Below are 144,179 nucleotides of genomic sequence, written 5' to 3'. Positions count from 1 at the left end.
GTGATCTAGAGAGTGCATTTTAGTTTAGGTTGACTCAATTATAAATTTATATGTACTGCGAACAGCTTCCTGCAATATTTATTGCTTTTTGTTATATATTCAAATTCTATAATATACTCATTTGTCTTTGAGACAAGAGGTTTCATTAAAAGGCTTAGTCATTCTAATGCATATTTAGAGATTAATCAGAATCAAATGGAGAATGACTGGCAAAAAGTCAGGGGACAGAAGAAAAGGAAAACAGCTTTGAAAGTGTTGCTATTATGGGGAAAATTAGAAGCAAGGGCCACATTGTTAGTTTTGTGCAAGCTCTTTTAATGGGATTGGTTAGTAACCAGCATTTAAGTGTCTGTCCTTTCCTTGCTTCTAACCAACCAGGTATTTGTGTAATGATGTCAGAAGTTACTAACAGATTTCTTTCTTGTGCTTCTGGATAGTTAGACTATACACATAATTGTAAGATGACTGGAGGACAATAGGGGAGGGGGAATTCTGCTTTCGAATAAAATGCATTTATTTGTTTGCCTGTCTGTAGCATTTTTAATCCCTTCATTGCAAGACATTCCAGAGTGCAAAAAAAAATGAAGTAAAGCCAAGTCCTCAGAGTCATTTTTTTCAACTTAATCTCATCTGTATGTCACAATAGAATACTTGGTTGATTATTATTTTGCTTTTTTTGACATTGCATCTGGGTTTCCTGTGCCAAGAAGATGCACAGAGATATTATAAAAGCTTCATGGAAGAGTGCAGCTCCTTTAGAGTACAGCAGAATGCATCACTTCTTCATGGCTGTCCGTAGAGCCCTTTGGAGTCATTCTTGCCCTCTTTCCTTTCCACAGCTAAACGTTACTGTAAGAATTCGAGCCCAACCAGCAGCACAACCAGCAGCTACGCGCCTAGCAGCAGCAGCAACATGAGCTGTGGAGGAGGCAGCAGCGCCAGCAGCACCTGCAGCAAGAGCAGCTTTGACTATACCCACGACATGGAAGCAGCACACATGGCTGCTACAGCTATCTTGAATCTTTCCACTCGCTGCAGAGAAATGCCTCAGAACCTCTCCACAAAACCTCAGGATCTTTGTTCTAGGGTAATACATTTGCTTATCTGTATATATCTCTGTGTATTCGTACTACATCCCCGCAAAATGCTGTTTTTGGCAGCCTATTTCTACACAAACGAAGCAGAGTCCAAGCATGCATTCCTGTAAACAAATTGAAAGAGAGTATACGTCTCCCACATCTCTAAAGTAAAGATTAATAACATGTTTTCTCCTACTTTCTCACCATTCAGAGAAACTAGATAAGAATGTCTACTTTCACCATTGCTTTTTCATATATATGTGGAGCTATTAGACAATATAGAGATTTACAGAGCAGTATATAATTCAGTTGAACAAAAATTACTTTTATTTGCACACAACCTTATTTTGCTTATTTCTAACCCTCATATTACTATTCCAGTATTGATGTAAATGATAGCTATCTTTAGCAAAACAGTATATTCTATTAACTGGTCCAAATCAGAATTGATACCAATTGGAAAAAAATTGGTTACTTATCCATTTAAAGGATATCATATTCCATATTTGTACTGAATCCATTAAATATTTAGGTATTTCTATACTAAAATGTATAACTCAGTAGTATGTAATATAAATCAAATAGAGAAAGACATTTCTTAATATAAATCAAATAGAGAGAGAGGTTTCTTCAGGAAATAGGAATAATTAAACCTCACCCTTTGGGAAAAGGTGGACACTCTTAAAATGAATATTATTCCCTGATTAATTTATATTGTGGGACAAATTCTAGTATATATATCCAGAAAATAAATTGTTTAGAAAATTTTTAAGAGTCTCTTTGATTCTGAGACAATCTTAATAGAAAATGCAATTACCAATCAATGAAGGAGGATTTGTTTTTCTGAATCCGGAACTATGCTTACCTATTGTCAAGTATTAAATATCAGAACCCAACCTTTGCTGTTAATTTTCCAATTTGGGCGATTTGGAACACATATATTGGTTGGATGGATAGCATTAGGATTCAAGTATATTAAAACTCTAGTATCTCAGAAACAATTATGTTAGTTAGTTAGAATATGTTTAATAAAATAATATTTGACACCCTCCTTTTGACTTTATGGAGAAACCCAACTTTAAATATGGGTAAAAAAGATGGTGATTTGGTAAAATTGGATAGAAGCAGAAATATTAATTTTAGATTAGCCAACTGACGATGATAATTTTTTAACATACATTGTGTTAAAAGATAAATATCAGCTATCAGATGTAATCTAATGACTATATTTACAGCTACAATATTTGTTAACAATGTTGTATAGATTAACATAGTGAATTCAAGAGTTTCTGATTATGGTTATTTTTCCCCCCAAATGAGCACACTAAAAGCATACTAAAAAGAACCATAAATGTGCCCCGAAACATCTGTAATAAACATCAGCCAGTTTAGCATATGGACTTCACTTTGTATGTTATTTGTAAGATTTATGGATTTAGCCAAGAATGCTAAATTTAGACAGAAATATTCCAGGTTAATTGTCTTCAGTATGTTATAGAGACATAGATGAAGGTTAAGATTTCACCTAAAAGTGTTTGGAATCATTTTAAAATTGCTAATGTGTTTAGTAGATGAAAATTAGAATAGGCAACCTTAAAAGAAGTGTCTTTTAAAATAATAATAATAATAATAATAATAATAATAATTATTATTATTATTATTATTATTATTATTATTATTATTATTATTATTATTAATCTCTTTAAAAAGGCAAGCTTATGATAAAACAGAAGACATATTTTCCATATTTTTTGTTAGCCTTGCAAAGAATCCTCTCATTTATGACCTTCCCTAAGCTGGCAAGTAATCTTGTGGCTTGCATGGGTCATGGAAAGAGGTCTCATCAGACCTATTACTATTACTAGTTGGAGTGGGAAAGGGTGCTTTTTCATACAGCAAATAAAATCAGCTAGGGCTGATGGGCTCACAAGTCTTGTTTGTATGCTGAGATCAAACCATAAAAATTTGCTCCAACTTGATCCTCTGAAAGAACAATTTTGTTCACATATGAAAATAAGAACTGATACAATTCAGATTGAATAAATTTCAACTTTATACTGATTTTATCACCAAAGTATTGATTCTACCTTGCAAGCTTTGCAGCCATAGCTTATAGGCTTTCCCTTGCTCTATCTAATAGGGCTATTTTAGCTTACTCTACTTTAAAGATTGCAATGCTCTCTTAATAATCACTTGGCATAAGATGAAAGGAATTAATTGGAAAAACAAGAAGAAAAGGAAAATGATTTTTTAAAATCAAGATTATGTAAGAAATTTATTGGGATTGAAAAGGCACATTTTAAGTGTATTTCACTGTGGAAAAAAAGTCATTTTTAAGGGCTTGTAATTACTGCCTGGTGAAACTCTGCTTCCCTCATGCAACCACTAGAGGGCTGTGCAAACAACCTGTTGGAAGGCAAACCAAGATTCTGTCCTGTAATTGTAGGCCTAAAAAACATCTACTCTTTCAAAAACGAAAAAAAGTGTTTTTAAATTTTTAATTTAGCTTTCCTGCTTCCTAAAGTGAAAGTATGCGCATTATATAACTGTGGAAGGAAATATAAGAATCTATATGAGTCAAATAGAGGATCTTTTACTGTTCAGTTGTTCTCCCCATTCATTTTATTAGCCTTTAAAAAGAGGGTTGGGTTTGTTTGTTTGTTTGTTTTCTGATGCTAGTAGCATTAACCCTATTTAGAAACAAAATGAGATTAGATTAGTTTAAAAGAAAGGGGTCCCTTTTTAAAATCAAAATGATATTTCGGAGGCAGTTAATGCCACCTTCAATCCTCATGAAGGAATAACCCAGTTGAATTGATTAGGAAAGATGTTCTAGTAGAATAAATGATGTATGGTTCATTTATTTTTATTTTTATTATTTATTAGAGTTTTATCCTACCTTTATTATTTTTACAAATAAGTCAAGGCGGAGAACATACCTAATCTTCATTTCTCCTCCTATTTTCCATATAACAACAACTGGGTTGTGCTGAAAGAGAGCGATTGGCCCAAAGGCGGGACTAGAACTCACCTTCTCCTGGTTTCTAGGCCAGGCCTTTCGCCACTACACCAAATGGCTCTCATTTAGGTAGTAAGACTGGGAAGAGATTTTTTTGTGAGAGCGTCCCCTTGGAAGGTGTAATAAGGGAAACAAGTGGAAATTCTTCCCTTTTAGACTTGAAACAGGATTTCTGGGATAGGGTTTCTTTCTTGGGTTGCTATATGTCCTTTGGCTTTAATACCCATCTCTTGACATTCTGGGAGTTATCACCTGGGAAGGAAGATTTGACAGAAACATTATTTTTGCTCACTAGAAAAGGGCAAAGTGAGAGGGAAAGGCACTGATGGTGGAAGAAGATGAAAAGTGAACTTCAGTCAAATCTACTTTTCATCTTTCTCACCTGTTTAAATTTTTTTATTAGTTTATCAGAATATAAAATACAAAGAAAATGAAATTTAGGGAAAATTAAGGGGGGGAAGAGGGAAAAGGAAAAAAAAGGCGTTGACTCTTTTTTAGCATAGTAGAAGATAGTAACATTACAACTTTTTACTTTTACACCATAATATATACTAGCCATTTCTACAGCAACAAACCTATCTAATCGGGAAAAACAAGTTTCATTTTTTTCCACCACAAGCACAAAATTCAAAAGCGGTTTCCAAATGGAAACTAAAATAGATATGTTCTTTTCTTTGAAAAAAGCAATCAGTTTAACCATCTCTTGGTTTTTTTTTCTTGCTGTGGTAAACAATATCTATTTCTGTTTATGCTTATTAATCTTTATAACTATCATCATTTATATTTAAAAAGGGGAAATCCTTTTTTTACATCCCATTTTAAAACTCTAAACTTTTCTTTAAAAATATTTAGCAAAAGAGAAAGGCAGAAGGAAAATGCCTTCTTTGTCCTCTGCCCTTCTTCAGTTGCTGTGAGGAATGAAAGGATCGGGGATTTTTTTCCTCATGCTGAAAGGAGTCCCCAAACAACTTTGTGCAATGTACATCTCCATTTCTGTGCCTTTTACTGCTCAGTTTGATGCCATTTGCATCAAAGACTTGGAAAAGATTCTTCTTCTTTCCTTGTGCTATAATTTTGACTTGAGAGGGGTTTCTGTTCTTTCTGACCTTTAAAATTGATACATTTCATTTCAGCAACTTTTTCTCAGTGCTTGCTTTAAGAAGGTGCTCCAAGTCAATCCAGAATGATATAGATGCTAATACAAACAACTGAACAAATCAAAATGGTGAAATTACTCCCAGTGAAATATTTTCAAACATTTCTTTTAGAATGTTTTAACGTTGCCAAGGAATGAAACTGTTTGTGGGTACAGTAATTCATTTTACTGTACAACAAATCTTGATAGTAATGAGCTGAATTGTCTTCTTTGGTGTATATGTTGTGTATGTGTGTACATGTGTGTCTTTTTATCCAGAATCCTGATATGGAGGTGGATGAAAATGGGACATTAGACTTGAGTTTAAACAAGCAACGACAGCGAGATGGCTGTTGTACCATTTTGACGCCGCTGGAACCAATGTCACCACAACAACAGGCTGTGATGAATAACAGGTGTTACCAGCTAAATGAGAGCGACTGCTGGGATTTACCTGTGGACTACACAAAAATGAAACCTGACACGATAGATGAAGATGATTCCAAGGAAATTAATGTAGGTCTATTTCATCAAATTCCCCAGCATTGCTTTCAAGCTATTAGATTTCTAAAGACTGACCAGGTGAAATGCATTATTAACAATAGCTTGGGCAAAGATACTTTATTGTATATCATTTTTTTAAAATATTGATTGAAGCATTTCATTATGTATTTATAGTAGGAATGTGGTTGATCAGGGTATAATTTACTTAAATCTTTTTCAGAGTTGGCATTTTCATTTATCTAGGAATGTCACAATTCAGTGGTAGCTTATTGAATTCAAGGATTTATTCTTGTTTATGGAAGAATTATTTAGTTAGTGAAACAGAAGGCATGCCTCATGCACATGTTTTCTCTACTCTTATATTGAGGAAATCTATTATCTATTCATTCTAAGGTAATATATGAACAAAGCAAGGAACAAATAGAATTACATTAACTCTTTGTTCTTGCTGCTGCAATAACTACAAAACTCAAAAATAGTAGTAAAGACAGAAAAATTGCCTTGTTAAATGCTATAGTTTACCTTTACACTATCAGTAAGTAAAGAATTGAGACATGGATGTTTCCTACTATTACTATAGTAGGGAACAGGTAACTAGTTTGCTCATGTCTTTGGTCTCAAGATGCTGATGTTTAATGCCAAATCTGTTTGCCTCAAGACCACCTTCATCAGTATTTGCTGTTGGATGAGGCAGCAGACTAAAACTTTACAGGTAGTTCTTGACTTACAACAATTCATTTAGTGATCATTCAAAGTTATAGTGGTGCTGAAAAAAGGTAAGTTAGGTCCGTTTTTCATACTTGCAACCATTTCAGCATCCCTGTGTCACATGATCAAAAATTGGCCATTTGGCTACTGGCTCATATTTATGACAGTTGCAATGTCCCAGGGTCAGGTGATCACCTTTTGTGATCTGACAAGCAAAGTCAATGGGGAAGTCAGATTCACTTAGCAACCATGTTAATAACTGCAGTGATTCACTTAACAACTATGACAAGAAATGTCATAACATGGGGCAAAACTCACTTAACAACTGTCTTGCTTAGCAAGCAACAGAATTTTTGGTCTCAATTGTAATCGACTTACAATTGTGTAAGTCGAGAATTAGCTATCCTAAAACTTGCCTGAGTAAAGGTTTTATGGTCATCCTTTCAGAAATCTGCCCAGCTGGGCAGCTCTTTCAGCTCTTCAGCAACTTTGATGCCAATGACAGGAAAGAGAGTTGATGCTGATTGTAAGAGAAAGAGACTCCATTCTTCTGATAGTGGGATGTGAGTGCCTATATCAGTGGTTCTCAACCTGTGGGTCAGGACCCCATTTGGGGTTGATAGACCATTTCATGGGGGTCGCCAAGCAAGGCTGTCCTCCATTTTTTTTGTCCGCCATATTTTTGTCCACCATTTTTCCCCCTTTTCCGGCAGTTGCCTTACATCCCTTGGGCTGGGCCAGCTGGTGGTCGGCCTGCTCCGTCTCTGCCGCTTGCCAGCTACGCCTCGGCTGGCGCAGGGGGCGGAAGCACGCATGCGCGGCGCTCCCGGGCAGGGAAAGTCCTCGACTTACGACCGGTTGGGTAGTCCTCGACTTATGACCGGTTTAGTCCTCGACTTATGATCGGTTTAGTCCTCAACTTACGACCGGTTGGGGTCGCGGCATTAAAAAGGTTGAGAACCACTGGCCTATATGGTTGGTTTGGCTGTAGAAATAAACTCGAGATTCTGTTGGTGTACCAACTACCAAGCTTGTGTGGTTGGTCTTCTGGAGGATGGCAGAGAACTCCCACCTTTGATGTCTGGGGGACTTTAACTTTCCTGCCTGGAGGGAGACTTGAGTTTGGTCTAGTCTAGTGGTTAAGGCATCAGGCTAGAAAATGGGAGACTGTGAGTTCTAGTCCCACCTTAAATGGGAAAGTCAGCTGGCAACCTTGTGCCAGTCACTCACTCTCAGCTCAGCTCAGAAGCTTCCACTATAACAGCATTGTTCTATATTGTGCACAATATTTTAAGAGTTTTGTTAATGACATGATGCTTTTAACAAGAGGCATGAATTTGGAGCAGCACCTATCTTAATTAAATATGTACTGAATGAAATAACCATGAGAGTTATACAGAATGTTGGTTTATGCAGACCACTTCCTTTCAATATAATATAGGATGCTATCTGCACTGTAAACATTTCAAAGTTGTTACTTGTGGACTTTTTCTCTCCAGAGGAATAAACAGGAAGGTCTTTGACTTCATTGGAAATTTTAGCGGTAAGCACAATAGCATTCCAATTAAATATGGTTTGTTTCTTACCTTCGTTACAGCCAGAAGATTTAGATCCTTTCCAAGAGGCATTAGAAGAAAGAAGGTATCCTGGGGAAGTCACAATCCCAAGTCCTAAACCCAAATATCCTCAATGCAAAGAGAATAAAAAGGATTTAATAACGTAAGCATAATGTGAGGTGAAATTATTTTTTACTCCTTTTTAATCTTATCTTTTTCTTGTTGTCTTATCTGAATAAACAAGTACATATATGCCTTGCAGTTCAAGCATGCAGCATTTGCAGCATATAAATGTTTCAGACTGTCAATTAAGTTTAAGCGATGAAGCTGCTTGTCCCTAATGATGCTATATTGTACTGAGACGCCATTTCATTAAATTTTGTTCATTTTGCAGCTTTTCTGATAGGATGCTTAAATCCCCCTTGCAGACATTGCAGCTAAACTGGAAACAATGAAACTTTTTAAAAGTTTTTTTTAAACATACTTACTATTTTGGCTGTTTTTTTGTTTTTGTTTGGTGGCAGATGTCCAACACCAGGGTGTGATGGGAGTGGTCATGTGACTGGTAATTACGCCTCACATAGAAGGTGTGACTTCATTTTTTTCATGGTGGATTCTGTCTTTTCAATTTATTGTTTTCAGCTTACCTCAACAATGCTGTCAAAGTAAAAATGTTGAACTCTGTGTTAACCCTTTGAGTAATAAATGTTGATCTTAAGAGCATGCTAATTTGTGTGTTGTATAAACGTCTTGTTCCTTTTAAAACAACTACAGTTTTGAAATTTTTAACTTTTTAAAACAGTTAACCCATGGATCACTAATGCTTTTTTATTATCTTGTCTTTCTAACAAAAATTCTACACATTTTATAATTAAACATATTCAGAGGGTTAACTTATATTACAGAATGTAATATTCCAGCACTTGCCCGCCCCATCGCTTTTCTGCATTATAATTTTTTAATTTAATTTTTAAACGTTGTGTTTGTTTGGAAAATCTTGGCTTAAAAGAATATCAACTTACTTGACTGTCCTGACCTGTTTTACAGTCTGTCTGGCTGCCCGCTGGCTGATAAAAGTATTCGAAGTATGCTGGCCACGAGCTCACAGGAACTCAAGTAAGATATGATGAAAGCCATCCCTTTAAAAAAAAATTAGTATTTAAAAACAGAAGATTCTAGTTTATAAAAGGACACAGTTAAGCAGCAAATCACAGCAAAGATAAGATAGGGTATTTTGCAATGTTTCAAATGAAGTGATAAACTACAAACCTAGGATTCAGGGTTTATGAGTACCACTTTGTGGAACCAAACCAACTGAGAATTTCTTAAGCTTGTAATGAATCATCAACACAGATAACAGTAGCTGCTCCATTATAGGATTTTCAAGTGAAATGAAGAAAGGTAACCAAAGAAATCTTCAACTGTGACAAACTTTGAATCATAGCATGATTTTTTCCATTTGTTAATTGTTATAGTTACAGAATGACATTTGAAATTATAAAAGCATGCTATAATGCTACCTTGTTTAGAAATTTCCGTTGTAAATGTCTAAAACTAGGTATAAAAAATCTGGATCTTTGAATGAAGTTCAGGTTTTAGAATAAATTAAAAGAAAATAAAGACATAAAAACTGAGCAATGAAATAATCTGAGGGGTTTTGTTGCCTTATGTAAGGTGGAATGGAAATATCCCTTTATGATCTAAAAATAAACTTCACAATCCTCTACATTTGTGGGAAGAACGGGAATGACAGAAACATTGCTGTTTCTGATATTGTGCTTGTGCCTTGAATTGTGCTGCCTTAAGCAGATATCAAATATGGCTCTATGACAGTGGTTCTCAACCTGTGGGTCGGGACCCCATTTGGGGTCGATTGACCATTTCACGGGGGTCGCCAAGCAAGGCTGTCCGCCATTTTTTTTGTCCGCCATTTTTTTCCCCTTTTCCGGCAGGTGCCTTACCTCCCTTGGGCTGGGCCAGCTGGTGGTCGGCCTGCTCCGTCTCTGCCGCTTGCCAGCTACGCCTCGGCTGGCGCAGGGGGCGGAACCACACATGCGCGGTGCTCCCGGGCAGGGAAAGTCCTCGACTTATGACCGGTTGGGTAGTCCTCGACTTACGACCGGTTTAGTCCTCGACTTACGACCGGTTTAGTCCTCGACATACGACCGGTTGGGGTCGCGGCATTAAAAAGGTTGAGAACCACTGCTCTATGACTTGGGAAAGATCAGGACATAGAAAATGACATTGTTGCAAACACTAAAAGAAAACAGGATTAAATAGTATCAATACAATACAGTATTAGAAAGAATTAAAGAGATTGTGGAATAAATATAAAATTACCATTGATAGGTTACCAGGCATTGGTAAAGAAAAAAGAAAAGAATTCTACAAAAGAAATAGTTAGATTCCAAAAATGTAATCTCAATTCAGGCGATCCACTAAGGAGTTTGGCATTTTTTGTTTAATGTTGACTCCATAGTTCAGGTATAAACTGAGTTGGTTTGCAAATAAAAATGCCCAGGGAAACAAGGGCTGCTGCTGCTGTAGTTCAAAAAAGTTGGCCAAGATAGTGTGAAATCAAGATAGCATGAGGTGATGCTTTTACATTCTGATTTATCTTGCCAGACTGAGCTACCAGGCTGTCTAGTAAATAAGAATGAGAAATAAAACTGATTCCCTTTGCTTCCTGAACTCAACAATTTAACTTCCAAGTCTTCTCTGAAATTTGAGGGATTCTTTGGAGCATATGGGGATCCATAGAGAGGAATTTCAGTTGCAGTGCTTGCTTGTGAAATTGAATGCAGCATTTTAGGTAACTCGGTTCTTTCTAAATTAACTCTTTATTAGCAAACATTGCCCTTTATTAACAAACAAAAATAAAATAAGGTTTGCTTGATTTTAAGCAAAGCAGTTCAAAAGCATTATTAGTTTAATGCTGGAAATACTGTGTTTTGTTTTTATTTCTGTTGTAAATTCACAAATTGTGAAATTGGGGCAAGGTGATCTACCCTGGCTTGCATAGCATTGAACCTCCATACCAATCATCCCAGACATCAACAGCAAATTGACCTCCTGTTCCCATGTGGAGTCAAATGATTTGTTCTTGCTGCATCCTGAGCCACTTCCTTTATTTCTCTTATCATCATCATCATCATCATCATCATCATCATCATCATCATCATCATCATCATCATCATCATCATCATCATCATCATAGTAAAGTTGGAAGGGACCTTGGAGGTCATCTAGTCCAACCCCCTGCTCAGGCAGGAAACCCTATACCATTTTGGACAAATGGCTGTCCAGTCTCTTCTTAACAAATTCCAGTGTTGGAGCATTCACCGCTTCTGGAGGCAGATTGTTCCACTGGTTAATTGTTCTGACTGTCAGGAAGTTTCTTCTTAGTTCTAGATTGCTTCTCTCCTTGATTAGTTTCCATCTGTTGCTTCTTGTCCTGCCTACAGGCGCTTTGGAAAATAGCTTGACTCCCTCTTTATGGCAGCCTCTGAGATATTGGAACACTGCTATCATGTCCCCCCTTGTCCTTCTCTTCATTAAACTAGACATACCCAATTCCTGCAGCCGTTCCTTATATGCTTTAGCCTCCAGTCTCCTAATCATCTTTGTTGCTCTTCTCTGTACTCTTTCTAAAGTCTCAACATCTTTTTTACATCACGGTGACCAAAACTGGATGCAGTATTCCAAGTGTGGCCTTACCAAGGCATTGTAAAGTGGTATTAACACTTCACGTGATCTTGATTCTATCCCTCTGTTAATGCATCCTAGCACTGTATTGGCCTTTTTGGCAGCTGCAGCACACTGCTGGCTCATATTTAGGTGGTTGTCCACTAGGACTCCGAGGTCCCTCTCACAGTTACTACTATTGAGCAAGGTGCCACCTATGCTGTACTTGCGCATTTGGTTTTTCATGCCTAAATGTAGAACCTTGCTTTTTTCACCATTGAATTTCATTTTGTTAGATAGTGCCCAGTGTTCAAGTCTTATTTTTACTTCTTTGTGGCTTTTTGAGAATTCTCATATTGCAACTTCCTACCTCAGAAAACCAACATAGCAAGAAATATAGGTAGTCATAGTGTCAGGTCTCTACCTACAAAATCCCCATTTACCTTTCTTGCTGCTATTTGCACATATTACCAGTATATGCAAGCTAATCACAAGGCCAAATACTGGTTCTTTCATACTCATAAATCACCAAGTTGCTTAGTCAGTGAATCAGCAGGATTATGACATTTCATATCAGAATAGTCACTACAATCAAGAATGAATATTAAACAGAAAAGAATACAAGGATAGAATGCAACTGTCTACCAAAAACTTTATTTGCATTTGTTGTAACAATATAAATAAGCAGGAGAGAAATTTCTAATGAAGATTTTAGAGCTAATTATTTCAACAGCAATTCTAATCTAGAGAATCTTGTGTATAAAATCATATAGTGAGAATATTTTGATATCCCTGGACCGTGCTTTATACTTATGATGAAAAATGTAAAATAATTTTAATATGGCTCCTATTCATAATAGATTTGGATTGTTTACTTCCAGCAGATTCACAGTAAGATGAATGACAGTTCATTTTTGAAAATGACGGTTACTCCAGAAAAGCTTTAAAAATAGAAAGCTTAGCATTGGTTCTTTTGTGTGGAACATCCATCGATTTGCCAGAAACATTAAGAGAGGTTTTAGGTTTATAGATATCTGAGATTCAAAGCAAGCCATTTTTGGCAGCAATAGTTGAAGCAGAAACAAGAATATTATTTAATCCTTTCTAAAATTCTCCTGTTTGTCCCCTACATAGCACTTGCCTGCTAGGCATAATAGCAAAATATCTTTCTGTCTATTTTTGCTTCCTACAACTAACTCTGACTTTTCTTTCTTTAACATACGAAGGTGATTCGTTCCTATTAATTTATAAAATTTGGGTGGAAGTAATTGAGCTTTTTTTTAAAAAATAGAACTTACCATAAGAACAGTGTGGAGAATATTGTTTTTCTATTTCCAAATTTTGAAAGTTTTAAGAGCAATTTTGCTGTGCTCCCAAGTATATAAGTTCTTGACTGCTTTACTTGATAGTTTTAATCTCGCTTGAGTTATTTGCGGTTAAGCTTGCTATCTCTGAAAGTACATTACTGCCATCAAGATTAAATTTCAGTATCTGAACCTGATATATAGATTCAAAAGCATACAAATAGTTTTTTATATTTTATGTAGCTCTTGAGTTATAAAGTACTGTATGTAGGATCTAGGATGAAAAAAAAATCACCATCTTGCCAAAATGTTTTGCAAAACAATATTTTTGTTTGATTCCTGAATAAATGTAGAGATACTAGAAAATGTATTATATAATATACTGTAATATGGTTGCAATCAATTTAGAATGATAAAGTTGGTGATATTCAATCACTCTTGGCTTTATTGAACTCTCTCAACCTTCTATAGACCAGAGGTCCCCAAACTCTTCAGCTCATCAACCCCTTCATGGTTACAGATTGTTCCTCTACCCACAAGAAAAAAATTATTTGAAAATAATTTAATAAGTACTATTTTAACTAATAAAACTACGAATAAACAATAAAATAATAATAGATCCCTTGTTCAATCCTATCAATCTTTGACCTCTTTGGAAACCATACCATAGACTAAATAGTGCACCCATTCTCAGTCAGGATCGTAGAAATGTTACTAAACATCCACATCCATGGATATGGAATTGTGATTTAATGCTGGAGAAAAAGAAAAAAAATGACATGAAATATATCCTGCAACTAATTGATTGAGTTTTCCTTATTGTAGAGTTTTGTTATAGAGTTGATATTTTTCTCATGCAGGGGAAGTGGATTAGCTTGACTCCAGTTTTTAATTAAAATGGAGGAAGAACACTATATCCTTAATTTATACTGGATTATGTAATAAAAAGAAATCTCACTGAGATCAGTGGGATCTATTCCAAAATAAATGGATATAGGAATGTAGCTGAAGGTAATTTGCTATTTTCTTTAAATGTGTGTGAAATAGTCAAATATCCATGGTGAGAATTTTATAGTGTGTGTGTGTGTGTGTGTGTGTATAGCATATTTGTTAAATTAATAAAAATCATACCTAAACAGATTTAAGATTCCACTGAAAAGCTATATGGAAATGAATTATTTTTGTTTGCAACAAACATTGCAATAAAAGATGCCATACATCATTTGGGGATTATCTCTCTGTTGTCAACATGTCTTACTAAAATCTCTTTCCAGATCTTATACATTCTTAACCATTCAACATTCTAAATATCCCAAAGTAAGACAATACAGGTGTTCTTCGTTCAGCGGCTGTTCAAAGATACAACAGCACTGAAAGAAGGGACTTAACAATTGTTCCTTGTAATTGCTGTGTCTCATGGTCACGTGATTGGCATGAGCTTCACAGTTGGCTTCCAACAAACAGAGTCAAAGGGGAAGCCAGCAGGAGGTTGCAAACGCCAATGTTATGACTATGGGATACTGCAACACATAGGATTTGCCTAGTAAGGGCAACCGAATTTCCATAACTGCCACTCTAAGTTGTCATGGTCACATGGCATTACATTTTATATTAGGTTGCTTAGTGACAGAGTTGCCGGTCCCAATTACATTTGTTAAACAAGGACTACTTCTAATGGTACATTCAGATATTAGAAAAGCAGTCTCAAATACAATCCTTGAAAACCCATCTATTCCATGCGGCCGGCCTGGTGTAGTTTTGATTGTGTTTTGGTAGGGGTTTTTATATGGGGTATTTTAGAGCAGGCTTTATTTAATATTTATTGTGATTTTTATTATCGCCTGTTCACCACCCTGAGTCCCGTAAGGGAGATAGGGCGGTATATAAATTTAAATAATAATAATAATAATCCTAATTGTTGTAAAGTAGGTTCTAATGACTACAAATGCAGTCACTTTGGAAGTCTCATATTTTTATGACATACCTTCTTTTTGTAGGATTTATATAATGCACACTATACATATACTATTTGATAGTTCCAGAGGAATATCTGCATATGTGGTTTCTATTTTGTTGTTATTGTTGTTGTTAACAGCTTGTAAAAGCACTTTGAGTATAAAATATTTGATTATTCAGTTCTTTCTTTAGCACAATAGAAAGATTGACAACTTCCATAATCTGTTTATTTTATTAATTACATATTCTTTTTTATGTGTAAGCCACTCTCGAAATTACCCTGAATAAAATGTATCATCATCATAATCTTTCTAATTTAATTGTGTAGTCTTAAGAGCCAGTTTCAGAACCAGTGGCACTGACTGATTTTAAGATCAGTTAAATGTACAAATTTGAATTAATTAAAATATAATAAACAATAACCACAGACATAAACAGTATGTTGTCTAGCAGAAACCTATATTGTTTCCTCAGGAAAATATCTTAAAATCTACAGAGGAAACCGGAAAAGAAAATATCCCTTGATTCACATAGCACAGCTGCTTCTCATTTTATTATCATTTACATTTAATGAAAAGTTTGGGATGAAGCAGCTATCAAAGCCCTCATGAGTTGTAGACTTGTTTAAAAAGTACCTATACTAGATACCAAGAGATTATATCAAGGAGAATATCTACTGATCTGAATTCCAGCCTACTTTTTCAGAAGGATCTATTCTGAGTCATTTATTGAAAACAGAGAGCCTACAAAAATTCTATACTTCATAATTCCTTAATGATGAAAAACCTCCTGTACCCTATGTACAAAGAATGATCTCAACATTTAAATATAGTTTCTCAGGCATTTGAGATTTCAAGGACAAATCATGGCCATGCAGCTGCATTTTTTTCGATGCTTCTGGGACTACTGACCACATCTGTCACATAATTGTGGTTTAAAGTGTTTCTGTGTGTACCCACAAATATTGTGAATTATATGTTGCCATTTGTATCCAGAATTCCACACCATTTAGTATTAGATGTGTAGAAAACCATAGTTAACAAGATACTATTGGACTGAATTTAGTCAAGTTATGTGTCTTTGGATGACCACTGGATTTTATTTTGAAAATTCTTTCAAATTTTTAAATGTTTTAAATTTGGGCTGTGAAATAAGGAAACTCATATTCAAATCTACCCATGCTATGAAGCTGATTATATAACTGTCACTGTCTAACCCTAACCCTAACCCTAATTATTGGGTGAAAATTGGGAGGCATTTGCTAAATCTAACCCTTGATATGTAAACTTTTTGCTAACATAGAGAAAAATGCAGTAGATTTAACAACAACAACAACAACAACAACAACAACAATAAAGTTGGAAGGGACCTTAGAGGTCATCAAGTCCAACCCCCTGCTCAGGCAGGTAACCCTATATCATTTCGGACAAATGGCTTAATTTAAATTAAGATAGCAATAATGGAGAGGCCTAGACCTATTGTTTTCACACAAATTAAACATACGAATCGATCTATTAAATTAACTTTAAAAACTAGATAGTTGTTACGGAGCTAGATAAATGCATTCAACTATTGTGTATTTTTTGCAATTCTAATAGTTCTGTGTACAGTTCTCTACATTTATAACATTTCTGGCATATCTATTAAAACATAATGTGTACAGTTTGTCTTTTTAGAAGATTTTTCCTTAGAGTAATGATCCCTCATATGTTATGACTCCTGTTTTTTAAAATCTTGTAAATAAAATCCATGTCGAAGATATAATTGATGACAAAGTAGAGTGTTTTCATATAAAATGGCTTACATTTCCTTAAATATTTCTTATTATTATTCTTGACCAACAATTGGTCACCTAACAACCATTCGAAATTATGACAGGCATGGAACGAGTGCTTTATAGCCCATAAAACACTTCTAGCCATAGTAAAATATTGTGCCAGCCTTCCCCTTCCAATCTGTTGCAGCATCCCATAGTTATATAAATACAATTTGCAATGTTTCTTGCTGGTTTGTAGCACTTTTTTACTGGTTTCCAGTGAAATTGCCCATTCCAAAGATTGGGGTCACAATTACATTCATTGCATTTGCTTAACCACCACTTAATAAACGCTGCAAAAAATGCCCAATTGGGTCTAATCATGTGGGTGCCTCAAGTTAAGACTGTAGTGATTTACATCCAGAAATCTAGTCCCAATTGCAATCATAAATCAAGGACTGCGTGTACACTGAGTATGTTTAAAATATCTTATAGTATACTGTGCCTTGCATTTTTATATTTATATAAAAGATACAACTCTTCTTTCTTAATCTTCTGCAGACCTGCAGATGCTGAAGTATCCCTGCAGCTGAAACTGTTTATTCCCCTTGTTTGACAATAAATTTCAATGAAAATTTCATAGTCTTACCTCAAGTATATTAATCACAAAGTCTGTTGATTTTCCAGCAAATAAGGTTTCAGTACTCAAATAACTTCATGACTCAATGCCACTGCATTAAAAAGCCGCCTGGAGTCATCTTTGTGTGAGTTGAGCGGCTATATAAATTTGTTTAATAAATAATAACAATATAAAATTACTGCGACAATTGCAACGTATTTTCTTTTCTAATCCATTCTGGACCTCCCTTTTGCATTGTCCTCTTTTTCTGCATCTACAGGGATGGCTTCTGTTATGTCACTAATAGGGAAATGGGCTCAATTGTTTACCTTATACTATTTAAGGTTGTCTCATCTTCACTACTTCACTGTTATAGAGAGGGACTAAAGCAAATCTCTGCCCAAAGCATTAGGATTTATGTATTAGTCCAAGTGACTAACAATATGTATGCTACGAAATAATTTGCAGCGTCAGGATAAATTGGTAGACGAAAACATAGAAAATTGTCGGATTCTTACTTCCTTATAATTTGATTCAGGTACCATGCTAAACCATAATGTGCTTCGATTTGGCTTAGAATGATGTGTTGAACCCATTCATCAAAGTTTAACAAACCAATTCACTGTGACTTATTCAAGTAACCTCATCCTAAAAGGGTTTTCAGCCACTGTATATTTTTGTCCAAAGCAGGATTACAACCAAGCTGTAGTATTCTTCCAGTAGAAAAAGTTGATTTTCCATGTGATTTGGAATTACCCTCTTCAGGATATCCCCTTAACATTGAAAAAAATGTGGAGAATCTCTCATTGTACCCATTTTTAATGGGCTTTGAAAAGCTTCTAAAATAGTTGGGATTCCCCAGATGACAGAACCAAATGAAGAAGATTGTAGCCATATAATGTGACATAAATGAGGAAAAATTGGGCAATAATACATTAGCAGAGCAGATGATTTGCATGTAAAAGGCCCCCAATTTCATTCACAGTAACTCCAATTAGAAAGGTATCAAGCAACATGTATGGGGAAGACTGAATTCTCTGCCTGCACTTGTAGGCAGTAATGAGTCAGATGGACAACTAGCCTGACTTAATATGTTACAATATTTCAAGTGAACGTGGGAATGCATACCATATGTGTAATAAATAAAACTATCCTTTATTGAAAAGGCATAAGTGCTTCATGTGTATCTATATTTCCCAATAGATAATGGATAAAAATATAGTCTCTTCAAATGAAGGAATACTACAAAAACCAGTAATCTTGTCCTTCCAAGACTGTACAAGAATTTAACTGGGAATCCAGAACATTGACACTGAGTGTGACTTATACTTGAGTCATACAACCTTTATCTGAATAGATAGGTGTGTATGTGGATGTATGTAAACCTCTACACAAAGTGTTGATTGACATGATTCTGTCACATTGGGACATGAGCTAAACCTGACTTTAGTCAAGTGTGCTTCATAACACTATTTCTTTTCTGTTTTGGAAGCTTAAATCATTTAATTGTCTTTTACCATAAAGGCTTGCTTATTCTAATTTTAAATCTAGGTATGACTACAATGTACGTATTAGATACTGAAAGAACAAGATGGATTCAGTTACTTAGACCCTAATAACCAGTGGAGAGAGGAGAGGAGATAGGCTTGACCAGTTGGATTCTACATGGAAGGTTTCTCTGCTCTTAACTATTTCCTGCTTAGTGCAAAGTTAAAGGAAAGTTAATAATCATAAATATCTATTTTTAGAAGGCACCTTTCTATATTTAAATTTTATTTTAAATTCACAGCTTAAGTTTTCCATTAATAAATCATATAGTTTTTTCTGGTTTTTTTTTAATCTGTATTCTAAATTTCATTTTTTTATTTGCTATGATTTTAGATAGAAAGAAAACTGATTTTAAAAGCAACAATAATCGGAAAACATAATAAAACTTCATTTAACAGTGTACATACTGTTATTGATAGAATGACAATATTTCAAACTTTATACTGGGAATCTAGTTTACATATTTATATTTAATACTCTTTTAATGAAGATGAGAGGATAAAGGCACCAAGTGGGTGAGACTACATAACACATACTAGTGGGGCTGAGTTTCAGGAGAGAGTATTGGGAGAAGAGGTTGTTTATTTCTTGATTGTGATATGCCTATTTTTAGAGCTTGCAATAATGTGTTTTTTAAAAAAGTTTTAAACATTGGGATCAGAAGGATCTACGAAAGGATCTTTTGCACTTTGCGAGAAAGAGTTGCAAAAGTTTAGCAAGGCACAAATAGTGAAGTATGAATATCTGTGCAATGCAGAGTTTCTGTGCCAAAAATAAATCTAATCAAAACAATTACTATAGAGTACTACAATTACTATAGAGTACTACACATACATACATACATACATACATACATATATATCCATGACAATTACTATAGAGCAGGGCTTTTCAACCTTTTCACCCATTGTACCACTTTTAGGATATGGCAACATCCGAGTACCACCAGTCACCTAGCAAGGTGTCAAAAACTTGATGACCCAAAAAAAAAAAAAAGGAAAAAAGTGATAAAGTACAGGTAGTCCTCTACTTACAACAGTTTGCTTAGTGACTGTTCGAAGTTACAATGGCACTGAAAAAAGTGCCCCCTAGGCACAGGCGAGCAAGACACATGCCTGCCCGCCCGGCCGTGCTCTTCCTCTAGTCTGAGGTTTTCATTGTTGTGAGCATTTCTGTTGAGGATTGGCAGCGGGGGTGGGATGGTGGGTGTTTGGTTTTTATTTCCCCCATCTGCTGGGTGGTTGCAGCAGGTTTTGGTCACTTCACATGACCTTGGGACACTGACGGTCATAAATATGAATAAGTTGCCAAGCATCGGAATGTAAATCACAAGACCCTGGAGATGCTGCAACATTCCAGCTGATCGGCGCTTCTTCTGGGCTCAGCAGCTGCTTTCCAGCTGATTGGTGCTTCTTCAGGGCTCAGCAGAAGCACCAGGATCAGTGCTGCTTTCCAGCTGATTGGTGCTTCTTCAGGGCTCAGCAGAAGCACCAGGATCAGCGCCGAGCTACAGCTGGAGCCTGGCATTGATCCTGGTGCTTCCTCTGAGCCTGACAGCCCCGAAGAAGCACTGGTCCTGGTGCTTCCACTGAGCCCTGACAGCCCTGCAGCTCCAGCCATCTCTCGCTCAGGCTTGTGCGGTGCTGCCACCGGTTCAGCTTATTCCCCTCCCCCACTACCACTTTTCTAGGATGGTCGCGTACCATCTGCCAGGTGCCAATGTACCACAGGTGGTACCCCTACCACTGGTTGAAAAGCCCTGCTCTATAGGGTACCACCTGTGGTCATCAAGTTTTTGACACCTTGCTAGGCGACTGGTGGTACTCGGATGTTGCCATATCCTAAAAGTGCTACAATGGGTGAAAAGGTTGAAAAGCCCTGCTATAGAGTACTACTATCCAAGGGTTGCTTTTTTCTGTATTTGTGTTTAAATTTACCACTCTAGAAACATCTTGCTGTAACATTTTGGTTATATCTATATAGCTAATTTATTCTATTTCAAGAATTTGTGCAATTGATAAAACATCGTTGAAATGCTTAAAATGATCAAGACCATTTTTTTCTAATTTGGTTCCTATTTTTAGTATATTCTGAACTGGAATATTTGGGGGAAAATTACATATAAAGCTATTGGAACAAAAACTGGATTTAAAAAAAATGTTTAATTTTCTGTGTATTATGAGGCTCCATGTTATTCCCATGTAACCAGCAAACTGGTCCTGAATATAGCTTTGCATTTTTGATCTTCATAAAAGTAGTTTTATTTTCTCTATGGTAATCATGTTTATTCATGATACTAAGTCAATATATATTTTAGTAATAGTTTGTTGAATAAGTAATTCCTATTAAGTTTTAGATTCATTTGTCTTGTAAGTTCCATTTATTCTCCTATCTGGATCACAGTTTGGGACCATGATTCTTTCCCATTTGTTCTTATTTCACATTCAGATCTGAAGTCAATTATAATTCTTTTCGGCATTGAGAAAGTTACCAGAGTACTAGTAAGCTAGTACTAGTAACCAAAGTTACTAGAAAGAAAGACTAATCACACCTGCGACAACCATGGTTGCAGACTGGACAAACATGATCATGCCGGCTCTTTTTCCATCCGGGATAAATTAAGGAATAATGCAATGTACATGTAGAAATTGCTTTTGATTTTCCTACTTCATATCCAATTCTCTTCCCATTGGCTAAGCACTATATTTATATTTATTGATGGTGATATATCACAGATTTAGTGTATATGTCAGTAACACATGATTACATTATTTATATAGTTTTTGAATAGCAATATTTTCCCATTAATATTTCAGTGCATTAAACAAAAAAACCCAATAAATTCCTTTCAGACATATTCTAATTAGTGGACTGTTACAATCAGCTATTTGGATTTTTGTGCATTTTTTAAAATAAAAGTTCTAAATATGGAAATAATCTCTCCCCCCCCCCGCAAAAGTATTTCAGGATTGCTGTTACAAACCCAGAAGTCTTTAAAAGTTACCATTAACTCATCTGACATAACTTGTCTCTTGACTATTATTTTAATTCATAGAATTATTCTTACTTTTCTTCCCACCATCACAGTTCAGATGAATGGAGGTAAAAAGATGATAATTCATTTTCTCAGCAATCTGGAGGAATGCTATTGCATACGGCACTTTATAAATGAATTACATATCCTTCACTTCATTTTTTTTCTCGATATAAAATTTGTGAGAAAGTGTGATCCACTTTATAGATTTAATTTAATATCATTAATAAATGAATAATGAATTGAAATAACAAACATGTTCTCTTCCCTGCAAGCGGCTTTTTCCTGTTTAATAAAAATTTGCTCTTTAAGTCCATGAAGAACTTCTCAGCTTGTTCAGTTTAGCAGAAAGCTATTTGTTATTACATGGATAGTTCAGATTTTTAAAACTTAAGATCTTTGTATGTGACATGAAAATCTAAATGTTATGTCTCAGAAAAGAGGTCTATTGCCACCCCTATGTTTTAGGACACTGGAACTTGAAAGTTTGAGAATTTTCCAAGAATTGACGTTTGTCTTATTATAAATGCATGACTTAATTTAAATGGTACAAAAGATAGTCCTGATTGGAGAATAAATCACAATCTTACAGAGCTTTTGTTTTTTAAAAAAAGAAAGCTGAAAATGCATACTGATCAAATCTAAGGGAGGAAAATAGAGAGCTAAGCAGGAGGCAGGGGAGTGGTATCACCATGACAACCTCGCTATAGTCTGGCCTACAGGGTTTTCTTCTAAAGTAAGAAGTATCTCTGTCAGAATGTGTGGAAATTCATGCTGTATAAGTTGCATTATATGCCTCAACAAAACTTACAATGAAAGAGAAACAATTATAGAGAATTTATATCCTAATTTATTTTGATCTAAGCCCAACTGACAGTACTTCATCGTGTAATGTCATACTACTACATGAATAGCATGGACACATTCTCTCACTTCCATTCCCCCGAAAGTACTATGTATTCCTTGGCAAAGGGGTACTAATCATTTATTTTTTGTAAACATTAGACGGTATAAGCATCAGAGTTTGCGTGTCTATCATGTGCGAATATGTATACGAGACCATATATTGGTTTTACTAAAAGGTCAGTTAAATGGACATCAGTTTTTGAACTCTGAAATTTGTGATTTGTCAAGTAGAGGATAAAAATATGATTTTCTAAACTTGCTAGATGAGAACATTTGAATTGTCTTAATATGCTTAGATTTTAGTTTTATCCTTGGTTGTAAAAAATCTAGAGTGAGATACTATACAATGGGTTAATTTGTAGGTATTTTCAACATATAAAAATATATGACAAACTGAGATGTAAACTATAATTTTACAAAAGTCCTATAGACTCTAAATATAAGTTTTGGCTTTTGTCACAAGAGGGCAGTATTAATATTTTAGATACAGTGCATTCAGAAAGTATTCAGACCCCCTTCACTTTTGTCAATTTTGTTATGTTGCAGTCTGATTCTACAGTTGTTGAAATTCATTTTTTTTTTCATTAATCTACACTCAGTACCCCATAATGACAAAGTGAAAACAGAAGTTTAAAAATGTCTGTAAATTTATTAAAAAATAAAAAACTGAAATATCACTTTGGCATAAGTATTCAGACCCTTTGCAACAACACTTGAGATTTAGCTCAGATGCCTCCCATTTTGATCATTGCTGACATGTTTCTATACCTTGATTGGAGTCAACCTGTGGTAAATTAAAACAGGATTGTTGCAAGGCACAGATCTGGGAAAGGCTACAATAAAGTTTCTGCTACAATGAAGATTCCTAAGAGCGCAGTGGCCTACATAATTCTCAAATGGAAGATGTTTGGCAGAATCAGGACTCTTCCAAGAGCTGGTCGCCGGTCAAACTGAGCAATCGGGGCAGAAGGGCCTTAGTAAGAGAGATGACCAAGAACCTGATGGTTACTCTGACTGAGCTCCAGAGATCCTGTGTGGAGATGGTACAGAGTTCCAGAAGGACAACCATCGCTGCAGCTCTCCACCAATCTGGGCTTTATGGCAGAGTGGCTAGACCAGGGGTGTCAAACTGCCGGCCCGCAGGCCGGATGCATCATGGCGAAACCGCGCCCACCTCATTGCCAGCAATGGAGAAAAAGTTGCGATACATCATGACACGTCACACGACATTGAGAGTTTGACACCCCTGGGCTGCAAAATACATGAAGGTTCGCTTGCAGTTTGCAAAAAAGCACCTGAAGGACTCTCGGACTGTGAGAAACAAGATTCTCTGGTCTGATGAAACCATGATTCAACTGTTGGGCCTCCACCGACGGTTGCCATCCAACCTGACTGATCTTGAGGGTATTTTTGAATGCATTGTATACTTTATTTCATGAATATTACTTTCAGTTTATTAAAATATTTCCTGTCGCTAAAAAGAATTATCCTACTTAATTGATAGCATTCATTATTTTGATGTAATCATCTACAAGATACCATATCTAATCATTACTACATAAATATCAGTATAGTTCTTGGTCTTTTGCTGATGAATGTTCAGTAGCTATGTTCAGTAGATTAGCATTTGTGTGTTTCTATAACATTTTGTGGACTGTTTCTTTTAGTTTCAGAGGTTTGAGCTGAGAAGGTGACAATACTCTAGCATCAGGGCTTAGCACATAAGACACAAGCAAATGGAAAATAGCAACTGTAGCAAATGGGAGATAGGCCCACTGAGAATATGCTCCTAGTGGGTATTTAAATATAAAGTCAGTAATGGATGCTCTAAAAATGAAACTTTTTCCATTTTAATTAATAACAATTTTCTCCAGCTAGTGAACAAAAATATTTGCAATATTAAGATTAAAATAATAACAAATATTTGGTATGCATGATTTTTTATTTTTCTAGAGCAAATTATTCAGTTAATATTGTTGTTGTTACTTCTTAATTTTAGGTGTCCAACTCCTGGTTGTGATGGCTCTGGACACATAACGGGGAATTATGCTTCACATCGAAGGTATGTACAAAAGTTTCCAAGCAAAAAACACTAACAGAAGGTGATTTCAAGTCATAAGATCACTTTCCTATGATTGCTGTACTTAATATAAATTCACAGCAGATACAATATAGCAATTAAGATCATCATAACAATGATTAAATCTCCAAAACAATTCAGTATTCAGTTCCAAACAATTAATAACACTATAAGCAATTAAGGTCTAACATGATAGTATTAAAGCAAAATCACAAATAATTTTCCTACCTAGCAAATATTACTAACAAAACAAATTAAGATACCAATGTAATAAGTTCTTAAATGTTACATATTTCCACATCAGATACAGAATTTTTTTTAGCACCAATTAAAATGCAATATAGATTCTAAAGTGCCTGAATTGGAAATAGATGATAAGGTAAACTTTTCCACCATAAATATATATCAATAAATAATCTGCCTGTTTTATAGAGTACCAAGCATAGAATGTAGCAATCATATTTCATACAAATACCAATATGGAAATGTATAGGTAAAAATGGATTAAAAGTTAATCGAGGGACTACATACATTAAATGTGGATTTTTCCAAAAACCTGGTTGCTAATTATTAAAAAACAAAGAAACAATACGAATATGTCAGCCGTTTTCTAAGTGGCAAAAGTAAGAACTTCTTAAGAATTAGTGTTGGGACCAGTGCCTTTTATTTTCTACATTTTTTTTCTGATTTAGCGAAAAAGGGTAATCTGGCTATATTTGCAGATAATAGTAAATTAATTGGGGCAATGGAAACCAAACATGAATGTGAAGAGCTTAGGAAGAATCTCTTTAATACTGGGTGAATGGTCAACTAAATGAAAATGTAGTTCAGTTTACATATATACAAAGTGATACATATTGGAACCTGCCCACCCTGCCCTGGGAGATAGAATAGGGATAGGGATAGGATCTGGGGGAAAATGTTAGGGCTATAGTGAAAAATCAGAAAAAATGTTCATTCATTGTGTAGCAGCGGTAAAAGACAACTTCAGTGCTAGGGATCATTAAGATTGGAAATGAAACTGCAAACTTTGTAATGCTGTTATACAAATACATGTTGCATATGCATGTAGAACAGCATGTAAGAATCAGAGGTCTCAAATACTTGCTTTATGACAAGAGACTACAGGTAGTCCTTGACTTACGATCACAATTGAGCCCAAAATTTCTGTTGTTAAATGAGACATTTGTTAAGTGAGTTTTGCCCATTTTACGACTTTTCTTGCCACAGTTGTTAAATGAATCACTGCAGTTGATAAGTTAGTAAACTGATTGCTAAATGAATCTGCCTTCCCCATTAACTGTGCTTGTCAGAAGGTCGCAAAAGGTGATCACATGATCCTGGGAAACAGCAAAGGTCATAACCAGTGGCCAAGCATCTGAATTTTGATCACGTGACCATGCTGCAAAGGTCATAACTATGAAAAAAGGGTCATAAGTCACATTTTTCAGTGCTATTGTAACTTTAAACGGTCACTAAATAAACTGTTGTAAGTCGAGCTACCTTTGGGACTCTATACCTTAGAAAAAAGACAATAAAGAATAGGCATGATCAAGGACACAGAGATAGAGAACAGGAAAAGGTTTCATACTTCCTTAAAAATGAGGAAATTCAGCCATCTGATGAAGTTAACTGGAAAGGACAAAAATGTTTTTTTTCATGCACTGTATAATTTACCTGTGAAATTCATAAGATAAAATGATAGCCATTAACTTGGCTTCTTTGAGAGGAGATTGGATAATTCCATGGAAAACAGATCTATCAAAGTCTATCATTCTTGGGAGTTAATTTTATCTCTAGGAGGACAATGGCAGGAGTAAGGTATATGTTCCTCTTTTGCTTAGGAGCACCCCAAAGTTTCAGGTTGGCCACTACAGGAAACAATAATCTGGCATTGCTGTTCTTATATTCTTGCCATTTTTTAAAAAAAAAAACCAGAGGACTAAAGAAAGCTTCTGCCAATTGACTTGCATTCCAAAGATTTAATTAGACTTCATTAGATATACCTGGCTTGCTGTAGAATCTTTCTTGATCACAGTTGTCTGAAGGAGCCAAATATGAATGTATGCACCTGCCTTATTTATACCATTCATAAACATTATTTGCTAAACTCATTCATTAGTGACTAGCTGTACCCAGCCACGCGTTGCTGTGGCTCAGTCTGGTTAAATGGAAAAGAAAGAAAAGAGAAAGTGCACGTTTGTGTCACAGGTGTGACATCTATATAATAGTAGGTATATAAAAACACGTGCGTATTCGAATGCAACGTTGTGTCAAAATTTCAAAGCAATCGGTGAAGAACTTTCGGAGATTTAAGATTTTGAACAAATGAACATTTACATTTTTATTTATATAGATTAGGAGAGATTAGGAGGGGCAAACAATCATTCCATATTGTGACTCAGGCCTTAGGAATTCTGATTCTTTATTATGTTTAAAATCAAGAACCTCTCATTAGCTAAGTCTATACATTTTTATGTATCACAGGGCTACAATGAAATAAAAACAGTGTTTCTGGATCATATAATAATTAGAATGAAATTTGCTGATTGGGTGGAATAACCAGTATTGTGCAGATGTCACATAAAAGGATTTGCATTCCTAGACATAGAAGAGCTTAATCCAGATGCTGTTTTGCCTAGCTGATTTCTGGTTCATTTCATGTGTGATATCTGTCTAGTTTATTTACTCATTTTATAAACAATAAGCTTTTTATGCTATCTTAAGACATATGTGGAGGGGTACTTAAATTATTCTTGCTGTCCCCACAAGATTATCCACAAAACATATTGACTGTGCCTGTAAACAATTTATATGTTTATGGACTATGAGACTCTACATTTTGCTTGGAACTGGATTTACACCCACAGGATCAATAGAATTGCTCAGGCACAGCCAACAGGCAGAAATTGGGTGAAGTGGCATGTTGAAAGGGTTTATTTGGACTGCTGTGAAATCCTTGCCTTCCTTCATATGGAAGAGTTTGATATAGATGACGCAGCTTCCTTTGTATGAGAAGTCCAATTTAACTTTAATGCACAAAAAAAAACAAGTACTAGGATTACGTTTTGAACTTATAGTAGTGATGAATATTCACTTACAAGTAAATTTCTTATATTAGGATAAAGGTTGGCATTAATGAAAAAGTAATACATTTACAGTGTATTTTTTTTACTTTGTGGTTTAGAGATGAAGTGGTTGGCAAAGGAAGAATACTTCACAACCCTAGAAAAGTATGATTCAATTATACTAACTGCAAACTGTATATAACTTTCTGATTTTCGTGATTCAGAGTTCTCTGAAGATCAGCATTGTTCTGGCTTGAGATTCCTTTCATTAAAAATAGCTATTCTTTTTTTTTTTTGTTACTCTTAAACCTGAGCCTGTAGTCACATCTAATGAAAGATGAGTTCCCTCTTGTGGTTAATTCTTGCCATTGTTTTTCATTTAAAAACTAAAAAAAATGAAATCAAGGGTAGGAAGAACTTAGCCTGCATGTCATTTTTATTGAATGTGCTTTTTTTTTTTTAGATTAGTTGATTATGTTTAGAGATAAATAATTTCATTGGTTTTCTTTATGCAGCCTTTCTGGTTGTCCACGAGCAAAGAAAAGTGGGATTAGAATAGTACAAAGTAAAGAAGACAAGGAAGATCAAGAGCCAATTAGGTAAGTTTGGACCGCTATATATGATTTAATCAACTATGTTGGTTTTCTTCTTATAGTTGAATGATAATATCCTCCCATACATGTGTATAAATTTTGGTTAAAACTAGTCGTTTTTAAGCTTATGTATCTATATAATTAGGGTTATCTTGATCAATTTCTTATCAGATAACTATACCAAATAATAAATAAGAGAAGAAGTAGATTACCCAGTAACTTGTTTTGTAAAGAAATGTAATCTACTAGAATATTATCCATTAACACGATGTATTCACATATTTTTCATGCCTGGTCATGAGAAGGAATTTGAATTGGACTAAAGCCATTTTCTTTTTATGTACAAACGTTTGCATATCATTTGTTGTCAGCCCCATCACCACATACACATAGTATATTTATTTGTTCAGGAAGGGTTTTTATAAAGCAGCAATTACAAAAGAACCATTAAAAATACAGTGGGAAAGAGAAATACTGAAAATAGGATGATGCTTCTTGTTTTGGTTTTTAGTAGAGTTTTTAGGTGACAGAATACTGAAAATTACAATTACATCAATACTGTAATTTTCAGAACAATCCTAATTGTTAGGGCAATGCTTTGATTCAGAATGAATCCTGAATGTGAGGCAGAATAAAGTGATTTGGGGTATCTTTTTACTTACCAGAAACAAGACATCTTACTATACAAATTATTCTAAAGAACATTGCATGAACTTCAATTTGAAGTTCAAGAACTCATCCTGGAAAAAGCACACAGGATGCCATGTGTGCACACAGGAAAAAATAATGGGGGAACAATAAAATAGACCTTGATGACTGGGTTCAACATTCTACCTTCAAATCAGTGCATTTGATGACGGATTATCTAGCTGAACTGTTTGGAGGGCCAAAAGGGGAATAAATGTGTATATCTACACAGTCATTGCTATCCAATTTCATTGTAGTTCAGACATGCTTTTTTAGAATTCCTCATCTGTTCCCATTTTTCCTTGAACCTCATTCAGTCAACTTGTTTGTTCTATATCTTTCATTTCTTTTCTCTTATATCAACATAGATGCAAAATTTGAGATAGGCAGCTATAAACATTTAAATACATATATACAATTTCTCCATTTAGTTAGTCCATCTCTCTCGATAGGTAATTTTTTGTGTTATATAAGTTTCTTTTTAATTGTACAAATAAATGTAATGCCTTGTTAGTTATGTCTCTTCTTGTGTCTTCTTTCAGTCCCTAAACAATGTTGTCCCACCATCCCATATTTAATAGGGAATGTCACCCCACTCCTTTTTTTAATTGTCTTATACTTTATTTCTGTTCTGCATCATTTATAATACACATGCTATGTGCTATGGGAAAAGTGGAAAAGTCATGTCTAACTCTTACTCCAAGAATAAGCTATGCTTATTTGCCCAGGTTAGGAGTCCAGAAGGCTGCAAAAACAGAAGTAGTGGTCCTGCCACCATTACATCCCTAGTCCAATAATGATTTCAACTAAAGGAAGAAAAGTTCTTCTATGGCAATAGAGAAAGAATTAGTGGTTAGTATTTGCAGAAAAAGAGGATTTTCTACATTGATGACTCTGTCATGGATTTTGGCCCCAAATCTAGTGTTGCACTTGGTTTTCCTAAAGGTTAACCTCTTACTACCCAACTTTCCCAATCTTTCTCAGTGAGCACCAGTCAATCACCATCCTACTGTAGTGCCACAGCTGATGTGTCTTATGTTTTTTCCACCTGGTATTCCTTTGAATTCATTTTTTGTTCTATTAAATTTTGCTTTATTTTGTCAAGGTCAGGAGCTAGGCTCTTCTCAGTAACTGCTCCCTCCTGTCTGGTTTGCTTATGCCCAGTCTATTTGGCTGCCATATTACATGTCAGTATCTCAGTGTCAGCCTACCTCCTCAGTGGAATATATTAGGAGTACATTCTTTTCAAGAGAAATTGCTTTTCATTGGTGCTTAACTTTACTTAAAATTTATCAGCATCTTTGTATGACTTCAGTGCAATAATACTGGCCAAGCAACAACAATATAATTAACTGTTTAATTTAATTGAAAGGGAAGGGTTTTTTTTTTCCTTAAAAGTTTCACTGAATTTCTTTGCCCCGTTTCTGCCTACATTTTCTAGTGCGTGTTACAGGTACTACTTGAAGGTTTTGACTTTCCTACTTCTGATGTGGGAATGCAAAACAATGAAATATTCTGAATCAATAAGTATAACCAGCAGCACTAAGTACCTAGAAAGTTATATCACAGTGCAATACGGGAATTGCTGCTGTCTATTTTCTTTCTATTTCTTAGCTGAGTACAATTGGGTAAGTTGAAAAAAAGGAACACAAAAATGGAACACAAATGCACTTCTTGAGTTATAAAAGAGAGAAGAATAACCGAAATGTGATGATGGTTCTTCAACCATATGGGCATTTAGGTGGATAATGCTTTCAGAATGGAAAGCTACTGCAGCAATGTTTTCTTCTCTTACTCAGCTTCCATTCATTTCATTCATTTCTACAGTACTGTAGTTTCATTTTTAGCACTGCTCCTATAAAAGGCACTCAGTAAAGAATAGATGGGAAGAACATGACATCCGAAACATTATTAACAATGCTCCACAGTCTCTGAGCACATGGTCACAGTACAATGCTATGACAAAATATCAGTTTAGTTTCTTCCTTCGTAATTTGCCCAGGGCTTTTCAGATATCAGCCACTGATTGGATAGTGCTGGAAGAATGATCAACAAATAAAGACAGAGATAAACAAGGCAAGGATAATTCTCATTCAGATTTTGCAGGCAATGGCTACTGGAATCTCCAAGGACATAGGAGAAGGGCTTTAAACAAGCAAAATATTAAAATAGAGGGTGTGATGTCAAAGCTAGTTCAAATTTTACTCAGAGTAAGGTTGACTATCTGACTTTGGAGATTCTTGCCATCTAAAGGAGTGGCCAGCAGATAATCAACAAAGAATTTTGGGGAAGCATGCCATCTCTCTCACTCTTCTTTGTTCTACAACCAATCTATGCCATCTCTTTATAGATACGTGGAGTTTATAGGTTTGCACAAATCATATGCTATTTGCTGGAAGCAACATGGTTGTTTTGCCAATGGGCCAGCCTAACTAGAGTCAATCTTCTACTAGTGGTTTGGCCCAATCACTTTCTCAGGCAAAGGATAGAAGGAAATACATGAATAGTAACAATGAGACTATATATTTCCCAAATAATTCTCTAAAGCTGAATATTTGTAGAGACAAACTAACTCAAATTGTCACTTTCTGTGCTGAGGGTACAGTCTCATAGTGGACTGAGTACTCCTTATACAAGCAATGAGCTATCCATATCAATGGAGTGCTGATTCTTAAATAATATATTTGTTGTCTGCTTATTTAGAAAAGCAGTTATAGACTTGACATTCCCTATTGAATACCCAAAAAAATAAAAATAAATCTACATTTGCTATAAGTGAAAAATCTGGATGCTATTACTAACAATTGTAGCATGCTTGTTTATTTTATTTTTTTTAATCAAATTTAGAAACCACCCATTTTCATCACAGAAGGACTCTTATGTTCACTGTCTATTTTTCAGAAAGGAGCAAATCTGCTTCTACTGTAACAGATCTTTCTTAGATTGGGAGTGCAACATTCTAGTATATGTACATTGCTAGTTTATTAAGGTTATTTCTTAATTCCATGAACATCTTTTACATTTGCGTTGCATTTCTTGGTTGGTGTTCTTATTGTTTTGTTTTGTTTTTAAGCCATAAAGCATGATTGTTCTTTTTTTTATGTGAGATTTATTTTGACTTTGTTGTAGAGGCTGCCAGGTATATGATGGCAAGACAGTAAAGTTAATTTCATCTATCTGCTATCCAGATGTCCAGTTCCTGGTTGTGATGGTCAGGGTCACATAACTGGGAAATATGCGTCTCATCGTAGTGCATCAGGGTGCCCTCTTGCTACTAAAAGGCAAAAGGATGGGTATCTGAATGGCTCCCAGTTTTCTTGGAAGTCAGTGAAGACGGAAGGAATGTCATGTCCAACTCCAGGATGTGATGGCTCTGGACACGTCAGTGGTAGCTTTCTTACACATAGGAGGTGAGTAATGGCACTATCTATCTATCTATCTATCTATCTATCTATCTATCTATCTATCTATCTATCTATCTATCTTTCCTTCCTTCCTTCCTTCCTTCCTTCCTTCCTTCCTTCCTTCCTTCCTTCCTTCCATCTATCCATCCATCCATCCATCCATCCATCATTTATCTATTGTTTATGGTATAAATCCTAATAGTTATAGTATGCATGCATTATAATAATTTTTAATAGCTGTTATTTTGTGAGGCATAGTTGATCAAGAGTTCTAGATAAGTTGATAAAAATTGCACAACTTCAAACCTGTGATTCTTTCAGGATATTTTATACTGAATCTATCATAATAATAATACCCTACCTCTGGTATTGCTTACATATAACAAATTGACAATAAAGTTCCATATTGTGAACTTTTCATCTGATACAGCTGTAGAGCACAGAAAACTCTAATGTGTATTAGATTCCATTCACTTCAACTGAGGGGCAGATTTATGAACAATTTGAATTAATGGGAGAAGATAGCTCATAGCATTATGAACATTATATAGCGATGCTGTAAAAAATTGCTGTAATCAATGCCTGAAATAAACTGCAGATATTTCTCTCAAAGGAAAAACAGTCATGGGAGCTCCTATATTCTTCCCCATTTTGAATTGAAAGACCTATCTCTCTCCTTTGGAAAGAATGAACAGAAGCAAGAGAATCTGCTTTGGGATGTGATTTTGTTCCCAATCTTTTCAAATGTATTCACTCAACAAAAGAATAGGATATTTAAGAATTCCTGTGTTTAAGAAGATGCTCTGAAGAGTTACTTTTGGTAAATCAGGCTTGGAAAATTATTCACATTTTCCTATTTTTTTTTAAAAAAAACAATATAAGTCTTTCCCAAGATAATCTGAAGTGAATGGGCAGCAGCTTGTCAATCGCTCTAAATCATAATGATTAGGATTTTGTTTTGCACTCTAAATTTTATAGAAAAGAAGCCTACCAAAATAAAATAAACAATAAACAATGTTTACAATATATGTTCCCATCATGCTATGTTCTTTCAGAATAAACAACAAAAAATTGCAGTAATAAGCAGGGAAAAAAATAAATTGGAGGTAAGGTAAAAGAAGAGGAACACTAAATAAATCTAGTTTATACCAGCACTATTCATTATACTTCTAAATATTTTCTATCCTTGCAAACCATACTTGATTCATCACATCAATACATCATTTCCTTTATTGCATTTTGTTCTCTAAATCACCATTTCTTGATTCAGCTTTAACTTTCTCAGTCTTCCCTTTCCTCTCTATTCAGTCATTCTTCCTTTGTATATTTCTTCTGCCATTTCAATCTTATTAATTCCCTATATTAACCAAACCACCTTAACATCCTTGTCTTGTACTGGTCATTCATTTTTGTACTCAATTTACATTCATGTAGTGCCTAAATTTTTGATCCTATCCCTTCTTTCTTTACCATACCCATATTTCTTAAGTAATCTACACTAACACTCACTAACACATCTCACTAGCACTAGCACATCTCACTAGCACTCACTAGCACTCACTAACACATCTCTAGATTTTAGTATTCTAGAACAGAGTTCCCCAATGTTTCTGGCTTTGCAAATTGGTGAGGGCGGAAGGGGAAGGTTGTGTGCGAGCAGCTGACAAGCGCGCACGTGCTCACGCAGTTTTATTTGCACAAGCAGCATGCACACGGGCCTGCCGCTCAAATAAATGGAGTGTGCGCGTGCAAGTGAGGATGCTCTCACATGCATGCTCACTGGCGTTTCTGCAGCACAGTTGTAATTCCCTCATGGCCCACTAGTGGGCCGCGACCCACAGGTGGGGGACCCCTATTCTAGAATCTCTAGAATAGTGTACTCCTTCCAGCATTCAGTTTCATCCAAAATAATTTCTTTACTTTTTATTCTTGATTCCATTCATTCTACTGAAGGCATCTTTTTAGCTGTTTTCACTCACCCACACATGCTATTTAATTTCCATTAAAAGTAATCTGCATTTACAGTCTTTTGCTGCTTTTATTCTTAATTATTTATCTTTTAATTACATTATTTGCTTTGTCATAATATACCTTTCTCTTATCTTCATTCTTTGCAGCATTTTTGTATGTGAGATTTTTTTTCTCATCCACAATCTCTTTCACTTCATTACAGCAAACATCTTTTTTCATATGTCCTATTAGTTGCAACTCCACATATTTCTGTGACAACCTATAACATAATTCTTAACTCTGTCCCAATATCCACCCTATTCTTCCCTTCAGCCACTTTCCAGACATTCAGTTTGGAGATTAATCTACTCTTGGCCCGGTGGTTAAGGCATCAGGCTAGTCCCACGTTGGGCAAAAAAATCTGTTGTGTGATTTTGGGCCAGTCACTCTCTCTCAGCCCAACCCGCCTAACAGGGTCATTGTTGTTGGGAAAATAGGAGGAGGAAAGTATATTAGGTATGTTCTCTGCCTTGAGTTATTTATAAAAATAATAGAGGGAGGAAATTAATTAATTAATTAATTAATTAATTAATTAATTAATTAATTAATTAATAAAATAATAAAATAATAAAATAATAAAATAAAATAAAATAAAATAAAATAAAATAAAATAAAATAAAATAAAATAATAAAATAAAATAATAAAATAAAATAAAATAAAATAAAATAATAAAATAATAAAATAAAATATAAAATAAAATAAAATAAAATATATGCCTTGTAGTTTTCTTTCCTGCAGTCAATCTACTTTCAGATTTGTTTCTTTCAGTTTTCTTCCATGTTCAATTTTAACCAAGATCCACCCTAAAATTACATAATAATGATAATGATGATGAGAGGGAGGAGGAGGGGGGGAGGGATTTTGGAGGTCTTCTAGTCCAACCCCCAACTCAGGCAGGAAACCCTATACCATTTCAGACAAATGGTTGTCCAATCTCTTCTTAAAGACTTCCAGTATTGAAGCATTCAAATAGTCCATCCCACATTCTGAACTTCTCATCGCATTTATATCATGATTAATTCTCTTAATCCTTCATCATAAACAATAAAATCGATCATGCTTTTAGATTCATATGTGCACAGATCTTTTTCTAAGCAAATAGACACAACAAATGATGTTCAATATTTACTGAACAATATGCTTTTGTTTACAAGTTAAAATGTAAATTTCTGTTCTATTAATCCAAAAATGCACTACACCTTTTCAGGACCAATCCAGTGTCTAAAGCAGTAGATAGTATGTCCTTGCATTTAAACCAATTAATTGACCTGATATAGTATTAAAGAAATGAAATCAAGTTATTATCAGTTGGGGAAAAATAAGTATAAATTATACACATCACTTCTTTGAGATAAGGATCAAGCTATTCATGTTCTTTGGAAATATATGCTTTAGAGATAGTTTCAATAAGCCTACTATTTATTAGTTTTATTTTTATGGAAAATATGTTCTAATTATAGTCGTCGCAAACTATATTTTCCCTTGATTGATCTTAGAAAAGCTAAGTAGGGTTGCAACTAATTGATGGTTCGGAGCCTACAGGGAGAATAAAGAGTAAAACAAAATATATAGTAAAAAAAAATACTTGTTTCCATGTCATTGCCAAAAAGACCAGAAGTTGAGGGTGATTTCATAAAGCCTTCATGTTTTCATCTTTATTTAGACTAGGTTTATCTCATCTCAGAATGTTGATCCTGGCTACTGTCATAGCATTTCACTGCTTGAAAATAAGTCATTTTTTCCCATAACAGTAACTGTTATTCTAAGTACCAGGTACATTTTAATGACAAAATTATATTAATATCAATCTTTCAATTGTAATATTTCACTTTCTGTATCCTAGAATACCTGAAAGTTAATTCACTAGCAACAAACTTCCATGTAGTGAAGAGCATAAAAATAGTGTGTCAGATGTTATATGGCAATATATTAATGTCTCTGAACACAACTAAATATTTTTTGTAGCTGCTATGTTTTCCCAGTTAATGTTAATATTACAGTGAATGTATCTCTTGTTTGTATATGCAAATATGAACTATAGCATATTAAATATAAAAGATTGAACTTCTCTGAGAAGAATTCCTTTTCAAAAAGCAATATTTTATTAGTGGTAGTTGGGAGAGATTTTCTTCTAATGCTGTTTCCATGGTAGCTTTAGCCAACAGATTTACAATCAAAGGCCAATTAATAGTTCTTTCCTTGCTTATTGTCTACAGTCTATCAGGATGCCCCAGAGCTACATCAGCAATGAAGAGAGCAAAGCTGTCGGGAGAACAAATGCTTACAATAAAGCAGCGGGCTAGTAATGGTAAATAGTAAATGCTTCTGAAATTAAATGACATTGAAACCTTATTTCATGATGATGAGATTAATTTACTCATTATGATATTATAGAGTCCTTTTAACACAGTTTTTGAATCCTTCTCAAGAAGTTATCAGAATGCAGTATATGAATCTGCTGTTGCTGTGACAAGTTCATCCGCACACTACTCCGTGATCCTCTTCTGGTCTGGACTGAAGTAGTAAAGCAAACTCTCAACTGAAGACTGTTCTGGCCACATTTTCTTCAGAAGCAAATCTTACTGGGTTCAAGAAATTGTATAAAAAGGCACCTGTATTTCATTCTAACTTCTTTAGGCTAACAAGAGGCATTAATTTCATCTCTATCTAGTTTGGCAGTTTATTTAATTGACTTAGCCATTTTATTTAGCAATTGGCTTAGTAATTTACTATTTATATTTTTTTTCCTGAGAGCCACTTTGAGGTAATTTTTATCCCGAAATATTTAGAAGACAGCTAAAACAACTCGATAACTTTAACATACTGTATGTTCAAATTTGTTAAAGGAAAATATTTTTGAATAGTTACAATAATACATCAATAAGAAGATTATTCTTATTTCAATTTTCAAAAAAAGAAATTTCTAAAAGGTATAGAAGAAATCATTTCCATTAAAAACCAAGGACTATTCGATTTTTATTTTTCCACTGGTTTCCCTGGTTACAGAAATGGTTGCAGCTGTCTCCCAGGACTCCTTTCTCAGTTGGATTTCATGTGCAATCATAGGGTGAAAGCCCTAGTTGCTTCCATAAAGAAATACAGTCTGTCATGAATTTGCCAGATTCATATAGAATAATATTTCCATATTCCTGCACTGCTTAGACTCCATGTGGGATCAGAATTTATTGGAGTCTAGTAGCATGAATAAAAATAAAATAATCCTTAAGTATAATGCTTAGAGTTTGCTCTAAGTATCAACTCTTCCGGTAGAACTATTGTTATTCATACCTGAGTATAGAAAAACCTCACTTTTATTTAAACTACTTTTTCAAAAAAGAGAGGAAAATACAAGAGGATGAATGAGAGAAAAATGTAGAATTCCCTTATTTCTTAAATTCACTGAACAAACCATAGGCTTTGTGAAAAACAGACACCATAGCAGTCTGCGAAGACCCTTAACTAAGGTGACCAACTTTTTTACAATGAAAAGGAGGACACAAATAAATTGAAGAAAAAAATATCGTAAATAAAAGAAACATTTTATTCATTGCAAGAATAATACAGACAACTTGCATGTGCAAAGTTTGCCAGCTGGGTGTTTTGGCGCGCTCAGCAGCAATTCCTATTGGCTTTCGAAAGCCAATAGCGGGAGTAGCACAGCTCATGCAAAAGTTGGAAAAAAAACCCCCATCAAAAAAAGGTGCCAGAACACCGTTCTGAGTGTTCTATGAGGCAAAAAAAAGCCCTGCAGTTTAGTCTTCAAATATCGAAAAGGAGGACATGTAGGAGGACATTTTTCAAGGGAGGACAGAACTTACAAAAGGAGGACTGTCCTCCCTAAAGGAGGACGGTTGGTCACCTTACCTTAACCTTACCCTAAACATCTCATAGGTGCAAGGAGATCATACAGTCACCAACACCCGCAGAGTGCAATTGTCCCGCAACTTTCTCAGTATTCTATGACATTCCAGGTGGCATGGTTTCCTTCTGCCTTAATCTATTTTATTTCCATGTAAAAAGAAGAGATGAAATAGCTACATGGTCTATTTTAGTGCTACTATAAGCTGTCAATCAACAGTTGTTTAATGAACATTTATAACTTCTAACTTTGATTTTCTCCTTCTGCTTAAACAGGAATAGAAAACGATGAAGAGATTAAACAGTTAGATGAAGAAATAAAAGAACTAAATGAATCCAACTCCCAGATGGAAGCTGATATGATTAAACTTCGAACTCAGGTAACAATTGTACAAAGCCTTAAATTTAGTGTGTTTCCCAAAAAGACAGACAGATGTGTGCGCACAGACATACACCAGACACCCAAACATACCTCACACACCAGACACACACATAAATGGGATGGTCCTGTAGAAAAGATGCAACTTTTTGCAAATTTCTCCTTGCCCTGTAGCCCCCTGAAAAGCTTTCCAGATTGGGAGGATGCCTCTAAACTTACTTGTCACTTCTCACTCTTCCTTCAGTGGGAGCATGGCTGGGTTTCATGACTGGAGTGCATTAGAAGTAGTCTGGATACAAGCTAATATTATTGAGCTAAAAGAATTATTCGCTTTTAAAATGTCAAGTTTTACATTGTGCAATCATATGTTCTTTTAGATTACCACGATGGAAAGCAACCTGAAGACAATAGAAGAAGAAAACAAAGTAATTGAACAACAAAATGAGTCTCTCCTTCATGAATTGGCCAATTTGAGCCAATCTTTAATTCATAGTCTAGCTAATATCCAGCTACCGCATATGGTAAGTGATTGAAGGCTCAAATAAGGAATTAGGCAGTCTTCTTCACCTCATACAGTAGATGTCTTTTTGTTTTTATGTTTATGACTCCTCAAGCAGACGGAGGTTTGCGATATCATCCCTGAAACCATAAAGATAAATTTAACTGCTTAAAAAGAAATGGTGGGCCAAATCCGATGTCTCCTGTAAAATTAAGTAAGCTTTAAACTAGGCCTTTTAAAATGTATTAAGAAAATATGTCAATGTGCTGTGATAGTTTATTTTGCATACTGTATATGAATATACAAAAAAAGCAATTAGAAGTTGTACATGAACTACTATTTAATATCTCGTAGGAACCAATCAATGAACAAAATTTTGATGCTTACGTGACCACTTTGACGGACATGTATACAAATCAAGATCGTTATCAGAGTCCAGAAAATAAAGCCCTACTGGAAAATATAAAGCAGGCTGTGAGAGGAATTCAGGTGTGAACAGCTGCTATAGTGGTGAAAAAATCTTACCTTTAAAAAAAAAAAGATGCCTCTTGTTTTTTGCTGCTGTAATTTACCAGAAAGTGTTATATATTTCTTTCTGTTTAAAACAGTGTTATGCTCACAAGACTTCATAATAATTTTATGTCTTGCTTTGAAAATAGTAATTGCAGAATAGTTTTTTTGAATACATTCACATTTTGTACGTTTTCATATAAGCTGACATAGTGTGATATGCCATGTAATGTTTATAGCTGCTAATGTATGCACATTTTTGGGGTAAATATATTTCTGAAGAGGTAAGCTGATCAAAATAAAGAGTGTAAATTCTTTTTAATGCTTTAGTGATTAAATGTTTTAGTATTTTGAACTGAAATGGACAAAAAAGAAAAAAAAAGGGGGGGGAAATGCTTTGAATGACAATGTTGCAGTCTCCAGCCACTTTTTAAACATTCTCATTTGTCCCATTGCTGGAAGATTTTATGGGATTTAAGAAATACATTTTGTGTGCATATTGTTTCATAGCAAGAATTGGTTGCAAAAATGCTTTATTTTTTAACAATGCCTGAAAATATTGTGTGACTTTTGTTTTCAGAGGATGGTATGTGGTGGGGCAATAAAAATGGGGGGGGGGGGTTAAAATTAAAAGAACGGGCATGAATTAGATGTGAAATGTAAAAGGAGCAATTTATTGTAAGACAACATCAAGCCATGGAAATTTGACAGAAGATTCAAAGCAGCTTAAACAGCACTTTTTAATTAACTTCTAAGCATTACTTGGTATGAATATGGGAACTTCCACAATAACAGGAACTCTGATCAGAGGTGGACGACAGGAAGATTTCGACTTTACTTTTCAAATTCACTTTGGAGTCAACATCCTTTATCTCTCGAGAACTCTTAAGAGTGTCCATCTGAGTTATCTGTTAAAGCAATGTAGTTCATCATTTCATAACTTCACTCTTTCCTTTTTCAGGCAAAACACAATTGTTTAAAAGACAGATTGCCTGTAAAAAAGAAAAGGTTTTCACTTGGGAACTAACTCCCAAACATTGTCATTACAGCAGTTGCTGACCAGGATTCATTGCTACTTTACCTAGGAAATGGAATGCAGTTCAGCGAATCTTGATTGTTTCACTTTCTTCCCTTTTTACTGTTTACGTTCTGCTTTTTGGTTGGAGTACAATCATTCATAATTGTAGCATTTCCATATGCTATCTATTTGTTCTACTGTTACCTATTGCAAAAAAAAATGAATGCAATCAAAAAAAATTAATGTAACTAAATATACTTTGGCACTTTTTTGCTTTAAATTGCATCATTTCAAGCTAAAAACGTATTGTACTTTTTAAATTTGATTGTTATTTCTTCAAAATAACTGCACTAAATGTATGCATAAGACCACTTTTCTTGAGACATTTTTGTTTATCATTTAATAGTAGTAATTCAGATGGTGTGTTGTGTTTGTCGGATGTTGAATTAATTTCAATTTGATAGCATATCTTTTCCTTCCATGTCTTGATGTTATGCAGAAAAGTACAAGAGTACTTTAAAAAATTTTGTTATGAAAAAAGATGGGTTTTGTAAAAAAAATAATAATAATAAAATAAAATATTTTTAGCAGAACAGGACTTACAGGGTCATTGTCCCCACAATGTGCCAGTTGACTATTTGCACTTACCTTGCCCTATATATCCATACGGAGGTGTGCAATTTCTTGTGTCATTAGCTTTGTGACACTAAATTTGAACAAATTAGAGTGGAAGCCAGTGTGGCTAATCCAATATTATTGCTAAGGGGAGACTACAGGGATCTCACAACAAATATTCTGATACAATACTCAACCTCGGTATATATATATGTATAAATATATGTATATCCCAGCGGCACTTTATACTATACACTGTACAAAAAGCTTACAGTTTTCCACGAGGACTTTAATAACTAGCTGGGAGAAGATGATGTAATTACTTTGGGGCTCTGCAGTATCTTCTCTGTACAGTGCCCTCCTTTCTGTTGTGCTATTAGTTGTAGCTGCCACGCTCAGAATTGCCTTTTTGAGAGCTGAAGCAAGGTGCTTGAGATTCACCTCTTGCCATATCTATTGTCCTTTGGCCCTGGCCTCCTTGGAGGGCTCTCATTGTTCATAATGGCATATGCATTTTTCCACTGCATTGTGTCTGCAGCTTCTTTGCCAATATAGTAATGCTTTCCGTAGAGTAATAGATAGTATCAGTTTTGGATTCTTATTGTTATCACCTATGTACAATGGAAAAGGGATTTTAAGCACAAATCCGCGCTCCTCATCTAATGTTGGTACATAATATCAAATCAAAAGTTATCTGTGACTATTATATAGGGATCACAAAAGTGTCACATATTAGAATGCTGACATTTCATCTGAAATTATTGTGAGTCATCAGAGTTTATTTATTCTAACTTATTGTTCAATTTCATTTCTAAGTTTAATTTAAGTGATCATTTATTAAGACAGAATTTTGTATAAACTACTTATTGTGCTCTCTGTGGAACTGAGGTTTGATTTATTTTTGTACTACACGGCATGGGTTTGTTGACATTTTAATTTTGCTATAAATGTGTGAAATCACAAGTTGCTGTGATAACTTCATTTTTAAATTGTGAAATTTGTACAAATTTTGTCATGCTGGATGTGAACACATCTTACTCTAAATAAATAAATAAAATGTGTTGCCACATTTGTAGCACAGCTGTTCTCTGGTTAATTGTTACCTTTCATATAGTCCCCATAAGATAGTAGTCTACATGCCATGGCCCCTTTTTTCATTTTCATCACTGAAATGATTTTATTTTTTATTGTTTAATCAAATTCATCTTAAGCATAACTGTTTTTTTAAAAGGCCATTAAAAACCATCCTTTTATTCCAGTGGTATCAAACGCAATTTCATTGAGGGCCGCATCAGCATTGCGGTTGCTGGGTGGGTGTGGCCAGGGTGGGTGCGGCCTACTGGGTGGGTGTGGATGGAGTGGGTGTGACCTACTGGGTGGGTGTGGCCAGCTCTACATCGTTTGCGTCAAGGGTGCCTGTGGGGGCCTGGGCAGGAGTGGGACAAATCTGAGGGTCTCTGGCAGAAGGGGGTGGGACCAGGACAAGTGCCAAGTCATGGTCCACTGGAGGAGCCTCACTGTTCCTCTCAGGCCATGGGGGGGCTGGATGGTGGTGCGGGCTGCCTGGAGCCCTGGACAGCAGAGGTCAAACACCCAGCCTGGCCCTCGAGCACCCGCGGCACCAAGCCCAGCCCCACTTCCCCAAGGGGGCGCCCAGCTGCATTTACCTCCTCAAAGCTGCTGCTGCTGTGCTTGCTCTCCTTAGCCAGGTTGTTCATATGGGTATGAGGGCAAAGTCAGAGGGAGGCCCATTCCCTCTCCATGGGAGGAGACCCGGCTTTGTGTCCAAAGCTTCCTTAGCAATAGGATGGGAGACCCCCAGGATAGGCCAGGAGGAGGGGGCAAGGGGATGGTGAAAGGGCAGGAGGGCAGGACTAAGGCAGAACTTTCCTCAGACCCTCCCTCTCCTTTCCTCCTTTCCTTCCTAAGTACAGAGTGGTGGGAAAATATTTGAGATGAGGGAAGGAGAAAAACAGGCAAGAAATGCAGCTGGGGAGGTGTCACCCTTTGTGAGGAATGAAGAAATGCACCATCGCCTGGAAGTGGCCAGCACACGGCCCTCATCTACTTCACATATCTGGCTTGATGAGCTCTGGGGGAGGGGATGTCATGAGCAGTGTGAGTCAATGTTACCTGCGCAATGCCGCCCAGCCCCCAGCCTGCCTGGTTTCGGCAGGCAGCGGGGCGCTCTCACAGTGCCGAGAGGCTGAGCCAGGCGAGCAAATTGAAAAGAAGCGCAATGCTGCCCAACCCCCAACCTGCCCGGTTTCGGCAGGCAGTGGGGCACTCTCCTCCCAGCACCAAGAGGTTGAGCCGGGCGGTGCGAAGCTTGGCAGCTTTGCACCTTGCTGCCTGCTGAAACTGGACAGGCTGGGGGCTAGGCAGCATTGCACTTCTCATTAGATTCGCGCCACCTGGCTCAGCCTCTCGGCGCTGTGAGGAGAGCGCCCTGCTGCCTGCTGAAACCCCTCCCCCAGAGCCCATCAAGCCAGATATGTGAAGTAGGCCAGGACCATCTGCTGACCACTTCAAAGCGATGGTGCATTTCTTCATTCCTCACAAAGGGTGACACCTCCCCAGCATGCACCCAGGGGACGGGGCCGACGCGGCAGGGACTGGTTCCTCGCTGTTTCCAGACGGCCTTGTGGAGCTAAGACTGAATGCATTTCAGCGTAGATGGCCATCACAAAATTGTACATTGGCTCCCGGCTGGCCTGGGCCAGGGCCAAGGCAGTGGGGGCCGTTCCCTCACTGTTTCCAGGATGGCTTTGTGGGCCACATGAAACCACTTTGCGGGCCGCATCCGGCCCCCGGGCCTTGTCTTTGACATGTCTGTTTTAGTGAATAAAACTGACATTTTCAAAATTTCAGTTTAAGTCAGAATTGTTCACATGTACAGTTACTTCTTGTCATACTTTTTTTTTAAAAAAAATCACTTCCATCTTTATAAGGCTTATGTTACAGTACTCATATTAATTTGCCTTCATGGACCCTCCCATTGAAAATGATGCAGCAGTTCTTAAATTCTCATATGTGTTTCAGTGCATAGGTCTCTTGAGCATTAGATCATGGCGATGCTGTTCATTGCAACAATATGCAGTACACTGCAATTCATATACATGTAATTTAATAGTGTTTTTCCATTGTACTTATAGCCTGTTTTGTATAATACTAATTGATATTTATTGGTGCTGAATTTTGTTGTATATTTTCCCATTTATTTGTTTATTTTGTTGAGGTTTGGTCTAATGGTTAAGGCACCAGTTTAGAAACCAGGAGATTGCGAGTTCGAGTCCAGCCTTAGCCATTGGATGACTTTGGACCAGTCACTCTCTCTTGGCCCACAATGTCAGACTTGGGCCACAAGGTCAAAATTTGTCAACTCTGCAAGATTTCAAGTTCTTTTTTTAATGAATTTTTAAAAATTAATTTTGAGATTCAGCAGACTCTATCGGGAGGGTCAAAGAGTGCCAGGGCTCTTAATTATTACACAATGCCAATCTCTAATTTCTCTAATGGCTTACAATCTCTAATTTCTCTAATGGCTTAAAAAATTACAAAATTTTTTAATGATATAATTGTCCATGTGAATAAACTATTTTAGAAATATTAACATGGATCATATATAAGATCCTTTTTTTACATACAGTACTACCTTCAGTGTCAAGAGGTACAGTATAATATATATTAGCTGACAAAAGCTGACAACCATGCATAAACATACAGATTATCCTTAACTTGGCACTAACACAAATTGCAAGATACATCTTATGAAATCTTCACTATTGTCCCGTGATCTCTTGATGAGTGACTTTCCAAGCAATAGTTACAATATATTGTCAAAAAATATTTTAAATAATTTAAATAATAAGAAACATAAATTGAACATCTGTTTACAAATCTTATCAAGGCTAGTAACTAATGTTGTAAGGGAGGAAAAAAGAAAATATAGTATGTATTAAGTTATTCATAATATTGATTATTGATTGATGCAGAAAAAACAGTAGCAGATATTTGTTTTCTACATTCTCTCTTACTGAATATTGATCAAGTACTATATATAATCTCTGGTCCTATTGGGTTTTTTTTAAACTAAGAGATGTAACATTTTCTAAGATAGATGAGATACCCTCAGGAAATACCAGAACTTTAGGCTAAATTGAGGGAGGAAAGTACAATAAAGCAATGGCAAACCATTTCTGGACTGCTTGAAAGAAAATTACATGGTCATGTCTACACAGTTACCAAGAGTCAAAGTGAAGTTGAGGAAGTCTTTATTGTTTATAATATATGCAGATAATAGTACATTGATAGTACAATAGCTTCCATTCCCTTACAATATTGTACTTCAGAGCATATCATCCAACAAGGCTGATGCAAGTATACTGAAATAAGTGAATGTTCTGTTCTTAGTACAATAAGATTGATGTAACTCTTTCTCCAATAATTGCCCTTCTTTGATTAAGCACCATACTTCCATTAATTTGTATGAATATTCCTTATATGCTAGTTACATATTCTACTGGCATGCAGACTCCAAGAGCTACTCTGTATTTCTAGGATCTGTCTGTACTGTGGTTTCCTTTTTTTTTTTTGGAATAAATTTTAGTTTATTTATGTATTAATACTATAAGAGCCATGGTATTGCAGTGGTTAGAATGCAGTATTACAGGCTAATTCTGCTGACTGCCAACTGCCAGAAGTTTGGCAGTTCGATCCTGATCAGTTCAAGGGTAACTCAGCCTTCCATCCTTCCGAAGTGGGTAAAATGAGGACCCAGATTGTTGGAGGCAAAAATGCTGACTCTGTAAACTGCTTAGAGAGGGCTGTAAAGCACTATGAAGTGGTATAATAAGTCTAAGTGCTATTGCTATTGCTATAAGATACAAAACTACAAAAAAAAAATAGTAGGAAAAATAGGGGAGGGAAAAGGGAAGGGAAAAGTGAGGGGAAAGGGGGGGGAAAGAAAGAAAAGGCGATGACTTCCTACTCCCTTTGGTGCAGTAGAATAACATAATAATATCATTTACCTTTACATAATAGTATAAACTAGCCATTTCTATAACAACAAACCTATCTAATCGGTAAAAATCAAAATTTCATTTTTTTTCCAACTCAAGCACAATGTCCAGAAGCAGCTTCCAAGTAGAAACAAAAATAGTTGTATTTTTGTTTCTAATCAAAGCAGTCAGTTTAGCTAACTCCATCAACTTCTGCAGCCATTCGTCCATTGTGGGAATCAAAGTGTCCTTTCCTTTTTGTGCATAAAATACTCTTGCTGCCGTCAACATATATAGCAACAAAGTTCCAATTTTTTCCCCAAATCTTTTTCCATTAAACCCCAAAGAGACTTTTCTTGTTTTATCTTTATATTCACTTTGAGAACCTTCTGTATTAAGATATGAATCCTACTCCAAGATTTCTTTGCTTTGTCACATGTCCACCGTAAGTCATAAAAGATCCCTTCTTTACTTTTACATTTCCAACATTCATTAAATACATTCTTGACATTATACCTAATGTTAAAAGCCAACAATACATCATCTTATAAAAATTTTCTAAGTTATAATTTAATGTAAATTTTAGACCTTTCATCCACATATTCTCCCATTGTTAAAGCATGACATTATAACCAAAATTCCTTGACCACTGAATCATGCAATGCTTTATGTGTTCATTCTCCAAATTCAAATTAAATAACAATTTGTAAATTTTAGCAATAATATATTGATGACTACCACACAATAGGATTGCCAATTCATTTCCCACAAAATCAAACCCTTAACTCTTTGTGTGTGCTTTAAATCTTTCTTTCAATTGTAGATATGTAAACCAAAGACAGAGACGTCCTTCTGATTATAACTCCTCCTTATACTTAAGGATAAGATCACCAAAGTTAAAAGATATTTTCTTTTCTAAAATAAAGCTTCCTGGGGCGACACCAAGAGAGGCAACTTTAAAGCAAGCCTTATTTTATATTTTTTCCAAACTCTTAGGATGACATGCCTAACAAAATGGTTATTAAATTCAACATTTATTTTAACTTTGTTATACCACAGGTAACTGTGCCATCCAAGTCTTAATTCATGACCTTCTAAATCAAGTAGCCTCTTATTTTGGAGGTTCACCCACTCTTTTAGCCAGACCAAACAGCAAGCATCAAAATACAATTTCAAATCTGGTAGACCTAAACCTCCTCTCTCCTTAGCATCTTGCAAAAGTTTATATCTAATTCTTGTTTTTTTCCCTTGCTATATGAACTTGGAAATATCCTTCGGCCAATGTTTAAAAGGAGTATCAGTTGCAAGTATTGGAAACATCTGAAACAAAAAAAGCATCTTTGGTAAAATATTCGTCTTAATTACAGAAATTCTACCCGATAATGATAAATGCAATTTATCCCATCTTAATAAATTCTTTTTGATATCATTCCAAAGAAGCACATAGTTATTTTGAAACAATTTTATGTTTGCATTTCACCTTTTTCTCAACCTTAAAACCAGATTTTATAATCAATATATAACAGTCCTGAGAGGCCATATCCTTAATAAGCATGGTTGTTTTCTGTTTGTTTATTTTAAACCCGCTAAGACTTGAAACTCATTTAATTTTCTCATCAAATATTCTGTATTATTTTCTGGGTCTTGCAAAAATATAACCAGGTCACTGGCTAATGCTCTCAATTTGTGAACGTCCTTTTTAATATTTATATCTACTATTTTCTCATATTGTCTAATATCTCTGTTCCGGACTTCCAATACCAATATAAAGAACAAAGGAGATAAGGGGCATCCTTGTCTCATACCTTTTTAAATTTTGCACGAATTGGTTAAATCTTCATTAATAATAATCTTTGCTTGCTGTGACATATAAACTGCTTTAACCCCTTGGATAAAATTCTCCCCAAAATCCATATCTTCTAAAACTATAACATAAAAGCCCAATTTAAATTTTCAAAGGCCTTCTCTACATCTAAGAATATTAAAGCTGCCTGTTTCTCATTATGATATTGTAAATATTCAATAATATTCAAAACAGTCCTCACATTATCCTTTATCTTTTTGGCAGAAAGCCAGATTGATCTTCATGAATATTTGCCTGTAAAACCTTCTTTAATCTTTCTGCCAAAATTGCAGCAAAACATTTAGAGTCATTGTTTAGTAATGAAATTAGTCCATAATTCTTTATCCTTGTGACATCTTGGCCTTCCTTTGGTAATAAGACAATATTAGCTTCTTTCCAAGTTGGAGGTATCTTTCCCCCCTGTAATATATCATTTATTATGTCCTTTAGTGGCTGAAGAAGTTCATCTTCAAAGCATTTATAATATTGGCTTGTGAGGCCATCTGGACCTGGAGCTTTTCCTGATTTCATTTTTTAATAGCTTCTGATATTTCAAAGGTAGTTATTGAATCATTCATAAGTTGTCTCTGAGTTTGTGAGAATTTAGATAACTGTTGTCTTAGCAGATATACATCTATTTTAGAACCATCTAGTTCCTGCTTTTTATAAAAGTTAAAATAAAAATTACAAAAAGACTTTTTGATACAGTCATTATTTGTTATTATATTATTACTTTCACAATTTTTTTCAATCATTCTCTTTTCCCTTTCCTTTCTTAATTTATATGCCAACCAACTTTCTGATTCATTTGCAGATCCAAAACATCTTTGCTTTACATAATTCAATTTTGTTTCTATTTCTTGAACAGTTAACACAGACAATTGTTGACGTAACAATTTAATTTGATGTAAGATTTTGCAGTCCATAGATATCCTTTGCAATTCAATTTCTTTGTAGCTTTTCCTGGGAGTTTTTCTTCTTTAGGCAATTATATTGTATAAAATAACTCCTCATAACTGCTTTGTTGGCATCCCACACAATCATTATATTTGTCCCTTTACCCAAATTATTATCAAAATATTCATTCAGCTTCTTTTATAGTCCTTTACAATCATCTCCTTTTGTAAAATAGATTCATTTAATCTCCATCTATATCTCAAACTCTTTTTCCAAGTACAGAAGAACAGGATTATGATCAGAAGAAGATTTAGGTAACATGTCAACTTTTAGGATTTTATTTGCAAGATTTTTAGAAATCCATATCAATCCTTGAAAAAGATTTGGGTCATTCTGAAAAAAAAGTATATTCTCTAGCAGATCCATTTCTTTGCCTCCATTAGTCTATTAATGCTAAATTATCCATCATCTCAAAAAAAGTCTTTAATAGTTTACCCTGAGAGGATTTATAGATATTTTATCCAAAACTGCGGAAATCACTCCATTCTAATCTCCCAGAATAAGTCAATTTTCATTCAAAAAATGTAGTAATTGATCCATAAGATATTCAAAAAAATTACTTTTATCATCATTTGGTAAATAAAGTCCAACCACTATTGTTTTTATTCCATTAAGCTCAATTTCCACTGCTGCAAATCTACTATATTCATCTGATAAAAGTAACTTATATTTAAATTGGGGTTTTATATATAAAACAACTCCATTAATCTTTTTTACACCAGCAGATATAAATTCATCCCCTAGTCTTTTATTTATTAAACACTTCTTGTCTTGTTTCTTAATATGTGTTTCTTGAAGACAAATATATCAACATTAAGTTTCCTTAAGTAATGAAATATTTTTTACGCTTACATGGGGCATTTGCCCCATTAATATTCCATGTTATAAACTTAATCTCCATCCTTGGATAAAGTAGTAAGTTCCTGTGTGGACATGTCAATTACATCTTCTTCAGTGTCAACTTTTTAAGGTTGATCTACTTCTAGTTGCTTGTCTATATCCATTTCTTCAGTTGTGTCCAAAATTAGTTTATGTTTGATCAAGAAGTCCTTGGCTTTTTCTATAGAATTCAATCTGAATTTTTGTTCTTGATAAATAAATATCACTCCTTCAAGTTTATCCCAGTGGAAGGGAATTTTTCTCTTCTTCAGGATATCAGTAAGGAAGGAATAAGCTTTCCTTTTTCTCAAAATTCTGACAGGAATTTCCTTCAAAACAATTATATCCACATATTCCATTCTTAGTTTAGATTTGAAGTGGCAATCCACTTCATTTCTTCTTACAAAATGGACTAAGATGTCCCTTGGTAATTTTCTTGTAGTTGCAAATCTGGTATTTACTCTATAAATTTTATCTATTTCAAAGTCGAGGGTCTTTTTTCCTAATTAATTAACCGGGCCAAGGCTTTAATCTTCCTTGCTTCAGGAACTGCTCAAAATCTTAATTGGAGATGTTTAAGCTATAATTCTAAGACCGCCCTCTCATCCAAATCAACTTGGTACAAAACTTCTTTCTTCTCCAATTTATGCTCCATAAGATCCACTGTATATGTCACTTGTTTAATATCTCCAGTCCAGTCTTGTATCTCCTCACAAAATTCCTTTGAAAGTGTATCAAGTTTTGATTCAAGCTTTGTTACCATTGCCTGAATTAATTCATGTGTTTTAGCTGTATATTCATCCTAAAAAGATCTTAAAGATTCTGCATCTCTTGATGTTCTTCTCTCAGTCTTTTCCACAGTCCTCTTGAGAGTGGTCATTTGTAAAATATAATTAAAGTGTACATTTTATAGATTTACACTTTTATAGATTTAATATATAAAATAATGTAACTGAAGAGTTAATAAGAATTGGTAATACTACAGTCTTTTGGCTCCCTCATCTGATCAAACAGCATCATTGTAATGGTTTTCTGACCTGTATACAGATTTCTCATGAGGGCTATGAGATGTTCTATGTGTTTCCCTGAAAGTATGACCTACCCCGAAAATAAGCCCCAGCTTGATTTTTGGGAGTGAGCCTAATATAAGCCCTACCCCCAAAATAAGCCCTAGTTCTGGGGTGAGGCACACACCTAAATATCAAGTTAGGGCAGGGTGGGAGGGTGGAGCTTACCACTGCAGCCAGGCCTCCCATGGATTGACACTTGCCTCGCTGGAAAGAGCAGCTTCATTCTGTAGCTGAGAATGGAGCTTGGCCTGCATTTCAGTCACAGGTCTTTCCGGAAGGCCTGTGTAGCCAAGAACCAAGCTATGGATTGAATCCATAGCTCAATTCTCTGCTGCAAATGCCTTCCGGAAAGGCCTTTGACTGCGAAATGCAGGCCGAGCTTCATTCTCAGCTGCAGAATGAAGCTGCTCCTTCGGTCACAGAAGAAGTAGGCCGGCTGGGGGTGGGGCTCTCGGTGCCTCTGCTGTGAGGTGAGTGGAAAAGACACTCCTCCCCCCAAAATAAGACCTGGTGCCTCTTTTGAAGGCAAACAAACAAACAAACCTGGGTCTTATTTTCAGGAAAACACAGTAGGATTCTCATTTTCGAAGTACATTCCACAGTTTGATTGATTGATACAAACAAAAGCCTTTCTATAATTAATAACGCACATATTGACATATTTTGGTATTCTTCGGCTGTCTCAATTATCCAATATGCATTAGCAATAATGTACCTTATTGGTTGGGCTTTTCTAAAGCTGGCTTGAACATTGGCATCTCTTTTTCCTTAATGGGCTCTAATCTGTATTGGATGTTATGTTAATGTATAAAATAAAAATGATAATGTATAATAGTTTGCCCATTTTGTTAAGTCTCATTTCTTTGGTATTGGTATGCAGACTGGCTTTGTCCAATCTGTTGGCCACTGGGTCATTCTTCAGATTTGCTGGCAGAACTTGGTTCATACCTTTAGATAGATAACCTTTATTTTCATTTTTTACTGTGGGCACATTGGCACACATTAAAAAGGAAAATTTGTCGATTGCTCTCAAAAGTGTACACATACATAACACACATTTAAACATGCTATATACAGCATATGTATAAACCTACACCTTTCCATGTAAATAACATAAATGTTAATCACTGCCCATCTGGAATACATAGCGGAAAGAGGAAGCTTTAGAGTTCACAAGATTAATGATATATGGATCAAAACTGTGACTGAATCTGGATGTTCTGCTTCAGATATCATAAAGCCTCCTCCCACAAGGTAACAAAGAAAACAGGTTGTGAAGAGGATGTATAGTGTCCCGGACAATCTTGCGGACCCTGCTCAAGCAACGCTTATGTGCTATGTCCTAGATGGAAGGGAGGGAACTGCCAATAATCTTTTCGGCCATCCTCACCACTCTCTGCACCGCCTTCCTGTCTGAAGCAGTGATGCTTCCAAACCAGACTGTGATGCTGTATGACAAGATGCTCTCGTTCTTCACTCTGTAGAAAGTGGTAAGGACAGGGGAAGGAAGATGTGCTTTTCTCATGTGATGCAGAAAATGCAGGTGCTGCTGTGCTCGCTTTACCAGTGTCTCACTGTTGAGTGACCAAGCCAGCCTACTTGTTAACTGCACCCCCAGAAATTTGATGCTGGAAACCATGTCCACAGGTGAATCATTACTACACAGAGGAGTGTGGCTGTGCCTGCCTTTTCTGAAATCGACAGTGATCTCTTTGGTTTTACCAATGTTTAAAACTAGGCTGTTTTTCTTACACCAGTTCACCAAACCCTCAACCTCCTTGTGGTAAGCACCCTTATTGTCATCTTGAATAAGGCCCATTACTGTTGTATTGTCTACATACTTCACAATATAGTTGGTGGCAAACCTAGCACAACAGTCATGGGTCAACAGGGTGAACAGCAACAGATTTAGAACACAGCCCCAAGTCTTCTTTTGCTAACCCTTTTCTAACTCTTCTTTTGCTTGCTAGTATTCCTTGGGTAGTTCATCAGTTCCTACAGCTTCCTGACTTGTTCATGTCTGAAATACTGATCTAATTTCATCTTCCAGTACTAGAGGTTGTTATAGGTAAGGAATAACTTTTAAGGTACAGTGGACATTGGCATCTATTATATAGTATTTTAGTATAGTTTTTCCATCTTGGATTTTTCAATCAGCTACTATCTATTCATTGTAACATACCAATTTAATTGAGTTAATTGAACTCAATTCTGAGTTCAGAGATCTTTTAGAAGACTTTCCTCATTTTTCCATGTCTGTTTTCATCTTCAATGTCTTTTACAGGTCTTGTTATAATACAGTTTCTTTTGCAATAGTGACGAATATCTGTAGCTCTGTTTCTTTTCTAACAACTCTCTGTCATTAGCTTCCTTCCTAACATATTTGTCTTTCTCAGTTTTGGCTTCTCTTCTCTTCTTGGCAGTCTGCATGGGTTGTTCTGACATCCAGCTTGCTTTTGTCTTCTTCTTTAGCTTACTTTGGATGTTGCACTTGAGCAGTTAATGAACAGTTCCACAGCCAGCACCTGGCTATGACTTATATATAGCCTGGCTGTGGCTATAATTGACCCCTCCATTTCCTTCTAACAATAATATAAATTTGACTTCTTTATATTCCATGTGGTGAGATCCATATGTTCCCCAGATTTTGGGGTCCCAGATAATATGGCATTTCTATTTTGTTCCAAGTAGATAATGATAATCCTGAAGTGTCATAGGGCTCACACCTAGCAGTAATTTGACCCAGAATTTGCTCTTGTTTCCCTCATATATAATCACGTTTCCAATTACCAAGCTGTGTTCAGGTCACAATGCAATACTACTAAGATATCCCTTAGAAATTTAGACTGGCCCTTTTGTAATGCTTTAAAAATCTGTTAGCTACATAGCTAGGAGTCATAAAGCAGTTGTGTCTGAAAATAGGAAAAGAAATAATAGCTCCCACCTTGCAAAAGAATTTAAGCATGGCTGATATGCTATTCTGAACATACCAAATATCTTCTGAATACGTATTTGCAGTTTATCACATATATCAGGTGGTATTTTTTACTATTTCCCAACTGTGTGAACTATTGTTAGATATATTATGGTTTGTTGCACAGTCAACCAGATGTTTAGACTGGATTTGGCATTTTCTCCACCTATCGAGTCCTTCCCAAGGACCTGATCTTAACCTTCAAACATCCACATTTGCCTATCCCAGGTCCTTGGGAAGAACTGGATAGGTGGACAAAATGCCAAATCCAGTCTAAACATCTGGCTGACTGTATGGCAAACAGTATACACACATACATATAGGCATAAGAATGTGAAAAAAAAGAATAGAGGTATACAAGTTGGCTGCTCTTTGCTTTGCTTTGTGAAGCTGCCACAATACTCTTCCTACAGGCAAGTGGACAACACAATTTGCTACATACAGAAAAGACACTTCAGGTCAATCTAAGACCTCATCCTGGCAGTTTTGTTAGCTTTTATATGTGTCAAATGAGAATCTAGAGGAACTGAAGAGAAGCAATAGTCTAAAACAACTTTGTGAAAGTGAAACACTTTTTTGAAATGTTGTACAATCCAACCAACTAAAGGTTACCAGATTTGTTCAAAGGTAAACCATGAATTCCAGAAACTCAGATCAAGAATGTTAATGACATCTCCAAAGGGCACAATAGAAATGAATATCACAACAACTACTAATGATGTTAGCAATCGGGGAGGGATTATAAATAGGAATCATTCTTGTTAAATAGGGCATTTAGGCTACATTCATACAACATGCTACAATGGATTAAAATGAGGTCAGGAAGCTTCTGAGAATTCATACATCATATTCTTGTCCTTGATATTAAAGGATATAACATGCATTTATAGGTAGACCTTGACTTACGACTGTTCATTTAAAAATGATTTAAAATTATGACAGCCATAGAAAAAGTGTTTTATGACCTGTACTTGTACACATGACTCTCACACCAAACCGATGGCCACAGGATTGCAATTCGGGCACCTGGAAACTGGTTTGCTAGTGGTTGCAGCATCCTATGGTCACATAAACACAAATTGTGACTTTTTTGTCGGTTTCTGAAAAAAATAATTCCATTGGGAAAGCTCCATTGGGAAAGCTTTGCTTACTATGTGGTTCACTTAACATCTGCAATGATTCATTTAACAACCAAGGAAAAATGGTTGAAAAATCAGGTCCGAACACATGACGATTTGCTTTATGTGACTGCCCTGATTTACAATGGAAATTCTGGAGCTAATTGTGATCTTAAGTCAACAACTACCTGTATTTGGGTAGAGAGAATTTTAAAATTTGTTTATAAGAAACATTCTCTCTCAGGAAACATAAACTTCTAGAAATAAATGATTACCCTACTGAGAAGGATAACAATATTCTAATAATTTATAAGAAAAATCAGAAAATAACTTTGGAATGTTTCAAGGAAATGCACTTTGCTGCCAGGATAAACTTGAAACAAATCTAAAGCCATGTGCTTTGTATATCTGGTGATCATATTCTATGTGAAATTAAACTGAAAGTATTTCCATAAGCTCAATTTTCATTTATATGTTTTCATAAAAGCACAAGTATTGGATGAAGAGTACCAGCAAGTGGCAGTGTTTGACAAAAATCAAGATGAAGAGCAGGAATGTTTGAAAGGGAGTCTCATTTGTAGGTAGTATAAAGTAACAAGAACAGGCTTTTATTTGACAAAAATACATGTTTTACTTTTCAAAGGCCTTACATTTGGTTTATTTGGCAATGTTTTAATTTTTATAACCACGGACTGAGAATCCAAGAGGAAGCATTCATTACCATTAATGTGTTTCTACTGTTTTGTGATGCAAAGTAAGGAACATATCTTGGTTAAGAAGCAAGCCACTCTAGCTCTGAGGATTCCTATTTACAAGTCCAGATTTTTCAAGAAATCTTTTTTATTCCATACAATTGACTATAACATAATAATTAGAGATAAATTTTTTCTCCCCAATGCTCACATTGCAAAAGATATCACTAGCTGTTCACATTAAAATTCATCATGTGAATATATTTAATACTGCTGACTGATCACCTGCTCTGTTCCAAAGGTTGGGTATTATTTTTATATTTAATGATTGAATCCAAGACTCTTGCTATTTCTACCTTGTACGTCTGATCAACTGTGGCCACAACTTGCCTAAATTTGAAGACAGCAGTGATATCGATGGAAAATTGTATAAAGATTCTCTGAAAGCAGGAGAATCATCCCTTTGTCATACTCGTTGCCGATTTCTACCAATGTCTTTGAGTAATAGTAATAAAAACTTTTTGGCCCAAAACATGTCTGCTCCATTTCTTCTACTTCTGGATATAACTTTAGACAATTGCAACAGCTTCTAGAATGTCTTGGACAATGTTTGGAAAATGGCTATTTTCCTACTTAGTATTAAATTTTGTTCCAGAAAAAAATAGTTATTTTCCTTAACTCATTGCTTATTAGTATGAGTCAATAATTAGCGGAAAGGCAGAGTATTTACAGTTACTCTCCAACATTTCATTATGTCCTCATAAATTTTATTAATTCAGGACATCCTGTTTCAGGCTCAAGATAGTATAAATACAGCTCCAGTTGTAAATTAGGCCTTTCCAGTATTATTATTTAAGATTATTCAGCATAAAAGTATATCATGTTGCTTCTTACTCCCACAGAAAACAGGAGTCAACTTCTCCTTTTCCATTGCCAACAGATTATATATAAAGTTAAGTATAAAACTATAACATCTGCTAAGATTTGTTCAGTACACTTATACAAATAGCACCATTGGCAACCTTGCATATTGCACAATCATCAGAAGATAAAGTACACAGTAACCCAGGAACATTATTAGACTTTATGGTATTTTGTACATAACAGCACAATATTTTCTGATGAATGAATGAAATGTCACCTAAGCTGGATAAAGGCACTGTTTTGGAAGACAAATGGAATTGAAGACCAGAGCAGCTACAGATATACATGTACAAGCACAGCTTTCAATCTTAACCTTGCAATGGCAGCTGTAATCTTAGTGTAAAACACTGAATGCCTGCTGAAGATACTCACAAAGCTTCCTACTATTGTTGAATCTTGAAAAATATTGTTTACCAAGCTAAATATTCAAAGATCTTTGTTCTATGTGAAGATTTCTAAATTAGCTAAGTCCGTGGTGATTGTTTGGGTGGTTTCCACATTGCCCTTCTCCAGTGTAGCGCTATGCGTGATGCATACAACCTCTGTGTGGACTTATGATTTGCATTCATAGCTTCAAAGCCCTACATAACTTGAGGCCAGGCTATTTGAAGGATGGCCTGTCCCCTATTACATCTATCTGCCCCTCCAGGACAGGAAGGCAGGGTATGTAATGGATCCTATTGTTGAAGGAAAACTCTTAATCATGGTTCAGTCCAAGCCGGGGATAAACAACATGGCGACTGCTTTAGAAAGAAGGTTGCAGTTTATTGAAGAGGAGAGCCAGACAGAAAGATGGCTCTGGAAGAAAAAGGGCTGAGCACATGTAGGGAGTGGGTTTTTATACCCTCTGGAGCCTTCTGTTTGGAGTTGTTCCTGTGGCATGAACTTTGACCTGAGTCTGAGTGTGCCTTTCTGGTATTCTGATGGTGGTGGGTTAATCCTATTATGTCCCAAGGGTCATATCCTGCTTCCCTGGGGCTGATGACTCTTAGATTTTTGGTGTTGATTCTAGGGATCTTTCTTCCTAATCCCATTTTCCTGATTCCAGTCTTTCTGACAAGATTATCTGCATTTCTGCAGACTTGGTTTCTGGTTGGGACAGAGAGACTTTGGGGCAGGGTTGGTTTCTGCTTTTAAAATCCTTTAGGGAAATATATTCTGCCCTTTTAATATTTCCTTCTCTGGGGGCTGACTTCCCACACTATCACTTAGGGATTGTTATCTGGCGGGACCACAGAAAAGGTGGCTTCTTCCTTATGGAACATAATTCCCCCCCTCGCCAGGTACACTCAGCTCCCACCCTGTTGCTTTTTAGAAAGGCCCCAAAATTTGGTTTTGTCAGCAGGCCTGGGGACCACAAATGGAGATAGAGCCAATCAAGTAGTTAATTTGTATTTTTGCTGCCATGGGGTGTGGGATGAGGTGTTTTTTTAAAAAAATTTATAAGCCATCTGGAATCACCTATTGTGAATTGGATGCTATATAAATTTGTTTAATAAATAAAATAAACAAAATCAGATAAACACCCCCACCTCCACTCCTGAAAAGCAAACAGCTTTGCCTCTGGAAGTGGATTCATGATGTTTCTCATGGCATACTATGCATAATTTTAAGTCATTAAATGTAAATTACATAAAACATGCCACCTCTTTGCTTATATTTTCTGCTGCAGACATCTAAAGATCCTTACTATCTGCAGGGTTGAAAGACAAGCTTTGCTATTGCCAGAAGTGGGGGCAGAAAATTTACCACAGTTAAATGATTCTGTGTGGTGGGGGGGAGTCCACTCCAGACAACTTTGGCTGTTTCAGACTTGTATGATTTTTTTCCAGGTGATTGCTCTAAAAACTGTGAAATGGTAAGTAATAACTGCATAATATTTTATTGCTGACTGGCTAAGATAATTTCCAAAATTCCAATAAGCATATTTTTTCTGTATATTAGAACCTTTATTCTTTCAGTGTGATGATCAAACCTCATAAAACAGCTGGGGTTTTTTTTTAGATCAAATAATGTAGTTCAAATACTTGTGTAGAGTAGGGATCCTGAGTAAAACATATTAACTCAATCATGTTCATATGTATAGGAAAATCTTCCAATTCGACATTTTTTTGAAACATCACTTCTCTAATCATTTTGCCACATACTGTATTCCATATTGGACTTCCCCTAAAAGGAAACTTGGCAAATGAATATGTCATGTACCTTGCAACATGTATTCCTCCTCAGTTCATAGGAATAGTTGTAGCCAGAGCTAGGCTTAAGAAAATCTGGGTGAATGGTGTAGGGCAGGAATAGGCAACCTTGGCTCTTTTATGACTCGTGGACTTTAACTCCCAGAATTCCCGAGCCAGAATTCTGGGAGTTGAAGTCCACGAGTCATAAAAGAGCCACGGTTGACTACCCCTAGTGTAGGGAAACCAACAACTCCATCTTGTTGCTGCATGAATGTAATGCATAGATAAGCATTTTTCCTTTGCACCTATGGAATTTAGATAGCATGCAATACATGGAAAATGACTGCCATGGGACCCTTTGCTTATTTATTCACAGAATACCTGCTTCACAGCTACCTTCACAGACTGGGCAGTTTCAAACTAGGATGTTTTCTACCAATGCAGAGATATCCAACCCTTTCTGAAAATAAAGGCAGTGTTAGAAGCTGATGCTTTGCATTTTCTGGCATATCTCAAGGGAAGCTTCTGAAAGGGCATTTGTGCCCACAGCACCTGGCTGCATTTTCCCGACTTAAGGAATCCTGAGGAGGCTCTTTAATAGCTCAGAGGCCACCACTGCCAACTTTTTCCTCAAGAGCTGAGAAGCAGGAATCCGTTTATTTAGTCATGATTCTCCTGAGTTTGAGGGGTCCTTGTTTTCTTGCAAACGTTTCATTACCCAAACTAGGCAACATCATCAGTGCTAGTAAGGAGTGCTGTTTGTTGTCAGTTTATATTCTGGTGGCTTGCCTGTCAGTGTAGGCGGCTTTAAAGATTCTTTGATTGGGCTGTTTATTGTTGACTCTTTGGCAGTTTCTTGATTGGTGTATTGTTTATCTGGTTGTTGGTCTGAAGGTGACCTTGGAGTTAATCTATGCTGATCTGGGTGCTGATTGTTGGTGGAGAGATGGAGAGGTCTTTTTGTTCCCTTTTGGGCTGGTTGATTATCTCTTTATAGATGTGTTAATGTCTGTGTGTCTATTGATGGCTAATTTGCCAGAGTGCCAAGCTTCTAGAAATTCCCTGGCATTTTTGGACTTGGCCTGGTCTAGAATTGTCACATTTTCCCAATTAAAACTATGGTTAAATCTGTCTATATGTTGTGAAATTAAAGAATTTTCATCATGCCTTCTGACTGCTACTTGGTGCTCATGGATGCCTTCTGTCAGTCTTCTGCCTGTTTGTCCTACATAGTGGTTATTGCAGTTATTACATTGTATGTTGTAGATGACTCCTGTTTTTTTGGGGGGGGGAGGGGTTGCTGGATCTTTTGATTTGCTTAGATGTTTTGAAGGGCTTTAGTTGGCTTGCGTGCTACACTGATTCCATGTAGTTATAGTAGTCTGTTGGTGGTTTCTGAGATATTCTTGATGCATGGCAGTGTAATTCTTTTTAGGGTTTGTGTTGGTTGTGCTGTATTGGGTTGAGTGGTCAGGGACTTTTTGATAAAGTTGTGTGGGTATCCATTTTGTTGGAATGTGTTGTATAGATCAGTGATGGCGATCCTTTTAGAGACCGAGTGCCCAAACCGCAACCCAAAACCCACTTATTTATCACTGGGTGCTAGGTGGGCATGGCCCACTGGGTGGGTGTGGCTGTGGTGATCATGGCAGACTGGGTGGGTGTGGCCAAGGTGGGCATGATCACCTCGATGTTGCTCGTGGGGAGGGACGCATGTGGAGACCAGGCAGGGTTGGGGGAGATCCAGGGGGTCTCTGGCAGGTGGGGCGGTGGGCAGGAGGCTCGTCCTGTGTGGTGAGGCGAGGCAGAGTGGGAGTGCCATTGTTGCAGGGCAAGGTGAGGCAGGGGCCGGGGCGGCTGTTGCGTGATACCATCAGCCCCTGCACACAGAGGCCAGTGAGCACATGGGTGCTGGGATGCATCCGGCCATGTGGGACCTTGGCGAGTTAGCGGGTGGCTGGTTGAAGAGGGACAGTTGCCATCTCTGGGGCATGGCGCGCGTGCCCACAGAGAGGGCTCTGAGTGCCACCTCTGGCACCCGTGCCATAGGTTCGCCACCACTGGTATAGATGCTCCATTCCCTTTTTCTGCTGTTCTGGGTTGCTGCAGTGTGTTTGGGCTCATTTAAATGAAGTCCTTACACAGCTTCTCTTGTGGGAGGTGGGGGTTCTTGCTTTGGTAGTGGAGCACCTGGTTAGTATGGGTGATTTTTCTGTAGACTTGCGTTTCTAGTTTGCCATTGTGGTCTCTGCTGATCAGGATGTCCAGGAAGGGTAGCGAGTTGTCGTTTTCTTCTTCTCTAGTAAACTGGGTTCTTTTGAAAATGTTATGATAGTTCTGTGAATATTCTCTAATTGGTCCTTTTTTATTATGGTGAAGGTGTCTACATATTGATTCATATTTTCTGTTGCATTTTTGGAAGTGCTATGGCTTCTCCTGAATTTCTTTGTTAAGAAACCTTAACCTTAACATGGACAAGAACAGATTTAGAATTGTTCAAAGATGGAACGAGGAGTTGAAAGATCCCCATTTGAAAAATGGACAAATCCTACTTTTGTTGTTTGGTAAATGGGGAGCTTTCAGCTCGTTTCGTCTTTGCACAACCTATATACTATTAAAAGTCTCATTGTTCTGATCTTTAACTGGGTGAATCATTGCATCAATTTTTCAACCAAGTTATTTCAAATGGGCTAACTTATAGAATGTGTTCAAAATCTGGGACCCATGTTTCCTGATTGAATGAAATTTGGGGAAATTGTGGCTGCTTCAGTGCTACTGGCGGCTGCTGCTGCTTTATTGGACTGCTGCTTGGGTCATGTGATCTTCATTTTCAACATACTATGACAGTTTCTCAGCCACTCTCGCAATCTCTCACTTTCTCTACCACCTAGCACAGAGGTCTCCAACCTTTTTGATTTGGTGGCCCAGAAAGGGAGGCAGGCACCACTATGTGCGTGCATGCAAATGGGCCACATGTGCACACGGGCAAAAATGAGCCCTGTGCGCGTGCGCACTAAATGGGCCACACATGAACGTATGCGCACATTCAAATGGGTCTGCGTGGGCGCAAGTGCTGCAAATGGGGTGGCGCTAGTGCCGGCGGGATGCTATGGGCAGCGCTAGCACCAGTGGGACACTTGGGAGTGGGGTGGCGCTACCATGTGCATATACACTGGCCATCCCTTCACACAGCCTGGTGGTCAAGCGGCCGCGGCCCAGTAGTGGGCCTTGGCCTACAGGTTGGGGATCCCTGACCTACAGAAAGGAATTGACTCATACAAGATTGCCATAACAACTGGAAAAATGAAAACAATCTTGGTTGTTTCATATGTTGAGGGAACTTTGGTTCTCTGCAGCCACAACTTTCCTTTCAAGGAATGGAAACATCAAACAAGGTAGGAGGCCTCCTCAAGCCTACTTTTTAAGTAGGAGCCAAAGTCTATGAAATCTCTTGGGCATCTACTTTCATTCCAACTCCAAGTCCCAAGAACTGATAAAAAAGGTTCCTAAGGAAGCATCTTTAGGGGATTTGAAACATAGATGGAAATCATATCACCAAAAGGCTTGGAGGTATTTTTTCCAGCGTGAGGAGTCTCTTTTATTGTATTGGGACATGCACACACATCTACACACACCCAAACCCTTCCATTCAATCACCACTTTCTCCCATCTCTTCCTCTTCCCGCCGTCTTAGCGGTACAAAACAGGAAGCCTGGGAGAAAAGTCGTCGAGGCAAGAGCGGGGCTGAGAAAGAAAAGAGTCCGCCCTTTCCCACAGTTTTTCCGGGAAAGTTCAGTGGAACAGGCTTCCCTCCTGGGAGGTTTTCAAGAATAGGCTGGACAACCAGTTGACCGGGATGGTATAAGGTCTCCTGCCTTGAGCTGGGGGTTGGACTAGAACAGGGCTTTTCAACCAGTGGTACGGGTACCACCTGTGGTACATTGGCACCTGGCAGGTGGTATGCGACCATCCTAGAAAAGTGGTAGTGGGGGAGGGGAATGAGCTGAACCGGTGGTAGCACCACACAAGCCTGAGCGAGAGATGGCTGGAGCTGCAGGGCTGTCAGGGCTCAGCGGAAGTGCCAGGATCAACACCAGGCTCCAGCTGGAGCTCGGTGCTGATCCTGGCGCTTCTGCTGAGCCCAGAAGCGCTGATCAGCTGAAATGTTGCAGCATCTCCAGGGTCTTGTGATTTACATTCAGATGCTTGGCAACTGATTCATATTTATGACGGTCACAGTGTCCCAGGGTCATGTGAAGTGACCAAAACCTGCTGCAACCACCCAGCAGATGGGGGGAATAAAAACCAAACACCCCCCCACCCCACCCCCACTGCCAATCCTCAACAGAAATGCTCACAACAATGGAAATCTCAGACAGGAGGAAGAGCACGGCCGCGCAGGCAGGCAGGTGTCTTGCTCGGCTGTGGCTTGGGGGGGCACTTTTTCCAGTGCCATTGTAACTTTGAACAGTCACTAAACGAACTGTTGTAAGTCGAGGACTACCTGTACTTTACCACTTTTTCCCTTCTTTTTTTTTTTGGTCATCAAGTTTTTGACACCTTGCTAGGCAACTGGTGGTACTCGGATGTTGCCATATCCTAAAAGTGGTACAATGGGTGAAAAGGTTGAAAAGCCCTGGACTAGAAGACCTCCAAGATCCCTTCCAGTCCTATGAATCTCTGTTCTTTGCCTCAGCGGTCTTCCCCTCAAGCGGCAGAAAGGGAAGGGGAGCTACTTTGCGCCGCCTCCTATCTTCCCGGCGCTCGCCCTCCTCACAGCTGGCGGGAAAACAGCGGCAGCAGCAAGCGGGGGTGTGTGTGTGTGCTGGCCGCCGCCGGGCTCTTCCGTGCCTTTCGCGAGGGCTGTTCCAGAGGGAAAGAGGGACGGGACCAAAAGCAAGGCCAGCTCCTCTCAAGGCAGAGGAGCGGAGGGGAATCCACCACAGGGCCAGGCTAGCCGGCGGGGCGGTCCCTTCAGCAGTCTCCCCCCTCTCCTCCTCCTCCTCCTCCCTCTCCGGGCCGAGCGCTGGGGAGGTGCTCGCTGCCGCAGCCCCAGCCTCTCTGTCCGCGGCTCGCCCAGCCAGCGCTGCGAGCGGGGTAGTCGGACAGCGCGAGGTTTGCCGCCGTCGCCGCCGCCGCCCCTCCTCGCCCCCTGGCAATCTCTCTGGTGCTGGCGCTCGGCGGCATGGCGGGGCTCAGGGCGGGCGCAAGCCTCCCGGGACTCCGCTGCGGGCTGCCGCTGCTGCTGCTGCTGCTCCTCTTGCCGCTGGCCTCCTCGCAGCCGCAGCTCCAGCGGGGGAGCGTGTGGTGCCCCAGCCGCTGCCTCTGCTTCCGCACCACGGTGCGCTGCATGCACCTCATGCTGGAGAGCGTCCCGGCCGTGGCCCCGCAGACCACCATCCTGTAAGTGGGAGCGGCTCTCGGGGCGGGGGAGAAGGGCGCCGCCGATGCCGAGGTCGTCCTCGGTGAGGCCCTTTGTTTGCCGCCCGAGGGGCTCGTGGGGGTAGGGGGCGGGGGAGGGACCTCAAGGAGGGATCTCAGCTGTGGGCTTTCTTTTGTTTGCTCCGGCCGCAACTTTCGCGTTTTGCTCGGCGAGTTCTTTGGCCGCCATCCATCAGCTGCAACAGTTGGAAGGCGGGGAGAGATCCACGACCCGGCGACATTCAGTGGCCTTTCGGTGCAGTTTTTAACTGTGGGAAACTCGGAAAGGATTCAAGAGTTGGAGCCTTTCCGGATAAAATAGCATTTGAAAAAGTTAACTTTTCTTCGTAACTTGCTTGGATTGTTTCCACTGCGTTCAGTAATGGCAGGGGCTCCAGTTAAATTTGTGGTGGGCTTTCGCTGCACCAAATTCAATAGAAAAAAACCTTATGTGATTTCGTTTTTCTTTGTCGTTTGGTTGTAGTCTTTCTTTTCTGAGTGTTTGACCCCCTAGCTTAAAGATCTTTTGTCTTTTTTAGGCACTTAGCCACAAAGGCAAGCTTGTTTGTGCATGAATTTTAATTTTGCCCCTTTAGGATTGTGTGTGTGTGTGTGTGAATGTGTGTGTGTGTTTAAAAGCATCTATATAAAACACAAGTCCATTAAAAAGGGTGCAGAAGTCTGATGTAACATCAGTGCTTGACTTCACTCTTTGGAATCACATCCATTTGTATTCAGTTATCTGGAAGTGAGACTGTGGTCTCAAATACTGAGATACATCTGTGTCCATTTCAGAAAAAGAAGCATAAACCACATTCTGTTTGTCCATATATTGTATAGATGTGAACAAGATAGTTCCACCTTTGCTACAAGTAATCTAACCTAAGTCCTAGTCACTTAAGAAACACAATCATATAGTTAACTTGGCAGCAGTACAGAAATGACTTGTCATTGCCTTCTCTAAGTCTTTTTTGTTGTTTCCCTGTCTAGTCTCCAGTCCTGAGATTGAAAACTAAAGACATCTGCTTTTTCATGTTGTGGTAATACTAAGTAGGCCATCACTCTCACAAAAAGGCATAGCCTGGATTGACTTTTCCCAGTTCCAAATGGGATGGACTGTAACTCCCAACATTTCCAGCACCCAGCTACATTGGCTGGGAATTTAAACTATGTTGTCCAAGTATGTCCCAGCATATTTGGACAACAATGGAGAAAGTATTTGTGTACTCCATATGGAGAACTGCTTCAAATTCACAGGAATTAAAGTCTGCAAAAACCAGTTCTTTATAGGCTGCTATATAAATATTTTAAATTTTCTGGCAGCCAGGTATCTGGGATTTTCCAAGAATTGTCTTTTGGCATTTTCTTTTTTAAAAGTGTTTTTCAATTCTTTCTCTTTTTTAAAAAATATATAACATATATGCAGAACCATTGATTTTTTTTATTACTTGTAATGTTCATGTGTCTTGTACAGTAACAAACTGCAAGACTCCAATGTTCAATGTTTTGACTTTTCAGAAGTATTCTTGTAAGACAATAATTATTTTTTCTTTATTTATTCAGAAATAAACCCTCTGCATGTTTTGAGATAATTTTTCCAGATAAATGTGCTTGGAACTGTATTTACTTGTGAACATTATAATAATTAATTATATTGTAACATCTTATAAATCCTAGTGAAAAATTGCTTTTGGGATGTTTAAATTTCTTTAAGAATATTTTGCTTTGTTTCACAAAACCAAAAAATAAAAAGTGCTATTTTGCCATTAACTGAGCCTTTCTTTGGATATTCTTCAAAATTCTATAAAAGTTGTAAAATAACTGACTAATGTGGAAAATGGGTGTTTAATATTTCTTGCATTGCACTGAAAAACCACACTGACAGAGAACTTTTGTATTACTCAAAGCATTCTTTATGACATTTCCTGTCATTCCCTTTTGTGGATGAACCTCAATGAGGCTTTATGTTGAAATTTTCTGTCAAGTCGTAAGGTTTACATAGATGTATGAATAATAGTAGGTTGATAAAAGTACTCATACAGATAGTGCTTGACTTATAACCACAATTGATCCTGGAGGTTTGGTTTAAATCATTGCATTAATAAGTCTTTATGTGAGTCTTGTGGCATATTCTGTAGATCAAGAATTGACAATCTGGTGTTATCTAGATACTTTGGACAATAATTATAGATTATAGATTATAGATCATGTTGGCTGAGAGTTGTGGGAGTTGTAATGCAAAATATTCAGAGGGCATCATATGTTTACTCCTGGTAGATAGACACCATTTGTTGAATAGTGAATAAGCTGTATTTGTATGCACATCTGCCCAATAAATCTGAAACACCTACTTTACCTTCCATGTTATATTATCAAAGTGTCTAAATTTTTAATTATGATATGGACGTCATGATAACACTTGTGTTTTCAATATTAAATTATCATCAGATTTAAAATATATGAATGTCATAAATTATGTGTAAAACAATCAGGTTTCCTCTTGTTTCCATACTACTCAGAACAGAAGAAATTTTATTTGTTTTTAGTTCTATCTGAAGGTTGTCCATGATATTAGATGTCATAGTTTGAAGGCAAATCACTCTGACTGAGATAGGAATTAAGTATTGTATGCATTCCAGCAGAGTGTATTTTATGAACAAAACCACTGTGCTTTATCTCAATGGTTTACAGGATGTTGGCTCAGCAATTTATGGCTTGTTAAGTGAAGTGTGATATGTGGAACCAGTCTTGCAATATAAAAGTATGAATTTTTTTGTTTTAAGTCCAGAGTGGTATAAAATTGTGCCATTGGTCTGGCAATCTTGCAAATTGAAGGAGTAAAATAGAAATGCATTCCTCCTCGTATTTCTGTAACTTTCTGCAGTTTGAGTGAATTTCATGGTGGTAACAACATAAGATTCCTCCTCTTTCTATTCTCCCGGTCTCTATGATTGAGAATCCCCAAATCCCACGTTTTCCCAAAGAAACATTAAGGGGTGATGTGTGGGTTAAGGGTTTTCAGAATTCTGATTTGCTTTAGTTCTCTGCTGCACCCCCAGATGTCAGTAAAATATGGGCACATTAACAGGAACGCAACAGCAAGAAAAAAGTGTCATCTTTCCTTCACCAAAGTTGAGTTCTGGTTTAATGAAATCAAACCGTCTTGTTTCATTACAATTTGCAGCATTCTCATTGAGACAAAAAAAAATTCTAACTTGGTCCCCCTGAATTTTCTATGTAATATTATAAGTAAATTAGTCTATCTAGTATAGGTTGCACTTTGCTTATTATTGTCAGATTACTAGTAGGGACTAGTAATTTTTGTCTTCTTTGTCTTCTTTTAATCTTAGCAATTTCAGCAGTTTGTTCTGACATCTTTTTTCTATTTCTTAATCTATTTCTATTGGCAATGTCTTTTGATATTCGTCCTTGACGACTTCCTTAAGTTCATTCCACAATTCCTCTGGTGCTTGATCAGTGAGGTTCAGGACTTCAGAGTGATTTGTGATGTTCTCTCTGAAAATGATGGTTGTGTGGTTAAGATCACATCCTGGAAACTTTAGCTTAAATTGGATTTTTCCATACTCCATCTGGTGATATCTGTATATATAAGCATTGTTTTGGTTGTTTTAATTGCTAGGGTAATAATATAAGCAGACTTCAGTACCAGTCACAGTGTATCCTTCTGGATCAGATTAGGGAAGTAGAAGGCACATTGTTGTGGTCTTCCTTTCTCCAGGATTGCTTCAGGCTATGTTGGTGCATGAGGAAAGGTCTAGCCCAGAGGTCCCCAATCTTTTGGGCACCGGGGACCAGTTCTGTGGAGAAAGGTTTTTCCACAGACCGGAGCGTGCATGGTTTTGTCTGCTGCCTGCATCTCGTAGATGGGGCTTTGCTTGTTTGTGTGGACTGATTGCTTGCATGCCGCTGCCTGGTACTGGTCCATGGACCGGGGGTTGGGGACCTCTGCTCTAGCCCACACTTTACAAGATCTCACAGGCTCCACCTTGTCTTTACTCCTGTTTAACAACTACATGAAGTTCTTGGGTGAGGCCATCCATCAAGCTGAATAAAAATATGGTATGCGATCTAAAATTTTAAGAGTGAAAATAATAGAATAAAAATAACTGTGCATTTATATCACAAGATGAGCTACTCAGAGGAGTTTGGCTAAATTGGCCAAGTGTTTTTCCTTGCTCTTTGTTGAAAAAGGATTTGTTCAAATGTTGATGGAGAGCAGAAATGAAAAAAAACCCTCCTTTATTAAGTGAAGAGCAGGCAAAGCAAACATAGAGCAACTAAAAAGGAGTAGCCTCTTTTCCTCTTTATACAAAGAGAGCTACTTTATTTTACAGAAAAGCTTATGTGTATAGGTATGTGTGAGGAGATGTTAGATGGGCTGGTGTACCCCTGTTGAGAGAAAGAAGATGGGCCAAAAAAAATGTTAGGAAAGAAAATAGGCAAAACAACTATTGAAGGGGAACAGAATCACGTGATCCTGATGTAATTGATTCAGAACAAGTGTGATCAGTGCTTAATTTCTGAAAAAGGGAATATTGAGGCTTTAACTTATATAGGCGCCATGCTTACATTATGTGAAATATGTACATTTCTGTACTATCCTTACATACTTCCATACTAATCTCCAAGTTTGTACATGATAAATAAATGCATTTCCACACATTTGTATTATATGACCCTGCGCCCTGGATCTTTTCAGTGACTAACAATGCTGCTGCTGCTGCATCTTTCTCTATTCTTTCTTTATTCAGTCAAATCCTCGGGCCGCTGAGCAAACAGATCTAAGGTACAGAGCTTGTCACGTGCTTTGCAAATCTTTTTCCTCATGCAGTAAAAAAAGAGTGTGCTCTTATTTATGTATTGATCCAGAGTAAACCAATACCAGATATCATGCCAGGCATGGCAGTATCAAATACTCAAGTGGGTAGGCACTTCACCTTATATTCTGAAACTTTTAGGTTTCTCCTTCAATTCAAGGATTTTTCATGTCACCCATTTCAAAAATGTGGCTGTTGTTTTCCTGGTAGTATTACAGTAATATAAAGATGGATCTAATGGTATATCACATCTTTTCAGCATTGTAAATGCAATTTTCTAGATGCTGCTTATTCATAACTATTGGCTAAACATTTTATCAGTATGTTTTCGCTATTTTTTCCCTGATTCATATCGTTCATGTTACATTTATTTCTGATTTCTCAAGGAGCTCGTGTAAATCAAATAAATTCCTGAATAAAAAGTAAATCTAGTAATTAAGAAAAATCTAATCAATTGTAGTTTACGTGAATATAGTCTATTATATCTCTCCATACCTTCTTCATACAATATATTAGGGCATGCATGGATAGATCCAGTACATACATATACTCAGAAATGTTGGTAGCAGGATCCATTTCTCATCCATGTTATACACTATTTTAGCCATATTATATGTATACATATACATTAATATACATGTATTAATATATAATATGTATACATTATATATGTTATAATATGTTACACACACTAAGCCATATACTGTTTGATTGTCTGCAGAGAATTTGCTAACTTTAACTTCTATTTAAATATAATTTGATTTTATGTCTGCACTGATGTCTGTTTTATTTGCAAATTTTCAAAAATTTCTTTTTTGACATAATTTTTGAATTTTTTCCGCAGTTCCATATCAGAGCACTCAATGCTTGGACAGATAGGAGCTGGAACTGGTCATGCCTCACATATGAGGGTGTGTCCTACTCATAAGCATTACAGGCCTAAAGTTAAGTATTCCTACCAGTCTGCAAAGTTACTTGTAGCGTTATAGAGCACATTAGCAGAGTGGAATTTTTTTAATGTGAAAGATGTATGTAGCTTTATGTTAGGATTTTTCTAATGTAGGATCACAAAATTTTGTCTTATCATTGGGTGCCTGGCTCTCAATTACATCACAAGGAGCCTTGCTGACATGATCGCCATTTGCGATCTTCCTTGCCAGCTTCTACAAGCGAAAGTGGAGAAGCTGGAAGCAAAGTTGCCTCTTCCTTCAACATCCCCCTTTCTACATGCAGTCTCGGCAGGTCCTCCCAGGCCTCCCCCAGCACACCTGAGCCTGCTTCGAGTCCTACCCAGCCTCTGCCGACTGACACAATCTGCACTGGGCCTCCCTGGATTCCTCCCTTTCTTTATCTGGGACTCCCACCACTTCCCATTTAATAACTTATATGTCTTGGGATTACAACAGCAATCAGAATTGCTGTTGCTAAGTAATGTGATCATATGTTGTCGTGCTTGATGATCACACACAATCCCTGTCCCAATTGCACTTATAACCCGAGGATTCTCTGCCTAAAGATTGAATTTATTCTGCCATACTTTTTGGGTTTTTTTAACTCGGTGTTAACAGTTGCTATTTAGCTATATCTATGTCTGTCTGTAGCTATATAGCGTGTTTTTGTTTAAAATCTAAACTTCAGAGTGAGAGGAGAAAAAAAAGCAAGATCTAGTCAGGATCCAAGTCTAGGAGGAAGCTTCATATCTTTTTCCGGCAACAGTTACCTCAGGAAAGATTGGTTAAAGAAAAGTCTAGTTAGCAATATTGGATAAGATTAGTTTTATTCTGAAATGTGTTCTAGGCCTAATGATCTTTGATGTCTGTTGTCTCTGATATTTGTGTCTGCACATACTCAATAAATGGTGTGATTTTTATGCATCGTGGCACCCTGCTTTATCAGAGAAGTTTCTTTATTAGCAGATCTATCATCTTCTCTCTGCCATGAACATTATCTTCTCCTTGGTAGTTTTCTATGGAAGATTGCATTAAGACTCTGGCTGTGATTTCATCAGCCCTATACTTTTCTCTCCCTTACTACTGGATATTTTACTTTTGACTACTTAAAGACGAGAAGGGATTTCTCTTGCCTTTTCTTTTTTAATGAAGTAATTTTATTTATTGCTTGTGAGATTGCTCTATCTCCAAAAGAAAGGGGGCTGTTTTCCCCATCATATGCTGCAAAGTTAAAAATGCTAGAAGATGGTATCATAAAATTTATCATTTTAATCATTTTTTGGGGGGATGATACTGTACTTATCTGTATGGCTATAGATTATGGGACTCTTATTTTTTTGACGTGCTGGTGTTAGAGGAAGGACACCAGGTAAAATCATCCCTTGACAAGATAGGTAATGGCAGCAGTAAATACCAGACACATGGGCAAAGGGCAGGGCCAAGATGTGTAAAACCCAGAGTATTTTGGGAGAGAGGAGGACTGAGAGCTCCCACTAGTCACTCTGCTTCTACAAATGTGTATGTTCACAAACAAGTCTACACATGCATATAGTCTTATGTGTATTTACACACACACTGTTTCTTCGCCTTGCATGGTTTTTTTCACGTCATTTTTCTATGTGAGATGAGGTAAATTGAAAAGAACGTTTCTGGGAGAGTGTGAGGTATCTCTTGGTGCAAACTAAAAAGTTGTGCCAATCAACGTGCATAAATATGCTGGTAGAACCACTGTAGCAGACCCCTCCACCCAATGACAAGACTCCATTATCATGGTTTCAGTTAGACATAAGAGAAGGTGGGAATAATGTAATGATGGCCATAAATTTCAATGTAGTCCCAAGCAAAAGCAAAATGAATCCTGGTTCAGCAGGAATGGAATGTGTCAGATGTTGGGGGAAGGGTCCTCATAGGCAACCAACTTTGGATTCTTGTTGTTCTGGGGCACTTGTTGCTAGGAGCAGTTGATTCCTTTCAAAAGAGAGCTGAGCTAAATGAAGGTTTAAGATCCAACCGGAGAGATGGAGAAAGCCTGCAGTGGACAGCTGTGACACTACAGTTGTTGCAGTCACCTATTATCTTCTGCTAACATTCTTCTAATTTGAGGGAAAGTTATTTTTCATCAAGTAGTGCATATAGCACATAACTATTAAAAAGCCTAGAATGGAAGAGAATTGTATCGTGTTGAAAGGTAGGAAAAAAGTTGTATTAAAATATTAAAGGGCTGAACTGAATAATTATCATGTAGCTTTTGATTAAAAACTTTTTTTTAACACATATATATATATACAACAAATATTGATATATTTATAACATTTGTATGTATTTTAATATTATTTTAGAGTCATAGTAAGTTTATACTAGTATGTAGTAATAATGAGTAGCTTTGGATAGAATTGGATTATTGTGGGTTTATTTCTTGGATCAGCTCTGGGAAGTCCTGGGGGGGAGGGGGGAAAGGGAATAGATAGGTATATAAATTGTTGTATTGTAGATTTATACGTGATTTTTTAAGGAGGTGTCCGGTGGGTACCCCAACTGCACCAGACGGGATGGTTGAGAGAGGAAGGGAAGTAGGTAAGAGGGAGGAAGGAGGAGAGGTTGTAGGTCTGGGGAGAGGAAGTTGTGGAAAGTGAAAGAGGGGGGTGAAGGGGGGGACACCGGACACCGGACACTTCCGTGAATGTATTGAGTAGTGTTATTTTCTTGGTTGATATTGTGATTAATGCATCATATTTATGTTATTGTTTTTAATTGAAAAATCAATAAAAATTAAAAAAAAAGTATTAAAGGGCCACCTGCATCAGCCTTACATTGAAGGACTACTGTTATGTTTCTGTGCAAAGAACCTATTTAAGTTACTGAGCATGATTCCCATGTTAGAATAGCTTGCTTTGAAATTTAAAATTGGAAATAAAAGCTCAATCCACTAAGGTCTGCCTCTTGTCATGTTAGAAATAGTGCTGAAGAAAGGGTCACTTGTGCCTATTACATAAGCCTCACTTGTGCGTATGCAGAACTAGAGATGCTATCAGGGCAGGAGAAAGCAGCAGAGATGAGCTTCATTCTGCAGAAGGAACAGTATGGACTCCGGATGTGTCAGAAATCCCTTACCACATTAATGTGGTAAATCCCCCACATGACCATTAAATCCAGAATTAAAAAATACACAATGATACTAGTTTGCCACCTTCATACCTAAACAACTTCTGATTGTAGCTTTATGTACTGATGAGGTCTGTTAATAACCTTCTGTTGTCAGATCTATTAGTTAAGCTTCGTTGCTAAAATACAGTGAATAATATCAACAGTACCTATCTGCTGACTGAACTTCATCTGCCAAAGAATGGATTTTTTTTCACCCCTTTGTTGGTGAAATCTTCAGATTTACTGTGATTTTGATGTCAGCAAAGGGAAAGGGGAGTGAGGAAAAGATTGGAAGGTCCTTTATGAAGGTAGCCTAGGGACTCCTTTACATTATTGAATGTTTGCATTGTAAATGCCCCATTTGTATCCATTCCTTTCCCCCCCTTCATTCTAAAGTTATCCTGTGTGGGGTTAGTTTCCAAATTGTAATGATGGTATAGTTCAGTGTTTCTCAACCTTGACAACCATGCTGGCTGTGGAATTCTGGGAGTTGAAGTCCACATGCCTTAAAATTGTCAAGGTTGAGAAACACTGGTATAGTTAAAAGTTAAGAAGATGTATCATTAGCATCTTAGGTTATGAAGTATTCTGCAAGCAAGGTGAACCAACTGTGCTTCAGGGAATCATCTTTTCATGAGACACCAGTGCATCAATGCAGTTCAGGTGAACAACAACACCTGGCTAAACTTGGCTCACTTTGGGAAAGCTAAACAAGGTCAGACCTGATCACTACTTGAATGGGAAACCACCAGGGCTGCAGGCTAGACTGGACTGAGAATTTGAAAAAAAATTATAGCAAACCTCTTAAGTTTTGCTGCCAAGACTATTTATGATTGTGTCCATGAAGTCATCAGAACTAAGCTTGGTTTGAAGAAGACTTTCAATTGTGAAGAAGTTCAAAGTAAATGCAAAATGCAAGCTGAGTTTTCAGGAGAAAACTGTTGGAAACTCTATCCCAAAGGTGCTTTTTTAAAAGGCAACTGGACTTTCTTTGTTTTTCCTTGAAGATGTTCTGAAAAAGCTTCTTGGATGAGAAGCGAAACATCTTCAAAGAAAAAAAAAGTCCAGTTACTTTTTGAAAAGGACAACCATGACCTGGATGATTGAGAATCTCCATAGACAGTTGGAAACCGTCGCTGGCTCAGAAGGTTCCCCCCCCTCCCATGCCTATTTTCTCTCGGTAATTCCTCTTTCCCAACCTTTGTGGGGAAAGGGATTTGTGGGATTTCAACTCTCGGGGATTCTAGAATTTATTCGGGAATAATTATTCCAAGACGGATGAGAGAAGTGTCTCTTTCACAGTCTTTTCTCCTGTTCTGTTTCCTATTTCCCCAGGCTGCTTTGTTTGAAATCAATTCGGAAACTTTGCCTAAACTGGAAAGACTGCTATCATTTTGGCTTGGTCTGTGTTGTAAGGCTTATTATTTTTTTCATTTCATTAAAGAGCCCTAGTTATAGGAAGGGTATCTTAATAAATGTGGATATAACAGCAGCACAGTGTTTCACTACTGACAGTAAACCAAGCCGCGCAGCCTCAGCTCAGCAGATATTATAACTCTGAAGAAGAAAACTTCGCATTTTTAATATAAATGCACCTAATGCACCTTAAGGACAAAAATGTTTATTATGACACTAACTTTAAAGAACTCTGTTTCATTTTATCAAACATATGAAGGCTATGCTGGCACAACATGGAAAACTCAACAATCCCTTCTTCTAGTCAGGATATTCAGTTTTTGTATCCTAGCAGCATGCAATCCAGGATTATGGTGTGTCATGTGTTAGTCTTTTTTTTTTAAAACTCCCAGTTGCCTAAAAAAGACTGGGAAGCTATCACTTCCTGTTTCCTGACTTTAAATTTTTTCTTATTTTCACAAGAGAAAATAATGTTCAGAAGACCATTGTAATACAGTTATGGTTGACACCACCATTCCAGATGATACATCCTTTCTTCCTAATTTTCACCACACCTTGTGTAGCTATGAAGGATAAAAGCTATTTAAAAACAGCGATAGGAGCTTGTATAGAGGTCTCTGTAGGATATTGGCTCAATTTTAGTTGTTAGATATCCTGGCTCTACTAAATTAATGAATATATTGCATGCTAAGAAACATTTTTCAAAGTTTAAAGCTTAAATGGTAAAACTGTAAGTCTTGATGAACTCACTTCAACAGTTTCCCTCCAAATTCCTTTGTATGAGAATGGCACCTTTATGTTCAGATGTAAAATGTCTTGGAGTGAGTTGAAATGTTTCCCCATTTGATTTTTAATATTGCAGTATCTGATGCCTTTTTTCTTTTTTCAAATAGATGGACATGTTTGACTTTCATAGAATGCAGAAGAATGTCATTTGAACTGAAGTGAACTGAATACCTGATGTTATAGATGAGTCCCTTTGGTCCTGTAGATATTGCTAGAGTAAATAAAGTGTAAGATTCCCATTTGATTTAATTAATGAATTTGATTTTAAAAAATTGTAAAATTAAGTTTAATTCATTTGGTGAGGTTTTTTTTGACTTACGAGCCTAATGGCCAGGCTCCATTAGGCTCGTACCTCGGGGACTACCTGTATAAGTGATGTGTTTTAATAATGTATCCTCTAAGTCAAATCATTAGTCTTGGTATCACACTAGCGACTCTGGCTTTGTTATTTGGTGTCTCCCTGCTCATTCTTAGATAGATACTATAACCTGAAAAATGACTAATTGAATTATTTTAGTTGTGAATATCTGTCTTAGAATTATAAATAGGTATGTGATTCAGTAAGTAGAGTCAGTGTGCTACAGTGGTTAAAGGATTAGATTAGGTCTGCAAAGTTCAAGTCCATTCTCAGCTACTGAAACTTCCCAGATGATTTTTAAGCCAATCACCTCCTCTCAACCCAACCAATTTCATAAGAATTGTGGGGGGAAAATGGAAGAGGGAATGCTATGTTTGCCAGATTTAGCTCTTGAAAGAAATACAGGATAGAAATCTAACAACAAACAAATAATAAAAGTAATGCCTATATGTCTATTATGTTGGTGGTGATCTTTAAAATCCAGTAGAAGGGCTATCAGGTATGGGCCGCAGAATTCCAGATGACCACAAGATAGTAGCAAAAAAAATGCTGAAAATGCTTTATTGCCACCTAGTGATCATTCACAACTCATAGTGCTTGACCATATCTGAAGTCCTGGAGGTCAGAGTCTTTAAAGTGGAAATAGGAATAAGGGCCAGCAGTCATAATGATAACATAGAACATGGAACATAGAATCATATGGCTGGAAGGAACCTTGGAGGTCTTCTAGCCCAGGGCTTTTCAACTGGTGGTACGTGTGCCACCTGTGGTACTTTGGCACCTGGAAGGTGGTACGCAACCATCCTAGACAAGTGCAGCAGGGGAGGGTAATGAGCTGAAGTGGCAGCATCGCACAAGTCTGAGGGATGACAGCTGGAGCTGCAGGGCTGTCGGGGCTTGGCAGAAGCCCCAGGATCAGCGCAAGCGGCTACATGCTGATCAACGCTTCCAGTGTACCAGAATAGAAAAGGAGAAGGAGGTCGGAGAGAGGAGAGGATATAAAAGAAGGAGGTTTTGGCGGGAAAGGACGAGGAAAGGAGAAAGAGAAGGGGACAAAGATAATGGAGAAGAGGAGAAGCTTTTGTGAGAGTAGCAGAGGGATCAACGAAGGAATAGGCTGTGAAAGAGAGAGAGAGAGAGAGAGAAGGAGAAAGAAAAAAGGGCCGACCACCCACCTGACCACCAAAGTAGTGGTACATATTAATAAATATGGATAAATTTGTCATACATTCATCAGTGCAAAGGGAAAGTGATTCAGCAAAGAAACTGCCACCGAAGAAATTAAAACTGGTACTTTTTCCCATTTTTGGTCATCAAGTTTTTGACATCCTGCTAAGCACTGGTGGTACTCGAATATTGTCATGTCCTAAAAGTGAAACAATCTGTGAAAAGGTTGAAAAGCCCTGTTCTAGCTCAACTCCTTGCTCAAGGCAGGAGACCTGGTCAAATGGTGGTCTGGTCTATTTTTGAAAACCTTCAGTGATGGACCAAAATACAGGTAATTCAAGAACTATCTCCTACATAGCTATCTACTTCAACTATTAGCTCATCTTCATTGGTTCCCTTCAGAAGTTCCCTTTCCAAATGAAATTAGACTGATAACACAAAAAATAATTTTGGGATTTCACATATCATGTATTCTCCAGATTTGTCTGCTACCATGTTGCAGCAGTTATTTTTTTGGCATCAGGGAAAGACAAGTTCTAGAGATTTTAGATCTTAAAGTTAGTGCAAAGTTTAAAATCCTAAAAATGTTACTAAGGTGATAGCATTTACCTAATTTATGTTATACATCTCATTATATTTAGATAAAACTAGCCACAATTATGTTCACAATTTCAATGTACATTAGATTCCTTCCCTAAATCAACTCTGTCATCTGGGAAAATGGGTAAATATCAAAACACTGTATTGTGAGTTAATTCTGTAATTTGCTATATTGTTTGTGAACAATATTTAACAATATTTAAATTGCAGTTCCTTTTCTATTTGAGTCCAAACATATATCATCTCTAAACTATCATTACATACAACATGATGTAGCCTTTCTATAAACAATGACACTTTTATTGTATTCTTGACATTACTGAAAGCAATAAAATCTAGAGAGTTATTTCTTCAGGCTCTTGACTAACGCAACTTTTATTGAGCTACTGCATTTCAGCCATTGGGTCATAGTTCTGAGATTCTACACTCTTTGTTTTCTTTATAGCCAGAAGCTTTAGTTTTATCTTCCACTTTTCTTTTTCTGTAGCAACCATTCTGTCAGCTCTGAAGTATATGTCTGGTGAAACAGCTGCATCACTCTGATATATCAAGTATTCTTCTGTTCCACAAAATTAGCAACTTGCATATTTGCATTTAGTTCCAGTTTTAGAATACCAAATGTTTGCATCTGTTTTTGACCTCCTTAATTGTTGCCAGGACACAAGTTGTACTCTTGAGTAGCATATTCTAATTTGCACTCAGACACAGTGGATTAATAGGCTCAGGCTGTTAACAAACATATATGAGACTAAGAAAACCGTCTTGGAAATGGCAGACACAGCTGTGGAATTTGCAGGAGTCATATTTTCCCTCTGGCTTTTTCTGGGGGAGAATATTCTGCACAGATTGGGAAAGTAATGATAGAGAAGAGGCTTTGTGTAGCACTGAATTGCTCATCACTTACAGTTCTAATCAAAGTGGGATATTTCAGATGAGGGAACTTTGATCTACAATATATTCCATCAAAATGCACCAATTAAAGGACACTCTGGCCATCTTTTATAATATCTTTAGATAGGACTAGCCACGTTTATGTTAACAATACATTAAAATGATTTGAAGCTTTTTTATATAAAGCAGTGATGAACGTTCTTAATTTTTTTAAAAAGCTGAGCATTCTCCTTAAATTCTATCTGAATACCACAGCAAATATTGTCCTGGAAATAAGAAAAGAGCTCATCTTGATTTTTTTTTAAAAAAAAAAATCACTAGAAGATATAAAGCAAATTTACTCTCTGGTACTGTTCATTCAACAAAGGAGACACTGTATTGAATTAAGGCTAAACATATCCGTTTAGATGAGAAATTAATAATTCAATAGTGATATAAAATTAATTTGAGAATTATTAACTGTTCTATAAAGATTTTGATTGGTTTTTTTAAAATTCTGGAACTAAAATAACTATATCTCTTCAACTTAGTGGTGGCTGTTTGCCTTTTATAGAGGCCTTGTTCCTTGGATGAACTCTCCTAAGTATTATATTTATTTCTTATTTTGATTGATTTTATAATTTGATGAGATTGTAGCCCACCAAGAGTCTTTTGATTATCAGGAATTATTTAATGGATGAATGGGCAGATGAATGAGTCAGTGAGTGAGTGAATGAATTAATTTATTGATTATTGTTTGTGTGCCAAAAAGTCATTTTTGACTTCTAGCGACCCCATAGATTTTCTTCAAGAAATATTGGGAAAGTCCAGTGAAAAAGACAAAGGCAATGTATTTTCAAATGGTCAGATCTTTCTGCTTTTCCAAGTACTTGAGGTACATAATCTAAGAAAAGTCTGGATTATTATACATACAAGATTTTTGAAAGTTTCTGCTAGTCTTGTTGCCTGCATCCTGTCTGCAGAATCCAGGGTTGTATACCCAAAATGTCAGATAGGAGGAACAATGGAAGATGATTATTCTCAGGCTCTGCAGGCGAACTTCTTAGAAGAATCTGGAGTTCTTGACATCAGGCAAAATCAATAGTAGGTGCAGAGGCAGTATGTTTCTGACTGTGACTTTTCAAAAGAAAAATAGTGGTCTTTTGCTCAGTGTAAGACCTCCTACCAACTAGACAAGACAATGCCAGACTAACAAAGGCTCTTGGTCTGGAGGTGCCAGATTCTTCTGAGTTTAGTGAAAAATAAATAGCTGTGTGTAGATGTTCTTGACAGATGTTGGTGATTATAATTATAATTATTCATGGTTCATAGTATGTGTGCAAGAGAAACAGGTTCTTATGCATGAGAAAGAGAAAAAAATGCTACACTGATTAATTAGTCTCCCTTTGATTCCCAATTTGAATATAGGAATGATATTAAATCTACCTTATTTGATACTTTCTGGACTCCAGTCCTTGACAGTTTAAGTTTGGATGGTACTCAGCTTTATTTCACATATTCGGGGGCTAAAAATTACATCGTTGTGGAAACTTTTTGGGAGGATATCCGTTTCTCCAGGTGATGTATACTTGGGCTAGATAAAATTTATTTTTGTCCTTGCATTTTCCTCTGAATTAGCTATGGGCATTAGTTGGTGATGACAGAGATAATGAACATTCAAAATATCTGGAGGGACCCAGATGAAGAAAACTTGCTTTGTGTCTGGAGAAACAACACAGCTGTCTATATAATTGAACAACTTTATTTGCAGCTGATTGTGGGATATTAGCTCTTTTGTATTCTGCAGCTTGAGTTCTGTGGAGTTACTAAAAGAATAAAAAGTAAAGGCTCCCCCAAACCGAGTTTGATTTCTGTGTCTATATTTAGAGGTTTATATGATATTTTTAGCAACAATATGGAAGTGATTTCTAGTTGCTTTCTTGTGACATAGTTTTCAACTTTGCAGGCTAGGGATTTGGGATTTCCTGGTAATGTTCCGAGTTGATCTAAGCTTATTTAGCTTGATATCAACCCAACTAGGCTAGATGTTGTGACATAATAATCTCTACTGGATCACAACATCTTTCTGTGCTGCCATGGCCCTGCTATAATGTCTCTTTCATTATAATTTTTGGGACTTCTAGAAACAAGTACAGGTAACAACCACAATTGGGAGTGGCAACTCGGTCAGTAAATGACACAACAGTTAAGCGAGACAACACAAGACAGTGACACACATACAACCTCATTTCTGCCATGGTCATTAAGTGAATCACTGTGGATTATTGAGACATCATATGAGTGCCACTTGTCATTTTACTGTCTTCATTGGCTCCTTAGCAACAACCATCTGTGAAGCATGCAAATGACCAACACATGAGCGTGGGACACTGCAACAGTTATAAATGCCCACTGGTTGGGAAATCCTGATCTCAATTACATGACCACAAGGATGTTGTGATGGTCATAAGTGTGAGCACCAGTTGTAAGGTTATTTTTTTCAGCACCATTGTAACTTCAAATGTTTGCTAAAAAAGGCAGTTGTCGACTACGGACTACCTGTAAAATAGCTTTTACATTCATGGTACCTCTAGAAATTATTTGTCATTGACTTGCTTCATAATTCAGAATTTCTTTAAGATGCCCAGATTCTTAGTAGTGTTTAGCGCTAATCTGAAGGCTTTGAATTTTATAGACATGTTCTTTGTTCATTATCCCATTGATGTTTTAGCATTGACTGCTTATGCCAGTGGGATATAAATATTTAAAAGGAGTCAATTAAATCTGCTCCAAATTTCCTTTACTGATGAACTTTTGCGCAATATTTTAGAAAAGAATGAATAAATAGTTGTAGACTGGGTCTAATCTAAATACTCTTGGAATATGCTAATGTGGTGCTTTATGATTGTTTGCAGTATTGGCAATGTTTCTCCTCTGCATCAAATCTATGTCGCCTCAATTTTATAGGCCTATATTTGTTTTTTGCACTTGTGTCCTGTTTCCATGACAGTTAAAAAAACGAGACTCTGTTGACAAGAATTATGCATTCTTTTCCCTTCCCTTGAGCATTTGGTGTATTGTTGCCCAGAATCCTTTTTTATTTTTGTTGGTTGTGATATTTGTATGTGATCCAATACCGAATTACCTAGCTTATATAGCTTTTTATCCACTTTTCTTAAAATTAAATTAGAATAAAATAAATTGAAACATCAATACCACTGGCAGAGGGAATATTTGTATGTAGAATTTTTGTACTAAAAGAACACTTTACATTTATACTATTGTAGGGGAATGTCTACAGCTGAGAAAGTCTGGCATATGTTGGATTTGCGAGAGAAGTAAGACTGTTTCTTGTTATTGTAAAGAGGAAATAGCTCTGTAATCAGTGAGTCAAAATAAGAGGAAGGACATCTAGTATTCTAAATAGGAATGTAAGGAGCATAAGGATGCCAGGTCAGAAAGGAACAGCTGACCTCTTGAAATCCTAAAAATTCCGTCAGAAGAATTCCTAAATCCCCTCCACAACCTCTTGTTTGTTAAGCACTTTCTTTAGGTGTCTCCCTTCCACCCAGCGTGATTGTGAAACTGCTGTCTTGTATGTTTTGTACATATAGCTTGGAATTAGAGAGAATTATTCAGAATAGGAAAGCTAACAGAAGCAGATGCAAGTTAAATTAACATTACACAAATACTTGGTATAAAGGTTTAGTTGCTAGAAGAGTTCTAAATTAATTATGTTTCAGATAAAAGGTAAAGACACCATTGAGTCCAGGTCTGTTCCTGTTAATGATTGCATCTGTACTGTTTTTTTTAGCAGCATTGCAGAAGTGTTAAATTGCCATCATCTGGGATTGATTATTGATTGATATCCATTCAATAGCCTTGGAACACCTAGGCCAGGGGTGGGGAACTATGGCCCTTTTTATGACTTGTGGACTTCAACTCCCAAAGTTCCTGATCCAGCCATGCCGGCCATAGTTCCCCACCTCTGACTTAGGCAATCTTCCATCCAACTATTAACCAAGGCTGATTCTATTTAGTATTTGAGAGCAGCGAAGATTGGTTAACTGCTACCATACCATATGGGCCTCCCTATTGCATTACTGTACTTTTGTGTGAAGCCACCAAAACTCAAGTCCATTAATTTAATAACATTTCCAATTGCTGGAAAATTTCATTTGCAAATAATCTATGCAAATATTGTGTGTAGTTTCTTGAAGGTAGTAAAGTAATGCTAAAACAAACTTTTAGAAGGAATATATGAAATAAACTGAACACAAGCTTAGAAACCAGAGTTAGAACCTAACCAGAATTAATTAGACCTTTCTTGATTAATATATTGATTATAAACAAAATTGCTTGTGTTGCGAATCAGAAGCAGTGTAATTCAAGGACTGAAGAAGTAATTTACCAAGGTTGGGCAGGTTACTTTAATGGAAAAAGAACTTTGATATATACAATAAGCCTAGGAAAAAGGTAAAACCAAATGGCTGGGCTGGTAGAATATTGGCTGAAATGTACAATTTTTCAGACCATCAGAAATGATTATCTCTTTTTCAAATGCAGCATGCAAGTTCTATGATAGTTGGTGATGAAGCTATACAGTAAAGCTATCAAATAAAGAATATTTGTAGCTCAAGGTTGACATGAGGGGTCCTTGATGCTCTGTGAGCTTGTTTTGTTTTCTTGCACACATTTCATTACCCAAACTAGGTAATATCATCAGTGCTAGTAAGGAGACTTCTAGCACTGATGATGTTAGCTAGTTTGGGTAATGAAACGTCTGCAAGAAAACAAGCAAGCTCAGACAGCACCAAGGACCCCTCAAAGCTATCAAAATCTATGTGCACACAACATTGTACATTCACATTGGTATGAAACAATTTATGCTGGCCAGTGACCAAAATGAAAATTTGACTTGACATTTAACAAAAATACAACATTCTAAGGTTTTATGTTACTGGTATTTAAAATGTGTTTTTGTGTGTATGCGTGTGTGTATGTATCTTGTTAACATTATTTAAACCTATAACCTATACTTTCAAAGAAGCTCACCAAATCCAGCATTGTATTTATGTAGTTATGCTGACTTTGTTGTATAACTTTTTCTGGTTTTACATGTACTGTTCTGAGTCTTGTTTTTTAATTATCCTGATGTCTGTTTTTCATTTCCTGACTCAATGTCCTTGAATAAAATAAGCATACATAAGTAATGTTGACTTGCTGTCTGGGAGCTGAGGATCTTTTATCATTTACTGCAGAAACACAGGGAAGACACAGTGAGTACATTGGAAGGAGGAAGAAAAACCCTTTTTTCATGTTGATATTATTTTTAGTTGTTTTTTCCTTCATTCACAAACGGCAGATTATTTAATCTTTCTTCCTAGGAAGGCCATGCTGTAAGATACAATATCACTCTAGTAAATAGTTTTAAATTTTTCTAGCTGAAAGGTATCTATTTGTGTGTGTGTGTGTGTGTGTGTGTGTGTGTGTGTGTGTGTGTGAGAGAGAGAGAGAGAGAGAGAGAGAGAGAGAGATTGGCAAATTGGCATTTTTAATATAAGGGGAGTTGGCATTTTTAATATAGTTTGTTTTGATTAAGAGATGGTGATAGTGATGTCTTATTATTTCATAAAAGAGATGGATGTCAAAAATGCCCTTTCAGTGTAATATGTTAACATCAGCTTTACAGTTGTGTGGCAGTTTTAAGGCATTGAATACCAGCTATTTTGATTGATGAGTGCCAACTTTTTCTCTGTTAACCTAGAACCAAAGTAACCAAAGTGTAGTTAGAACTGCTAAAAGCAGACTGTATTAAAGAATAATTCAGTAGCATGGAAAAAGAATGACAATATTGGCTAGGTGGATATTTTTGGAATGAACTATGGTGCTAATTTTTTCTGCATCATGAAGAATTAATTTGGAGACATTTGAGCAAATAAACATTTGGGGAAAGCATGTTTGTGTGCATATGTGGATTTAATACTCGTTAAATTTATATTGGGGGGAAATTTCTTGAAGGGATATTGGAAGTTTTGATATTTGGGGTAAGTTAGATTCTGTCTTTGCTTTATACACAATGCCTGGTCAGCAGGAGTGTTTACGTGCCTGCTTCATAGTTTTGTGAAACAGATGTGCAGCAGCAAACAGTTTGGCTAAGTAAATGACTTCTCTATTTGACTTCCCAGACTTCTGAATGGGATATATGTTCCCAGTCTCTGTGTAAAATGTTATTGTTCAATTCTAATACTGATAATTGTTGAAGTATCCTTAATTAAATGCAGTGAAAAGTCAAGATTAATTTTACATTATATATTATTTGAAAATTTTGGAGTTTGCTTTCAGAAATCCCCAGAGCTGTGAACTCAAGAATACATCATGGGAAAAATTAAGGGATAGTCAATCCTTAATCTTCTCTTTATTTTTGGAAATAAAGTTGGTTGTCAGCTATGAAGTAGGATTGGAGAAAGACAGTGACAAAAGAAGCATATGTATCCAAATTAAGTTTGTTAACTTTTATGATTTAGCACCTTATATCTTAATATTATGTAGGAATGTGATGCTATATCTTATGATCAAGATCTTTATTATAGTATTCCTATAATATTATTATAGGAATGTGATGCTATATCTTATGATCAAGATCTTTATTATTGATTTCCATCTCCTTTAATTCACCATTACATCCATCATCATCATCATCATCATCAATCAATCAATCTTTATTCTGTCATAGACCAGCAAATACGATCAAATTTAGCACAGGAAGCAATGACAACGTTGAATGTGATGCCAGAGCTTTGTTCAAGAGCTACTGCTGGGTTTTTCTTCTCATTGACTCAGTCCTCTTTCCCCTGAACCTGTGATGACATGTTTATGACAGGAAGCAGGAGAAATAGCTCAAGATGGTACCCCATTAAGAAGGAAAGGGAAGGGGAAATAGATGGCTTTTAAAATAATTCAGAAATAAGAGGTAGGAATTGCGAACTTAGTCATAGCTCTTTGGCATCCTGCAACTGGGAGGGGAATGTTTCAGTCTGGTGACATACAACAGACATAGCTGGGTACAATCTTTCGTGTAACCTTTCCTAATTTGGACAACGTGCAGATGTGAGAATTTCAACTCTTAGTATCCTCAGCAAGGATCACGTTAGCTAGTGAATTCTGGAGCTGAAGTCATACATCAGGAAGGCTCCAACTTGAGAAGGGGTGCTCTAATTCAGCCATAGCATCTATTTCCTGCAAAGAGAAAGGAATTTAGAGAGTAGGGCTCCACATGCTTCAGGATCAAAGGAAAACAATTTGAGTCATACCTGTCAGCAGCTTCTTTCAGCAGCTGCTGATTTTTCCTGGGATCACATAAGTGCCTTCTATGGCTGCAGTACAGTGGGGAGGAATTGGTTTAAAAAGTTGCCCATACACTTCCCAAAGCACCCTTTTTCCTTTCAGTTAAAGTACTCCACAGCCTATTTTTAAGTCAGGCAAACATACTGAGCTGGATATAGTTCTGACATATCTTGGAGAAGCATCACACATTAGTAAAGTGTACACTTTTGACGCATAAGGTCTGCAGTTGAATCCCTGGCATTTTCAGGTAGGGCTGGAGAATTGCTACTTGTAACCCTACCATGCTACAGGTAGTAAAATGAGGATCAAAATCTGACTTTGTGTGACTTTTTGCATTCTTAGTAAGTGCAGTGTTTTGAGTATGCATGTGGTAATTTTCTGCCTTTCTATGTTCTCCAGGTATGCTGCTTCATTGCCACACGACATTCTGCCCAGCTTAGAAAGTTTTAGAGCAGGGCTGTCAAACTGCTGGCCCATGGGCAGGATGCATCATAGCGAAACTGTGCCCACCCCATTGCTGGCAATGGAAAAAAAGTCACGATACGTTGCGACACGTCACATGACGAGTTTGACACCCCTGTTTTAGAGGGTTTTGTAAACGAGCTATTTTTGATTAAAAGCAAGAATAAAAGCAAAAAGCTGTACTGTATTGCAAAATTCCAGCCTTATGGGGAGCTACCTGTGAAAATTCTAGTGCAAGATTAAATTGATTTAGAAATGAGATTCCTTTGGGAATGAAGATAAAAGAGTTGAGTTTTCTTTCCTTGGTAATTCAATATAAACCTGTTTTTTAAAAGGATAAGGTTTGAGAGGTATATTCATTGGCTTTCTTCTTCCAAACAGGGTTTGGGTTGGTCTGTGTGGTTTTATGAAACTAGTATGAGAAATAAAGAAGGTTAAGGAGGGAAAAGTTTGTGTTTGTAACCAGGGTATATAGATAGAGTGTAGATTAAACTAGCCTTTCTAAACAAATCTTGTTAATGTGATAGTAGATTGGATAGGTATCAAGAGCTTATCTTTAAAATGTCTTAATGATCTTGCTTTAATTTCAGTTCTGTAGACAGATTTTACTTTTTTGTTTGAAGGAAGCTTTTTTCATGCTACTGTGACTCTTGAAAGAAATATCCTAGACTCAATCCACTTTAAAGTAATAAAGGCTAATAGAGTTTGTCTTACAATTTGCTCTCAGTAAAGTTAGTAAATTATTCTGGATTGCTTTTGTTCTGAACTGCCAGGAATAGAAGAATACAGGTAATTCCCTGGGTACGAACATTTATTTAGCGAGTTTCCACAAAAACAAATTAATTCAGAAAGAGGACTTAAGTTAGAAATTCAAAATTGCGACCAAAACCAGGCCTCTGTAGCCATGTGACTTGGATTCAGGCTCTGCTGCAAACAGCCGCCATTTTAACTTTGTGACTTGCCTGGGCCATTGGGTGCTATGAGAAGCCAGAAGGGTGGGGTTTTTTTGTTTGTCCCTGGTCACATTGCCAAACAAGAGCCCAGCCGGCACCAGTTTTTGCTTTTGCTGCAATCTGCTACTGCCTTGGCTCGAATGCTAGAATTACTTCTGTAAGTATTTTAAAAACAATTTTTTTGTTACTCTATAGTGCTTGCAAACTGTTGAGAACTGTTCTGCTTTTTAAGTGCTGTACTTTGCAAACTATTGTGTTTGCAAACTATTGAGCTTTTATTTTGGAGATTAGCATATATTACTGTAGTGTGTAGGTTTTAAATTTAAATTGCCTCCCGAAGTTGTGGGTGCCCCATCACTGGAAGCTTTTAAGAAGAGACTGGATAGGTATTTATCAGAAATACTCTCTTGTGAGAGCAGTGGGTTAGACTAGCTGACCTCAAGGTCCCTTCCATCTCTGTTATTATTGGAAGCCAAGAGTTCTGCAAATCCCTCCTTCATCTCCCTCTGGGTGCCTGGCTGGAGACTCTTAAGCTGGCAAGTGGTTGTTTTTTTTTTAAAGCACCGGCTCGCTCACCCTCCCACCAGCTGAAGTCCCTAGAGCTGACTAGCAGCAGTTGTTTTTTTAAAAAATAACTAATGGCTGCAATCCCTGCTTGGAGGCAATTTAGTTCCTGAGCCAGCTCACAGGAAACAGCTAATCTGGGGCAGCAGAAAACCCTCCCAGTTCAGTTAATATGGCAGCTAACGAAGGAAATAGTAAGTCAGATCTTTGTTCATTTAACAACCCATATGATTTAATTAATGAAATTGATTTTAAAAATTTGTAAAATTAAGTCTGATTCATTTGACGAGTTTTTTGACTTACGAGCCTAATGGTCAGGCTCCAAAGGTTCATACCTTGAGGACTACCTGTAACTAAAACAAGTGATTCTATATCATGTCTGAAACTTGGCATATGCATGAAGATAACTTTGTCCTCCAGGCATTTTCTGTATTGGAGAACAAAGAATGTATAGAGGGGGAAAAATTAAGATCCCTGATTTACTCACTTCCAAGATTTGGAGATACCATTATCTGGAAAATATATTGGTGCATTCCAGCTTTCAATGCCAAAAGCAACGTATGTTTCTTCATGTTTATTGTTACTCTTACACCAATAGCAAAGTTTAAAAATATTCATTCATTTCACATAAGGGTCCAGGATGAAATGGATTATCTAGAGGTCTTTCAGTTGGGTTTCAGACCAGGTTATGGGACAAAACAGCTTTGGTTGCACTTGTAGATGATCTCTGGTAAAAGCAGGATGGAAATAGTGCATTCTTCTTAGCCCTTATTGACCACTTGGCAGCTTTCAATACCATTGACCATTGTATCTTTTGGGGCCAGCTGCAGGATTTGGAACTGGGTGGCCAGTTTTCTACTGATTTGTCTCTTTTCTCCAAGGCTGGTCCCAACTGGTGGTGCTTTGTGGTGTGCCACAGGGATCAGTACTCTCTCTGCTCCTTTTTAACATCTACATGAAGCTGCTAGGTAAGATCATCTGACACCACAGAACTCTACATCTCCATTCCAGGAGACTCAAGTGTTGTTGTGGCTGCCTTTTTGCAGGGCCTGGAGGCTGTAAGTGTCTGGATGGGGGAACAACAGATAATTCAGCTGAACCCTGGGAAGATGGAGTAGTTGTGGATCCATGGATCCATTTTTGGTCTTGGATGGGGTTGCAGTACCCCAGAGAGACCTATGCCAACCTGGGGTTTCTCCTAGATTCATGACTCATAGACCAGCTGGTAATCATGTCTAGGAGACCCTTCACTCAATTTTGTGTAGTGTGCCAGTTATGATTGTGAGGCCCTGCACTTAGTCACTTGTGCCTTGGTTATCTCTTGTTGGATTGTTGCAAAGAATTCTACACAGGGCTCCCTTTGAAGCTATAGCTGGTATAGAATGCAGCTGTGTAAAGAGTTCTGAAGTCCCTAGGATGGTGCATGTAATGCCGACGTTACAGGCGCTGCATTGGTTGCTGTTTGCTTCCAGGACCAATTCAAGGTGTTGGCTGTTACATATAAAAAACCCTTTGGGCATGGGATCAGGTTATCCGAGGAACTGTCTTGCCCCCCAATAGGATTGGCCAACCCCATCTGCCAAGGAATTTCAGCTAGTGGGGTTGAGGAGGAGAGCTTTTTCTGCCATGGCTCCTGCTCTCTGGAACATTTTGCCACCAGAAGTGAGAGTCATTTCCATCCCTCTGGCCTTCTGGAATCACTTTAAAACCTGGCTCTGCCACTGGGCTTGGGACCCTATGGGGGAGCGCTATGCTAGAGGTGGTTGGTTGAGTGAGAGACAAAAACCCACCCCCTTACTGTCTGTGATCTTGTTTTTCAACCTTTATTTAATTGTTAATTTAATGCTTTTTTAAATTTTTATGTTTTATGCCATTGTAAACTGCCCAGAGTCACTTTGGATAGTAAGACGGGGTGGGTGGTGGGTGGGGGGCATATGAATTTGATAAATAATTACATGAAATTTTTAACTTGGTTTCTCCCATTCTTTGTTTTGCTCTGTTTACTTAAAATATGTTGTTTTCCATCTACCAAGACAGGATTGCTTTCAGCCAAATATTTGTGAAATAGCTCCTTTTAAAATGTATTGAGAAACATACGTATTCAACTCACATTTTAGAACCCCAAACAACATGTACTCACTGTATTCAGAACATTGATGGAACTCTTTGCAAGGTATATTACTATGTCACAATATAGAATAGAGTAGAATTTATTTTTCCCCCATAAAATACTATGGATAATAAATAAGAATAAGTATAAGGAAAAAGTAATTAAATGTAAGAGCAAATCCATTTAAAAAACTTTTTAAAATCAGTAAATCTGGAATAAAACAAAAGCAAAAATAAGTAGTATCCCAAATATCAAGTTCAAACTTTAAGAGCAAAAAGCATGACATTAAAATCTGCCCCACTGCATTCACATTATGTTAGATACAAATATACGTTATATAACTTGCATCACAAAATCTGTGAACATCATCCACCATCTGACGTTTATTTATTCGCTTATTAATCAAAATATGTAATTCAGTAAGCAGTTAGCTTAAGTCAGAACTTTGTATGCCTTTGCCTGCTGGCAGAAAAACAGGAGGAATAGAATTGGCTTAACCTCCCTTGGAAGCGAGCTGTAAGCATATTAGAAGTATTCTTTAATGGTCCTGCACATTCAGCTGTAAAAGGGACAGAAAGAAAGACCTCCCTAAACACTTGGGTATAATGACCTTAAAAAAGAATTGATCTTTCAAACATACTTGTCCTAAGATTATTAGAAATGGTACAGTTATTAACAATACTCTATGACTAGAGGCTACTAGCCAAAACATGTTGGGAAGGTACCAGCTGAAATCTCAAAAATATTTCAAAAAGCAATTTTTTCATGACATTCTCTTGTAGAACACAGTTTTAAGAAAGATAAAGTGTCACTTGATTCATGTAGCTTTTTTGGGAATAATGTGGAAGTAGTAGTACCAAGCACAAGAACTGTAGAAACAATCAAACTTGAGTTACTAATCTTAGCTGTGCAAATTTTTCCAAGCCATAGAGATTTAGGACTAAATGAAAGAATACACGGAGCCTGGAAACCTTGGTGTTCAAAAAGCTGTATAATCCCATCTAAGGCAGGCTGAATTCTAATGTCTAATCTATCAATTGTCAATCAGGAATACTTTTGCCATCTTTGCACTGTTTCTCTCAATTAGTTTGATAACAGCATCATGCATTGCTTTAAACTTGAGTATTTTTTTTAATTTAAATGGAAAAGAGATATGGAATTAGGTGTCATTTGGCAGTGCACAATCTTTAACGCTCCATTTATTATTTTCTCCAACAGTGTATATGTTAAACAGTATATTCAAGATAGAAACCACTTCTGTGGGTTGGCATCAAGAACCACAAAAAACCATTGGAAATAACAGGGCATATGGAAATAAAATAGAATAATCTGGAATTCCACAGATTTTTTTTTATATATACCACACTTCCCTTTTTTTGCTTTAATTAGAGTGAAATGCCATTGAAAAGTATATAATACAGTTATTAGCCAATGTTTATTTTCAACTTGTTGAAATGTGGACCATAAAAGATATGACAGTAATCAAGAACTTTTTTCTCCATTCCTAACAGAGATCTTCGGTTCAATCGAATTAAAGAAATCCAGCCTGGTGCATTTAGAAGGCTTAAAAATTTGAACACATTGTAAGTTTTATCCTTCTTACAACCTTTTTTCCCTTTTGTAAATTGTTAACCAGTTTTATTTCCATCTCCATTTGTATTTTGTTTCATTAAGACTAGGAAGACTTGTTTCGATGTACGTTAAATTTTCATTATGTTGATTTCTGACTAGAGTTTTAAAGCTTTTAAATTTAGTCAGTATTTTGTGGAATCCACATGAAAGAACATAAGAAATCTACCCATTTGTAATTTTTGTTGACTTCCATATAAATTTAGCTAATTTGCAATCCATGCAACATGTAAAAGAATTGTCAGCTACTGGTCCACCAACAGATTTGCTAGGGATCCACCATGATCTATCCATCTCTTATCACTTTTATCTAAAACAAAAAGGGCAATGTATTTTTGAATATTTTGAATTTTTGAAAATATTAATGCACTGTTTCCACCTGGACATAGGGCTTTCTAATGATAGCAGAAATAGTTTATATTTTCATTCCTATTGATAGTTCCATGAAGGCTTATCTTAATTTGCTCATTAATTCATAGTACAGGTAGTCCTCAACTTCATTTAGTGACCATTTGAAGTTAAACAACGGCGCTGAAAAAAGTGACTCATGACCATTTTTCACACTTACAACCATTGGCAACTGACTCATATATATAACAGTTGCAGTGTCTTGGGGTCAAGTGATCACCTTTTGTGACCTTCTGACAAGCAAAGTCAACGAGAAACACCAGATTCACTTAACAATGTTTAACAACTGCAGTGATTTACTTAACAGCTGTGGCAAGAAAGAACATACATTGGGGCAAAACTCACTTAACAAATGTCTCACTTAGCAACAGAAATTTTGGGCTCAATTGTGGTCATAAGTTGAGGACTACCTGTATTGATAGATTTTATTTCAGTTTTCCCTATCTGGTGTCCTCCAGATTTTTGGGGGCAGTACTGTTAGAAGTCCAAGCCACAATATATATTATAGCTACAGTAGTAAATATTAATAGAAATCAACAGCCAAAATACAAAGCATACTTAAGTAAAGATAGGCCAATCAAATTGTTACTAATAAGCGAGCAAGCTTTTCAATGTTCTGATATTTCCCATCAGATGATAATAATATTCAGGAAGCAATGGTAGCAATAGCAGTAATTTTGCCATTGAATGTAATAGCATACCTTGAATGTTGTACCTACTCTAGCTATCTTTCTGAAAAATAGGTATTGAGATTGATATTTTGGAATAAAGTATCTGTTCCATACTTCTTTTTTTTCAATAAATCATTTTAAGAAATCCCTGTTATTGTTACTTGTAATTAATTGTTCTTCAGTGGAAAAAAATACCTCTTTTTGTTTTATATCCTAGACTCCTCAACAATAATCACATTAAAAGAATACCAACTGGAGCATTTGAAGACCTTGAAAATCTAAAATATCTGTAAGTGCAAACATATTCTCGGAGAATATGTTGGTATAAAATGTGTGCTATGCACTAACTAGGCCTATGCATGTTGACTGTTGTTTGCTTGAGCAAGGATTCTTTGGTTACTTTTAAGCCTCTCTCTTGTCTATGTCAGTTGCAAAAGCCAGAAGTACTATAGAAGGCAGCCTCTTATTAGCATTCATAAACATTTCTCCCAAGCTGGAGGAGGCTTCTGTGTAAGAGTTGTATACATCCGGAAGTCTCTTGGCTTTTGAAACTTATTGAGATGTTGAGGAAGGTGAACAAAGCAATACCTCTTCACTCTTAGAAGTATCATCTATGCTGTTTTGTGAAGCAGCCTCGAGGCAGGAGTTCACCCAAATCTTCACTAAAGCAAAATACTTTTCAAAAATTTCCACAAACCAATTACACAGTGTGAAAACCCCGAAGAGCTTTAGGTGACAAAAAATGTCTGGGATTGCTATAGCATCTTCTTATCTTTTCTGCAGATTTTTTTTATTAATAAAGATTAGTATTTAGTATTATTTCTTAAGGGCTTAAAATAATGTTTGTAGCATAGTATTTTCAAAGCATCGTAAAAACTTAATTTACATCACAGTAAAAAGTAATAGGTAAGCATACATATTAATGTTAATGTTAGCATGATATCATAGCAACCCCAAACTATGTTATGTGGGTTTCTGAATTTTCCATTTATGGTTTTTCAATTAGGGTATGAGAGTAGTTCATTCTCCTTCAGTGATATCATTGCAAAGAAGAAAATTAGAAACCAGCTCCATGACCAGAATATATGAAAGAAAACGTGCCTTACATTTGAATGTAAATAAAATTATTTGCATGATGAGGGATGCTAAGAAAGAAGAAAGCAGTACATTGGATAAAACTTCCCATCAGATCTCCCTGCTCAACATGGGAGATCTGGGAATGAATTAGTTGAATGAGTGTGTCTGTAGGAAGTAGATTCTTCAGAAATCAAATGCCTGCATAAAAAGACAAGTTCTTATCAATGGCTATACAAAAGCTAGAAAATGCAGGTTTCCAAGCATACAGCAGAAGGCAGAGCATAGGAAAAGGAGAAGGAAGCTTGGCTTATGACTAAAAGAGAAATCCTGGAATTAGTATGCTTAATTTAAAATCATAGCAGGTGAAGAAGCTTTAGAGAATTTGAAGGTTGCCGAGCCCCTTCCCTGGGAACATAGGAATGCTGTTCAGTATTCAGAAGATGGGATGTAATGTGCTATTTCCCCTGATGGGACTTTTCTGAGCAGAATCAAATCAGAAATGTTTCTCTGCTCGATTGACCCTCTCAGAACATGAGTACTTCTGTGGTGGCCTGAGCAAGATTTTCAAGATTTTTTCTGTTAAATACTTTCCCTACAATTTTGGCTACTTGTCTCTATCATTTCTCTCTAATCTATCCTTCCTTTTGTTTTCAGTGGTGGCTTGTTTAAATATGGGCTGTTTAATAACCTCCTTACACAGTCACACTGATTTTGTTATTTGTATTACATTTGCTTTTCTCATTTAATAGCTTGCAGTTCCATATTTTAAAGAAACTCACATTTTTAGTTTCATTTCTCCTTGAATACTTACGGGGGGGAAAAACCATTAATATCACTGCTTTTAATTTTCTTAATATCCTAAATCTCAAGGTGAAATGTTCACTTCAAATCAAAGTCTTCACCACTTTCCAACCAATTCTTCCATATTAGTGAAAGAATTTTTGTGATAGCTGATCTTCTGGTTTATTGGCCTAACAACAAAAAGATGGATTTGTTAGCAGAACAAATCAGAAATTTACTAGCTCTTCTATTATATAATGGAAAACTCTTGTGATTATCATGCTTTCCCATTGTAGAAATTGGTAACCTAATCTAGGAAAGTATAACATTAACCTTCTGTTTAGTATGCTGCTCTATGGCAAATGCATGCAATTACATAGCGATTATTATTTCCTTTTCCTTTTATTTTCATACAAATATGTAACATTTTGTTTGCTGTTCTCTTAGTCTGATGTGACTTGGTGGTACTATCATGACTAGTTCTGAATATATGTGCATTTAGAAAGTATATTCAAAATGAGTCCTTTTTTCCTTTTCAACATCTGATTGAGTTGATAATGGTATATCATACTTTCTGTGCCATCTCTTAGAAGCTGATAACCACATCTCTTCATTGGGGTGCTTCAAGTGCATTTCTGTAGAACATTAATTGGAATGAAATGTCCCTTGGAACTGTATTTACTCCTATTATATTGTATCTAGTTTATATTTTTGTTGGTAACAGTAAGAAGTGAATTACTGATTGACCCCAAAAAAACCTGTATAATGGTAAAATATTGGCTAGATGATTTCACAATTGGCTCAATAACCTCTTCCACAGAATGCTCAGGAATGAATCAAAAGCATCTTGGAGGGAAATATCAAGACACATGGCACTTTCTGGGCACTGTGCAGTTCCATACTTGTATAAATTACTGAGAGAATTTGAAAGAATGCTATCAAATCTGCAGAGTTAATATAGTTCTAAAGCTAGGTAGGAGTGGTAGCTTATACTTCAGAGGAGAGAAAATTTAAAAAGAGGTAGAACATTAGGTTGAAAAGAATATGATTGAATTTAACAAGGAGAAATATTACGTTTTGCACCTGAGTAAGAAAAATAGAAGACGTAAGTGGAGAATGGGGAAGACAAGACTTGACAGGGTATAATCTGGATGTCCTCGTAAACCACCAATAACATGATGCAACTGTCCAATAGATAACTGATATGTTGAGGTGCACATAAGAGCCTCTTTCTCAATCATAGGAAGTAGTTGTTTCATTCAAACTCCACTTACTGTAGAGTATTGTAGCCAGTTCTGGGCATCACATTTCAGAATAACAGAAGTTAGAAGGAACCCTAGTCAAGGGAAATCATGAAAACAATTAAAAAACGAAAATTAGAATATTTCGGACATGTAATGCGACACCCAGAAAAATACGGCATACTCCATTTAATCCTCCAGGAAAAGATTGAAGGCAAAAGAGGTCCAGGCAGAAGAAGAACATCGTGGCTTCAAAATTTAAGGGACTGGTTTGGACAAAACTCAGCAGCACTTTTTCGTGCAACTGCTGATAAAAACAGGATCGCCAACAGGATCGCCAACGTCCGATAACGGATATGGCACAAGAAGAAGAAGGAGGAACCTTGGAAGTCTTCTAATCCAGGGATCCTCAACCTTGGCAACTTTACGACTTGTGGACTTCAACTCCCAGAATTCCTCAGCCAGCTTTGAAGTTCACAAGTCTTAAAGTTGCCAAGGTTGAGGACCCCTGTTCTAATCCAATCACTGGCTCAAGCAGGAGACCCTATTCCATCCAAAATGTACAGTGGCAAATTAGAATCAATTCAGTGGAAGGCTGTCAAGTTGATGAGTTTATGAAGAACAAGTAAAGAAACTAGGTATATCTAGCCCAGTGGTTCTCAACCTTTTTAATGCCGTGACCCCCAACCGGTCGTAAGTCGAGGACTAAACCGGTCGTAAGTCGAGGACTAAACCGGTCATAAGTCGAGGACTAAACTGGTCATAAGTCGAGGACTTTCCCTGCCCGGGAGCACCACGCATGCGTGGTTCCGCCCCCTGCGCCGGCCGAGGCGTAGCTGGCAAGCTGCAGAGATGGAGCAGGCCAACCACCAGCTGGCCCAGCCCAAGGGAGGTAAGGCACCCGCCGGAAAAGGGGAAAAAATGGCGGACAGCCTTGCTTGGCGACCCCCGTGAAATGGTCAATCGACCCCAAATGGGGTCGCGACCCATAGGTTGAGAACCGCTGATCTAGCCTATAGAAGATATTATTGGTAGGAGATAGGATAGCAGTCTTCACATATCTATGATGCAAGATATGCGATATAAAAGTCATGTCACAAAGAAACTGTAAAAAGTTGAAGAGAGCTAGAGTCATGGTTTTCCCTACAATCTTTAAAAGTATTGCACAGGTATTTTTAACTATTCAAATGCTGAATCTTAGATACAAGATTACAATCAAATTATTATAATTAAAAGAAATGCATACTATTTTCTTTTTTTAAACTGAACACAGTAGAATTTTCCCTTTAGAATAAATTTAGTTTTCACAAATTTAAATTCAGTTCTATGATAATAATACAAATGTTTTTATTCTAATGTTTCTAAACATTCCTTTTCTTCTGTGAAAATCCTTCTTTTTCTACAGTATCTGAACTTGGTTTCCAGCAGGAGATTTGATTTAAATTGGTTGAACTGAATGTACAAAAATGTACAAAAATATTTTAAATGCCAGAAAATGTATTTCTAATCTTTCTTGGCTTATAACCCATTTCCTCAGATTTTTCATTTGTTAACCTGAGAAAGAAAGAGTTTTTCAAGTTGCAGATTAATGAATAATAACATTATAGGGAAATGAAAGCAATAAAGTATATAATGTTATATAATGACAGTAGCTATTCATAGTGATAATATTAGACAATTGATTAACACATATACTATGATAAGAATCTCTGCTTAATCTGTTTTATTTTCCAGAAACTGAACAGAATTTCATCTACTTCTTCAACCATTCCTATTGACTGCTATTTTTATTCTAAATATACAATTAATATTAATATTACATCATTTTATCGATCATTGTCCAAATATAGTACTAATATTTAGGAAAATGCTATAGTCTGCAGAAGTCATAAAACACGGAAATGAATATTTCAGATAAATGTATTTATGTAAACTTGGAATTGAGTGCTTCAGACAGCAGAACAGCCTCAGTATGTAATTAACTATTTCGAGATAGAAATACTTTAATACTGTCCCAGTTGTTTAATATTCTGTGAGCAGGATAGAGAAAAATTTACAATTCTATGAAAAAACCAAACATAATTACCAACATGTTTTAAAGAAGCTAGACATTTCTGGAAACCACTGTGCTGCTATATTTATTTAGCATTATTCTTAATTTATCTGTGTAAATTATTTTATTGATGTAATTGAACAATCAGTCTAGGTAATAAATACAAAAGGGTTGTGATGGTGCCCACCATTAACTATTTTCACTGTGCTTCTTGTGATATCAATTTATTTTTCCTTTGTATTTTCATATTTTATATCATGTCAGAGGTTTGCATGCACTCCTGTGGTGAAGTTGTACTCTATTAATATCAGACTCTTGTACAGTTCCATTTGTTAGTTGACTTCCTAAATTCTCCCCTATTACATTTTTTGTTCTGTGATTTCTTTAACTTTTAAAATTAAAAGTTAGTTATTTTGATAGAATATTATGCTAGATATCTGATAATGTATTTATTTGAACTTTTCAAATTATTAATGTTTTGAAGAGAAACAACTAATAAGCCATTAGTTCAGGTAAAGTTCATTCTCCATACTGAACAGTACTAGAAACATGATTACAAGAAATTGACATAAATTATCTTAGTCCAATGAATTTGTGTATGTACTTTTGTAATCACACAGATGGAACTTAGTTCTATGTCAAGATAATTCCCAGACCTGCTCTGAAGTTGTCTTCTCAAATAGAATTGAAAGCTACTTGGTGATTACGTTTGAAGTCCAGCATAGTTTTTTGTTTGTACCCTGAAGTTTTTGACCAACACTCTCAAGCAAAAAATGATCTGTTGTGTATATGTGTCTCGTTTTGTTGCTTTCCATTGTGTATTTGAAAAACTGTCCTCACATGTCAACTTAATTCCTTCACGCATTAATGTAACACTTGTTTGTGTATACTAATATTACTGATTATTTCTTGTTTCAGCTATTTGTACAAGAATGAAATCCAGTCAATTGACAGGCAAGCATTTAAAGGACTTGCCTCTCTAGAACAACTGTAAGTGCCTTTTCTCTACTGTGCTGTCATCTGTTTGGTTGCCTCAGAGAAAAAGTGCACGTTTTCCAGTATTTCTTGCCTGCATGCCTTGCATGATTGCACGGAATGGGTCTATGGTCCAGTGTAGTTGCAATCACTGGCATGCAGAAAGTATATTTGTCAAGTATGTCCTTTCTGTGTTTACATTTTATTTTATATATTATTTTTACTTTAAGACAATTATGTGACAGTTTCCTAGGGCAAGCATAATTTTAGCACCAAACGTAAATGTTCATAAGAATTAGGGCTCCTGTTTCTACAAACAATTTATAGTTTTGATTTACATAGAGTAATAAGGAAAATCCAGACAAATATTTCACTGTCTACAGATTAAGTATTTGGCTTATTCCATTGGTCATTCAAATGGTTGAACTGTTTCTGGATATCGAGGGAGTAGGAACTTGTGTTGAAAAGATAATTATACCCTCTAATTTTTAAATTTGATTGAAGATTCAGTCATAATATTGCAAATAATTAGCTTAGAAAAGAGGCAGGCCAACAATATTGCCTTCCTATCTCAAGATAGTCACAGGTAATAGGAGTAGCAGTTTTCACACATAATTCTTTAGAGTTCAGTAAAAGGAACTGATAACACTGCTGATTTCTGTCATTTAGTGCCATCCCAATAGAAATGTTTCACTCAATAATGTACAGTACATATGATGATGCTTGTTTGAATGAACTGCTGTTTCAAGGAACACTTTGCGTTTGAAGTGTCCATATTAATGGACATAAGCAAACCATCATATATTTATTGGCTCTTATTGAAAAAAGCAAGCTGTGATTCTAGGTGTCTGGTAGAAGCTTCAGCGACACCATGAATATCATAACATTTTTGAGCAAGTCATTATATCGTTTAGAAAAATAAATTTTAGAGCATGCTGAAAATAGCTATATTTTAAAATGATATCATTTACATTGATTGGGACTTCTAATTCTGATCACTTTGACATAGTCAGAGCAATGGATGGTCAAAAATTGTGTGTCATAAAACTGACCAGATTTCATTCTATTCCACCCCAATCACTCTGAAAATAAGCAGGAACAGAGAGAATCATTCCCAGGTTTTCCCTCTACCTTCCATCTTTTGATTACTAAACCAGCCAAGGAACAATCACAGATATTTCATTTGGAAATTATACCCCAAACTATTTTTTGGGTATATTTTTTCCATTACTATTATTTCTTAAAACATAGGGAGTTTACATTGGCACAAAATAGGATTGTTATTATCATCACTGTCATTGTCAAAATAGTGCATGCACTTCTGACTGTTGAATAATTTTCATAGTTTATATAGGATTTATGTGCATTTTAATGAACTCTATTGTGGTGCATACATCCTATTTTCTCTTGCTTGGACCCATCCAGTAGCATGATCAATAAACCGTCTATTGCTTAACATATTATCCTACCTTAGCATATTTTTAAACTCTTTTTGCAAGCTAAAATCATAGGGTTATCCTTTGCTGACAAACCCTGGCTTTTGGGGAGCCACAAATCAAGACTTGGCATATGTTAAAGCAAGCAATTTTCTTTTCCATGTGCATTCTTAGAAAGAGCCAAATAAGAATGATTCCTTGCAATACTGCATGCAAATACATCACACAATGTAAATTGAAGAAATATTCCAGTATTAAAGTCTTCCTAAGTTTTGTATAGTTCATTGATATAAAAATATATTGTTCATAGTTAATGGATTGGCCTCGAATACACTTTTAAGCATGAGTGGATTAACTCCAATGACATTCTCATGAAGTTGATCTAAGCCCAATTAGGCTCATTTTCTATGTGATAGAATCCCAGACACTTAATTCTGTCGTGGACTGGTTGATACTTTATTCTGCTGAGTATTTACTGCCCAAGGAATGTTTTGATATTCATTGTTCTCAGTTATTACAAAACTTCCTTCCTGAGTTTATTCACTTTCATTTAGTAATCGTGGAATAAATGAGGTAAACTCATAAACGAGGTTGATTGGAAAGGTAAATGTTCTTCATGAATCTTTTGTTTTTAAAGTGTATGTTTACAAAAAAATTTCCACAGAAGGTTGCTGCTTATTTTGACCTCTTCATCATTTCTCCCCTCCTATAATTTTCAGGTAGATATGGATGAAGAAATCAAATATATCACTTTTCTTCCCCTCTGTCATAGCACCTTTATATGGTAACATGAATTTAATAAGATATGTTGAATCTCATCAGTTCAGAAATGTGCAAATAGTTGATTGTTTCTAACATGTACCTCAAATTCTGGTTTCTGATCTTAGGGCCCGTTTAATACACCCTCAGTTTGCCATTACATCTTCTACACTTTAGGTGTATCTATGGTGGAACTCAAATAAGAAAACTAGTAAAAAAAAATCATGGTAAATCTGAATCTAGGTTGCACTGTTTCATAGAATTAGTATAGAGATGACAAAATGTGTGTCAGATGGAGGACTTTATTGAGATTTCCCCCCCCCCCCATCTACTTCACTGTGTACGTATTTTTATTAAAATAGAGGGTGGTTCTGTTGTGGAGCTTTTGCTTGCAGCCTGCTGAAATACTTTCTCATTTTTCCAGAGAAGTAGACTGAGATGTATCCCTCATAATAGTTGAGACAGGATACAACAGGCAGAGGAGAACTGCAAGCTGACCTTTCTTGCAAATTCTCCCATCAGTAGCAAACCCTCAAGAAAAATTATTAATGGATAATATAGATGTAAAAATTGAATGGAAGTAATTAGGCATCCTTTCTATACTTTGTTCTGTAAGTATCCCTGAATTCTTATTTCAGCCACACAGATTTGGAAATAGATATTTACTGTGGATCAGTTCACTCTTTTGCATATCTTTCCTTACTGTTAGCAACTTTTCATTATATTTTTCTACTTTGGATGCACCTTTTTCACTCTTCTGAGAACAGAAACCCACTATATCTACCAGACTTGCAGCCAATATCACTTAAGTGACAGTACTAGGAAGAGAGCCGTAGACTTTTAAAGGTTAAACAATGGTCCTCGTTTTACATATTCAGGTGTTCCATGGATTTGGTATGTTTATTTCAGCTTCTTTTCTAGACTTTTGGACTTCCTGGCAGTGAGCAGAAAGATTTGGAGTTTTATTTGTGATTGCTTAAATGCAAGAAGAATCCTAAGGGGATTCTGGTTCCTACTAGTTAAGAACCTGTGATTTCTGTGGCAACCTAAGCTAAATGTGACCAAGATTGCCTTTCAGACATTAGTGTTCGACCTCATGAGATTGGGAACAAGAAAAGCAGAGCTGAAAACATTGGGGGTGGGTCCCCTTCCATGCTTTTTCCACATATTTTCTCATCCTGTTTGGGCATAATATCTAATATTGTCATGTTAGCCACCAAAATAGGAACACAGCTCTTCATCCCATAGGACAGAACTGCAATTCATAGCTTATATTCCATATTCTGTATTATAGCAATAGCATAGCAATAGCTTTAGAGCCCTCTCTGAGCGGTTTACAATGTCAGCATATTGCCCCCCAACGATCTGGCTCCTCATTTTACCAATCTCAGAAGGATGGAAGGCTGAGTCAACCTTGAGCCTGTCAGGATCGAACTCCTGACTGAGCAGAGTTAACTTGCAGTACTGCATTCTAACCATTGCGCCACCATGGCTCTTATTATTTTCCTATGCTTGATTACTTTTTGTTGTTTTGAATATATAAATCTTTCTTATGTATAATTCATGTTCTATGCAATGAAGAATTGGGTTTATATTCTACAAGCATATCTAAACTGAAGCTTTCTGACTAGAGAAGAAATGTACACCTGGTTCACACTACTAAACCTTAGTTGCTTTTGGCTTAGCACATTGTGGCAAGACAGCCAGTTGTGATTTGAAAGCCATGGTTTCATGACTTAGCCTGTTACATTAACTCAATCAATTGGAGTCTATTCAGTAATAATTAAGCAAACAATGTGATACAGAATCCCAGTCATATGATTAAATTTCTTACTTCTTTATCTCTTTTTTAATAAATAAGCTGGAGCTAGTACTCTCATTGGGCAGAATATATCAACCATTAAAATTATTCATACATAATATATATAGATAATATACCTATATGTTTTCCTTTACCATTATTTTTAGTGTGTATGCTTAATTCTCAAGCCATTGGTGATGTTTGTTAATTATAAATTTGTGCTGAATGACATAAATATGAGGTAATATTTATATTATATCACTGATTTTCAGGTAAAAGCTGAGGCTAGGATCTAACTTTATTTGAACATTTTTAAAAATAGGTTTTAGTTTGCTTATTATTATGTTATTTCTTTTTGTATATCCTCTTATTTTTCTTTCTCCAACTTTTTAACAGATATTTGCACTTTAACCAGATTGAAACCTTGGAGCCAGAATCATTCACCCATCTTCCCAAACTTGAAAGATTGTAAGTATTTTTCTTTTTTCTTTTTTTTTCCATCCGTATGTTAGCTTTTTTTAACCTATCAAGTAACGATATTTCCATATAACACTTGGAAACATTATTAAAATTTCTGCTTAAACTAGGCTTAGATCTAAGCTTGTCAGATTTATGCAGATCTATTTTTAATAGTAATTTTATTAAAGATTATAATTAGAAAAATAAAAACCGATAAAAACTGAAAATGTAGATGAATAAAAAGAAAACATGCAAGGTGTGAAAAAGAAATTAAAAAGAGAAATAGAAAAGAAAGAAAAATAAAAATAAGCTAAAGAAAAAGAAAAGAAATATATAAAGAAATGACTTTATATAAACAATTTTAGTAACTTATCTCCTTCTGTTAAAATACAGCAAATGATCTCTTATTCCTATATCCCATCTCTTACATATAAACAAATCCAGCATCATCATTTCAGTCCTGATATCCATTTTAACCTTGATCAAATACATCAACTGTATATTCCTTCCTTTTACTTTTAACAGTCTTAATTTTTAATATTATTATTATATATTAAATATTGATGCCACCCATCTTCCCTATAAGGTGACTCTAGGCAGCTTACAGATTATAAAAAGATAAATAGAAAACTAATTAAAATATGATTATGCAAAATTTTACAACAAAACGGGATTAAGAGATGGACAGCACAAGGATGATGTCTTCTCAGCCAGTCAAACACCTCCAATGGTGAGCGCCCCTCAGAACCTCAAGCCAACCAGTAAAACCAAGATTTAATATCATTCTGGAAGGCCAAAAGCATGGGAGCAGTTCTCACTTTTGGTTATATTATAAGAATCTCTTATTTATATACCAAAAATAATAACATAGATATTGCAGACTAAATCATTACACCCAATCAGTCAAAATATCCATTAAACAACACCAGAAGTAACCGCCTATTAACCATAATCATTTGCATTTTTCTTCTATCCAGCAATCATTAAACCCCATAGGTAGAGTTCTAACATTTGCTTTTGTCTATCTTTATCTCTTCTCTCAAAGCCCTTGTCAATTTTATCAGTCCATTTTGTAGTTTTAATATAGCCCCACCAGTAAATCTCTTGTATAAAGACATCAGCTGGTTTCTTTTGTATGTATAGTGTAACATCGTTTTCCATGTTATTTTTGTAGCGGATTTTGTAGTGGATTTTTAAATCCACTTTAAACTCCATTTCAATCTTGTCTGATAGAATTTGTTCCTTTTCCATAACATCTTTCAGATACAGTGTCTATATAGAGGTAGTTGCTATTAAAATTAACTTCTACAATATCCTTCAATGTGTCCAATGTTAAAATATTTTACTTCATTCTGTAAGTCGAGTAAGTATTCTTCTTTAATTGTAATCTTTACTTCCCTCTAGTTCCCTCTAGTCTCCAACTTTTAAAATCTTACTTTTTTAAAAGTTAAAAACAAAAGCATTTTCCCATAGGAAAGTTTCTTTATGATTAATTCCAAAATTTCATTTCAAATTTATCAGAATGCTTAGACTGTTTGCAACTTTCTGAAATCAAAGTTTTAATCACTTTTTTGCTGTTTATATAAAAAAAGAATTTTTAAAGACCTTAAACTTGCATTTAAAACTTATTTCAGTAAGGATTGAAGAAAACTCACCCAGTATTGTAAAATGTATCAATCTAAAGGTCCCTAATAGCTGAAAAGCTGTTAGCAAGCAATTTCCAAAAGTAATTAGAAAAGGAGGTATGTGAACTTAGTATCCTTCCAAAGAGGCTAACCACATTTTTACCATGATGACTATTTCATTGTCTCCCAGGGCTCTAAACCTGCCAAAGACTGCTGTCTTGTGGTTTTATCCAGAGGAGCAGCTCTCTGGAGCACTTGTGGGTGATCTCAGTTCCTCTCTTTGTTCTGAGAGGAATTATTAAAGAGCTGGTCCACTCACCATCTCTTAATTCTGCTGCAGTCGTCTGCTTTTTGCTGAACCATTTTCAGTCCTCCAGTTCTTTCCCAAAATCCATATTCTATTTGGATCTAGATCAACATTTACCTAAGTGTAGGAGTAGTGGTGTGTAACTGCAGAGTTTCACTTAAACTCGGTATAAAATATCCAGTGCTGGATATCATGTGACCATGAGGATGCTGCAATGGTTGTGAAAAACGGTCATAAGTCATTTTTTGCAGTGCTGTTGTAACTTTGAACGGTCACTAAATGAATTATTGTAAGTTGAGGGCTACCTGTACATTCGTTTACAATCAACCAGAACATGCTACAGTTCTAATTAACTGTTCAGCATGAATAAAAGCAGTAATGTAGCTTTGTAAATCAAAGAAGTTGTTTTCTCAGTTATAGCTCTCTAACCATTTATTTGTGGAAAAGCCCACTGAATTTAGTAAAAAAATTAATATAGTACTAAATATTCATAAAAGCAGGACTTTTATTTTGCATTCATAGCATTCTGCTGATCTATATAATATGATAATAGATTAGCAGGAATTCTTATTATTAGCATAACAGTTTAAGCAGGAAGGTAGGTTCCTTGTTTATATGGATATGATCCTATATAATAAGAGACTTTGGTTTTCTTTAGTATTATAGGAGAAGATTGAATTTTTCATAATAAATGCAATTTTTTTCAACAGATTTTTACACAACAACAGAATCTCTCATTTAATTCCTGGGACATTTAGTAATTTGGAATCCATGAAACGACTGTGAGTAAAAAAAAATCTTTAAACTTTGCACTTGATATTTTAAACATTTGTTGTATGAAATATCTCATTTTGATTTCCTTATCTATTATTCAGTCAAAGTTCCTGATAATTTTGGAATTGGTCATGTTTAGTCTGTTGCCTCTGAGCAAGCAAATTCTTCTGGAGTTCATAATTACATGTATTTGAACTAGCTGGATTTAACAGAAGCATCCTAGCTGTAAACATGTTTCAACATTTGTTTATAACATATATGCACATTCTCCTTTTTTGTTTAGGATGATATGTTTAAAAATATTCCAACAAAGTAGACATTTCCAATCTTCAAACCTTATTTTGAACTTGCTGGAAGTGTTTCAAAAATGGACGGAGCATTTCAATTTTATTTCAAATTTGTTTTGTTTTGATTTTTACAAGAAAACTGTTCTGATCATGAAACGGTGGTTAAAAACTCTCAGGTTGGAGCAGGATGGAGTGTTTTAGCCTCAATAGGATTTTCACAGCTCTGATTATGAAATGTAAATGGTAGGGATGAGATTATTTTATTTATTTTATTTTTTCAGTATGATTCAATTCAATTTCGGTGCTGCCTGATTCCAGACCAGACTTTGGGCAGCCCACAATAAACAGATATCAAGAAGACAAGTAAACAAAGGGAGGTCTGGCCACTTGGCATCAAACCATATGCCTAGTACATCCACCATCCTAACACAAATCCTTGAAGAAGAGCCAGCTGTTCAAGGCCTTCTGGAACATCATCCTGATGGGAGCCAGGTGATCTCCAGAGGGATCTTATTCTAGAGGGCATATGCCACAACAGAGATGGCACACTTCCTAGGTTCTTTCTCTCTTTTACTGAAGTTTAGAAAGTGACTGACGTTTTCCTTGGAGTAGCATTCACCACCTACACACATATTTCAATATGGCACATGGTTTGCTTTCTAATATCCCAAATTCTAATTCAGAAAAAAAAAGTCACAACCAAGGGATTTGGATTTCGTTTTCACATGCATTTATTTTGTAAGCTGACGTGAGTCTTTTGGGATTTGGCAGCATACAAACCCAATAAAGTAAATATATTTTGTATGTCCTGGCTTTCAAGTTTTTCTCTTCTTCAGTGACTAGGAGGTATTGTAATGTGGTTAATAATATGATTGCATCTCATACTTTTCTAAACAAGAGACATGGAATAAGCCCATGCAGTGCTGAGCCTTGTAAGTAGAAACAGTGATAATTTCTTGTTTTATCCAGACGCCTGGATTCCAACGCACTTCACTGTGACTGTGAAATATTATGGCTGGCAGAGCTGTTGAAAACATATGCCGAATCTGGTCATGCGCAGGCTGCAGCCACATGCGAATATCCAAGGAGGATCCAGGGAAGGTCTGTGGCCACAATAACACCAGAAGAACTTAACTGTGGTGAGATTGCTTTAAAGTTATAAATATGCTTTCTCCATATTTTATTAGAGATATTATACATTTTAGAGCCTGTCTTCACTGTAAAATGCAAATTATACATATATAATTGTGTGTGTGTGTGTGTGAATAAATAAATATAAAAATCAACAACTCATTAAGTCTTTTGATGCAAGAGGGGAGAAGACTACTGAATGTCTTTTAGGCAAGGTAATTCCTTGCTTAGTGACCACAATTGGGACCAGCAGCTCTGTTGCTAAGTGGACTGTGGTGGGCTTACAAAATCATTTCCTATTCAACTGTTAAACAAATCCCACAGTCGTTAAGTGAGACATCACATGATTAAATTTTACTGCCAACTTCTCTATTGACTCTGCTTGTGGGAAGCTGGTTGTGAAGTATGCAATTGCGGATATTGCAACAGCCATAAAGGCTTTTTTATTTTTACACTGTTGTAACTTTGAATGGTAAGCGAGGACAACCAGTATAAAGGCTATACTGGACTGGATGGAATTTTTCTAGAGGAGGTTTGCTAGTTGGTGAGGGATCTTGGTGTTTTACTCTGTTTATGACACGATAACTTCATTTTAATTTCTGACAAAACAGCTTGACTTTAATTTCTGCTTTACAACTAGGATAGCCGTTTTCAGCAGTCATAAAAATTCGGAAGCTCTTAAATTCAAAGCACCAATGGTTGTCACTTTGGCATTAAGGGGTTGATGGTGGAATTTGGTGGTAGAAAAATGACGTTTTCTCTTTCTGTTCTTCTTTAACTTCTGAACAATATTTTTATGTTATAAAAGTGTTCCATTGCTTGTTGAACAAAACCTCCTTCTCGGCATCATTAAAAATAAAACAGTGTAATGTAAAATCGAGAATCATTGAGTGGTCCTTTTTTCCACCCTATAACACTGAAAAATAAGCATTTTGTTACAAAGGGTCATGGGATCTTAAAGAAAAGTTGGAAGTGTAATCATATATAGTTATATTGTAATCCCCTTTATGATTATTTTAATCATTAAATTATGATTTGTCTTATAATGCTAAGTGCTCATCTAGGGTCACAAACTCTAATAATATTCACTGGCAAAGATTGCAAAAAATCAGAAAATCTGAAATTGGACAATTGGACACGTTTCTATGAAACTGTATAAATGTGCATGTTCCAATGTTTATATAATGCACCAGTGAGAAACAGTGATTTATACCCTACTTTAAAATTAAGAACTAAACTGTTTTTAAATTCCAATTTTATAGAGCTTTCTTTTCATATGCTTTGTTGATAATCCAGAGAGGCCAAGAATTACATCAGAGCCTCAGGATGTGGACGTAACCTCAGGGAATACTGTCTACTTCACTTGCAGAGCTGAAGGAAATCCCAAACCAGAAATCATTTGGCTTCGCAACAAGTAAGATTGTTTTAAATAGCTTGTGCAAATAATGGCTCTGATAATGAATCTGTGTGTGCCTTCTGGACAAAACTGTTTTTCATCTTCTTTTCCCGGTTTGAACATATTTGTCATTGAAAAGTGGTAATGCTACTCTCACGTTTCTTTCTCCATAGCAATGAACTCAGTATGAAAGCAGATTCTCGTTTAAATTTGCTTGATGATGGGACGTTAATGATTCAGAATACTCAGGAGACAGATCAAGGCATTTACCAGTGCATGGCAAAAAATATAGCTGGAGAAGTTAAAACTCAAGAAGTAACTCTGCGCTACTTTGGTTCGCCAGGTGGGAAGATTTACTAATGCCAACCTTTTGTTTTGTTTTGTTTTAATTCTATGCTTCTGTGCAAATAGCTTCAAGAGAGCTATTTGCTACTATTGCATTTATTTAAACTTTTCTCCCACCTTTTTTTTAAAAAAGTTTGGTCAACTCAAATCAGTGTACATATTTTTTCTCACATAACAGCTGTGGGGGTGGATTATGCTGAGAGAAAATGACTGTCCCAAGTCAGCCAAGTGGTTTTCATGCCCAAGGGAAGATTAGAACTCAGATTTCCAGTTTCTATCTAAGCACCTTAGCCATTACACAATGCTGGCATTATATGTACTGGTATAATGGACCTACAGAGAAATTACCAGATGGTTCAAAATACTGTAGTGAAAAAATCTTTTATCATAGTTTCCTTATGAATCATAAAATCCCTGTAATACTTAGGACTAATTAAATATGGCTAATTTTTTTGATGTAAGATACAAGGAGAAACAAATATCTTTGCTTTAATTGTGAGATAAGTCCCTTTCCCTTTTTTACTGTTATATTACTTTTACTGGATTTGAGTCAGCTAGAAAGGAATACTTTTAAGAGAAAATTGTAACAGAAGTAAGAGTTCATCTATTTTTTCTGCCCAACTATATTACACTGCTGAGTTCTTTGTATGTGATAAGTACACTTAATATGCATTCCATATTGTTGTAGCAAATGCAGTTCTTATTTAAAAACGTTTTCTCTTTTTGATGTACTAGTGCAGTATTTCCTAACCTTGGGAACTTTAAGAAGTGTGTGGACTTCAATTCCCAGAATTCCCCAGCCATCCTAAGTTTGAGAAATACTATATTAATGAAAAAGTATTATAGGCATGCTCTCTTTTTAACAGCTCGGCCAAGTTTTGTGATTCATCCACAAAACACAGAGGTTCTGGTTGGAGAAAGTGTCACCCTGGAATGTAGTGCAACTGGGCATCCCCAACCACGTATCACATGGACAAAAGGTGACAGAACACCTCTGCCAAATGATTCACGGATCACCATCACTCCATCAGGAGGACTTTATATCCAGAATGTGGAGCAGGAAGAGGGTGGTGAATACACCTGCTTCGCAACCAACAGTCTAGATAGCATCCATGCGACTGCCTTCATTATTGTGCAAGGTAGGCAGCACTTTAAAAGTTGGCTTGGGTTTGACATTTATTCCAACCTGTAGATCATTTAAAATTTTGAAAAGATGCAACAGGATTTTCCCCAAATGGAGGGCATATTTTCAATGCAATCTCATATTAACCGGCTAATATTTGGAAAGTAAAATTGCATATTGACAGCTTTGATATGGTCCTAATGCTTCTTTGAGTGTTTGATAGGTATTTCACATATTGTTATTGTTACCTTACAAATATATATTGTATAGTTGTGATTATATTGTTTTCTTCATAATATAATTTGACTTTAAAAAAAGGAAAGAAAGCAAGGTATTATGAATCCAAAGACTCGGTTAAATCATTGCTAAGATGCCTTTACTTTGGATTTTTGTTTTCATTTATTTTTCATCCAAAGTCTCAAGTGGTCTAGTAATCATGGTATGGTTCCAAGTCTGCATGCGTTTAGCCAGGTACCAAAGATCTGTAATGGAAGTGGTTCTCACTCCATAGTTCGAAGAATACAAAATAAAATATGTTTGTGGTATATACATTCTAAACTGCTTTCATTATTTGTCTCCCTTTTACACAGCTGTACCTCAGTTTACTGTGACCCCTCAAGACAGAAGTGTGATTGAAGGACAGACTGTTGATTTCCCTTGTGAGGCACAAGGTTACCCACAACCAGTCATTGCATGGACTAAAGGAGGTCAGAATTTAAATTAAAACAATATACAAAGCTTAAAAAACTATGAGCACTGATGATGTTACCTAGTTAGGATAATGAAACCTTTGCAAGAAAACAAGCAAGCTCAGAGAGCACCAAGGGACCCCTCATTTCAACCCTGAGCTACAAATATTCTCCTTCATTGAAACTACAGAGTAATTTATTACAGCATGGAAATAAATGTTGAAGTGATTTCTCCGATAGAGCAAAGTTATGAATATTTATTTCCTTGTTATTGCTATTACTTTGGTGTGACTGAATTTAACCAAAATATTCACCATTACTGTTAGTGAATAAGTGAGAGAAAACCAGGGTTGAAGTCTTTGAAGAGCCTATGGAATCCCATATTTTTCTCAGGAGGATACTGCTGCCCACTACATTTACTCTTAGAGGTGAATAGTTTTTCTCCAAGATTATGTCACATGTTCCCTTTATCACACATTTTGTTCCTGTCTTCAGGTTCACCATGAGAATTTCTGAAATGAATAGAAGAAAAATGAGCACATGCAGCTTTTCATTGGATCTCAGTTTACTAACACTTACATGCTATATTATGCTGCACATGAAATAGATTTTATTTAAGTACTATATGTATTGCTTACTTTGCACGGATTCTTGGCAACATACCTCCATATTATTAACTTGATGGCATCAATTTTCAACAAGCCTGATTTTCATGCTCACAAATCGGGAGACTAGAGGATATCCATCCTTTCATATGCAGATGATACTCTGGTCCACCTCAGGAGAGCATGAATCTGTCATCCTGTGTAGGAAAAATCTCCTGCCCAATTATAAAATATCCAAAATCATGATTTAGAGTACAAATATGAACAGAAAATCTAGATTTCAAAGGACCTGTAAGTACCTTGAAGTGTAAAAGGAAACACATTGTGCCTTTGAGGCAGCATAATGATATTTTAACATTAGACACTTCTTTTTCTTCAGGGGCAGATGGTTCTTGCCAGTCTCTTAAAATATATATATTTTTTAAGCCCAAATACTTATTTCTGATCTTATAAGGAATCCAGGTGGAATCTGTGTCACAAACAATACTATGGAAATAGTACTAATGAAATTTTGAAAGCTGTTCTTACTGCCCCAAGAAGCATAGCTAACATTTATCTCTTACCTGAGGTGCGGATGTCTAAAAAGTTGTTATATCTCATGATCAGTTATTAGCTAAATATCTTGTTGTTGCTTTTTAACCAGCCTATTAACCTTTGTATTGGCGGAGGACCATTGTTCAAGCTTCCAGCTCTGGGCCAATTAGAATTACTCTGCCACTTTTAGGACACCCACCCATCTTCCCACAACTCAGATGCCTTGATTGATTTATCACTGGTTGATGTGATAACCATCATTCTATATTAGATATGTGCAAGTATATTGTAGGAAAATAATATCAGAATGTGTGAGTGTATATATATAAGTGGGCCTGAGAGAGAGGGAGTATCAGTAACACCTTCAGAAAGTATTCAAAAGTTAATAGAGGAGGGAGATATTCACTTGGGTTTATAATTGCTTTAGATCTATAGGTAACTTGGAGAGGATGGGGGAAGAAATTCTTAATCTCTTTCTTGTCAGCCATGTCAGTTTTCAGCTGTTTTACTGACTTTCCAACTGTCTTTATCTTTATTAACTTCTTTGATGTTTGAAACATACTGCATTTTTAGACGTTCTGCCAGCTCCCAACCACATTTTAAGATAAGCCCTTGAGATGAACAGCAGCTTCTCTCTGGGCCTCTCTCCCAATTGAGATAGAGAGAGCTTCCTATTTATCACAAGCTTCCTATTTACATCATATAGAATATGGTGGAAATCCTTGAGTCTTTGGAGCACTGCGATTGACTTGTAGCCAGTGGTGGGATTCAGCCAGTTCACACCGGTTCAGTAGAACCGGTAGCTAATTTTTTGTTGACTTTGGCGAACCAGCTGATGCCCTAGCCCTTTTTCGCAAGGCCCAGAACGGACCGCCGGAAGTGTGTGGATGCCACTTCTGGAAGTCCGTTTTCAGCTGGGGAGGCCTCCCCCCAGGCCTCCGAGGCTCAGAATGGACTTCCGGAAGTGGCGTCCACGCAGAGAATTGGTTGTTCATATACCTGAATCTCACCACTGACTGTAGCTATTTACAAAGTCAGAAGTCTCCACAGAAAGGCAGGGTTCTCTATTTGCTCTGTCTTGGAGCAGGAGTTGTGAAGGTTGATCTTTAAAAATGTATTTAGAAGTAATAAAGAAGTTGGCCAAGAAAACTTCCCTATGCTGTAGCATTAGTGGAATAAGTTGTCAGAAAATAAGGAGAATCCTTTTCTGAAGCAGGTCATTAGGAAGCTAAGTTATTGTTCTCAGATCCATAGTTTCCTGCTTAAAGATACCTAGGGAATTATTTGCCTTCTGCCTAGTCAGTGATCTTTACTGATGGAATTAGGTTTGGTATGAGAACAGACTTGAATGGGTTGGATGCATCATTTATTGGGGCATGGGAATAGAGGACATAATCCCAGGTTGATTTCACCAGCGATAACATTGCTGGCACCTTTCTCAGAAAATAATTGAATGTTAACAGTTTTCCTCCAATATCCTTGTAGAAAATTTAAACAAAGTCTTGTGAATATTTAATAGAACTTTTTTCCATCACCTCTTAATTATTTTCTTTTTCCCCTGTTTCTTTGTTGTAAACAAAAGAATATGAATCCGGGTTTGTCTGTCTGTTGCACGTGCAGTTCATGATTTAATTTTAAAAATTCTTCTTTCAGGTAGTCAGTTGTCGGTAGATAGAAGACACTTAGTTTTGTCTTCTGGAACTCTGAGAATTTCCGCAGTGGCTTTACATGATCAAGGACAATACGAATGTCAGGCGGTCAACATTGTAGGATCTCAAAGAGTTGCTGTCCATCTGAATGTACAGCCAAGAGGTAAGCTTGCATAAGCGAATTTGCATGCAATTCTTTTTTCTTTTACATTTTTAAATATTTAAATTTTAAACTGTTTTTAAAAGTTTTTTCTCTTTTGCTAAGGCAGTGATGTCATTTTATTTTAAAAAGTATTTTTAAGCTTTGCTTTCTGTGGCTAACTTACATTTGCCATATTGTAACTATGTTGATTGTGTGGTAGTTCAAAGATCTAGCACATGACTTTTTCTTGTCAATACAACTGGACTTTGTTTTCTTGCAAAAAAAACCCCATTTTGTTTACTGAAATGAATTGACAAAACTAAATATGCTCTAGGTGAGGGCCCCCTGAAATGGATGAGGACAATTGTGGAGGGGCAACAAAAGGATTAATAGTTCAACCCCATACATTTCTGATTAGCACTCTGATCTGAGCCAGGTCCCCAAGCTTCCTTTTGAATACAGTAATGATACCTTTGCTAATTGCATGTTTAAATAAAACTTAACTGAAATCCAAAATGCAGCTATTACTGGGTAGATAGAGAGCTGAGGAGAAGTGCCTAATGCTGGGTTTGATTGAGGGCAATAGAAGAAGGGGACGACAGAGAATGAGGTGGCTGGATGGAGTCACTGAAGCAGTAGGCGTGAACTTAAATGGACTCCAGAAGATGGTAGAGGACAGGAAGACCTGGAGGAACATTGTCCATGGGGTCGCGATGGGTCGGACACGACTTCGCAATTAACAACAACAAAGAGAGCTGAGGAGCAGAGAACATTATATGTGGAAAAATAGGAGAAAAATAGGAACTTCATAGCTGTTAAATCATAATGGTGCATTATTCCTTGTACTAGGAAAGGAATGTTAGCATGGAGAGTTGGGAAAAAATGGCTAAGAAACTAAATAAAGTCTCTATCCTGAATCAAGTCTTTGGAATGAGCTTACATTCATGTTTTATATAATTATAAATTATAATTATTATTTGGTCAATAGACCTAAAAGAAATGTATTCAATCCTTAATGTTAGATAAATTCTATTCTGCACTAAATATTAATAGTAGGATTTTGTTAGATTGAAAACTAGGTGATTATGATTTGAATAAAATTGTTTATTTAAAAAAAATTATCTGCTTGATATTTCGTTCTGGGAATCTTTATTTTAGTAACTCCTGTGTTTGCTAATGTTCCAAGTGACATGACAGTGGAAGTGGGTACAAATGTACAGGTTCCATGCAGTTCTCAAGGAGAGCCAGAACCAGTAATAACATGGAATAAGGTACTGCATGCCAGTTTCATATTTCTAACTTCTTGCAGAGTTCAGTTTGTAAGAAGAACATGTTTGCTTCTTCTCTGTGTAATGTGTTTACCTTTCCTTTGTCTGAAACCATCTGTTGTAGAGGCTACTCAAAAGGCAGTGAGATTTTAATTGACAGGCTACTTTGATAAGAGTTTGAATTGCTACACTGATCATCTAATTCTGATTATAGGTAGTCCTTAACTACGACCACCATTGAACCCAAAATTTCTTTTGCTAAGTGAGAATTGTTAAGTGAGTTTGGCCCCATTTTACGACCTTTCTTTTCACAAATGTTAAGTGAATCACTGCCGTTAAGTTAGTAACACAATTTTTAAGTGAATCTGGTTTCCCCATTGGCTTTGCTTCTAAGGAAGGTCGCGAAAGGGACCCGCAAACTGCAACCATTCTAAATATGAGTCCATTGCCAAGCATCCAAATTTTAATCGTGTAACCATGGGGATGATGCCACTGTCATAAGTGTGAAAAACAGTCACTAGTCACTTTTCAGAGCCCTTGTAACTTTAAACACTTACTAAATAAATGGTTGTAAGTTGAGGACTGCCTGTTTACGTGGTATATACAAGTTCATTTTAAGTATTAGGAAACACTATGTGTATTCCCAGGTAGAGCTGAAAAAAAATGTCCAGATAAATACAACCACTAAAATACAGTTTTTATTCTATGGCGATTATGATGGAAAGCTTGAAGGCATTTTTTTCTACACAAAGCATATATGCCTTGCAAATTATACACAGATAATCCTGGGTTATGACAGCCTTGGAAAGGGTGCTTCCAGCTATTATAAAACATGCCATTTCCCTTTCTCCGTGGTCACATGACCACATTTTGGTTGCTTGGCAACTAGCTCACATTTACGACTGGCTGCTGAGAGCCCCACTGTCATATGATTGCCATTTGCAATCCTCTCTGCCTGCTTCTTCCCAAAGTCAGTGGGGAAGGTAACAGGGAAGGCTGCAAGCAGAGGGGAGGGAGCAGAGCGGAGCTCCTTCCACAGCCTCCTGAAGGATTTAATCTCTATGCATGAAGGGGGGCTGAAATTGTTTGGTGGGCTGAAGGAACCGAACTGGAACTTTTAGGATTTCAGCTCCATTCAGCTGAAATTCTGAAGATTCCAGTTCTGATCCTGAAGCCTGCCAAAGGATTTCCCCTCCATGCATGGGGGGGGGGGATCCCTCAGTGGGCTGCAGAAACAGAGCTGAAATCCTGAAATGCATGGGGTAAATCCTTGGGTGGACTGGAGAAACAATTGAAAGTGAAAGGGCTATTGGACTCCTCCCAACAGACAGCTCTTTTGCTCTCTCCACTTAATGACCCAAGAGATCACTTAACAATTGAAACAGAGGAGTGCTGGGATTGTGGTCATTGAGCAAAGCAGTCATGTGTTTCTTAACCACTTTGCTCAAAATCCGAAATTCAGGTTCCAGTTGTGGCCATAAGTCAAAGACTGTCTACATTATATCTCAAATAGTCAAATTATAAATCTGTAAGGCTGAGGTGAACTTGTATTTCTAGTCCATGGCAACAATTTAAATCAACTTTTCTAAGGCCAGACCTGCATAACTTAATAACCAGCAAGTCAAATGTAAGTTTTCAGCAACTTTTGAGGCTCTTGATAAACTCTCAAAGCTGAGTCCAAACTTAGTTCTGTCTAGGATAAATCTCCTAAAGCAGACATGTCAAACTCGCGACGTCACGTGACGTCGCGCAACGTATCGGAGCTTTTTCGCCATTGCCGGCAATGGGGTGGGCACGGCTCTGGTATGATGAAACCAGCCCGCGGACCGGCAGTTTGACACCCCTGTCCTAAAGGCAATCAGATTCAGTCAGAGCTAACTTTGACCACTAACTTAAATGAGTCTCCTCTAAGCATGATTAAATCTGGATCCAAAGCACTGAGTAGAAACCAAGAGGTCTGCTCATATGATGGTACTTTTTCTTTTTTCTCCTACCTCCACCATTCTCTTGTGTATGGTGCATCTGCTGTAGAACATTTTCTTCTAAAGGAGCATATTCGGAGGGCATATTCTGGGGTGCAGGAAGAAGTGAGGGAATCACACTTTTCTGTTCTGCAGAAGAGGTAGTCCCATCAATGGTGTTTGCTATTTTCCTGGGAGACTTTACAATAATGCTTCTTAAACAGTTTAACCCTATTACAACTTTTCCAGTCTTGAATAATATAATTACACCCCCCCTCAAAAAAACCCAGATTTTTTTCCCCACAAACTTCTCAGCAGTAGCAGTCCCAAACTGGATCCTAAATAACAATTTCAGATTGCTCCATTAACTGCAGGATATACCCAAATTACCCCAAGTTTAAAAACCACTGCCTTAGAACATGGCTAGGCTTTTAAAATGCAGATTATGCATATGAATCGAGAATTCCTTATCTGTCAGGGTTGGAAATTTAAATTTATGTTTTCCTTTGACCAAATTAAAAAACGCAACAAACACCTTCAAACAATTTAGTTCTTCTAAAACACTGCCTAAGTTATGGAATATCTTGGCCTTTTGATTGCTACAGGATGGTGTTCAGGTGACAGAAAGTGGGAAATTCCATGTTAGCTCTGAAGGATTTCTTACTATTCGAGATGTTGGGCCAGCAGATCAAGGCCGTTATGAATGCGTAGCAAGGAATACAATTGGATATTCCTCAGTTAGCATGGTACTAACTGTGAACGGTAAGATTTATACCATTAGAATAGACAACTGCAGATTAATTATTGTGCACAATTATCGAATTATTAAAAATTTTCAGTGTAATGCATAAGAATTTTGGAGGAATTATTAAATTTGACTTTAATAATCACCTCTCCTTCAGTAACGTATTTAGTAAAACTCCTAAACTGGCACTAAGTAGCATGTTTTTTGGTTGTGAGTTTAAATCAAGGACAGATAGTCTAATACTTAAATAATTATTTAATGGACAATTATTTAATGTTCAGTTGTAATAGTTTATTTCAAAAGCTTTGGAGAAATTATAGTTACCAATGGACACAAAAATACCAAGAGAAGATTTGTTGGCAGAAAAAGTTTCGGGTTTCTCATATTCATTATATTCCTTTTTTTGTACTTTCTTTTATCTAAAGCAGGGGTTTATTAAACTCCATGGATAGATTTCATGGAATCCATGAACATGAATGAGAGAAATGTCCTAGCTTTATTTTCACCACTTCACTAAGTGAAATTTAGATTGCCTTGTTATTGATTTAAAGGATTTTTTTTTAAAAAAACCCACATATTGCATATTTATTATTTTTATATTTTGATCATTTTAAGAATAATTTAAGAATTGTTTTTAAGAATAATTAGTTTCTTTTATAGTTCAGTCTGGGTCAATGTATTTCATGTTTTTGAATATATTTTTATGAGAAGGAATTGGGTTTAATCATACTCAGAGGTGGCATGACACAAAAAGCTTTTCTAGACAAAATCTATAAGTTCTTGTCATGTTTAGGGCATGATGGGATAATGACTGCAATTATTTTTCTTTTTTAATAATAGTAGCAAATTACAAAGGGAGAAAAACAAGGATATTATACTATTGAATAACATATATTATTTATCTAATAGCATATTAGATAATAATAGTGTTGCCAGGCAACAAAAGGTTGTGCTTTATACTTGCACCTAAAATGAGCACTCCTGATCAATCATTCTTTTCAAGGGCATTCCAGCCTCAATTCTCCACATTGCATATTCTGTAGCTAGAGAGCTTACTCACTCATTTTGATTGTGCTGAAGAATTTTTTCCTGAAAAAGAAATTGAAAGCATATTTTTAAGTTATGATTGTGAAAGAGTAATACTTTTCTCCTAGAAAATTTTGCACTTTTATAACATTACCACCAGACGAGTAACTGTATAGAAAATTGCAAATAGAAATTTATTTTTAATACCAAAATAATGTTATGTCTAGACTTTGCTTAACTGTGTAACTCTGAAAAAATGTTTAATTTCCCCTTTTTCTTTTTAGTTCCTGATGTGAGTCGAAATGGAGACCCATTTGTAGCAAGCTCTATTGTTGAAGCTATTGCTACTGTTGACAGAGCAATAAACTCCACACGCACACATTTGTTTGATAGGTATTGCATATACTGTATAATTGGAAGGATTTGTTTACATCATAATAATATATTGGTTTATCTCTTATTTACTTGATTACTTTAGTTGATCTTGACTTGGCATCGCTATACTCTAATTCAGGGGTAGTCAACCTTGGCTCTTTTATGACTCGTGGACTTCAACTCCCAGAATTTCTGAGCCAGCTGTGCTGGCTCAGGAATTCTGGGAGTTGAAGTCCACGAGTCATAAAAGAGCCAAGGTTGACTACCCCTGCTGTAATTCTTACAATTATTTTAGTTGGTTTTTTTCAGTTTCCTATCCTTTCACAAATAGACCAGTTCACGTCTTTGTATAAAAGACTAGATGACAATAGTCTTTTTCCCCATTGGGTGCTGGAACCTTCCTCCTTTATGTCTTGTGGGTATTTCCATTGGGTCATACCAACTGAAAGGGAGGCCAGTTTAAAGTGAAGGCTGCTAAACATGTGGAAATGAAAGTTCTTGAAATTTAATATTATATTCCTTGATGGCTTAGCAAAAGATTCCTCTTGCAGCTGTCAGATGCTAATTTTTTTAAAAATCTTTTTTTTATTGGCTTGCAGTACTGGATAATTACTTGAGGTATGTACTGTAAATTGTTTAGAGATGTTTAATATAAGCATTATTACTAAACTTGAATAGCATTAGGATTAAAACTAGAGTTACTTAATCTTATGCGTCTAGACGCTATGTTTATTTTTTGTCTTTTTCTTGTTAATGTATTAGTCGCCCTCGATCTCCAAATGATTTACTAGCCCTATTTCGATACCCAAGAGATCCTTACACTGTTGAACAAGCAAGAGCTGGAGAAATATTTGAAAGGACACTACAACTAATTCAGGAACACGTACAAGATGGTTTAATGGTTGACCTTAATGGAACAAGTCAGTGTTTTTCTTTTGCATACTGTAAGAGTGTATGACATGAGGCCAGAGTATTTAACCTCTAATCACCTCTTCTCTCATCCTGAATTGTGGCTTTTCTGTTGTGAACGTATATACAAGGTTTGACTTACTGTGATCAGAGCCATATTCCAATATATTCTGTTGCCCATTATGTGAAAACGAGTATGTATGTAATCTAATGTCTTTTTTTCTCCTCTCTACTGAATACGGTGAGAGAAATATGTTATCCAGCAGTGCTTTTCACATAAAAATTCTGCCATCAGATGCACAGTCACAAGTGAATGGGATACATGGTGTGGCCAACTTTTTCCTTTTCCATTCTTGTCTCTTCTCATTTTTGTATGAGATTAGTGTGTCATTTTTAAATTTTTGAAACATGTCCAGGCTCCTCTGTTAGCATCTGTCAAATAGCCATTTTCTGTTTCATGTTCCATTGCATCTGCACCATATCTCTAATGTCAGTCAGCAGACCTTGAGTACAGAATTGTTCTGTAAAATAAGTAAAAGTCAAAATAGATTTATAAAAAGTGGAGTGAATCATTTTCTGGGATTAAAAAGACTGGGTAAACTATAAAAAAGAAGGGGCCAGCTGTGGGATTAAATTATAAATACCAGTGCATTGGAGAAACACAAGGGAAGTGAGAGGGGGGAGAGCAAGATGAAACTACAGAAAATAACCAGAAGCAAGGGTCATGGTCTTCAAGATTAAGTTCACACAATTGATAACAAAGTTAATCTCAAATGAAAGAAAATAAATTGGCCTTTCTTAGATTTGTCATATTATTTTTTTGGGAAAGGCCCCTCCCCCAAAAATAGATGCTTTGGTATTTATAAAAGCAACATCAGTTTTTGTTTTGGTGCGAACATCCAGTGTTTCAAAAACTGGGCCTAAATATTTAGCATATGTCAGATAAAATCTCTGAGATGAGCCAAATTCGGATTTTTCTGCTTAATTCTAGAAGCAGCAGAAGTTAAAATTCAAAAGCAATTATTTAGTCATTCTTCCATTTTCTGCTTCTGAGATAAATTCCAAAGTATTTGATTTAGACTAAAATGTTAGAGAAGCTAAATGAAAGGGACTTAATAAAAACAGTCTAGTGTTATTAACCAGATTTAGCATGTGAAAAGAAGTATCTTTTGCTTAGCATATTTCCTGTGTTTTGACTGTTTCTACAACTTTATTTCTAGAAACTGTTTAAGACTTAACTTCAGATTCTAGATTGGGAAATGTGCAAGATTTGTGAGCATCTGCTTTGTCAGTTTGGAATGTCATCAGATTGAGTAACATAAGCTTCCCAAAGACGTCTGCAGCTGAACAGATCATTTATGCAGTTATTTATCACATGGTTGCATATACAGATACCAAAGCCAAATCGGTTAACTTGCTAAAACAAAATAAATCACTTGTAGCAGCACTATTCAACAGTTTTTTAAAAAATTATAAGTTAATGCAATTTTCTTAATAAATAATAAGAGAATTGCATTAATTTATATTTTTTTAAAAACGACTTTTTAAAAGCTTTTATTGATTAATTTGATTTTTACCCTGCATTTATTACTTTATGAGTAATTTATTTTTCTCTCTTTTATCTGTTTCAGGCTATCACTATAATGATCTGGTATCTCCACAGTATTTGAATCTGATTGCCAACCTGTCAGGCTGCACTGCCCACAGGCGTGTGAATAACTGTTCGGACATGTGCTACCATCAGAAATACAGGACACATGACGGCACATGCAATAATCTGCAGCATCCAATGTGGGGAGCCTCTCTAACAGCCTTTGAACGAATGCTGAAATCAGTCTATGAAAATGGTTTTAATTTGCCAAGGGGCATTGGATCTAATCGACATTACAATGGACATACGCTCCCAATGCCACGTTTGGTATCCACTACATTAATAGGGACGGAAGCAATAACTCCAGATGACCAGTTCAGTCATATGTTAATGCAGTGGGGCCAATTCCTGGATCATGACCTTGACTCCACAGTGGCTGCCCTAAGCGAAGCCAGATTTTCAGACGGTCAGCACTGCAGTTCAGTTTGTACCAATGACCCTCCGTGTTTCTCTATCATGATCCCACCTAATGATCCTCGGGTCCGAAATGGAGCACGGTGCATGTTTTTTGTACGTTCCAGTCCCGTGTGTGGGAGTGGTATGACCTCCCTCCTCATGAACTCCGTCTACCCACGAGAACAAATCAATCAATTGACCTCGTACATTGACGCGTCCAATGTATATGGCAACTCAGAGCACGAAGCGCAAGAGATCAGGGACTTGGCAAGTCACAGGGGCCTCCTGAGGCAGGGCATTGTGCAGAGATCAGGAAAACCTCTCCTTCCATTTGCAACTGGCCCTCCGACAGAGTGCATGAGGGATGAGAATGAGAGCCCAATTCCCTGCTTCTTTGCCGGAGACCATCGAGCCAATGAACAGCTGGGACTCACCAGTATGCATACACTGTGGTTTCGGGAACACAACAGAATTGCTACTGAACTGCTGAAGCTCAACCCACACTGGGATGGCGATACCATATATCACGAAACCCGTAAAGTTGTCGGTGCAGAGATGCAACATATAACCTACAGCCACTGGCTGCCTAAAATCCTGGGAGTGGTAGGCTTGAAGATGCTTGGTGAATACAAAGGTTATGATCCCAATGTTAACTCTGGCATAACAAATGAATTTGCAACTGCAGCTTTTAGGTTTGGACACACCTTGATCAACCCCATCCTATATCGGTTGGACGAGAATTTCGCAACTATTCCTCAGGGCCACATACCTCTACATAAAGCTTTCTTTTCCCCATTCCGGATTGTAAACGAAGGAGGCATCGATCCGCTTCTTAGAGGGTTATTTGGCGCTGCTGGTAAGATGAGGGTGACTTCTCAGTTGTTGAACACTGAATTGACGGAGAGACTTTTCTCTATGGCCCGAGCGGTAGCTTTAGATTTGGCCGCGATGAATATTCAGAGAGGGAGAGATCATGGAATCCCACCATACCATGAATTTAGAGTTTACTGTAATCTGTCTTCAGCACACACATTTGAAGATCTAAGAAATGAAATAAAGGATCCTGAAATCAGAGAAAAACTCACACGGTAAGTTCCCCGTCTCAGTGCTATTTTTGTCGGTAGGTTATTGAGGTGTTCTAACAGAAAGGAGAAGCTGTTCGTGCAGAACTGTATGCTGTATACTTGAAACTTCCCATATATTGGTTTCATACATATTTCAGAAGGAGATCCAGATCCATTTTTTATTATATTGGGTGAAGGTTTTAATCTTCTCATATACAAGTGGTCCTTGACTTACGACCACAAAGGAGCCCAAAATTTCCATTGCTAAGCAAGACGGTTGTTCAGTGAGTTTTGCCCCATTTTATGACCTTTCTTTCCACCGTTGTTAGGCAAATCACAGCAGTTGTTAAGTTAGTAGCACAGTTGTTGAGGGAATCTGACTTGCCCACTGACTTCTGCTTGTCAGAAGGTTGCAAAAGATTGTCCCATGATCCTGGGACACTGCAATCGTCATAAATACATGCCAGTTTCCAAGAGTCCGAATTTTGATCACATGACCATGGGGATGCTGCAATGGTGGTAAGTGTGAAAAACAGTCATAAGTGCCATTGTAAGTCAGTCATTAAATGAATGGTTGTAAATCAAGAATTATGTGTACTATAAAAGTGAAGAGCTAACTTCTGTGCTTTCTGAGCTGCATTGTTTACCAGAAAAATTTCTGGGTTCAAGATTGGTTATTACCTATAAATCCTTACATTGTTTGACCTAATTCTTTATAGGACTGTCTGTTTCCTGTAGTATTTGCCTATCCTATATAAGACAGACTTGGTCCCAGTGATTAAACACATCACTTAGAGCAGGGGTAGACAACCTTGGCTCTTTTATGACTCATGGACTTCAACTCCCAGAAGTCCATGGCTGGCTCAGGAATTCTGGGAGTTGAAGTCCACGAGTCATAAAAGAGCCAAGGTTGCCTACCCCTGACCTAGACCCAGGGAGCAGGTCTGCAGTGCCTGTCCCCTGGACAGCATCCCCATCCAGAGATTAGTTTGGCCCCTACCCGGCCCTTCTTTAAGTGAACACTAAAAATATGGCTCTTTTCTCAGGCCTTGGGTAGCATGTCTGGTGGATCCCTCTAGGTTGGCAGTGATGTGGGGAGGGGGAATTGCCAATTTCATTGTTCCCTTGGACAATTTTGCTTGTTGTATAACATTTTTCCTGTTTTGGGTTTAATGAAGATGTTCAGAGTCATTTTTGAAGTTGGGTGGCCTAGAATCTGGACAGATAAATAAACCATGTGATTCCTGAAGAGGAGGCTGCATTGCTGGTCTCCTCACCCACCATCCCAGCATGTCCTTGACCTTTCCAAGGAATCTAGGAAATATTAACATTTGCAGTTGGAAGGCCTATAAACGTAAATATCTCTCTGCAAGCTGTCAGTTTTCTTTCAGAAGGCTGAATACAAACATTTAAGTCACCCAGAAATCCATGAAGTTATGTTAAGTAGAATTTATTACCGAGCAGCTAAGAAGTCATGATGAAAAAATTCTAATAACTGCCACATGTCCAATGCAAGTTTGGTTCTTATAGAAATGGTCAAAATTCCTTGTGCCTGTTTCTTCTGCTCCCTTTGTGCAGAGGATTATCCGGCATTTATCTTATTTAAACATCTCTGAGACAAAGACTCTCTTCTCTTTTGGATATAAATGTTTGTTTTGGTAACAGCAACATCTAGCCATCCAATCGTTTACTTTTAACCATGTGAGAACTAAATTTCACATAAGCTTTCATACAACAAATGTTTACCCTTAATTCATGGTCAGTTGGAGATGTAGATAATCAGCTCATTCTTCATTGTAGCTGTTTTCTCTAGTTTTCATAATTATACCCTGGATTTGAAGGAATTCAATTTGTATGCCAAAGTACAGTATGTATGTATGTATGTATGTATGTATGTATTGTATATGAAGACTCCTCACATCTATATATTATTATAAAGTCACTTTTGAAAGTTTTTTTTTTTAAAAAATCAAATGATTTCCTGCCATTCTAAATGGAAAATAGTATACATTTCACAGTGTGTTCACAAATTTGATGGCTATATACAAGCTTTACATACAGAGAATGGTAGTGCACAGATTTTGCCAGATGTTTTCTAGAAAGTTCCTTGAACCAACCAAAGTTTATTATGTTGGATATCATATTCTGTACCAGCAATTCAGGTGTACAGAACCTTGTTTTGGAAATCAGCTTATACTGTATAAGGCCAATGCTTCTTTACCTTTTTAAAAGCATTTTTAAAAAACTAGGAAGCATACTTTTTTCCCCCCTACCATATGAAGTTAATTTCCATCTCTGAAGACAGTTGCATTCTACACAGGTTCAAATATTAGTCTTTCTGTAATATGTGCAGAAAACAGAGACTGCTGGTTTTGAACTTTGTAGATTCAGAACTAAATCTAGTGAGCACTGTTTCAAATTAACACATATTCAGAGTAAATGTGTCAAGCAAAAATTGAGCAAAAAGATATAACAAATCCAGAATAATATCTTTTAATTGTAGTTTTTAAAATTCAATATAATACTGAATTCATACTTTGGGTCATCTACAATCATTTATTTTTCTTGTACAGATTATATGGTTCACCACTGAACATAGATTTATTTCCTGCTCTTATGCTAGAAGATCTAGTTCCTGGAAGCAGGTTGGGACCTACACTGATGTGTCTCTTGAGCACACAGTTTAAACGTCTCCGAGATGGAGACAGGTAAGTTTGGTATAAAACTGTTCATTCTTACACTTTGAAGCATTCCAGTGAGAAGATAACCACCTAGAACCAAACATGTAACAACAGTGAGCAATCCTCCTCTTTGCAACTGACTCTTATCATTTGTGAAGAGCCATTTCTTCACAAGTATGCCACAGGAATTGGCAGCAGAGAAGACTTTATTGTGTGAAGTGAATGGCAGTAGCATTTAGACTTATATACCGCTCCACAGTGCTTTACAGCCCTCTCTAAGCGGTTTACAGAGTCAGCATAATTGTCCCCAACAATCTGGCTCCTCATTTTACCTCGGAAGGATGGAAGGCTGAGTCAACCTTGAGCCTGTCAGGATCAAACTGCTGGCAGTAGGTAGAATTAGCCTGCAATACTTCATTCTAACCACTGCACCACCACACAGTATGTGCAGGATTTAGGATCACAAGGAAACATTTGAATGCAAAGCTCTTCTTGTCACAGATTCCTTGTTGCATACCATTATATTGTCATTGTGGACATTAATGCTTTGCTGATTCAAAGCATGACAGAAGGAATTGTGAGGCCTTGCAACTCATTTTGAGTTATCCATGATGAGTTTATATTTATTCAGATAATGCCAAAACATATGCCTCAACTAGAAATATAGATATGTTTTTTTAACAATCTAAAAAACCTTTTCAAGAACTATCAGTAAAAGTAACAACATAGAGAGAAAAGAATCCATGTAGTGCCATTAAATATACTTTAAACGTTCTATTAATGTGAATATATTCCTTACTTTTCTTGGTACTGAATCCTTTACACTGAATACTGACTAACAATTTATTCTTACTTCATGTGAGACTACAGGTTATGGTATGAGAACCCAGGTGTGTTTACTCCAGCACAGTTGACTCAGGTCAAACAGTCCTCCCTTGCAAGAATTCTCTGTGACAATGGGGACAACATAACCAGAGTACAACGTGATGTTTTTAGAGTGGCTGAGTTCCCACATGGTTACGGAAGCTGTGCTGAAATTCCTAAAGTGGATCTCAGGATGTGGCAAGACTGCTGTGAAGGTATAGCCATATGTATTCCCCTGCTCCATCTTTTTTCTTTCTTTGAAGAAGCAGGGCTTACAATTTTCAAGTAAAATAACACAGTGAAACACTTAAACATCCTGAGTAGGCGAGTCTAATAAAGCTAGTTATACGATTGTTTTTCCCATTAACAGTCAGGCTTCTAATCCCCATTCACAGATCTAATTAAATGTTCCTATCTTACATGAAGGGGACCTGATTTCACATCACTCTTAACCCCTTGAAGGTCCCTGGGAGAGTCCCTGGATGGTGTGTTATAATTCCTATGTAAACCACTCATTGTATGAGATAAACATTTCCTAAGCGTTGTACATGAGCTGCCCATATTTTGTAAACAACACCGTTTTCATCTGAGGCAGCTTGTTAGTTCCCATTGTGTTGCTCTTTAAGCTTCAGCAAGTTTACATTTCTGAGCAAGAAATGTCTAGGGTACGGCAGATTATATCAGCCAAACGTAGTAATACATAACCTCAAATAATCTGGCAGGAGTCTTTGACCTATCAGCTAACTTCTCAAATGAAAACTTTAAAAGCCTTTATCTTTAAGAAATTAAAGGGTAACCAGCAACCAGTGAAGTGTATTCAATAGAGATAGGAGAGTAGACTATGGCTGTTTGTTAACAGACAAATGAAGTTCTTGATCCAAAAATGATACTTAATATGCACAGAAATTGTCCTCTTTTCTGCCTCTCCAGTTTCCGAGGTAGAAGGGACTTTAAATCCCATGTGATTCCACAACTTCTCAACATTTCTCATGAGCCTCATTTCCTAGAAAAGATTGACCAATGTTGTTGCTTACTTCATCTCTAGCAAGCATTCCCCATAATTATGGAGGAGGTATGTTGTGATGTTCCTTAGGTGGGATAAAGTTATGGGAAATGGAGTAGAATAATAGCACAGGTAAAGACAACCCTCCCCCCTTTTGAATGAAGTCTGAATTAGAAGAGGTGTGAACTCAGTTTAAAAAGCAGCCAGGTTCCTTATACTGGGAACGTTTTAGAATGCTCCTGGTTTTAAATTTGGTAATTAGATTTGTTTGTGATAGCTTTGGTTTGCTCTTTAGCGATCAGTAAAAACTACTTACCATTATGAGATGAAGCTAATATAGTCCAATGAACAGCTAGCTGTTGTGTAATGACCAGCACTTGGTTTAATAATAATAATAATAAAGTTGGAAGGGACATTGGAGGTCATCTAGTCCAACCCCCTGCTCAGGCAGGAAACCCTATACCATTTCAGACAAATGGTTGCCCAGTCTCTTTTTAAAAACTTCCAGTGTTGGGAGCATTCACAGCTTCTGGAGGCAGGTTGTTCCACTGATTAATTGTTCTCACTGTCAAGAAATTTATCCTTAGTTCTAGGTTGCTTCTCTCTTTGGTTAGTTTCCAATGGCAAACCACTTCTGAAGTCTTGCCAACAAAACTGCAATAACGTATCCGGCAGTCACCAGGAGTCAACCCTGATTCGAAGGCAACATTTAGATTAATACACGTACAGTTTTATTTCCAGTTTCTTTATCTATCCACTCAGAACTACTATAGGAGCCCACATATTACAGGTGGTCCCTGACCTACAATCAGTTGTTTAGTGATTCATCAAAGTTCCAACGGAGCCTTCAAAAGGTACCCATCCCCTGGTTCTCACAGTGACGTGACTGCATTTTGGGTGCTTGGCAATTGGCCCGCATTTATGGCTGTTTGTAGTATCCTGAGCTCACATGACCCATGATTTACAACATTTTTGCTGAAAACTGGGGTTTACTTCCAGTTTTCAGCAAAAATGCCCCATAGCAAACAATGAGTTTGTTTAACAGCATTCGCTTTATGACCAATGCAAAAAAAAAAAGTCATAAAATCAGATTGCTCACATGGGTGACTCACTTTAAAACTGTCACAACTTATGGCCATCACAGTTGTAAAGTTGAGGGCTACCTGTACTGAAGCAGCCTGTAAGACTGAGTGTGTATGTGTGTCTATAGTTATGACTATCTAATAACTATATATCTTTACCCTATTGGAACAATAAATTTATTGATGAACAATAAATAAATAAACAATTTATAAATAAATAAACAATTTATTGATGAACAATACATTTATTGATGAAAATTGCTAAGTATTGTTCTAGATTATTTGTGTATGAAAATATACTACAAATTTGAATTTCTATAAACAAGCATTCCCTAGTTTGGTATAATTCAAATACCACAGTTTATTTACTTATTCAGTATTTATACTTGGGCTTGTGTTTTTATGCTTTTATTATTTTTCCTATTTCTTTACTCTTATATATTTTTCCAGGTTCAGTATTAAAGTATGGGTTTTTTTTCCCCCAAACATTTTGTCTTCGGGAACATTTAAGCAAGTGCCAGCTTAATCACAGCAACACACACACACCAACACACACCCAGCAACTTTTCTTCTGCATAATAACAAAATCAGAAAATGGTCAGCAAATGTATTTCACTGTGTGATAGTTGCTCAGTATTCCAGATTCGTCTTATTTTCATCTGTGACCACTGACAAGTACTCCCAGTCTTCAGCCTTCCCTAAATAAGCTGCTGAAAGCCTCAAATCTCTGCTTTCCACAGATCTACCTAGTTAGACATCCTTGATGTTTGTTCAGACATCTGACTTCCCAGAACAGTGCTGTCAGTGGGCCATTTTGATGAACAAATCTCCCATTAGTAAGAGATAACAAATTTTCTTAGAAAATGCCATTTCACCATCGACATATCTCTCAGTATTCCTCGGTATGTGACTTTGAAACCTTACTTTCAGATGTTTTAACATTTTTATTGAGTTAGGAATATTTATTTTTGGTGATTTTAGTGCTTTTATGCTCTGAGCTACCCGGACTCGCTTCAAAAGGAGATGGGTGACAAATAAATACATAAAGAAAGAAAGAAATTGAAGATACCTATTTTATTCTTTCAACTCTGCTCCACCCATGTCTTCATAAGATAAATGCAATAACCTGTGGCAGAATTTATTAGGATTAAATTTAGCTTCTGAACTGAGTAAGGCTGTGGCAGAGAAGGTGGAGAGGAATGCTGTTTTGCAGAGCTTGAATAAGATTGGGGTGTACAGAGTTTTGGCAGTGACCTGAAGGAGGGTGCTTAACATTTAGCTTCTCATCCAAGATGAGAAGTGAAATATTTTCAAGGAGAAAACCAAGAAAGTTCCATCTGTGCCTTGGGAAAAAGCACCTTTAGGACTGTGGAATCATAACTACAATAGGATGAAGAAAATGACATCCAATCCTAACTTTTGAACCCAATCCCATTGGTGTAAAAATCAAGCCATTATACTACAGTGCCTTCAACCTACAAGTTGTTTTTCCTATAAACATCATTGATCCTATAAAAGGCAATCCAAGATGATTCCGTTCCAGAGCCATGTCTGAACTAGTGGTGGAATGTGTCCATTTCTTCCAATATCTTCCTGAGCATCTTCACTAGGAAGGAACATTAGTAGCTAAATTATGGTTATTAGTATCAAACGGATCCAGAAAATGTTTTGTAAAGTATCCTATGCTATCATCTTCTACAAGACGTCTTAACACCTTTCCTCATTCAATAATGCATTTTACCATACTCTGAGCCCATAATTTCCTTCCTTTCTTGCTTTCCAGCATCAGCAAGTAGTTTAGCTTGTGAAGCTATAAAAAGAAATGCAATATATATTATCTAGACTAAATGATTACATCTATTAACATGGTAGATTCTTCTCAGATGCATGAAGTTTTGCTGAAAAAAATGGAAAGGATATATTTCAATTTTCCAATACAATAGTTTCTATTCTGGAAGAAACATTGTTTGTTCATGTTTTAAAAAACTGAAGTCTTAACAAAGTTTGGGATTTTCTGTTTAATTTCAGATTGCAGAACTAGAGGACAATTCAATGCATTTTCTTACCACTTCCGAGGAAGGCGCTCTCTTGATTACAGTTTCCGGGAAGACAAGCCTTCAAAGCAGCTAAAAACACCAAGAGCATCAAGGTACATATTGCATTTTTTTTTACTTGCTACTTTTAACATTTATTGTGCTGCTTATGATTTAACTGCCTGAAGCATAAAACCCAAAACATCTCAGCAAGTATTTTTTAATGTGATCTTATGTCCAAGTTTTTATTTTGATCAACTTGATTTTTTTTCTTCCATCATGTCAATTTTGGGGAAATATCCATAATTTGCCAAGTAAGAGGTCAACTTGTTTGATAACTCAAAAAATATTTCAAAAACTATTCTTAGTTAGGTGCACAATTAAAGCAATTTTTCAAGATTGCAGTGAGAGATTCAGGGAGTAATTTTAAAAGCTGCATACAGCCTTTTTGGGAAAAGGACAAACGCAGGCTATGGCTGCCTTTTAGAATCTCCTTTGCTGGCATTCACGACTCTGGTTTTAAAACACCACCAAATTAAAAAGCATCTTTGAGCTATTATTTATTTCACAATGTACAAATCGGGTTTGCTTCCCAAATACAGCATAGACTAGAGTTCTGTTAATTATTCTTTTTTACTTAGTATTAGTTTGAATCCATTTAGGATTAGGGCTAGATTTGGATTAAGCCAGTGATGGCGAACCTTTTAGAAACCGAATACTCCCAAACTGCCGCCCTGCCCCCTGCCCCACCCACCTGCAGGGCCACCCACCGCCTCCATGGCCGCCACAGATCGTCCAGGCAGCCCAGCAGTGCCATGGTGGCCACGCCCTCCACCCACACCCCACAGCACCATCTGCGCGTGATGGGGCGCGAGGGCGGAGTCTTGTCCCCACTGCCTGGCTGCCATGTCCTTGGCTGCGCTGCTCCATGCAGGCTGCGCCTGGGGGCAATTCTCCAGGGGGCTGCTGGTGAGGGGGCGCGGGGGGAGGCAGGGCTGGGGCAACAGCGCATGTGCCCACAGAGAGGGTTTTGAGTGCCCCCTCTGGCACGCATGCCATAGGTTCGCCACCACTGGATTAAGCAGTCTAGGGTTGATTGTCACCCTTCTCTTGATTACGCTCAACACATCATGTCCAGTAGGAGTTGTGATTTTGTAACTCCACCCTTATGTGGGAGGGAGTATGCATGTCATTATCCATTCAGGGTAATGACCTGGTGATGGCTGCATCACATGGGCTTGTTTACGTTGATGACATCACTGACTGCATTGCACTTATATCAGAAGAACCAAGATGCTTCCCGGTTGAAAGGATTAGCAGGTGACATCACCATTGCTCGGGTGATGCCAGTTGGGGGCTCCTTTCATGTCCCTGGCAGGAGCTGGAGTGAAGGATGGGAGCTTACCTCACCCCATGGCAGCACCCGGGTCTTGAACGCAGGCCTGCTAACCTCCAAACCAGCATCTCAACCATGTGAACCACTGTGCTCCCACATCACTGATTAAAAAAACACATAAGGCACCCCAAAGTTAGCATACAGGTAGTCCTCAATTTACGACCCCAGTTAAGCTCAAAATTTCCATTCCTAAACAAATAGTTGTTAAATGGGTTTTGCCCCATTTTATGATGGTTGTGATTCACAGTTGTTAAGTGAAACATTGCAGTTGTTAAGTTAGTAAAATTAAACGTGGCATTAATGGATTTCTTGCAACCCAGCTTCCTAACTCTGTGCCCCAGGCCCTGTCCTCATCATTTCCAAATTTATTCTAGAAAATATCAGAATTCCCCAGAAGAGATTTTGAGACAGCCAGCAAACCTACAATAAAAGAAAAGGGCAAGGCCATTTCAGTTGGATACAAACTACTGTTTTTTAGACTGACAAAAGTCTCTTCTCAGGAAGAAGAATTTATTCTGCACAATGGGAGTCTATTTTGGGGATGGAGACTCAGAAACAGTGAGCTGTACTAGATTAAACAGTATCCCAAGACAAAATACGAGGGCAATTCGGAAATAAACCTCCGTTTGGTTATCAATGACAGACACTCGCAGATACAGAACTTTTATTATACACATTAGAAAACTACAACATTACATTACTTTTGAACATAATCGTCATTCAAATTGAGGCGCTTGTCATAATGTCTTACAAGGTGTGAAATTCTTTAGTAGTAGTTGCTCGGCACCAAATCTGGACTATTGGGGGTGGTGGTGATCAAAAACATCCCAAATGAACTGCTTCAAAAGCTCTTGGGTGCGTCTAGCGGTGTGCGGGTGAGCATTATCGTGAACCAACACCACACCGGAAGTCAGCATGCCCCGACGCTTGTTATGGATGGCTCGTCTGAAGTTTTCATAACGTTTGACGGTAGACTTCTGAATTGATGGTTGAACCACACTCCACGAACTTCACTAGGACTACTTCTTTGGCATCTTCACATTATCTATGGCATCATTTCCGGTGTGCTGTTGGTTCACAATAAGACGTTATGATAAATGCCTCAATTTGAATGGCGATTATGTTGAAAAGTAATGTAGTTTTCTAATGTGCATAATAAAAGTTCTGTATCTGCGAGTGTCTGTCATTGATAACCAAACGGAGGTTTATTTCCGAATTGCCCTCATATTTGAGTTCATTCTGATAATTTAAAGAGCTTTGATGTACTTCATTAATCCTGACCAAGGTCCTGCAAGCAAGAGCTCTCCTTTTCCAGTCCTTCTGTAAGATAGAGATACTTTTCTAGTACAGGTAGTCCTCGAGTTACGAATGTAACGGAGCCTGCCAATTACATTCGTAATCTGAGAATTGCGTAACTTGAAAGCGATCACTCCCTGCTTTTGCCCATGCATTCACTCACTGAATATGCAGGTCATTAAGTGCACACGAGGTATCTCAGGGTGGGGAAGGCAATGGGGGAGCCTAATGCAGAGACAAGACCAATGCGTCCAGCCACCCCCTACCCATTGAGAAACTCCATGCTCCTCTTTCCATATCTTGGGGACCCAAGCTGCTTGGCCTTTTCGTCCCCACCCCATTAATGACTGCTAATTTACTTTTGGCGCTACGTTTGTAAGACCCGCACTTCCCACGCTCACCTCCTGAGCGGCATTGAGTGACGGAGCCCTTGTCCAGCCAGGTGGAGAAGCGCCAGACCAGTCTCTCTCCTTCCCCATCGAGCCCCAGCCTCTCTGTCACAAGGGGGTACGCCCCTGCCCTGCCACTTGCTGGAGTGCTGAACCTGCCCAGGTTTCACAAATTGTGCTGCTGGAGAGCTTCCAACTTCACGAGATTTTTTTTTTTTTCACAAGAACTTGGGAGGTCTGACTTAACTTCTTTTTTTTTTAGTTCCACGAACTTCTTTTGTTTCCTGCACGTTTCTTCCATTTGCAACGCAGTGTTTTGTAAGCGGCACAGCCAAGAGTGGCGGTTAGGCAATGGAAGGTATTCTCCATTCCATTCTTGCTTGGAGGGGAACTAAAATTACCTGGTATGTCCTTATCTAACCGTGACAAAGCAATGGAGCGCAAAGAACAGCTTCGCCCAGACATTTGAGGCCACCCTCCCACCCTCCCCCAGGCTGCCTCCAGTTCCAGGTTAGAGGCCGAGGCCATGAATGGGATCCCATGCTTGCAATGAGGAGTGAGCTGGTTCCACCAACCTGCGCTATGCAAAGCTTCAGTTCGGGACTCTCAGGTGTGGCACCAAAGTAGCATGCTGTAGCATCTCTGCAGTTGTTCATGTGAACGACCACTGTGATGCTGCAACATACGTAACTTTGAGACCCAGTCATAAGTACTTTTGGTGGGGATGTCGTAACTTTGAACATTCGCTAAATGAAGTTCGAAACTCAAGGACTACCTGTATTCAGGAGGAAGCATGGTGAGATTTACTGCTGGCAACATATTTTCTACAATTAATAGTCTACATGCTCTCATAACACTGAAGATCCATTATAATATGTCTTTCTTTTTTGTGGGGTTTGGCTGATCACCTACATCCAGCATATGGAGCTAGAATCAATGCATATCTCTTTTGCTTGCCAGTATGTTAAAAAAAATTCATTGCACGTATTGCATATAACACATAAAATTTCATGAATAAATATAATATACTATTTTTTTAAAACTTGTGATTTAAACTGCATGTATTCAAATTTCTCACCCAGCAAATTGGGTCCTCAGGTCATCTCCACGTGCTAGTGATAATGCATTAAAGATAGCCTTTACAAGATAGACAACCAGATTTTTAAAAAACATCGATGCCTCTTCTGCACAATGTATGTAACTTACTTTTCTTCTTGTTCTAGTTTTACAAGAGCAAATGCATTGTTTAACAGCACAACTTCATCTTTTGACGAGCACAAGAAAACCCCCATAATGAATGATTTCAAAGAATTTGTTGGAGATATGCAAAAAACAATTACAGACCTCAGAAAACAGGTAAGTGTGAACAGTTCTTCAAATAACATTAAATACTAAAATGTTTTTGGAGTCAACTTAAGAGTTGAAAGGATACTCCTGCCAGTGTAGGAGGGTGACAATTTTTACTTATTCCCCATGATACCAAAACCCTGCTTGGGACAATTGGTGGACACACTAGGGATCCTTAAAGGTGGTGTGGCAGGGACTGTAGAATTGTGAAAATCAGTAGACATGTCCGTTGTATCACCATCTCCTCATGGAGGAATTCTGATTAAAGTTTGCATGCTTTAGGAAAACATATTTGTGTAATATACAATTGCTTAATGTTTTTCATTCAAGCAAGGTATTCTTTTGAAATATACTAAGATCAAATATTATCCTAGATTAGGTGTTGGATTAGGATTTGGGATTCTCAGGTTCAAGTTTACCTCATTCATGAAAGCTCACTTTCTCATAACACACTCTAACCATACTGGGTTGTATGGGGAAAAGTTGGAGGAAAGACTATTATATATATATGCTGACTTGAGTTCCTAGGAGAGACATGTTAGCAAACACATTACTATGGTGCAGAAACTACAGTTTGGTTTGAACCTGGAATGAAAATCCAGATTCATATTAGCTTTGCAAAGTTCTTAGATCAGTTGCTTTCCAAACAGAATTGTGCAAAGATAAAGTTGAGGGACAAATTGCACTAGAAAGGAGAAGAAAAAATAACCAAGAAAGTCTTTGTCTTTTCTTCCTCATGCATTTTTGTTCTACAACCTCCTTACACTTTGAATCCAAGACACACTTACGACATGCAGAACTGAATCTGGCCAATAGTTCTTACATGATTAAATGTACTTATGACTGGATTATCACTGTGTGTGTCCATCACATCCTTCCGGTTCTCTTCTAACTCCTTGTTTAATTAATGGAGAAGCAAAACTTCCCAAATCAGCCTGGTTTGAGTCTGTTATTTCTTCTTTTTAAGGATGGAGTGGCGAAACAGGTTTATATCCTAAATGACATTTTTCCGCAGGAAAGGAACAGAATTAAAATACATACTTTAATGCACAAAATGTCAAAGAAATTCCAAAGGGAACCTAATTTTTTTTTAGCTGCTGAATGCCTCCCATTCCTTATTTATTGTCGTGCAAAGCAACTTTACCATCTTATGTTGCCATCTTAGTACAGAATTTCTCAGTAAAATGCACATGACATTACCATGAGAATTTTGAAGGATGTTCTATGGCTTTGTTGCATTGCACATAAATGGAAACAGAAGTCCTTTTGGCACTGATGGATAAACAACATTTCCCCCGTTCAGATAAAGAAACTTGAGTCACGGCTCAGTAGAACCGAATGTACTGATGCAAATGGCAAATCTTACTCCAGTAATGAAACATGGAAAAAAGACCCCTGCACCACATGTGAATGCAAGGTGAGTTTAACATGTTTTTAGGCACACATGTATGCATGTGTTCTTGGCTGTGTGTCTCCTGGCATGTAGTGAATCTTCCTGAGAAATTTGTAGAGGGCTTGCAACTTTCCACATTTATATTCAGGAGCTTCTTTTTGCTTGTATGAAAATGTTATTGTTATCATAGTTTCACAGTGTTTGGGTCTGCCGCTTTGACTGCCAAGGAGACAAGCTGTTGCTTTTCAACTGACTGGATTGTCTCCTTGCCAAATAAATTGCTGCCAGAGAATGTAGAATTGGCAAATTGGGCTTCCTGAAAAATCTAAACTGTTGCTACTTTTTAAATTTTTCTTAGAAAACAAGGTTTCTAGCCCATTTGGCTATGAAGCTATGTAGCTAATTTTTTTTTTTTAAAGAAAGGGATTGTTTAGTTCACAGTATTCTGGCCTGGGGTTACCACACACTTCCGTGCCTGGATTTTCTCTTGTCCTCTGAGTGGTGAGTAAAACCAAAATAAACGGTATTGAGTCAGAATAAAGTCAGGCAGTTTGCAGAACTTTTGCATATTAAATTTAACAAGTCTTCAAGACAAACTAATTCTGAATTACTGCCTCTATATTTTCCGTACCCACTTGAGCTTGTTTATTTGAAGGGGAACTCTCTTTTAAGATTGCAGCAGCCTTGCTCAGAACGACTCGGAAGTAAGTCTCATCAAACCTGGTGTGACTCGCTTCTAAGAAGACCCTCATAACAATGCATGTTACTCTATTATTGCACAGTCATATTTGAAAGTTTGAGACAATCCAGCTGTGATCTGTATAAAGCTCCCTTCTCTGTGTGTTTAGCGAAGAGGCTTGTGATCCATAAAAATTTATGCATTTTGAAATTTGTTTCAAGTTTTTACAATGCCCTAAGCCTTGGAGGCAGAGTAGTATGTGTGTGTGCTGCTGCAAGATACTGAAACAACTAGTCCATGGAAACTTTCTGGAGCCCTGACATCAATAACATTTAATAACATAATGTTATATCTAGGACTTAATAATGTCCTTTCATTAACCATAATTTTAATTGGGAAAATGTGACATTCCTAGACTAGGCCAAATCCAAAAATGCTAGGGAATTTCTAGAAGCCTGGCACTCTGACAAATCAGCCATCAAGAGACACAGAGACATTAACAACATCTGTAGATGATGCACAAGAGACAAATCAACTAGCCCCAAAGAGAAAAAGATTCCAGTACCTCCCAACCAGTAATCAGCATTCAGGTCAGCATAGATTAACTCCAAGGTCACCTTCAGACCTTGTCCAATCAAGTAAGCAACACCCCAATCAAGAAACTGCCACAGAGCCATTAGTAAACAGCCCAACCAAAGAATCCCTAAGACTGCCCCCACCCAAAGAGACAGGCAAGACACCAGAATATAAACTGACAGCAAACAGCACTCCTCACTAGCACTGATGATGTTACCTAGTTAGGGTAAAGAAACATCTGCAAGTAGACAAGCAAGCTCAGAGAGCACCAAGGACCCCTCAATAATGTAAATATTTCAACTTATTCATTTTGTTTGGGTGGGCAGCTGCCAAATGTATATATGTCACTGCGTTCAGAATGTCATCATGCTTCCATGGTGCTTCCATTCATGCAAATTACTGAAAACTTGGAAGAAGCCTCCTAGTTCAGAGCAAAGCCCATGGAATTAAATATTTTGTCTCACAGAGCTTACCAAAATCATTGAAAAAAATCCAAGCATAAGAGCATGAAAGTCTTCAGATAAAAGTGCAAAATATGTTTTTAACAGATTCCTGACTTTTATAAAACCACGAAGTACCCAATGGTACTTCAAGAGATGGCTAGCAGTCACTGAACAAGCTGTGCATATTAATATTTGTTAGGTTTACAGTTTTATTATCATTGTTACTCCAGTTTATACCTTACCTTCCTGGATAATGGCATTTAAGGAACAGAGGTCTGCATGATATATAAATGGAATAAGATCTCTTTCTCTTTAGAGATTCTCTTTGATCCAAAAATTGATTAATTTCAAGAAAACAGTGACCCAGTCTACTTACAATTACTTCATGCAAAGATTTTTCCCAATTTATCAAGCAATGTGAAGCTTTTTCCACTCTTTGTTTGTCCATTGATTTGTGCATAATATTTTCATTCAGAATCCAGCAAGCAGCTTAGAGTTAAAATATTTACTGTTTCAATATTTAACCTATACTGTATGAGCAATACAGGCCCAAATCTCAAATGCATGTGCTTCAGTAATGTACATGTTAATCTTATCTTTTCTTCTTCTTTTTTATTTTAAAAAAGTAACTAAACTGTCACTCTCTACCTTTTAAAATGCAGGTTGGTCAGGTCACCTGTTATGTGGAATCGTGTCCATCACTTGATTGTGCTACACCTGTGAAGTTGAAGGGCATTTGCTGTCCCGTGTGCCTAAAACAAACCGTTAGCAAGGGAAACGCACCCTAAGTCTCAATTGTCACATATCAAGTCATATTGATATCTGCCAATGGCAAATACAGGTAACAGTAGGCTTTAAACCACAATAGACAGCCAAGAGGTTAAAGGAGAATAGCATTCAGATAATGGGGTAATAGTGTAAGAAAATCGATTTTACTTCCTTATCCATTGGAAAGCCACAAGGTGAAAAGTATTGAAAGGGAAACAGTGTTAGTCAAGATAATTTTATGTTGAAACTTCTCAGGTTCAAGAAATTAAAAACTGGTGCTATTTTTTTGAGAAACATTTGTTTAGTTTTTTAGGCTCCCAGGTTGATTTTTTCTTTCTTTGTACACTGGTAGGAAATCAGGTGCCATTAAAGGAAATAAGGTCCACATAACATAACGCCTAGGTTTACATATTGTATTATGTGGTTCTGTAAACCATGGCTTAGTGTTTGGTGTACTTACAGCCATTATAGTTTAGTGAATGCACCATGGTAAAATCAAGGCTTAGTGCAATATATGAACACAGATATTGCCTGGAGTCATACATTATTCCACTCCTACTTAACCATGTCATAGTGAATAAACCACAATTGGCTGAATTCAGACAGTGTTAGGTCTGCCATGTCTGGGCTACAGAACTCTGCAATACCAGTAGACGTTAGCAAAGGATGTATGAGAAAATAATATCTGGACTTTTGGATTCCAGTTCTGTGGCACTGAATAATATGCTAAGCTATAAACAAAGTTTTTCAAAGACCACGGTGGCTGGTTTCATACAATTCAGTAAGCAAAACTAAACAAAGCAAATGTTAGTATGATACAACCATTGGGTCAGTATCTTTCTAACTTGAAAGATACAGATATTTGACTTAGAAAGCTAATCATGCTAGAATGTCATTGCCACAATAACACAATCATACTCTATCTTGCAGTATTAATTCTAATTGAGTTTAAGAATGAAAAATCTTAATTTTGGCATCTGTTTACACACCAGTTGTATTAATTAAATCTTGCCCTATCCAATGCCTGCATCTATCATCATTTAACTTCCAGTGTAATACAATGTTTCCCAAGTTTGAAAACTTTCATATTTTTATGGATTTTAATGCTGGAATTCCTTGGCCAGATTGGCCTTTGTTGACCATTCTTGGAGATGAAGTCCAGACCAAAGGAAGTTGACAGGTTTGGAAAACTCAGATAAAATATTCATAAGTTTGTGGTACAACAAACTTCTGACTCTCCACCACACCTTACTAGAGGAATGGCTGTAACACAAGAATCAATAACTTAATTCACAAATCTATGCATGCATGAGAAAAAGGATATGGAAAATAAAAATCATATCACATTCTCACACTTTTAGACTTTTGAAAATATGTACTTCTTGGTTTAAAGGGCAATTGCTCAGCTGCTTTACATTTTTCACCTGTGTTACGTTTTCCTGTTTGTTGCCATTCTTGTCTCAGTTGTGATGTTTAGGCTGCCTGTACTTCCATTTCCTATCTACATTAATTCATCTTTCTTACATATAGTACTGCAAACTTGCTCAAGTGGTCCAAGAAATCTGCCACATCAGAACTTAATTTATAGATGTGAAATAATTCCAGAATTCAAATAAGTCTGGGAACTCTCATCCTTATGATGTGGATATTGTCTGTATTCATTCAGTGATAATATTTGACCCTGCCCAGAGCCATTATTATCATATCTTCCGAGGCTGAGCCAGCTAAAAGGATGTGAGGATTGTTTCATAGTGACTCCTGCCACAAATTAATTCTGGCTCCCATAAATATTCAGCTGTTTTAGGCATCCATTTTTCATTATTCACTTACTAACCAGCTTATATGCACTCATATTTTCCTACTTTATATCTTAGCAATTGCAAATAATCCACATTTGTGCCAAGAAATAAACCATTATGGAAGACTCCTTTATCATAATAAATCTTAGGCGCAGAATGATGACTGAAGAGGTAGGAGGCATTATGCCGTTCTGGGAAATATGTAACAATAGAGAAATTAATCAAACAGTTATTAAAACAATGGAAGAATTAAGAACCCTCTTGGGAATATTGTGTTTGCATATACCACAATAATTTCTGAAATCTCTTATCTCTTCTAGCACTTTTCTGACATTTAACGTACTTTCACTGCCGAGTGCATTCTGACCTCCCAGAATCTATTTTTCCAAATAGTTTAGGGATACCAGATCAGTATTTCTTTGCTACCATTTAATAGTTATCTGGATTTTAGCATCCCAGATCTGGTAGCTTTAAATATACTCATGTCCTCTTAGAAAATGTTCCATGACAGTGTTTTTCAAACTTGGCAAATTTAAGATTTGTGGACTTTCAACTCACAGAATTCCCCAGCAAGCATGAGTTACACACATCTTAACATTGTTAAGATTGTCCCAGAGGTGCTTTGGCCAACGGCAACTGGAAGATGTTTCACTTTTCATCCAAGAAAATTCTTCAACTCTGAAAGTCCAGTTGCCTTTTGAAAAAGCACCTTTGACCAAGAATCTCCATATAGACAGTTGTTAAGATTGAAAACACTGTCATAGAACATGCCTTAATCAATTGTTCCAGAACTGACTTAAGTCAGGTTCAACAAAATTGCTTTTTGTATGGCTTGGATCCCATAGTTTTAAATACAGATACAGCTAGAGATATAGATAACAGCATTTTTGGCCTGAGGACCAGGAAAGTTTAAACTATGATTCTCCAATGAGCTTATCCCCTGATATGCTAACTCAGAAGATACCTTGAAAATGTGAACATAAAAACCAGTAGGTGACGGTTTCAGGAAAAGATTATTTGGATGTAGATACTAGCACCATACTGGTTAAATGTACAATTTTCCAGGAAAAGACATCTTCAAAATTACATTCGCCTTCTGACCTGAATTATTATGTAGCCTGAAAACAGATGCCATGCATTCATCTGTGTATAAAAGGTGCCAACCTTTAATGAAAATGCTGCTAAAGCTTCTCTAAAATACTTCGTGAACAAATGAGTTGTACTGAAGCAGTGTGCATAGAGTAGCACCTAAAATCTATTGATCCTAGATGAATTGTTGCATGATTTTGCAATATGTTAGTATGAAGGAACAAAACATTTCAAAGTCTTTGGTTACATGGCGCCTGTTTTCTCTACTTAGTACTTGTGTCAAAATCATGTTAAACATTACTATTTGTGAATCTGTATGCCCAGATATGTGTTTTAAGGACTGTTATTATGTCTACATTAATTTAGCAGTGTTTACCTGTATTTTCAATATTGCCTTTTTTATAACCAGCCATATATTATTACAGTCAGCGAAGAAAAGCTCTCATACCTCATTTGACCGATGTGTTTGTCTTCACGACTGGTACTTCAGCAAATCATTAATTTGTAGAATTTAGCCATCTTCTGAAGTGACATTAATCAATTTTCATATAATTTCAAAAAGAGAAATTAACCATGGGATTTGTTCAGTGTGTATTCTACCAGCATCTGTTAGTAGCTGCTTTAGGAAAGTATTTTGAGAATACATAGCAATTGATAAACACATTTTACAGATTTTTTTAAAGACTACTATCTTAAACATCTTTACTTAAAAGTAAGCCCAAACTCAGTAGGACTTATAACCAGATAAACAGGCACAGGATTGAAATCAAAAGCAAATTCCTAGATAAAGATTTGACTTTGATGCCCATGACGCGAAGACATGCTTTAAAAATTGTACTTAATTTTAAGGATTACCTCTTAGGCCTTTCAGTACCTCAGTAAATCCTGTGTTTTCACAATCTAGATCACATTTTTTTGTAGGGGTTTTCTCTAGAATTGTTTCATATTTGGGCAAATTCACAAATTATGATATATAACCATAACTGAAGCACATTACTGCAGATATACAACATGTTGAAATCTTAACATTACTAATGTCAATTTATTTTGATGCTGCAGATACACTAAAAAAAACCTGCTCAGGTATTTTGCAAAACATGCTTATGCAAATCTACTCAAATTAAGTCATATTAAATGTCTGTGTGTGTGGGGGGGTATCTGTACCCAAATAAAGGGGCACAGGGTTGCACCATGGTCACTGAAGAGTATCTTTTCCAAGAATCAGTAACCAAACAACTCTGGCTTCCTATATTGAAATAAAATATTTGATCTCCGTGCAAAAAATCCAATGAGTCATTGAAAAGAGGGCTTGTAGCCCATTTCTGTTAACACTATAATCAATATTGTTCAAATAATATGTAAAATGATGTAACTTCCAGCATTTATAGCTAAACAAATAGCAGGAAATGTTTGGTGTTAAACAAATAAACCCAATTCTATAATTATCATGTAAATCAAATATTATAAAATGATTTTTTTTACATTTTTTGCCAATTAAAAATTCATGTAGCATTTTTGAGACAGTGGCCAATGGCTGAATGATCATTTTTTTTTCTCAGTATTTTGTTGGTGGCAATTGTTCCATATTTATTTACTTTGTTAAAATTCCTACCGAAAATAAAATTTACTTGCTTTCTTGTACTTAATAAATCTACCAAAGAATTGTTTGCACTGTTATGAATGCTTTTCATTTACAATAAACAGGTCACATTTTTTTAAGCTGGAGTCATGATAAATTATTTCTGATGATTTATTCACACCATGAGCTGCACTGATGAAATACACAGACAGTAACGGAAGAATTGTGGGGAATTCAAATGGCAGGTGTTGCTAAGACTTACCACCCAACCCTGCCTTTTCTAAGTACTGCCCTTCTCTACTGTCTGTAAAAAGAAGTCGC

The 144,179-nt window shown here is 36.8% G+C and overlaps 2 protein-coding genes across 4 annotated transcripts in view; both read left to right on the top strand.

Annotated features, from left to right (window-relative positions):
• MYT1L (myelin transcription factor 1 like) overlaps nt 1–39,882 on the top strand; it is a 112,844-nt gene extending 72,962 nt beyond the window's left edge. For 2 of the 3 annotated variants that reach the window (XM_015816872.1, XM_015816870.1), the window contains exons 10-20: nt 840–1,087; nt 5,513–5,749; nt 8,043–8,164; nt 9,049–9,117; nt 24,808–24,870; nt 28,472–28,555; nt 32,425–32,646; nt 36,868–36,959; nt 38,786–38,889; nt 39,266–39,409; nt 39,742–39,882. In XM_015816872.1, the coding sequence (XP_015672358.1) occupies nt 840–1,087; nt 5,513–5,749; nt 8,043–8,164; nt 9,049–9,117; nt 24,808–24,870; nt 28,472–28,555; nt 32,425–32,646; nt 36,868–36,959; nt 38,786–38,889; nt 39,266–39,409; nt 39,742–39,882 (1,526 nt within the window). Of the gene's footprint in view, nt 1–839; nt 1,088–5,512; nt 5,750–8,042; nt 8,165–9,048; nt 9,118–24,807; nt 24,871–28,471; nt 28,556–32,424; nt 32,647–36,867; nt 36,960–38,785; nt 38,899–39,265; nt 39,422–39,741 lie in introns of those variants that run through there. The other variant, XM_029284313.1, reaches the window with a different exon arrangement.
• A 24,467-nt stretch (nt 39,883–64,349) lies between these two features.
• Nucleotides 64,350–139,428, top strand: PXDN (peroxidasin). The gene is made up of 23 exons (XM_015816875.1): nt 64,350–64,567; nt 91,662–91,733; nt 93,076–93,147; nt 98,928–98,999; nt 103,377–103,448; nt 106,082–106,153; nt 107,402–107,571; nt 108,860–108,977; nt 109,133–109,302; nt 110,171–110,443; nt 111,018–111,134; nt 113,909–114,067; nt 115,205–115,317; nt 117,881–118,037; nt 119,331–119,439; nt 120,184–120,341; nt 121,962–123,465; nt 126,015–126,149; nt 126,993–127,201; nt 131,100–131,220; nt 135,409–135,541; nt 136,836–136,949; nt 139,286–139,428. Exons 1-23 carry the CDS (start codon nt 64,350–64,352, stop codon nt 139,409–139,411), a joined length of 4,464 nt encoding a protein of 1,487 aa, XP_015672361.1. The 3' UTR covers nt 139,412–139,428.
• Nucleotides 139,429–144,179: the final 4,751 nt, after the last annotated feature.

Source organism: Protobothrops mucrosquamatus, unplaced genomic scaffold (assembly GCF_001527695.2).
Source record: "Protobothrops mucrosquamatus isolate PMUCROS unplaced genomic scaffold, P.Mucros_1.0 scaffold515, whole genome shotgun sequence".
NCBI lineage: Eukaryota > Metazoa > Chordata > Lepidosauria > Squamata > Viperidae > Protobothrops > Protobothrops mucrosquamatus.
The sequence above is the reverse complement of the archived record's forward strand: the minus strand, read 5'-3'. Positions and strand labels throughout refer to the sequence as shown.

What these genes read in the sequence shown, in the direction of transcription:
- PXDN (XM_015816875.1), top strand. Translation starts at nt 64,350, where the DNA reads ATGGCGGGGCTCAGGGCGGGCGCAAGCCTCCCGGGACTCCGCTGCGGG. An exon ending in TTGGAATCCATGAAACGACT is followed by an intron (nt 106,154 to 107,401) that starts GTGAGTAAAAAA and finishes TGTTTTATCCAG; the next exon opens with ACGCCTGGATTCCAACGCAC. An exon ending in GGTTGACCTTAATGGAACAA is followed by an intron (nt 120,342 to 121,961) that starts GTCAGTGTTTTT and finishes TATCTGTTTCAG; the next exon opens with GCTATCACTATAATGATCTG.